The sequence below is a fragment of the Stenella coeruleoalba genome (genome assembly GCF_951394435.1).
Source record: "Stenella coeruleoalba genome assembly, chromosome: Y".
NCBI lineage: Eukaryota > Metazoa > Chordata > Mammalia > Artiodactyla > Delphinidae > Stenella > Stenella coeruleoalba.
In genome coordinates, this window is record NC_137168.1 from 1,794,294 (window position 1) to 1,938,472 (window position 144,179).

General features: G+C 44.8%; 5 protein-coding genes across 5 annotated transcripts; 3 read left to right on the top strand and 2 right to left on the bottom strand.

Moving 5' to 3' along the window:
- Window positions 1-8,419: 8,419 nt before the first annotated feature.
- LOC307181046 (testis-specific Y-encoded protein 2-like) lies at window positions 8,420-11,674 on the bottom strand. Its single transcript, XM_079911816.1, has 7 exons — window positions 11,285-11,674; window positions 10,751-11,056; window positions 10,066-10,143; window positions 9,852-9,963; window positions 9,609-9,754; window positions 9,414-9,502; window positions 8,420-8,761 (listed from the first exon to the last, which is right to left on the bottom strand). Exons 2-7 carry the CDS (start codon window positions 11,042-11,044, stop codon window positions 8,746-8,748), a joined length of 735 nt encoding a protein of 244 aa, XP_079767942.1. The 5' UTR covers window positions 11,045-11,056; window positions 11,285-11,674; the 3' UTR covers window positions 8,420-8,745.
- A 25,698-nt stretch (window positions 11,675-37,372) lies between these two features.
- On the top strand, window positions 37,373-40,251 carry LOC307181078 (testis-specific Y-encoded protein 1-like; the record flags this gene model as incomplete). The annotated part of the gene is made up of 6 exons (XM_079911852.1): window positions 37,373-37,927; window positions 39,058-39,135; window positions 39,324-39,435; window positions 39,544-39,689; window positions 39,805-39,874; window positions 40,115-40,251. The coding sequence occupies 6 exons, from the start codon at window positions 37,373-37,375 to the stop codon at window positions 40,117-40,119; spliced, it is 966 nt and encodes a 321-aa protein (XP_079767978.1). The 3' UTR covers window positions 40,120-40,251.
- Window positions 40,252-47,325: 7,074 nt separating this feature from the next.
- On the bottom strand, window positions 47,326-96,962 carry LOC307181079 (uncharacterized protein; the record flags this gene model as incomplete). Its single annotated transcript, XM_079911853.1, has 10 exons — window positions 47,326-47,495; window positions 48,242-48,330; window positions 48,429-48,542; window positions 49,497-49,611; window positions 50,772-50,915; window positions 92,158-92,246; window positions 92,345-92,458; window positions 93,413-93,527; window positions 94,688-94,831; window positions 96,831-96,962. 10 exons carry the CDS (start codon window positions 96,960-96,962, stop codon window positions 47,454-47,456), a joined length of 1,098 nt encoding a protein of 365 aa, XP_079767979.1. The 3' UTR covers window positions 47,326-47,453.
- On the top strand, window positions 81,288-84,166 carry LOC307181061 (testis-specific Y-encoded protein 1-like; the record flags this gene model as incomplete). Its single annotated transcript, XM_079911839.1, has 6 exons — window positions 81,288-81,842; window positions 82,973-83,050; window positions 83,239-83,350; window positions 83,459-83,604; window positions 83,720-83,789; window positions 84,030-84,166. 6 exons carry the CDS (start codon window positions 81,288-81,290, stop codon window positions 84,032-84,034), a joined length of 966 nt encoding a protein of 321 aa, XP_079767965.1. The 3' UTR covers window positions 84,035-84,166.
- A 36,102-nt stretch (window positions 96,963-133,064) lies between the features above and the next one.
- Window positions 133,065-136,064, top strand: LOC307181065 (testis-specific Y-encoded protein 10-like). Its single transcript, XM_079911842.1, has 7 exons — window positions 133,065-133,185; window positions 133,414-133,719; window positions 134,327-134,404; window positions 134,508-134,619; window positions 134,717-134,862; window positions 134,977-135,065; window positions 135,718-136,064. Exons 2-7 carry the CDS (start codon window positions 133,426-133,428, stop codon window positions 135,731-135,733), a joined length of 735 nt encoding a protein of 244 aa, XP_079767968.1. The 5' UTR covers window positions 133,065-133,185; window positions 133,414-133,425; the 3' UTR covers window positions 135,734-136,064.
- Window positions 136,065-144,179: the final 8,115 nt, after the last annotated feature.

Consider the following 144,179-nt stretch of genomic DNA (forward strand, 5'->3'; position numbering starts at 1 on the left):
TGGTAAAGATCCCTAATAGAGACAAAAGGAGCCTCCTAAATGTTCTAAATCAGATGGTCTTGTGCCCCAGTGATCTTAGTTACCTGCCATTAGAACAGACTAGGGGGATTGGGAGGAACACAGATGCCTGTCCTCTGTTACTGTCAATTTCCCCTTTCATGGCTGTTAACGTTTGCCTTAGGTTTTGAGGGGCTCCTATGTTGGGTGCGTAAATATTTACAACTGTTATATCTTCCTCTTGGATTGATCACTAGGTAGTGTTCTTCTTTGTCTCTGGTAATCGTCTTTATTTTACATTTGGTAGTGTATATATTAATATAATAAAGGTACATGTAACTTTACTGAAAGAAAAATAGTCTTTATTTTAAAGTCTATTTTGTGTGACATGAGAATTCCTACTCCAGCTTTCTTTTGCTTTCCATTTGCGTAGAATATCTTTTTCCATCCCCTCACTTTCAGTCTGTCTGTGTCCCTAGGTCTGAAGCGGGCCTCTTGTAAGGACAGCTTATATACGGGTCTTGTTCTCGTATCCATTCAGCCAGTCTATGTCTTTTGATTAGAGCATTTAATCCATTTACATTTAAGGTACTTATCGATGTGTGTGTTCCTGTTACCATTTTCTTAATTGTTTTGGGTTTGTTATTGTAGGTCTTTTCCTTCTCTTGTGTTTCCTGCCTAGAGAAGTTCCTTTATCATTCGTTGTAAAGCTGGTTTGGTGGTGCTGAATTCTCTTAGCTTTTGCTTGTCTGTAAAGGTTTTAATTTCTCCGTCGAATCGAATGAGATCCTTGCTGGGTAGAGTAATCTCGATTGTAGTTTTTTCCCTTTCATCACTTTAAATATGTCCTGCCACTCCCTTCTGCCTTGCAGAGTTTCTGCTGAAAGGTCAGCTGTTAACCTGACAGGGATTCCCTTGTATGTTATTTGCTGCTTTTCCCTTGCTGTTTTAATATTTTTTTCTTTGTATTTCTTTTTTGATAGTTTGATTAATATGTGTCTTGGCGTTTTTTCTCCTTGGATTTATCCTATCTGGGACTCTCTGCGCTCCCTGGACTTGACTATTTCCTTTCCCATATTAGGGACGTTTTCAACTATAATCTCTTCAAATATTTTCTCAGTCCCTTTCTTTTTCTCTTCTTGTTCTGGGACCCGTATAATGCGAATGTTGGTGCGTTTAATGTTGTCCCAGAGGTCTCTGAGACTGTCCTCAATTCTTTTCATTCTTTTTTCTTTATTCTGCTCTGTGGCAGTTATTTCCACTATTTTATCTTCCAGGTCACTTCTCCGTTCTTCTGCCTCAGTTATTCTGCTATTGATTCCTTCTAGAGAATTTTCAGTTTCATTTATTGTGTTGTTCATCATTGTTTGCTTGCACTTTAGTTCTCCTAGGTCCTTGTTAAAGGTTTCTTGTATATTCTCCATTCTATTTCCAAGATCTCGGATCGTCTTTACTGTCATTCCTCTGAGTTCTTTGTCAGGTTGACTGCCTATTCCCTCTTCATTTGTTTGGTCTGGTGGGGTTTTACTTTGCTCCTTCATCTGCTGTGTATGTCTCTGTCTTCTCATTTTGCTTATCTTACTGTGTTTGGGGTCTCCTTTTCTCAGGCTGCAGGTTCATAGTTCCCATTGCTTCTGGTGTCTGCCCCCAGTGGGTAAGGTTGGTTCAGTGGGTTGTGTAGGCTTCGCGGTGGAGGGGACTGGTGCCTGTGTTCTGGTGGATGAGGCTGGATCTTGTCTTTCTGGTGGGCGGGGCCGCATCTGGTGGTGTGTTTTGAGGTGTCTGTGAACTTATTATGATTTTAGGCCGCCTCTCTGCTAATGGGTGGGGTTGTGGTCCTATCTTGCTAGATGTTTGGCATGGGGCGTCCAGCCCTGGAGCTTGCTGCTCGTTGAGTGGAGCTGGGTCTTAGCAGGGAGTCAGAGATCTCTGGGAGAGCTCTCACTGATTGATATTACGTGGGGCCGGGTGGTCGCTGGAGGTCCAATGTTTTGAACTCGGCCCTCCCACCTCAGAGGCTCAGGCCTGACACCCGGCTGGGGCACCAAGACCCTGCCAGCCACACGGCTCAAAAGAAGAAAAGGGACAAAAAGAAGAAAGAAAATATAAATAAAATATATTAGAGTTATTAAAATAAAAAATTAAAAATATTATTAAAATAAAAAAATTAAAAATAATAAAAATGTAATACACGGAAAAAAAGAAGAGAGCAACCAAACCAATAAACAAATCCACCAATGATACCAAGGGCTAAAACTGTACTAGGATACACATAAAAATCATAAGCTAGTAGTCGCATACAGCACACCCCACGTCTACAGTTGCTCCCAAAGTCCACCGCCTCAATTTTGGGATGATTCATTGTCTATTCAGGTATTCCACAGATGCAGGTACATCAAGTTGACTGTGGAGCTTTAATCCTCTGCTCCTGAGGCTTCGGGGAGAGACTTCCCTTTCTCTGTTTGCACAGCTCCTGGGGTTCAGCTTTGGCCCTGCATCTGCATGTAGGTCGCCGTCTGGCGCCTGTTCTTCGCTCAGGCAGGACGGGGTTAAAGGAGCAGCTGATTCGGGGGCTCTGGCTCGCTCAGGCCAGTGGGGAGAGGGAGGGGTACGGATGCGGGGCGAGCCTGCGGAGGCAGAGGCCGGCGTGACGTTGCACCAGCCTGAGGCGCGCCCCCCGTGCGTTCTCCCAGGGAAGTTGTCCCTGGATCCCGGCACCCTGGCAGTGACGGGCTGCACAGGCTCCCGGGAGGGGAGGTGTGGATCGTGACCTGTGCTCGCACACAGGCTCCTTGGTGGCGGCAGCAGCAGCCTTAGCGTCTCACGCCCGTCTCTGTCCTCACCGACAGCTGCGTCTCGCGCCCGTCTCTGAAGCTCGTTTCGGCGGTGCTCCGAATCCCCTCTCTTCGCGCACCCCGAAACAATGGTCTCTTGCCTCTTCGGCAGCTCCAGACTTTTCCCTGGACTCCCTCCCGGCTAGCTGTGGCGCACTAGCCCCCTTCAGGCTGTGTTCACGCAGCCAACCCCAGTCCTCTCCCTGGGACCTGCCCTCCGAAGCCCGAGCCTCAGTTGTAACCTTATCTGCAAACCACACTGGTCTTTTTATGTTAGGTGGCAGCAAAGTATATAAAGGGTGTCCACCTAACCGGTCAGGACAATGGGGACTTGGATACCTGGCTCCTTCTGTCACCAAATACTCCACCCTAAATGCAGCCAAATTACAAACCTGGGCTCCTTTGTTCATAAAACTGTGTCCCATAAAGGTGCCAGCAGGGAAGTCATAGACAATCCATTGGGTATCACAACTCCAACTTCTTTTCATTGTTCAGGATCTTATTCCCAAGCTATGGAGGTTATGAATTAGAACAGCCATCTTAACTCTCCATGGTAGTGGAACAAGAGTTCAGTTCCCCTATGCAAAGTGTGAAAATACTTCAGTCAGAAGTTAACAGCCTAGCATCAGTGGTGCTCCAAAATGGACTTGCTCTGGACATCCTGACTGCTCGGCGAGGATGAGATTATGCAATCATCGGTGGAAAATACTGCTTCTACGTAAATCAAATGGGAAAAATAGTCTCCAACTTATTAAAAGTGAAGGAAATGCTTTCGTCACATAAATGAAGCAAAGCCGTTTTATTGGACTGATGTCTTCCCAGGACTGGGGAACTGTTTCGGTAGGGTTTGGGGAAATGTACTTTGATTTGATTTGTTCTTTTCTGTTTTTCTTCATCCTCACTCTAACCTATGTTCTTTTCTCCCTTTGCAGGTCTCTTAGCACTGAGCTACTCACCCAGTTTTGCTCTCCCCGGCCATCACCTTAGCCTTTTCTTTGTGAAACATCAAGGGAAGTTGCAGAGGAGGGAATCCTTGGGGCTCAGAGCGGGCCGCCCAAGATATGCCTCACTGGCACGTTGATTATTTTGAACGGAGGCTACCAGGGAAACGGTCAGTGAGGGGAAATGATCGAAAACCACAACAAAAATACTCTGGCCCCCTGCCTTCCCCCAAAGTGCGAACTAAATCCATGTGACGGTATCCTCCCTATGGCAGGAGGCTAGAAAGCATCCTTGTCACCACAGTTAGGAAATTCAAGGCTAAGAAAGCTGGATAAACGAACGCTGACACTTCTTCATTAGGCTGCTTGCCCAAGCAAGCACAAGCCTCTTTGTTTTGTCGACTGTACAAAAATATTTATTTGTCCAAAACTAGATACATTCAGCGGGCTTTGGTCACTTCAGGCGGTCCCATTTCTGAGACCTCTGTGTACATGAATTAAATTGGTTTGTTTTTCCTGTTAATCTGTCTTGTGTCCACATAATTATTAGGAGAGCCAAAAGGACCTCAACAGGGGTAAAGGAGAAATTTGCCCGTCCCCGTGTTGCTAGACAAGGTCACACACATTCACTGGCTCAGAAAAGATTTGAGGAGACCCTAAGTTTTCACCTCTGGCTGATCTTTAGTCTCCAGGTGTACTGGGTGGGAAAACTTGGGAAAATGAAAATGGTGTATACGGTGATGAAGCTGTGCACCCAGCCCCAAGGTAATCTGCAGAGACCAGGAGAGTGGTTTTTGAAATTTGTGTTTCCTTGCTACCTCCCCAAACCCCCTGACCCAGCACCCCGGCGGTTTAAAAAAATAATAATCGGTTGTGTCCACCCACGTAGTGGAACAGAACACCAGTGACTACACAGCACACGGCAAAGAAAGCCGTCTAACCAAAAATAGTTCGGCATAGTAACGGAAAGGATCAACTACAACCAGCAGCCACACATGAATACGAGGGAGAAGAAGCTTCTCCCCATTTACTGCATTCCAAACTTCAAAATCTCCAGTTTTCAACACCACTTACAAGGCATGCAATGAAACAAGTGTGTGTTTGCCCCATCACAGGTCAGATAAGCAAATTAATAGAAACTGTGCATGAGGAAACCAAGTACTTTAACTCTGTAGGCAGACATTCAATCAAGAGTCATACCTACGCTCACCTGACAAAGGAAACGATGGAGCAAGAACTAAAAGAAACCAGGAGACCAAGGTCTAGCGAAATAGAGACTCTCAACAAAGAGACATTTAAAGCAGAAACAAATAGGAATTATGGGCTGAAAAACCACAGCATGTGAATCAACACCTTCAGTAGAGACTTCAAAGGAAGGTTTGAGCAGGCAGAAGAATCACAAAACCTAAAGTCAGGTTAATTGAAATCATCCTGGCTGAGGAGCAGAAAGAGAACAAAAATGATGCAGAAAATGTAACAGCCTAGATTATTTGCCAGACTCCACTGAGCAATCCGAGGCTTACGTATTTGCAGTCCCAGGTGGAGACAGGAGAGAAAGGGGCAGGACAAGTATTTCAAGAAATCATGCCCCTCACACTCTTCAGGTATGGCAAAACTCATGAATCTACACGTCACACTTTCCTTTACTCATACCTCTCTCTTCCTGAAGCCCTCACCTTCCTTCAGCACCACCTGATCCTCTGGGTGAGGTGCTTGGTCCACGAGTTTCTATTTGGTATGCCCGTATTTTGTTCATGCACCCCCTCTCACTGGGTCATAGGAGGTCACCGAGGGCAAGGATTCTCTAACAACTTTTCTCTTCACAGGAAGACTAGCCCCAATTCCTATCGTTCGGGTGATGCTTTATTAAAACTCATGAAGAAATTGTGCCCACATAATGTCGGTTTAATGACCAACGCAAGAATAAAATGGGGAGGAATAAGAGTCATCTTCCTTCACTCCTGCACTAGTGTTTACAAAACACTAACAAGTCAACCCCAAACGTTATCCTCCTGGAAGCTTCCCTGGCAAATGCATTCCCTCAATGTCCTCATCACCCTCTGGGGGCCGTAAATGATATTCTCACCTCCACCAAGATATTCTTGTCTGTTGGTGATTTGCCACAAGGGCATGCCTATTCCTCTGTTTCCAAATGTGTGTCACGGCTAACTCCACCTGCAATAAAGCATTTCTTGTTGCTCACAAAGATAACGGAACTCACAAAAAAGTCCTAGTTCAAGGTGGTGGAAGCATTTGATGCAGGAATGGAGGAAAGGGTGGAACGCAGGCACAGACCAACTCAGAGACACAAACCTTAACAAATAAGTGAGTGAGTAACAGCAACCCAGAGCATGTGTATCGAAACAGGGACATGAACAGACTGAGACAGCTATGGCACTAGAGGCGTGCATATGGGCACAGGCATGGGTGGAAGATCAGAGGGACGAAGGCATGGGCAAAGCCAGAGGAAGGAACACCAACTCACGCTCAGAGTGAGAGATCATGGGCAAACACAACACGGACACACCATCTTCATTTCAGACAGAGGAAAACATGAACATGTCCAGAGACCAGGAAACGCAAACGTGGCTCAGAGTGATTGAGCCAGAATGCTCATAGATTGATCAGTAATCTGCTGGGCCTCACATGCCCTGAAGTTCAACGGAAGGAAACCTCAGGCAACGTGTGCAACTGTGCATTCAATCTACTTGCACCTAGATATTAGGCCCCACGTGAAAAAGCCCTTAAGAGGCCGGGTCACACCTACGTCTAAGCTCTGTAGCCCAGGAGGAAACTCAGTAAGCTATAGCCTCTGGGGCACACATCATGCCAAGTCTCCAGACAATGACAATCAAGTCAACCGTCCACAGTTTACAGTTCCGCTACCTGATCCATGAACGTCTGCCCAGCTTCACTCCAGGACAGGTCAGGCCTAAGCATAGCCTTGGTACCTAAGCACTGGCAGGAGATGTTAGGAGTTGGGGGAGCCTGTCCCAACCTTTGCTTTGGTGATTAAGTCCTTTGCAAGACCTTACTAAATGTTCTGGATGTGGATAAACATCCTGGAGTCCTTAGAACAAGCCCCGTCTGAGGTTGCCTAAGACCACGCACCAGTATGCTGTCCCACTCCCACTGCAGGGTTATCAGAGCATAGTTTATTTTTACCAGCACCAGGAAAGACAGGGACCAGCATGTGGAAGCCCCAAGGGTTCCTTGAGGTGTACAGTGCGAGAAGCTGAGAAGACCTGTTTCCACAGTGTCTGTGGGGTGGTTGTGGGGACAGCAGCGGGCAAAGGCCAAGCCTTGCCTTCTAGACCTTCGGATGTCTCCACTGTAGAAGGGGCATAGCTGGGATGTAGATGTTCATTACAAAACCTGACACTGAGCAGGTGATCTAACTCAGTGCACTCTGAAGGGGACATCCGTGACTCCATGAACTTTGACTGTCAAACCCTCGTCCTGGAAAGAGCTGGGGCTTTTGGGAGAAGGCTCTTCTACCAAAAGTCGTTGAGCGAGAGCTCAACACGTGGGACGGAAATGGTACTGTCAATATGCCACCCTCAGGGACGCCTGTGCTGGAGCCGCTGTATCTGGGAAGAGAGAAGAACACTGGGGGGACAAACATTGAACATTCCCTGCTCCGTCTGTGGCAGAGTCTGTCCTTTGCCTGGTCCAGAGACAGACGTGCTTCTGGGAAGCAGCCAGCCACTTGGCAAGGAGCACCCGAAGTGCTCACCACTTCCTGGGTGAGCTCGGTATGCTCTAGGTCTTCCCATTGGCCTCAGGGGCACAGAGTGCTGGCAAGGCCCCAGAAGAAGGACAGTGCCTTTGTGGTTGAAACACGGTGTGCCCAGCCATTCAGCGAGGATGGGACACCTCTACCAGACTGTTCATGAGAAAAATGTTTACTTTCTGGGGACCTGGCCTGAAGCGGGCCTTGGGCAGAGGGCTTAAGCCTGTCTGAAAATAGGGGTATTAACCACTGTGCCGTCACGGAACAGAGCGCACACAGCTGGGTGGCCTGGCACTTGCCTGTTTAACATCCCCAACTCCCCACTCCCCCCACCTTTCCCCTCTCCCCGTGTGCCCTTTTGTACCCAAACTGAGTCCCCCGGAAAAAAGAACAGAGTTCACATGAGCTCACTCAGATGTGAGGGACTCCGTTTTTGTTTGCTTAGCCGTTTCCCAGCAAACTTACCTTTTCCCCTGGTCACCTTTGCCAGAGCAAACTAACATCCTCACTGCCTTCCCACCCGTGTCTCCCTCACCTCCTCAGATGTCCTCCATACACCTTATACCCCCATGTCCTGAGATGTTGTCTGGAACCCTAGCCCTGCGAGGCTAATTGTCTCAGCAAAAGACCCTGTGTTCATATGCACTAGAAGGGCATCCGGTCCAACAGTGAATTAAATGCTAAGGCTTCCCCCCGTTGTATCCCATTGAAGTGTCTGATGATATGCAACAGGGAGGATACATGGAGGACCACTATCCAACAAAATTAACTTCCAGCATTTCAATCTCAGGCCCTTGCTCACCAGGCCCTTTCCTTGAACTTTCGCATTTCCCTTGGAAAAATGACAGGCCCCAGTTAACCAGTCCTTCTCTTATTTCTCCTTCCTCCCCAACCCCCATCCCACAGGCAGAACTGCATCCTCTGATGCAATCCCAAAGTATGATTTCCCCCCACCTCTACAACTCTCCATGGACTGGTAATTCCCAGGCAGCAAACTGAGAAGCCTGCCTGGGGCTGATGTGTCTACCCTGAGCCCCTGCACAAACACCACACAAACACATACAACTGATGCTGCTTATTTATCTTCCGGTTTTATTCCAGGTTTACTGGTGTCTCCCTCTCTGTACGTCTCACCACCAGACCTCTCTTCGTTTCTTCGTGTGCACGACAACCACGTTGACCGTTCGCCTTCACCCAAAGCAGCTTCTTAGGTCAAGGGCGATGCTCCATCACACGCATCTCAAGATCGGGAGTGCCTTTGAAAACACACACAGGCACACACATAATAACCCAACCTCTCTGAACGATGCTAAAGACCGCTTTAACTTTTTAAGGCCCTGCCCAGGAGACAGAGTCACATCCCCTGTGATCTCTTACATTTCCTCCAACCGCATATTAGAAACTTTTCTTCATAATCGACGCAAAATGGCCACTGTTCTCACAATAGCCATGGCAGGTGAAGAAAATGCATAAGAAAAGTAAAAGATGACGGTGATGATCAAAACAGAAAAAAATGATGGGACAGCGGGGTAAGGCTTTGCACAAAGGGGACTCACACACCTTTGTGGAAACGGGGTGGTGGGGGGAACCTGAGGCAAGCCCAAAGCCAAGCCCAAATTTAAGGGGGCATTACAGGAGGCCTGAGGGTGGGGTTGATGGCCATGGAATGACAGTTCAGAGACGTGCACCTTTGAATCTCAGTGACTTTGACTCTCATGCTGCTTCACTCGCCTAAAGCTTCCCTAGTCAGAACCAGTCCTGCACTGCAGTTTTCCAGACGCGCTGTCACACCCTGACGCCCTCACGCCCTGGTGTCACTGTATGCCTCTGAGCCTCAACTCCTCCATGAGTGAAATAAACGACCCAGCTTACTCGTTTCAGCGCCCAGCCCCTGGGCTCCTTACCCACCTGTCCTCCTCTCGGTGACCTGTCCCGGTGGGGCCTTTCTCCCTCGGGTAGTAGCGCAGGGGATTGGGCCACAGGTCCTCGCCGATGATCTGGTAGGGGAAAGGGGCCCGGTCGGGACAGGCCAGGCCAGGCCAGGCCCACACCCCTTCCCCCGACCAACATCGCCATTGCTGAGGAGGCCCAGAGGCACCCCACCTCAGCAATCCTGCTACATCCTACACAGTTGTGGTCAGAGAACCAGTTGAAGAAGTTAAGGCCACTGTTGTTGTGCCTGCGGCTATACACCTCCTTTTCAAAACGACGGTGCCACTGAATTGGAGCGAGATGAGATGCCCTATATCCTGCGGGAAAAGGAGCGTGGGACAAGGGCCTAAATCACGTTTCAAGTTCACCTCACCCCATCTGCCCTCCCCCACGATCGAGGGAGCTGTCACTTACCAGTGACCTCAATGAGATACTCCTTAACAACCACCTCATTCTGGAAATAGGGGTTCTTCCGGAAAAACAACATGATCTTGCGGTAATCACTGCGATCTGCGAACTCCTCCACCTGCCGGACAAAGTGGAGGCGGAGGGTGAAATCTCTCTCCAGCAGACCTGCTCTTTCCTGCTTTCCGGGATAAATCAATTCCCCTCTCCTCCCCAGCCTGACCTTCAAGTTGGTCATGTAGCTAAGCATGTCTTTATCTTGGGTGCTAATCATGGCCGACATCCGGGGGTGGTTCACAAACTGCTTTACGTCAAGGAGCCTCTAGATGCCGGAGGTGAAAGGGCTGGGAGAACAGAGCGAGCCTGGACAGCGGCCTGGGAGTGTCTGATCTCAAGGCCCCACTAGCATCTAGTCCTATTCCTTCAATACAGACTGCATGAAGGAACAATGAGCCCCTCGGGGTGTGCATATCTGTGCACTAAAACAGGGAGCCTCCGATTCTGAGAGGGAGGCCCTGATCTCCATCTGGACAGAACAAGCTTACTTCCGCACAGCAAACACTCCTGGCTCTAACTAGGATGTGCATTCATAACTCCCCACTCTCACCTCCGTTTTCCCTGATGGTTATTCCAAGAAGAACCTGTGCACAAGACAACTCTTTTGTCTCAAGAGGCCCTGGTACTAATGACAATACCTTTTTGGACCTCTGCAACTAAAGCCCTAGTCTTACTTCCTGCTATGCAGAAAATCAGCATGCCCCCACAATTTCAGGATCACATTTCCCTGAGTGTGCCCACAATGCACAATCCAACGGATACATTTTGGTACCCAAACGGCCCGCTATGTTAGGTACCCCTTGCACTAGCCCGGCCACAACGTGGTCTCTCAAATACAAAATTAAGGATACAACTTTGACCCAGAAGCCAGGGATGCTCTGGATGATGGTGCTTCTGTGTTCCAGATAAGGTTTCCGCCTCCGAAGTGTTGTGACCTTGAGACGAAAGTGTTGTCGGCTGCACTCCCTATTCACAGGCTCCAGCTGTAACTGCAAGACCTTCAGCGCCTCCAGCGCCTCCAGCGAGGCGCTCTTCGGGGACGGCCCTGGCTCTTCCTGCCCCTGCTCCTGGGGCTTCTCCTCCTGCTCTTCCGCCACCACCTGCTGCTGCTGCTTCTCCGCCACCACCTCCAGCTCTTCCATCATGTCCTCCACAGGCTGCCAAAACACCTCCATGATCCGCGCCACCTCTCCCTCCAACAGGGCCGCGCATTGCCGCACCACCTCCCCGCTAAAGATGGCGGCCTCCTCGCCCCACCCATCAGCTAGGGCCAGCACCCTACCCACCTCCCGCGCCACACCTGGGGACCCGCGGGCCCCTGCTTCCTGAGGACCCCCTCCCACACCTAGGACGACCCCGGGTCCCGCCTCACTGCCCATGCGGACCTGGCTCTGAGCTGGGGCAGCGGCGAAGGTGCGGCAGCTGGAAGCTCAGCACGAGGGCCGAGCACCGCGCAGGCCTAGCGACTAGAATCACGCTTCACTGCGGACTGAACCGTTCCCTGGAGCCTCTGCGGTGAAGAGCGCTGAAACGCATGCGCAGGAGCATTGGCCGCCAGGCATGCGTGTCCAGGTGGCAGGAAGGAGTTCCAAGCCACGCCCAGGCCGCTCGGCCCCATCACGACCAATCAGGGCGAGGACAGTGGGCGTCACCCTCGGCTGCCTCGCCCCTCGCCCTGTGGAAACAGGCCGGTCTCCGGGATTGCCGGGTCCGCCAAAACACCCCTTCCGTCCCCCGGACTTAGCAGCCCAGGTTCCACAAGGAGCTCGCCTCCAGGGAGGCCTCCGGCCTTGCGTCTGGGGTGCCCGGGTGCCCTGTGATACCTATGTGGCCTGTGCCAGTTGGAGCCAGGAGTTCGCGCTCCAAAATCAGAAAATCAATATCCGGTTTGCCTCGGGACCTTTAACCACTGGGAGCTCTCAGAAAATGTACAAGGAAATGCATGGTGGCCGAAGTTGCTGGATACTTTTCTTCCAGGGGACATAGAGCCCAAAGCTCTGTGGCATGAGAGGGGAGTGTCCGGCAAACCCAGCTCTTTGCTCGACTTGAATTCCTTTGCTCCAGAGCAGAAAAGCCATGCAGTGAAGAGCTCCATCTGAGTGTCTGTCTCCCCTCTGACCGTAAAAGCATCATGTTGTATCCAAGTTTCCACCTTATCGGGTTGGTTCCAGGGCTTGACTATTTTCCTTTGTGGACTGTATCCAGTGGTGGGATGTTTTGATTACTGGCTCCGTCCACAGTGTGACTGTCTCCATTTGAGTCTGGAACCAGTGTTTGACATTTTCAGCTTCAAACTGAGTCCAGGATCTGGCTAGATCACGTTCAGATTGGGCCCAGGAGTGGGCTGTTTCAAATTCTGTCTCGATCCAAGGTTTGCACGTATCCATTTGAGTATTCAACCAAGGTCTGACTCTATCAGATTCAGGCTCAGACCAAGAAATGATTGTCGGAGATTCAGGTTGGCTCCAGGTTCTGATTTTATCAATTTGTGTTTGCAACCAGAGTCTGACAGCATCAGCTTCACGCCTAGTCCATGCTGTGACTGTATTAACTTTAGACTGTGTCATGAGTCTGAATGTAGATGATTCAGGCTTTGTCCATTGTTGGATACTACCAGCTTCACACTGAATCCATGGTCTAACCACGTCAACTTCAGGCTGAGTCCAAGAGTGGATGTTTTAAAGTCTGCCTGGGTCCTCTCTCCCATTTGATCAGGTTTTGTCCAGAACCAAGATCTGGCTGTACCAGCTTCAGGATGGTTCCAGGGTCTGATTGTTTCAGTTTCAGTGTGGGTCCAATATTTGATTGCATCTGCTTCTGGCTGAATCCAATGTCTATCTTTACCTTCTTCAGTCTGAGTTCTGGGTCTGGCAATTTGGAATTTAGTCTGAATCCAGGGTCTGCTTCCTTTAGTCTGTAACCATGGTTTGGTTGTATCGGCTTTTAATTGAGTCAAAGGTCTTGCTGATTGCGTTCCTGACTGGGTCCAAGTTTGGACAATGTCGGCTTCAGGCTGAGGCCACGGTCTGATTGTACCAACTTCAGAGTGGATTAAAGGATCACTTACCTTAGTAACTGTATGAACCAAAAGCCATGTTGTATCTTTAGTCTGCATCTGGGGTTTGACTATATAGTGTCATGTTTATTCAATGGACTCCTTCTACCCACTTGACTTAAGGATCTGATCGTCCTTGTCTTATACTGGGCCAAAGATGTAATTGTATTGACTGCAGATGGAGCTCAAGTAAAGTTCCTATTAAGAGTTGATGCAGTCCAAAATTGAGTTGACTTAGATTCAGGGAGAAGACTGTATGCTTCTGTCTTTTGTATAGGTCCTTGGGATCTAACTATATTTAAGACAGGCTGAAACCAGGGTTCCAAGGTATCGGTTACCATAGGATATTGGGATCTCTCTTCATATAGTATGGAATGAGCCCAGAATCCAATTTTATTAACAATTAAAGGGACCCATGGTTGCAAGTTATAAGTTACTGGTTTAACAACAGCATCAACTCTATCAGCTACATGATGTATTTGGCTTCTAACACTCTCCTCACTAGATTGAATTTGCGTAACTATTCCTGTTTTATCAGGCACAAAATGGGTCCAAGGTCCAACACCAGGTGTAATTTCTAGCCAGGGTCTAGCTAGAAGTTGACCATGGAAAGGAGCCTTACTAGACTGAACTTGAGACTGAACAGTATTAATCTCAGAATGAACTTTTGATCCATCTATGTCACTTGAAAACAGAACATGTGATCCACCAGCATTACCTAACGGTGGAGTATGAAGCCCAGTTATACCACCTAAAGGTTTAACCCAGGATCTTAGTGAATCTGTCATAGTTTGATACTTATATTTCATTGCGTCTCTGTGAGGAAGGTTCCAGGGTGTAGGTATATCAGGTGTTGGAGTGTTCTGAGGTCCAGACAGAACAGAAGGATCAGAAATATCAGCCACTGGGGTACTCCAGGGCATAGCTGTATGAGAAGGATCCCATGATGTGGCAAGAGGAGAGGTCCAAGATTGTACCATTGGGAATGTGCTAGCGGAGGAGAGCTGACTGCTTTGAAGGCGTAACTGTGTGCTGCCAGGAAAAGAGTCTCCATTATTTGACCCAAAAAGTACTGGAGGAGGATTTCAGCGCTGTCTGTTCAGTGGGAAGGTACCTAATCTTCTCCTCCACGACTGTTCAGAGAATCCATGGGAGGTCAAAATGGTAGAGGCCCTGTTCAGGCTAAGCCTGTCTTGTATACCACGTCCTACCCCAGGAGAAAAACTGCAGGGTAGAGAAAAAATAGGATCCAGTGGCTTCTGGGGTGCCTTGATTAGCCATCTCATCCAAGATAGGCAGGGGGCTGTCTTGGTCACAAGAACTGGGTCATAACAGGCCACCGAGGACTCACTGACCAGGCCTGCCAGTTCCCAGTGGTTGCCAAAGGGACAGAGAACAGGACTACCCTGCTGTATCTGAATAAGGCAACAAAGATAACCCATATATATATGAGATAGATAGGCATATATTAAATACATAAGAAACATATCCACATTACATATAGGTATATAATATAAGTGAATTATAAGATACATATTTATACATTATGTATATGCTTAACATTGTTTATAAGGGCATTAAAATATATAAGGTTTATCTTTTTTTCTACCACATATAAATTCCAAATGACATGACAAACATGTGCCTACTTCAAGGAGGTCCATTAAACCACTTAGGTACAAATAACCATAACGCTGATTAAAAGAGGAAAATAGTAGGGGGAATTTAGAGAACATTATAAAAAGTAAACTACATATTCAGCAACTTTATTTGGATGTCACTTATTATCCCCTTAGCTGGGTATTTCTAGGCAGACTACCTCTACTGCTTTTAGTCTGGTTCAAGCTATCATTCCTGCTTCCTTCTCACCCATCCTTATCCCAGCATTTGTTCTCATCCAAGCAGGCAGAATGACACTCAGAGTAAAGGCCAAGGGCTTTATGTTGTTACCCCCTGATCCCAACGCTTAACATTTTTCCTTTGTTCATTTTGCTACAATGCAAGCATCGTAACCTCCTGTTCTTTCCATAGTTTCAAAGATTATTTTTAGTAAGTTCTCTACTTCTCAATGAAAATATTCCAGCTTTATTTTATTTTCTTTTTCTTTTTTTTAAAACATCTTTATTGGAGTATAATTGCTTTATAATGGTGTGTTAGTTTCTGCTGTTTAACAAAGTGAATCAGCTATACATATACATATATCCCCATATCCCCTCCCTCTTATGTATCCCTCCCACCCTCCCTATCCCACCCCTCTAGGTGGTCACTAAGTACCATCCAGCTTTCTTTTTGATCTGAAGAATAAATGTCTCTATGCATCTTCTTTTACATAGTGATGATATATGTTTACATATATCTATATGATTATGTAACCCTCATAAAGATTACATCTGTGAATTGCAGTGGAAAAAACTTTCTTTTTTTAAATTAAATTTAATTTATTTTTTATACAGCAGGTTCTTATTAGTTATCTATTTTACATTAAACTTTTTTTATGTATCGTTTAACGTGACATCTACCCTCTTAAATTTTTAAGTGTATCGTATAACATTTGTCAATCTGTATACAGTATGTTGTACAGCATATATCCAGAATTTATTCATCTTGCATAAATGAAAGTGTACATATATTTCATAGAATTTTACACACATTTTTATATGTTACCCCCAAAGGTAACTGCCCTTATACAGTAAGTACCCAGCAGTCTTCTGGATGACTCCAGATGCAAAAATTGTTACTTTCAGTCAGGTGGATATGTTGATGGTGGCAGAATGAGAGGTCCACCAGCTTAACTGACAGCTTCTTGGTACTGTTCCCAGAGTTACCGTGGTCTGAAGGAACAGATATAGGAAGGATTGTGAGATATGGGTTATTATGTCTCTTACGTATTTTATACCATAGCTTCCTAAGATTTTTACAGTATATCTTTCAATTTTTTTAATTACATAAAATTCCTGAAATACCCTCACTTCTTTGCTTCCATCTCATCTCATATACACTTATGTTATACACTCTTGGAATTTGTAGCTGTTCCCAAATCCTTGCTAAACAGAATAATAGAACACAGAATAATTGTAACCATTGATAGTTACTTTACTTCCTTAAGGACTCAGTTGTTTCTCCCTGTAAATGGAGTAATATGGATTTAATTATTAATAGTTTTTAAAGTTTCCATTTTATTTTCTGCTTCATTTGCTTTTTTATATTAATTTCTAAACTACATTTATGATACAACAGACCATAACTTTTGTGGCTTACTCTGATATTGGTATACCCTGCACTGTCTCTATGAGCAGTTATAACAGCTCTTCCAGAAGATGTTATAAGTGTGAGAAAGCAGTATTTCTTCCCTCCTGATAGGGTATCGCAGGATGACCACCCCTGTGTCTCCTTTGACTTGATCTTTTCCAGCCTATAGCCATGTAAGATACCTTCCTGGTCCATGACTCCTGAAATGTCAGAGTTTAAATGTTTCCTAAGGGAAAAGAAAAATAAAGAACATAATAAAATTAGAGTGAGAAAAACATCCATTTAAGCCAAAATGTCTGCCAGTATAAGGTCTTTTACTTACTTAGTAATATAATCCAACAAATTTCTACTTTATATCCCTGTAAACTGAAGTTCTACATTACACACTGAATACAATTTGAGTTTTAGAACTTCAAGCTTCCTTTTTAATATATTTTCCAAAGAAGATAAACGTCCTTTTAATGCATCAAAATCCAAAGCCAATATAGTTAATTGTAATGAAGCAAATATAAAAAATAAACATAACTATGATTCCCTTATGGGTCTAGGTATACTTAAAGTTTAGTCAGACAGCTGGCTATGGAGAGGATCCACCAGCGGCTCATGAATAATAATGCCCTGGCGGGTTTCAGCCATGGATACTAGCCATGGGGTGTCACTGGATGCTGACGGTGGGGCAGTCATTGGGGTCGATGAGCTTAACCACTGCTTTTGAGAATTAGGTACTAAAAGGGTCAGATAGGGAGGGGAAGAGGTAAACATAACATGAAAAACAACATCTTGTTGAATGACTAATGAGATTTGTCATCCTACATTTTTTATTTGATGAAGAGGGAAAAGAGGAGAATACAGAGAAGAGTAAGAAGGGATAAAAGTTGCAAAAATGGAAGATTAAGGGAAAGAGAAGAATGAATAAGAAATAGGAAACGAGATTAAAAAAATAATGAGAAAAACAGAAGATATTTTAAGAGGTTAAAGAAAAACAAAAGTATCTTCCCCAGTACTAAGACAAAAAAGAGGAGAAAAATCCCAGGTATCTATTACTTACTACCACATCAGTGAAAAAACAGTCCCCAAAACTGGTAGAAGCAAAGTGGAGCTTTCATGTTGGCTCACGTGTATGTGAATGCAAGAGAGGATTCTAGTAGAATAGCTCTCAAGGTTGAGAGTGAGATTACAGAGTACAGAATGTCTGACATCACAATAACTACTAGTGAGATAGCTACCTTCCTTCTATCACAAGTAATCAACTAGAAATGTTATACGTAAGAAATTTAATGAAGTTAAATATTTTTAAATTAAAATTTTTATCTATCTCAATATTAACTTTCATTTTTGGAATGGGCCAAGCAATATCCCAGTTCCACACCATGAAAAAATTATGATCTATTTGGGCATTACCACGTGGCTTTCTTTACCTACTACACACTACTTATTAAGTAAAGGAATTAGGTAGGCCTATATGACCTGACATAGAAGTTAATGAAATACTGATTGATTATAGTTTAAATAATTTACAGATATGAATACACAAATGATACCATATTTTACTTATACACTTATTCACATGCCCATACCTACTTACTCATCACTCTCAACTCAGGAACACTTATCGTATAAATTTGTAGAAAATTATCTCAAGACCTAAATTCACTTTGCTATGATGGCAGTCTGGGGCAAAGAGAAACTATTCAATCATTGTTTGCCAAAGTCCTCACATAGAATGTGCTATATACGGAACACATAAACATGAGGAAAGAAGCTTTTACCCTAATTGAGTTTTCAATTTAGGGGAAGAGTATGTCATTTAAGGTGAATTTCTGCTGGCCAATCCAGTATAAAATCCATTATATAAGAATAAATTTATATTTCATATCATATGAGTCATGAGGTAGCAGCTAAGTCAGCTTTATGATTTTATCAGAAATCTGAGTTCCTTCTATCTACTTGGAAAATTTTGTACTTGACATTCATCCTCGAGATGACTGAAAGATGCTTTCTCTATTCCAAAGAAGAAATGAAATAGGGCAAAATCTCATACCTTCCAGCTGAGTCAGACATTTAAGTCTCAATAAGTAGCCTTTTCTGACACTTCCAGTGCTCCCCATTGTATTTCTCCCTTTATTTCGTACCCTGTGCAAGGAACTACTCTTATCAATTCAGCTTTACAATAACACTCAGAAACATTTTAAAGTAATAAATTTGTAAAAATGGCCACTCACAAACAAGAGGAGCACAATGCTATAATAATGAACTATGGAAAAACTATGGGTATTAAACTTACGCTTGAATCAAAATCTGAAGGATGAGTAAAAATCAAGCAAACAGAATTTGAGAAGGGAGTTACTACTCTTTAAATAACTTGTTTAGAGGAAAGAAAGCATGTGGTATCCAAGGTATTTAAAGAGAGCCAGTTAAAAGTAAAAAAAAAAAACAAGAGAGGGGAAGCCTCATAAGGGCAGAGAAGGAGATACTTACTCAATATAACCCTGTGAGAAATTCTCAGCACCCCCTCTTCTTCCAGCAGTGGTCATGAAGTTTTATACTGGGTTTTTAATTATTTTTAAAGGTAACAGAAAAATATTCAAGGACTGAGGTGATATCAAGATGGCAAACTAGGAAGCTCCAGGATCCCGTCCCGCATTCCAAAACCAACTCAACAGTAATATATTAATTCAAATACCTTTGTGGGAGCTCTAGAAACCAGTCAGGATCTGCAGCAACCAAGCAAGTGCACAATGAGAAAAATCCACACTCAGGATTTAAGAAATTCCATAGCGCTCTTGTCCCAACTCCTCCCAGTCTCAAAACCCTGCAATTGGAAAGAAACAACCGATCCCCGGTTCCTCCTACAGGATGGAAGAAAAAAAAAAAAAAGAACCAAATGTTTGCCGTTTTATGGACTGATGGTGGCCAAAGGGTTGGTTTCTGTCCTTACTGACTGAAAGCTCAGAAAGGTTTGGAAGCATGGTTTGGACATAGGTTGGAGGCCACTGAACAATGGCTGGTGCCACAGCATGTGAAAACTGCCGGAATAGTAAAGACCTGCAAATGGCTGAGTACGAGAGATTACGGGAACAGGAATATAATGGAACACCTCAGGCCCTAGGAGAAACAAGACTGGGCCTCTTAGAAAATAAGACATGTAAAAGTAGATGTATATAGGACACAATTGACAAAAAACTACACGTGGAAGCCTACAGAGGCACATACCCAGAAAAGGCCTGAGAAGACCCAAATCTTCTCTCCATAATAGTTAGTAAATGTCTTCTCCTGCAGCAACCCAGACTGCAATGTTTATTACAAATGCCAGATTTTCAAAAAAGAGATAAAAAACAAACAAACAAACAAAAACAATACAACAGGAAAGCATGGCCTATTCAAAGGAACAAAATAAATCCCCCAAAAACCAACCATTCAGATATTAAATCTTTGGACTTACTTGACAAACAGTTTATATCTTCTGCATTATTGAGGTTGTTTGGCATATAACAATAAATAAAGTTAAAGTGTACAATGTGTTCATTTAATACACATATGCTAGAGATGATTCCCAACAAAGAGTTAGCTAACTCCTCCATCATGTCACATAGTTAACCGTTTCTTTCTGTGGTAAGAACAGTTATGACCTACTCTCTTAGCAAGTTTCAAATGCACAATACAGTATTAATTACAGTAACCATGCTGTATCTTGATCCTGCCACAGCTAATTCATGTTATAACTGGAAGTCTGTACCCTTTGACCAACATTTGCCCATTTTCCCCACTCCCTAAGCCCCTGGTAACTACAACCCTATCTGTTTCTATGAGTTCCGTTTTTCTAGTTTCCCTGTATAAGCAGTTACGGTATTTTGCTTTCTCTGCCTGACTTAATTAGGATAATACCCTTGTGGTTCATCCATGTTGCCTTGCCAAATGGCAGAATTTCTTTCTCCCTCATGACTGAATAATACTACACTGTATAGATAGATAGATAACATGATGAATGGGTAAAGATGCAGCGTTGTCTTCATCCATTCATCCCATGAATGGGCATAGATTGTTTCCACCTCTCTCTCTCTCTCTTTTTTTTTTTTTGGTTGCATCGTGCAGCATGCAAGATACTAGTTCCCCAATCAGGGACTGAATGCTCTTGAAGCGCGGAGTCCTAATCACTGGACCTCCAGGGAATTCCCTGTTTCTGTATCTCGACTATTGTTTCTATATCTTGACTGTTAGAGATATTGCTTTGTATTTTCTTTCTATATATCCATAGAAGCTCAGTTGCTGGATCATATGGTAGCTGTATTCCTAATTTTTTGAGGAACCTTCATACTGTTGTCCATAGTGGTTACACCAACTTACATTCCCACCAACAGTGTAGGAGGTCTCCCTTCCTCCACACACTCTCCATTACTTGCTATCTCTTGTCTTTTTGATGATATTATAGCCATCCTAACAAGTATGCAATAATCGCTCATTGTAGTTCTGTTTTGCATTTTGATGATGATTACCAGTGTTGAACATCTTTACATGCTTTTGTTGGCCATCTTATGTCTTCTTGGGAAAAATTTCTATTTAGTTCCTCTGCCCAGTTTTTAATCACGTTGTTTATTTACTTGTTTTTGGCATTGAGTTATATGAGTTCTTCACATACCTTGTATGTTAACCCCTTATTAGATGTATGACTTACAGATATCTTCACTCATTCCATACATGGCCATTTCATTTGTTGTTTCTTTTGCTGTGCAGAAGCTTTTTAGTTTAATGTGATCCAATTTGTTAAGTTCTGCTTTTGTTGACTGTGCTTTTGGTGTCATATACAAAACGATTATTGCCAACACCAATATCAAGGAGGTGTTTCCCCTATATTTCCATCTAAGAGTTTTATCGTCCCAGTTCTTACAGACTTACTTAAATCTGTAATTCATTTCAAGTTAATTTCTGTGCATAGTGTAAGATAGGAGTAAAATTTCATTTTTCTCCTTGTGGTTATCAGTTTTCCCAACACGATTTATTGAAAAGACCATTCTTTCCCCATTCAGCATTTTGGTTCCCCTGTCAAATATTAGTTGGGAGATTTATTTCTGAGTGCTTGATTCTGTTCCACTGATCTAGGTGTCTGCTTTTATGCCAGTATTATACTCTTCTGATTACGCTAGCTCTGTGATACTTTGGAATCAGGAAGTGTGATGCCTCCAGAAGATGCCTCTTCTTTCTCAGGATTGCTTTGGCTGCTCAGGGTTTCTGTTCTTCTGTAAAAATTTTAGAATTGCTTTTTCTATTTCTATAATAAAAGACATCAGAGGAACCTCCCTGGCGGTCCAGTGGTTAAGACTCCGTACTTCCACTGCAGGGGGGCACAGGTTGAATCCCTGGTCGGGGAACTAAGCTCCCGCACACCGCATGGCGTGGCAAAAAAAAAATTTAAAGCCATTGGAAATTTGATAGGGATTTCATTCAGTCTATAAATGGCTTTGGATAGTATGGGAAATTCAATTAATTATTCTGATCTAAGAATATGGGATATTTTTCCATGTTTTTCCTAACTTCATCAAAGCCTTTTTGTTTTAATGTACAGATCTTTCACCTCCTGCATGAAATTTATTTCTAAGTGTTTTATTATTTTGATGCTTTTTGTAATTGGACTATGTTATTTTTTTCAGATGTTTTGTTGTTAGTGTACAAATATGCAATTATATGTAAATTTTGTACCTTGCAACTTTAATGACCTTGTTGATTAGTTTTAGCAATTGGTGGTGGACTCCACAGGGTTTTCTACATATAATATCAAATCACCTGCAAACAAAGATAATTTTACTTCTTCCTTTTAAATTGGATGCCTTTAATTTCTTTTTCTTGCCCACCTGTCCTAGCTAGGACTTGATGTACAATGTGGAATAGGAGTGGTGAGATTTTACCCTTTCTGCTTAGAGTATGATGTTATCTCTGCGTTTGTATATGGTCTTTATTGTGTTGAAGTATATACCTTCTGTACCCGGTTTATTAGGTATGTTTATCATGAAAAGACATTATATTTTGTCAAGTGCCTTTTCTCCATCTATTGAGATGATTACATTACTTTTATCTTTCATTAATAATGCGGTGTGTCATACTTCCTGATTTGTATGTTTTGAAGCATCCTTGCATCCCAGGGATAATTTCCACCTGATCGTGGTGAATGATCCTTTTAATGAGCTATTGAATTCCATTTGTTAATATTTTGAGAAATTTTGCATCTATCTTCATCAGGTATATGGGTCTATAGTATTCTTTTGTTTGTAGTGTCCTTATCTGGCTTTGGTATCAGAGTAGTAGCCTCATGAGATGAGTTTAGGAGTACTTCTTGTTCTTCAATTTCTGGAATGAGTTTGAAAAGGACTGGCATTAATTCTTTAAATATCTAGTAGAATTTATCAGTGAAACCATGTGGCCCTGGGCTTTTTTGCATTAGGAGGCTTTTGATTACTGATTCAATCTCCTTGCCTGTTATTCATCTGTTCAGATATTCTATTTCTTCATTATTCAGCCTTGGTAGGTTGTATGTTCTCAGAATTTATCAATTTGTTGTCATAAAATTGTTCACATTAGTCTCTTAGGATCTTTGTATTTCTGTGGTATCAATTGTGATGTTTTCTCTTTTCCGATTTTATTTATTTGAGTCTTTTCTGTTTTATTCTTAGTTAGCCCAGCTAAAGGCCTCTCAATTTTGTTTATCGTTTTGAAAATCTAGCTGTTAGGTTCTTTGATCTTTTCTTTTTTTTTCTGGTCTCTACTTCATTTATTTCTACTCTTTGTTATATCCTTCCTTTTTAAGAAATTTTGGTCTTAATTTGTACTTATTTCCTTGAGGTGTTTGTTTATTTCAGATCTTTCTTTTTTCATAATGTTGGCATTTATTGCAATAAACTTGCCTCTTAGAACCGCTTTTTCAGTACCCCATTGGTTTTGATATATGTTTCCATTTTCATTTGTTTCAAGATATTTAAATTTCTTCTATGACTCACTGTTTGTTCAGAAACGTGTCGCTTCATTTCCACATGTTTGTGAATTTTCGAACTTTTCTTCTGTTATTCATTTCTAGTTTCATACCATTATGGTCAGAAGAGATTCTTGGTATGATATTAATCTTCTTACATTTGTTAAAACTTGTTTTGTGGCCCATCACATGGTCTGTCCTGGAGGATGTTCTGTGTGTGCTGGAGAAGAATGTGTATTCTGCTGTTGTTGGATGGAATGTTCTGAAAAATGTCTGTTAGGTCCATTTGTTTGAGGTATAGCTCAAAACCAATGTTTCGCTGTTGAACTTCTGCCTGGATGATCTATTACTGTTGAAAATGAGGTACTGGAGTTCCCTACTATCACTGTAATATGTGTTTTTCTCCCTTCAGATCTGTTAGTACTTACTTGATATATTCAGGTGGTCTAAGGCAGGGGTCCCCAACCCCTGGGCCACGGACCAGTACTGTTAGGAACTGGGCTGCGCAGCAGGAGGCGAGCGGCAGGGGAGGGAATTAAGCTTCGTCTGCCGCTCCCCGTTGTTCCCCATCGCTCGCATTACAGCCCGAACCATCCCCTCCAACCCGCCCCCACCCCCACCCCCCGCAATTTTTCCCAGTCCGTGGAAGAATTGTCTTCCATGAAACCAGTCCCTGCTGCCAAAAAGGTTGGGGACCGCCGGGCTAAATTATGATCATCTTTGTTTCATTAATGTTTTGGCTACAGTTGATGTTGTTTGATATAACTATAGCTACCCTGTTTTCATTTGGTTTCCATTGAATGTCTTTTTCTATACTTTTACTTTGAGCCTATGTGTGTCCTTACAGGTAAAGTGAGTCTCCTGTAGGCAGCATGTAGTTGGTTGTTTTATTATCCAACCAGCCACTCTATGTCTTTTTGCTGGATGATCCAATCCATTTACACATAGATTAATTACTGATAGGTAAAGACTTACCAATGCTGTCCTATTATTTTCTGGCTGTTTTGTACTTTCACTGTTCCTTTCTTCCTCTCTTGCTGCTTTCCTTTGTAAATTGATGATTTTCTGTATTAGTGTGCTCTGATTCCATTCTTTATCTTTTGTGTATCTACTGTAGATGTTTGCTTTATGGTTATCATAAGGTTTATATAAAAATATATGTTTTACAGATAATTAGATAATTTTATAATAATTATACACATATATATTTTATTATTTATACTATATATATTTATGTTTTGACACGTAGGGGAACTTCAAACCCACTTCAAGGTACACTGGCCCAATTCTGCAGACATCGGACCCAGCTAGGAGAAACCAAATCTATTTCAAGTGACCCATAATCAAGTGGCTCTAAATCCACAAGAAGTACCTCAGATCCATATCCACTTCAGAGCAAAGAAGACTAACTTCAGGAATCCAGACTCAGTTTAGGCATTCCTCAGCAACAGACCTGGAAAACAGAAACATACTGCAAGTTCACAGGGTAAAAGATATGGGGCTCGCAACCTACTTAAAGGAATCAAGCCATCCTCAGGATACCAAAACTCGGTTTGGAGGACATAGATTCAACTCAAGGAAACCAGAGGTTTCTCAAGTGTCCTAACACACCTCTAGAGACCCCAGATTACATCAAGGGACCAAGATTCAATTCACACACTCCCAGATATCAACCTATGAGGTCCCCAGACCCACCCTAGGAGCACTAAGACATATATGGCTAAACACAGACTCACCTCAAACAGACCCAAATTCAACCCAGGCTCTGTCCACAGGACCCACACTCTGATTACAAAAGCTGACATCAGTTCATGGGCACCAGACTTAGTACATGCATCCCCAGAAAATACTCCAGAGGACCCCAGACACACCTCAGGGACCCCAAACTGATATTGGCCAGTCCTAATCCATCTCAATGACACAGACTTCCACAGACAACATATTGAAAGCCTAGAAACACCTCAGTTGATCCAAAGTCAACTCAGAACATTCAGGCTCACCTTTGGAAATCCCAGGCCCAAGCTCGAGAGGCAGATTCAGTTTGAATAGTCCCCAAATCCACCTCAGAATTGCCAGAACCACCTCAGCAGACTGCAGATCAATTTCAAAGGAACTTGGCTCAGCTCTGGAGACCCAGACACACTTCAGACAAACCAAATGCATCAGGGGGTATCACAGAATAATCTCAGGTGACCCATATTCATTGCCATACATACACCTCAGGGATCCTAAACCTAATTCATAGGAATGAGTTGGGTTAAGCTCAGGCATCTCCAGACAACAGCCGTGTCCTCAGATACTCAAAAGAACACTCAGATCCACCTACAGGTCCAAGACGTGTTTCAGAGTATGTTTGTTTCATACAAACATACCACTCAGGCAGGCCTACACACAGTCCTGGGAACCCCCAACAGGTAGCCTAGAATCACCTCAGATACGCAAACCTCTTTAAGCGCAATAATATCCACTTCATGAATTCAGACTCACCTCAAGCACCCCAGGCAACATACTTGGGAACTCAAAATACACCATAGGAGTCTAAGCCCCAACTCAGGGTAAAGTACAGGGGGCCCACAACCTACCTAATGGGACTGAACCATCCTCAAGGAACCTCACTCAGGTCAGGGGAAACAGACTCGACTCAGGGACCACAGAATCACGTCAAGCACCCAAACTCTCCTCTGGGGTTCCCATATTCAACTCACACATGCCCAGACATCCACTCAAGAGACCCAGACCCCCCCGCCCCCCCCGCAGCGATCCAAGACCTACATACTGGAATCCAGATCCTCTAGCATGGCCCCAAATATCCACTAACATTTCCCCAAAGTATCTAGACTCAGGTCCCATAGGACCCAGGCTCAAATCAGGAGGTCACCTCATGGACACCAGACACAGTATATACAGACACATCCCCAAGTAACACTCCAAGAGACCCCAAACATACCATAGGTTCCCCAGACACTATCAGAAAACTCTAACCAACTTCACACTTACGGTGGGCTTCTGCAGACAACATAATTGTCCTCAAAACCCCACAAGTGGCATAAAATAGGCTCAAGACATGCAGATGCACCTCTGCACACCCAGACCCAATACTCAGTTCAAACTGAGCAGACTCATTTGAATACTGCAGACCCACCATGGAGATGTCAGATCCACCTCAGTGAAACCAGATCAACTTCAGAGCACCCCGGCTCAGTTCTAGAGACACTAGGCCCACATTAGAGAAATAAAATGCACCCGGCAGGTACACAGGTACACATTTGTCAGGGGACAAGGATTCAGTTTTAGGCCCCAGGCCTAGCACTGTATAGAACCAGTATTGTATAGGACCAATACTCAGCTCAGGTACTTCATAAATCTCCAGGGGATTCAGATACAAGCAGACCCAGATCTACTAAAAGACACAAAACAGTTCAAGATCTGTCAGGTGTGCCCACACAACAGTTGAGGCAGCCCGTGACTCTAGGTAATTCAGATCTCTAGGGACAACTCAGACTAATCTCAGGAGACACCTGACCCCCCTACACCTGCAACCGTCACAGTGGACTTAGCTTTCCCCGGGCATCCCTGGGTATCCAGAGGGGCAATAACCCAAACATCAGGAGACTCAAACATCTTCAGGGACGTTTGGGAACTCAGGGAACCCAGATTCAGCTCAGAGGACCAAAGGCAATGTCAGACTCAAACTGCAACTCCAGTCTAAGAGGAAGGACATACCACCCACCACAGGGAACCCACACCCACCTAAGGATATACAGACTCAGTTCAGGAGACCTAAATTCAGATGGCGGGACATTAAGTTCAGAGAAATCTGAAAAATATGAGGTTCAAGGCAGAAATGAGGATGTGTCAATCCAAATAAAGGGTCCTAAAAAGCGATACAAGGATTTCAGACCAACCCAAGGGGATAAAGTCTCAATTCAGGTACATGAAAACAACACTCCAATAACGCCACACTCAGTACAGGGGTGCTCAGGTTTGCCTCAAGGGACCACAGATCCACCTAAGGTAATCCGGATGCTACCCCCAACCATAACGGTATCCAAATCCATCTCAGAGGAGGGCACACCAACCAGGAAGAAAGACAGATTCCCACCAGAAAGTCCAGATTCCTTTCCCAAGTTCCACACAGGAAAACTCAGACCAAATTCAGGTACACAAACTCAGATACAGCATTCACTGACATCACTTGGGGTGTATAAATATACCAGAAAAGGGCCCAAACATACTTCAGTAAGGCTGAAACATGCCTCCGGGACCTGGACATACATCATGGACCATACAACCAACAGGAGAGTGCTGATAATTGTCGTTACACCCAGACTCGGCTAAGGTACCCAAGACAACATTACCAGGGTTTTACACTCTCGTAGAAAGAACCAGGCCAGCCACAGTGGAACCACTCCCATATCAGGACACCCAACTCTGTTCAGTCATCCCCAGCTAAAACCCAAGGAGCCATGGACACTATAGGAAACTCAGACCTTCTCAGGAACTCAGACTCAGCTAAGGGATTTCAGACAACATGCCAGGTGGATACAGATCAAACTCAGAGTTTCAGACCAAACTGAAAGGACCAATACCACTAAAGGGATCCCATGCACAATTAATGGGACACAGACCCAGTACAGGGGATGTCAACTCTTCAGAGGCATCCCCAAACAACACCCCAATACCCACACTCAAAACATATGTCAGACCCACCTTAAGGGACTTTAGACTCACAAGGGACCTAAATTTATCTTAGATTAGACTCAGCTGAGAGGGGGAAGAATCACCAGGGGACCCCAGACAACGTATCAGGTAGTCCCAGACTATACTGAGTCCAGACTCAAATGAAGGAGCCAAAACCACAAACAGTGGATGCCAGATCAACCTATGGATATATTGACTCAACTCAGGCATCTGCAAAGAATACACCAATGGCTCCACACTCAACATAGGATCCTCAGACCCACGTGTGGGATCCAGTCTCACTCTAGAGTCCTAGATTCAGTTGAGGGGACTCAGATTCCACCTTCGGAGATCTCCAACCCAAACCAGAGGGGTGCAGAGTCACCTCAAAAGAGCGCAGTCCCATATCATAGAACACAATCATTTCCAAAGACCCAGGTACACTTCAGAAAATACAGGCCAAATTCAGGGTATGCAGAGTCATATCACCATAGAGTCCACTTTCACATCTAAGTGTCTCACAGCTATATCAGTAAGGCACAGAAATCCTCAAAAAAACACCAGAGAGACTCAGATACTCACAAAATCCCCAGACCCACACCAGGGGGTTGCATACTCAGTTCAGGGATCACATACCCACCTCAGGGGACTACAGACAGCTTCAGATACCCCAGGTAAGCTCAAGAGATCCCAAGCCACAATCAGAGAACACAAATGCACCTGTAGTTACTGCAGATGCAAGTCAGGTGACCCAGAGTCAGTTTGGGGGCCAGTGATCTACGTTAACAGATCCCACACCCACCTTATGAGACCCCAATTCAGTTAAGGCATGCCCAGGCCATATCACAGGGGTCTTAGACCCTTATCTGAAGACCCAGTCCCACCACAGTATACCCATACCCATAACAGGGAACCAAAACCTATTGGGCCCATTAAAAACTGCAGGTAAACCAGATATTCTCAGGATAGCCACACTTAGATCGAGGACCTCAAATTTCATGGTAGGTGGCTCCCAGCTCAAATTATGGATCTTCCATCCACATAAAGATGCATGAAAAACTAACACAGAAGATGAGAAATCCACATAAGACATTTACACTCAGCACAGGGACCCAATCAGCTCAGCTCAGTTATCTCAAACAATACCTGAACGTGTTCACACTCAACACAAGGAAACCTAGGTCCACCCTAGGTGACACAGAGCCTCCTCAGAGGTCCAGACTCAGCTCAGGAGATCTACACATTCCTGAGGGTAAGCAGACTCAGTTCAAGGAACAAGGGACAATACCATAGAAGACTAAGCTCAAGAGATGCAAGACCTACTACAGTAAACCTCACACCACTTAGGGCACTCAACTCTGTCCAGGCACCTCCAGATAAAGCCCACCCACTGCAGGGACTCAGTACTCCTCAAGAGATGCAGACTTTGTTCAGGGTGCAACAGACAATATGCCAGGTAGCCTCAAAACCAAGCCAGGGAGTCTCAGACCTAAATGAAGGAGCTAAGGACCCCACCACATGGGATCCCAGATGCACCCAAAGTGATACATACTAAGTACAGGGGACTCAGCCTAACTCTCGCATTCCCAAATGACACCTCACCAAGTCAACCTTCAACAGAAAGGAACTCAGACCACCCAAAGGGTCCCCAGATGCAGGTGAGGGAACCCTAGGCATGTCTCACATGTCTCATACTCATTTCTGGAGGCCCTGAGAAACTCACTGAGTTCAGGACCCAAAGAAAGGGCCAAGTCCTCCCACAGAAAATCACAAATTGAGGGGACTAAGACTCACTTCAGGCAACCACCACCAATACCCTGAAAAATCCACACTAGGAGTAAGGGGTCTTAAACCTACCTCAGAGAGCCTAGAATCAGCACAGGAGTCCAATACTCAGCTAAGGATATTCCAGATCCAACACAGAGACATCCACAACAAACTCAAAAAAACACAGAAACACATTAGAGGATCCAGATTCACTTCTGGAGGCACAGACACGCCCCCCCCATAGGAGAAACCAGACACCGTTCAAGTGAGGAAATAACAGGTAAGCCATACACAAATAACACAGAGGTGCAAATATTCCCCTCAGAGGACCCCAGATCCACCTCAGTGATTCTAAGACACAACTCAGGGAGAGCCAGGTACCCCTGGGAACTCCGGTTCCAACTCACGAATCTCTGACATACCTAAGGACACCCAGAGTCAGTTCAGGTATCAATATACAAGATATATAGGACACAGAACAAACCACAGAGGGCTCAGACCCATGACGAGATCCACCCAGACTTCATTCAGGTGAGAAACACCCAACTCTAGCGACACCTAATAGACTACCAGGAACTGTGACTTATCTCCATGAGACCCAGACTCACCTCAGAGAATATAAACAAATCTCTGGGTGCCCCAGACCCAACTCAGATGACCCAGACTCAGTTTCTGGGCCTGAATGCTACCTTAGAGGGTCCATACTCAGCTCAAGTATTCCTAACCAATACCCTACTGGTCTCAGAACCTCACAAGAATGCCACTCAGGCATTTCCTACACTTGAAACATACTTCAGGGAACCTAGACACTCCTAAAGAACTCCAGTCTAAGCTAACCAGACTGAGACCTTGGAGAGCCGACCCTACAACCACTTGAGCATCTCAAATTTGTTCAGCCATCCCCACCAGGACCCACCTCAGAGGGTCCAGCTATCCTCAGAGAGGACACTGTTTCAACTCACAGAATTCTAGACGTCATGCCGAATGGACCCAGATGAATTCTACGCAGCCCCAAACCCAGATGTAGAAGCTCAAGGCCCACAATTGATCCCAGTCCCACCTAAGGAGACACACAGACTCAGCACAGAACCCAGACTCAGGTCAGGCAACCCCAAACAATATACCCGTGGGCCCATATTCAACACAGGAAAACTCAGGCACTCCTCAGAAGATTCGTATTCAGTTCAAGGGATCACAGTCAACAATACGGGTAATCCCAGGCCAAATTCAGTGAGTCACAGCCCTAAAGAAGGGGCCAATTCCCCTCACAGCAGAACCACCTGATGGACTAGGACTTGACTCATACCTGAATAAGCCACACCTTACCAGGCCCACATTTAGCATATGGGATACCAGAACCAATTCGGGTGACCACAACCAGACCCTCTAAGCCCTGCTCAGGAGAGATAGACTCAACAGACTCCACGTACCGCAAAAAAAAAAAAAAAAGTAAAAGGCAATTTGGGAGAATAATGGGAATTTCCGTATAATCAGTAGAGAGAGTTCAGGGATTTTTTGATAGATGAGAAATGGGGAGGACAGATCATGAAGCACTTTGCTTGCTATGCAAATATGCCACTTACTTTATTTTTTAGTGGAACTGTTCAAATAATTTTAAACAGAAACATGAATGTCTACAAGATAAAATGCATATGGTAATTTAATATGATACAAAGTCAGGCAGACAAAAAATAATCTAAGCTTCAAAATTTAGTAGTTATATGAAACTGGGGAAACTACCTAAACTCTTAAATTTACCCAGTCTACAGAAACAAGATGATAAAGAATGATCAGATAGGGTTATTGTGAGGTTAAATGATGTACTGAGCACAACGCCTAAAAACATAATTCAGGGTTCAAAACAAAAGTGTGGAAATATTGGAATTACGTTTATATTAAGTGGGGGCCTGAGGTTAATTTGTAATCCTGCCTTTTTTAGAGAGTGATCAAAATTATGATACAGTTTTTATATTTTTATTTTTTTGCTGTATGCCGGCCTCTCACCGTTGTGGCCTCTCCCATTGCGGAGCACAGGCTCCGGACGCGCAGGCTCAGCGGCCATAGCTCACGGACCCAGCAGCTCCGCGGCATGTGGGATCCTCCCGGACCGGGGCACGACCCCGTGTCCCCTGCATCGACAGACGGACTCTCAACCACTGCGCCACCAGGGAAGCCCCGAAACTGTTTGTTTTCAATTACGTTCCTTTGCATATTTTGTATAAAGTAAATAATCATTGTATACTTGCACTAATAATAAGCCTAAAAGAGCATAGGAAGACATGACAGAACACACACACGATTGGAGTGAAGAATAATTATTAACAAAAAGGTATGAAAAATAATTAGTAGAAGTGTTTGGTGGATAACAAATGATTTAACAGAAGACAGTTTACCAATAATTATTCAAGAAGAAGTAGAAACCCCAGACGTAATTTATAGTCAATTCTAGGGGATAGGTGAACTTTTGCTAAAAAACCTAGTATACTGCTGACAAATATAAATAAATACTATTGCTCAGATGACAAAGCTTGTGTGTCAATACTGTTTACAGACATAACCTCAAGATAGCATGCACAAAAGGTATGACAATACAAATGGTAATGAATTAGAAACAGGGCCACTTCCTTTCTGGGAATAACTACTGCAGACTAACTGGTCAAATAAAAATATCTAATAAATATTTTGGGCTGGCTACTATAGAAAGTGCTTCATTTACTTATGAATTTAACTATCTCATTTGATTATTGCCACAGTCCTATTGACTGCTATTCTTATCCTCATTATACAGATTAAAAGCTTTTTTCCTCAGGTATGTGCAAGACTTTTTTGAAGAAGAAAACAGTAAAATTCTTTGAAATACTTGAAGAGTGACTTGAGCAATTGGAGATGGATGTTCTAATATGACTTCCATATGACCTTAAATAATATGTAAATAATATAAATAATGTGAATGAAAATTATAAGGTTATCTCATATATATATGTATATATGTATTAAGGTATTTATGTTTATATATGTATATATCTGTGTATGTATATTACATATTTACTTACATATCACATGTATATACATATTACACCTATTGCATTCTCAATTAGATTTTTAGAGTTTATTTAGAAGAATTAACATTCAGAAATCATTTAGAGAATATTCTAACAAAGGGCCTCCTCTCTGGATATTAAAGAGGATTATAAAGCCATGATGAATGGAATGATTTAGTGAACACACAGAAAAGTAATAATCAGAAAGCATGTCCAAAATAATAAAGGAACAACTGGTAATTTTAAAGTGTTCTCGATAAAACAGAAGCCAAAGCATAATCCATACATTTTGCTATTGAGTTTTTAGGAAATATTGTGGGTAGAGGAACATGTTGAATGAGACTGCATGGATAGATTCAGAAGCAAAATTCAAACTATAGGAGACTATATGGGATAATTAATCTGGTTTTATAATAAATTGTAAAAAAAATAAAGAATTGAAGGGGGAAACTGTTTTAGAAAACAATTAAAAACATTTGAACCAATTGCAAAGTTCAAACCTTATTTGCATTTTATTTCAGTGAAACTGAAAACATTTTTAGTTTGCCATTTATGAGAAAAATGGAAATTTGAACATACTTGATATTTAATGATTTTTTTAGAAATTATTAATATCCTTGTGGGTCTTTTTCTAGTAATGTGATGGCCTACAATTGTCCATTACATATCTACTGGCTTGGCTTGACCAAACGGTAATCAGCCTTCTCTCCTCCTCACAGTGTGCTAAACTTTGACCTGCCCCTCAACTTCGGGGAATCACTAATATACTAAGGTCAGAACATATTCCGTAACAGCTTATTCTGAGAATCAGCTGGCAGGGGAAACATTTTCTATTAAAATACCCCTATTTTACCTCCTGCTCACCCCTCTGCTTCTGTCCCACTAGGTTTCTGCTGGCCTTGCTCATCCTTTCCTCTTAAAAAATACTTTTTCTACTTGATTTTGAAATACTTGAAGACTCTGAAATCAAAGTGTTCTTCTATTCAATCGTCTTTGTGAATAAACTCTTTCCTTACCTAGGTCTTAGTTTGGTTTTCAGTTTTCTGGTGCTATGACGCAGATAAAGTGTTGAGAGCCTTTTGATCTTTATCATCCTGACCAACAGTGCTGCCCAAACCGGAGGGGTTCCAGCCCAGGATTTGTGTCTCAAATGAAAAAGTGTAAATGTTACCCTTGAGTAGAACTCCACCCTAACTGAGGCCTTAAACGGAGGTGTTCTCTCTCTGTTGCCCAGGAGTGGATAGCACCATGAAACAGATAGTTCTTGATATATAGTTCTTGTTCCCCAAGAACATGGCACCAAGCAGGTGACATCAGGAGTTAGTCAGCTTCTACCCAAGACACTGGAACAAGGTCCCCAGCTTCCAGGAATTCCTTATCTTTCTACCCTCACCGTTTTAACTGTCTTTCTTTACTGATCTTTCATCTCTGTCCACTCCACCATCACTTTTGCTATCCATATAACTGATCCCATTACAACTGTAGCTCTCCATAATAAGCCTCACGTTGTATTACCTAGTTTTAAATTAATTTTTCATAGGAGTAGAGTTGATTTACAATGTTGTGTTAGTTTCTACTGCACAGCAAAGTGAATCACTTATATGTACATATGTCTCCCCTCTTTTCTAGATTCTTTTCCCACATAGGTCATTACAGAGCACTGAGTAGAGTTCCCTGTGCTATACAGTATGTCCTTAGTCTCTGTTTTCTATATAGTAGTGTGTATATGTCAATCCCAATCTCCCAATTTATCCCTCTCCCTCCCTTCCCCCCTGGGTGTATTACCCCTCTTTATCTTCTTCCTTACATGAGCTGTTTCCCCCGTAAGAATTACTCTGTCCCTTCAAGGAGCCCCAGATGTATAGTATTCCTTCCCATGATTCAGAGCTAAACCTCACAGTCCTACTTCTGATTGATTTTATCTACCCACTTTCCTTTGGAAACCTGCAGTTTTCCCCAAATTGCTATACTGTCTCAGGTTTAACGGCATCCTTTGTGTTCACACTTTTTGGGGGCTCTGTGCATGTTTAGCAGTAAACAGTAGGGTAGACGGGAAGGGAGCCCACCTCCTCTTTTCAGCCTCTCCTTCAGAGCCTAATTTCTTCACCCAAGTGCTGGATCCATCTTCAGGACATTATAGCACAAACGTAGCCAAGGCCTTGGTCCCAGTGGCCTCCCACAGTTGCCTGAGGGGGAAAGAGAAAGCAGCTGAAGACAAACAACTACAGAGCAAAGGAAGCCCTGGAGCACCTCTCTAAGCAGACAGCCCGGCAACACGCGAAACAAAGGGAGCCCTGGAGCACCTCTCTAAGCAGACAGCCCGGCGACACGCGAAACATCCTGAGAGCTGCAGGAAGAGGAAAGCGTGTCCCAAGTCGGCTGGGTCCTTAGCACCTTGTCTTCCTGTATGGTGCCACAGACAGGGGCACGGGGAATGGAGTCGAGCCTGCGTGCTCCCCACGGTCAACCTGTTGAAGGCAACCGGGAGGAAACAGAACACAGGTGCACGTGACTCAGCTCGGACTGCGCCCACTTTCAACCACACCGTCCCACAGGCAGGGCAATCGTTCCAAGAACAACCCGTGGAGCTAAATGTGCACGTGGGCTAGATCCACAGAGGGGAGGCGGGGGACAGAAAACAACTGGGACAGTAAACAAGGGGGCGCTGACCAAAATCGTTTCTCGTGGAAACACGTACGTGTAGAGTTCTGCTCAGGTATCTGCCCGTGTGTGTGGGAGGGGCGTGGGGGGGCACGTGTGTGCACGTGCGTGCTCAGGAATAGGCACGACTACTGTCATGCATGCGTGGACGTTGGGATGGACGCGGGGACGTGGAAAAGCTTAAAGAGCTCAGAGAACGTACGTAAACCGTGGGCCAGTTGAAGCCCCCAGGCCAGGGAATCCAGCCGAGAGATACCACCCGTGGAGCTAAGTGTAAGTGGCATCACACGCCAGCACCCTCGACCAGGGGCTGAGACTAGAGGGAGGAAGAAGGCACCTGTGGAAGGACAGGGAGGATACAAAGTAAATGAGAATCATAAAGGGCCCGATGCCCAGGCCCAAAGAGGAAAGACCCACCCCCCACCCCTCCAGCCCCACTCCCATCTCAGCTACAGCCACCTTTATCTCCTTCTCCAGTGCACGAGCAACCTTTCCCCCCACCCCTGTGTAGGCCCTTGAGAAACACCTGGCCTTTTTTTCATAAGGTTTGGCACACCGACCCACACCGAGGCATAACCAACTGCCTCACACTGATTTTGCTGGTTTAAGACATCACTCTAATGTTCTGACAACCCTTGTGGCTCAGGAGTATGGCCGTGATGGCTTAGCTGGATTCTACCCCTGCTCCCCTGTCCCACAAGACTGGGGCGAAGGGCTGGGCTGGGATGTGATCTCATTTGGAAGGTGAACGAGAGCAGAACCACTTTCACAGGGCATCCTTAGGGTCGGCAAAATTCACATCCTCGGGTTGGCAGTGGTGAAGGCATGCATGCGTGCATGGTGGCCCTTGACTGGGTGCAGTCCTCAGCACCTCAGTGTGTGCGCACGTGTCCAAATAAAGTTTCTGGCGTACCCCAGTGCCACCAAAGCGTGTCGTCCCTCTCTCGGTCTCTCAAAACACAGCATGGCCAAGTCAACTTCGTCTTGTGCCATGTGTCAATGTCCGTTCCCGGAGGGACGCTTGTCACCTTATGTTGGCTAGCAGAAAGGCAATTTCTGCCTGCCACTCGAGCGTTTGAAAGGCACTATGCAAACGTGTGGTCACACAAAGTCCGAGAACCCGCGGGTGCCAATCACACACGAGGAGAGGTCTTTTGGTGCCAGGCAAGGTAGAATTTCTCGGAGAGTTTAAGTATCCAGAGGGGATCCCAGGAGAGTGGGCCACAGAGGGAGGGAGCAGATACATACAGAAACAAGAGCGCGCATGCACACACCACAGACACACACACACACACACACACACACACACACACACACACACACAAAGACAGAGGGGAGACAGACAGACACTCAGACGGAGCTCTTCACTGCATGGCTTTTCTGCTCTTGAGCAAAGGAATTCAAGTCTAGCAAAGAGCTGGGTTTGCCGGACACTCCCCTGTCATGCCACAGAGCTTCGGGCTCTATGTCCCCTGGAAGAAAAGTATCCAGCAACTTCGGCCACCATGCATTTCCTTGTACATTTTCTGAGAGTTCCCAGTGGTTAAAGGTCCCGAGGCAAACCGGATTCTGATTTTCTGATTTTGGAGCGGGAACTCCTGGCTCCAACTGGCACAGGCCACATAGGTATCACAGGGCACCCCAGACACAAGGCCGGAGGCCTCCCTGGAGGCCAGCTCTTTGTGGAACCTGGGCTGCTAAGCCGGGCGTGGGGAACGGGTGTTCGGGGCGACCCGGCAATCCCAGAGGCCGGCCTGTTTCCACAGGGCGAGGGGCGAGGCAGCCGAGGGTGACGCCCACTGTCCTCGCCCTGATTGGTCGTGATGGGGCCGAGCGGCCTGGGCGTGGCTTGGAACTCCTTCCTGCCACCTGGACACGCATGCCTGGCGGCCAATGCTCCTGCGCATGCGTTTCAGCGCTCTTCACCGCAGAGGCTCCAGGGAACGGTTCAGTCCGCAGTGAAGCGTGATTCTAGTCGCTAGGCCTGCGCGGTGCTCGGCCCTCGTGCTGAGCTTCCAGCTGCCGCACCTTCGCCGCTGCCCCAGCTCAGAGCCAGGTCCGCATGGGCAGTGAGGCGGGACCCGGGGTCATTCTAGGTGTGGGAGGGGGTCCTCAGGAAGCAGGGGCCCGCGGGTCCCCAGGTGTGGTGCGGGAGGTGGGTAGGGTGCTGGCACTAGTTGATGGTGGGGGCGAGGAGGCCGCCATCTTTAGCGAGGAGGTGGTGCAGCAATGCCCGGCCCTGTTGGAGGGAGAGGTGGCGCGTATCGGGGAGGTGTTTTGGCTGCCTGTGGAGGACATGATGGATGAGGTTGAGGTGGTGGCGGAGGAGCAGCAGCAGGAAGAGCAGGAAGAGCGGAAGCAGGTGGTGGCGGAAGAGCCGGAGGAGGAGCCCCAGGAGCAGGGGCAGGAAGAGCCAGGGCCTCGACCCACGATCACCGGGTCCCCGCTGGAGGCGCTGCAGGCGCTGCAGGCCCTGCAGTTAGAGCTAAGCACTCTGAATACCCAAGCCAGCAGGACCTACTCTCGGCTCAAGCGCAGGATCTGTCAGCGGCGGGAGTCTCACTTGGATGGCAGAAGCGCCATCATTCAGGGCATCCCTGGCTTCTGGACCAGAGCCGTATCCTTACAGAGGCCCCTTGGGGTTGGCTGCGGTGAAGGAGGAGCAGGAGTAGGAGCGGCGGGGGTGAGGGTGGGGTGGGGGAGGGGGAGCGGTGGGCGCAGGTGCAGGCCAAGAGCACTGAGGAATGTGGGTACAGGAGGGCATGAGTGGCTCCAAAGAGGCAGCAGGAACAGAGGGAGGCCACAGCTGTAGGTGTCTGAGCGAAAACTTTGGGTGAATGGTCTTGGCCTGCAGCGTGCACAGCAGTACTTCCCCAGGGTGGAGGGAAGAGCCCGTGGCAAGGTCACAATTGGGAATAGCCCCGAGCACCCCTCACACAGAGCAGTTACTGGAAGTGTGCATTATCCCGGGGAACTGGCAGGAGACAAGCGGAAGTCCCAATACCCGTCCTGGTCAGTCAGAGCCCGTGTAGTTGTTCCAGCTGCCTCAGTGCAAAAGCACAAGGTCCTGCCTGCACACAGGGTGAAGTTGTAAGGGGCAGCTGTCCTTGGCCGGACACCAGGACCCCGGACACGCTCTTGGGCCGGCAAGAATCCTTACCTCCCCAGGCCTTTCACCAGCACACTCGAGTCTGTGGAAGACACACAGGCGCAGGCACGCCCCTGACCTCCCCGTGGACCCTGTGAGTCCTGCAGAGCTCCAGACACACCCACGCAGGCCCTTCTGAAGACAGGAAACAGGGCAAAGGCCCAAGGCTTCGTCTTTGAACACACACACACGTGCACGTACTCACACACACACACACAGGCACTCACACAAACACCCACAAGCCCATGCACACACGGCGTAAGAGAAGGCATGAGGCAGCGACAGCACATCTAGACCGCTTACGGAGTGACATGCCGGCACCCAGCACACACAGGTCAGGTGGAGATCAGGTTCGTTCAGGAAACAGGCCCTCCCCGGGTGGGTGCACTGGACCCCAAGGCAGCCACAGGCAAGAGCACGTCTGATGGCAGGGCAGGGGCCGAGGATGTCTTTGAGGGCCGGATGGGCGTTAGCGCTTACGGATCTGGCAGATCTGCTGCTGCAGTCTCTTCCTCTGGCGGGTCTGGGGACTGGTTCTGCGGCTTGTAGCTCTTCCTTCCCTGAGGTGTGGCATGTGAAGCCTCCTTGACCTAAAGCAGATAATGAACCACCCCCAGATTTCGGCCGTGATCAGTGACCAAGATGAAGACCTGCTTAGCTACATGATCAATTTGGAGGTCAGTCTGGAGAGACTGGGGCGTCGTGGGTGGAGGCAGGTGGCCAGTAGGGAGGGGGCGGGGTTGTCCTTAAAGGTTGGGTGTAAGCAGCAGGAGAAGGGAAGGGGAAATGGTTCGTGGCTGCCAAGCAGGCAAGCTCAGGACCCCTAGAAGAGCTCCTGCCCTTCTTCTCCTCTTGGGCGTGGCAGGTGAAGGAACTGGGCCATCCGAGGCACCACTGCAAGTTGAAGTTTTTCTTTCGACCCAACCCCTACTTCTGGAATGACGTGATCCTTAAGGAGTATCACCTTAGCATCGCTGGTAGGAGGGGCTCCCGCGGGGCTGCGGGGTGAGGGGAGGCTGGGGAAGGGTGTGGATGCTGGGCCACCGTGACTGTGATCCTTTCCTGTCTCCCCTGTCTTCCTCCAGGATACAGGGCGTCTCGTTCCACTAGCATCTATTGGTTCTGGGATTATGAACGGGGAGCTCCCAGCCACAGGCAGGACCCCACCGGCCTTCACTTCCTCAACTGGTTGTCTGACCACAACTGCCCAGGGTCTAACAAGATTGCTGAGGTGGGGTGCCTCTGGTCCCCCTCAGCGGTGGTGACGCTGGAGTCCCCCGGCTGCTTGGGGGGAGGGACGTGGGCCTGGCCTGCCCTGTCCCGACCTGGCCCCTTTCCCCTACCAGATCATCGGCGAGGACCTGTGGCCCAATCCTCTGCGCTACTACCCGAGGGAGGAAGGCCCCACGGGGACAGGTAACTGAGACGAGGACAGGTGGTTAAGGAGCCCAGGGGCTGGGCGCTGAAATGAGTGTGGTCCGGGTACACTGGGGCTCTCCCTTTTCCCAAATGGGAAAGCTCAGGCTGAGAGCACCCTGTGGGCGGAGCTGGGTTTCAGGTCACCCCGGCCTTGGCGGCGGGTGAGAGGGTGAGAATGGAGCCGGGAGGACTGTAGGGCACACGGAGTAGCAGGACTCTAACCAGCTAAACTTTCAGGGTGAGTGCCCCAGGTGTCTATGAAAGAGGCAAGCACCTCCTTAAGCAGGCACCTGTGTGTGAATCATCAGTCCCTGGCTTCAGCCTGCCCTCAGCTGGGGATCACCTGGGCCCCTCCCTCTGGCCCCTCCCTCCTGGCAAAGGCCTACAGATGCCGAGGAGCTTCATTCCGAGTCTCCTCCCGCCTCTTTGCTGACTTTCCGAGTCTTCTTTGAATTTTCACGTCCATCCCTGAGCCTCCCAGCACCACCACACAGACAGTCCCGGAAACGGCACAAGGCTAGCTGGGGACAATATTGAGGACCTGGGGCAGGAAGTGGCAAGGGACCACAAAAGGGCCGGGCCTACCGCCCACCAACGCCATGTCTCATATTGCTGGACACAGCCAGTGTCCCCTGCTGAGACGCCTTGTGCCCCGTTTGTGTTCCCGTCCCTGTGCTCCTGTGTGTGTGTACGTGTCTGTGTGTCGGGCGCACTCCAGACCCAGAGATGAAGGCACCGGGGGAGCCTCAGAGGTTGGCCAAAGAGCACCAGAGTCAGGAGGCGTCTACAGATGTGGGAGACGGGTGGAGGTGTCTACCTACGCGGTTCGGGTGCCCACGGGAGAAACGAGGAAAGGATGGCCAATGAAGGTTCCAGAGAGCGGGGCCCCACGTGCCGGGAATGACGCCCAGAGAGACATAAACACGCTCACAAGTGCTCCTGTCTTGGTGTGTGTGTATAGGTACGGGGGTTTGTGGAGTATTCACGAGTGAATCAAGTGGTGTGGGGCTTCTTAGCCCGTGCCTGCGGACCTCCCTGTCTGTGGGCGAGATGGCGGGCCTGGGGAAGTGGAGGACGTGGGGAGGGCAGGACGATGTGGGATTCCGGAGAGGCCCAGGGCCTTCCTCACAGGGCAGGGACTGGAAGGAGGAGGAGGCAAAGAAAGAGAGCCTGCTGAACTGGAGACTTGCTCCCCAGGCAGGGCAAGGAGACAGGGAAGGGCCCTGGCCTGCAGGGGCCTAATGGCCTGGTGCCGCCTAGGGCCCGTGCCTGAGCCAGCAGCCTCCGTCCAGGACGTCTGGCGCACACTGGCACGACGCGAGGCAGGTGACTCCTTAAGCTCAGGCTGACCGTTGAGCACACGGGGTGGGAGCGTGGGATCCTTGCGGGCACTAGCAGCCCGCCCCGCGGGGCAGCGTTCCAAGGACGCGTGAGGCAGACGCCGGTGTGACGTGTCGCTGTGTGCCCCGGTGGCGGCGTGGGTGAGTGTGAGCGTGCGGGCGAGTGAGCGAGCAGACAAGGAAGGGGGCCGGGCTGTTTGCATGCAGGGACCCTGGGACAGTGACAGAGAGCAATGCCTGCGGGCGCAGCAGACGGCTTGCTGGCTTCCAGGCTCTGCTGACTGGGGAAGAGAGGAACTGCCAGAGAGAAGCCCCGTTCCCTCGTGAGCAAAAGGCCGCCCGTGAATCCCTTCCTTTTCCTGGGCTCTCATCCCTGCATGCAACAGGCAGAGGGGCAAAGGTGAGGGCTGAGGGCTGAGGGGAAGCGGCTGAAGGGCACCCACCTGCCTTCCCAAACCGCAGGTGTGCCGCCTGCCTTGCTTCCCGCCCCGGCGATCCGAGGGGCAGCACGTAACTGTTACTCAGTCTCTGCTACCCAGAGGCTAAAATCCTCTATCCGAGCCTGCCCTAGGGAGCGGAGGGGGCGGGACGCTTAGCGGAACTAATGCCCAAGAGGAGCACGCTTCTCCTCAAGAAACCGTCCGGTGAGCAGTTCTCGTCCTCTGGGAGCCTCCATCCGCACATCCCTTCGGCAGGCCTGGACCCCGCTACGTGGCAGGCTCCTCTCAGCTTACTGTGCGCCAGGCCTCGGGAAAGAGAAAGCCCTGGAGCAGACAGACCTCGGGCCGGGAGGCCCAGGGATCCGTTTTGGGGTGGGGCATGGGGGGTGGCCCGGGGCAGGTGAGGGGAAGGGATGGCGGGCACCGGGAGTGCTCCTTCCTGAGCAGACAGCTGCTTTCCAGGCACACCTCTGGCCCAATGCACGAGGTCCGGGACCGACTCTGCGGCAGCTGGGCTTGGGAGAGAGGAGCGCGGTCCGCCGCGCTCCCTCCCCGTTGCCCGCACTTTGGTTCCAAGGGGAGCACCTCTGTCCCTGTGGTACCGGCCACGCTGACCTTCCTTTGCTTGTTTGGACTCCTGAGACCACGTGGGTGCCCACTGCCCCCGCAGCTGTTTCAAGACCGAGGAGGGTTGCAGCACCAGGGCAGCTTCAGGAATCCTCGTCCTCGCCTCCCAGCTGCACTGGCTGCGCCCTGCCGTGCATCAGCCTTGGGGATCTGAAGCCCTGAGGGCCGTGGTGTACACTTCTAGGGTGGCACACAGCCGTGGCCTAGAGAGGAAGGCCTGCCCCGCTCCGGCTGCTGTCCCCGCAGGCAGAGAGACAGACACACAGACAGGGACTCTGTTCCTCCTCAGCTCCGTGATCCTTAAGCTGGAAGGGAGCCTCCCTCGTGGCTCCCACACTCCGGTGCCTAGGGTTCCCTACCGTGGAGGCAAAGGGAAACTACGTGCAGTGGCCCTGCGGCTGCACGTGGGACACAGGGCAGCGGGGGACCTCCGACCCTCAGCCGGGCCCAAGTCCCTGGAGCCCTCTTGCCCTGGTCAGCGCTGCTGGGAGGGGCCTGGCAAGGATGAAAGGCTAGAGGGAAGGTTGGACAGCGTCCTCCCACAGCTTGACCTGGGCCACCCACGCGTAAGGCGCCATGGCTGGGTTCAGGTGCGGCCCGCCTGCCCAGGCACGATGTGGCAGAAATGGTCAGGCCACCCCCTGGTGGGGAAGGAAGGCTTACACTGCCCGCTGTGGCCCCGGGTGCCCACCGCCGGGGCCTCGTGGTCCAACCCAGTGGATGCACCTCACTGAGATTCACCCTGGGGAACAAAGCTTCGACTTTGAGGGTGGAAACCTGTCAGCCCCGCTGGGGCACGGCACGCGGGGCTTCCCCTGTAGCTGTTGTTCAAGGTGGGGGGCCCACATCCTCCATGCTGTCCCTCACCGCGTCGTCCCTTGGCATATCGGGTTATCGGGGGCCTGAGACGTATGACTTCTTGTCCAGCGGGGATCTCCCTCATCCACTCAGGAGGGAGCACGCAGGCTCCATCTCTGTGAAGACGGTTTCTGTGTTGAAGTCAGCCAGGGTCTTGGTGTCCTTGTCCCTTGTGAGGCAGCTTCTAAGCTCGGCCCTGCCCGTGTTGGGGGCCCTGCCATTTCCGCGCATGAGCTCGTGTCTTTTTCTCTGACTGCGGCCAGGAGCCCCTCTGTCAGATATCCCGCCTCGCTGCCTGTCTAAAGCGATCACATCCTCCGGTCCCTATGCCCTTCTCTCCTGGCACGTCTCTGCCCGGTGCCGCTGGGGGCACGTTCTCTCTGTGTATCACACAGAACCTGAAGGAGGTCTGCCCCAGGTGACACTGGCAGGGCCCCTGGTTTCTAGGTCAGGCTCTTCGGTGTCACCTGGCCAACCCGTTACCAGGGGGTCAGCGGACCTACAGCCGAGCGGTAGGCTCGGCCAACACAGAGCTACCGAGAGGAACGGAAAGGTAGCCTTGTCCTTGATGAAGTCAGTGAGGCCCCGAGTGGGCAGAGGGCCTCCCGGCGAATGAAGAGGGTGCTGCTTTCTGCACCAGGGACGGGTTGACGCTGGCCCCCGGGGCAGGCAAGATTCCCAGGGTGGCCATCAGGGTGGGGGCCCTGTGCGTGTTTAGCAGTAAACAGGGCAGACGGGAAGGGAGCCCACCTCATCTTTTCAGCCTCACCTTCAGAGCCTAATTTCTTCACCCAAGTGCTGCATCCACCTTCAGGACATTGTAGCACACACGTAGTCACGAACTGGTTCCCAGTGGCCTCCCACAGCTGCCTGAGGGGGAAAGAGAAACCAGCTGAGGACAAACACCTACAGAGCAAAGGGAGCCCTGGAGCACCTCTCTAAGCAGACGGCCCGGGGACACGCGAACCAACCTGAGAGCTCCAGGAAGAGGAAAGCGTGTCCCAAGTCGGCTGGGCCCCTAGCACCTTGTCTTCCTGTATGGTGCCACAGACAGGGGCACGGGGAATGGAATCGAGCCTGCGTGCTCCCCACAGTCACCCTGTCCAAGGCAACCGGGAGGAAACAGAACACAGGTGCACGTGACTGAGCCTCCCACTGCACTCACTTTCAACCACACCGTCCCACAGGCAGGGCAATCGTTCCAAGAACAACCCATGGAGCTAAATGTGCACGTGGGCTAGATCCACAGAGGGGAGGTGGGGGACAGAAAACAACTGGAACAGTAAACAAGGGGGCGCTGACCAAAATCCTTTCTCGTGGAAACAAGTACGTGTAGAGTTCTGCATAGCTACCTGCCCGTGTGTGGCGTGTGTGGGGGGGAGGGGGGGTAGTGGGGGGGCACGTGTGTGCACGTGCGTGCTCAGGAATAGGCACGACTACTGTCATGCATGCGTGGACGTTGGGATGGACGCGGGGACGTGGAAAAGCTTAAAGAGCTTATAGAACGTACGTAAACTGTGGGCCAGTTGAAGCCCCCAAGCCAGGGAATCCAGCCCAGAGATACCACCCGTGGAGCAAAGTGTAAGCGGCATCACACGCCAGCACCCTCGACCAGGGGCTGAGACTAGAGGGAGGAAGAAAGCACCTGTGGAAGGACAGGGAGGATGCAAAGTACATGAGAATCATAAAGGGCCCGATGCCCAGGCCCAAAGAGGAAAGACCCACCCCCCACCCCTCCAGCCCCACTCCCATCTCAGCTACAGCCACCTTTATCTCCTTCTCCAGTGCACAAGCAACCTTTCCCCCCACCCCTGTGTAGGCCCTTGAGAAACACCTGGCCTCTTTTTCGTAAGGTTTGGCACACCGAGGCATAACCGACTGCCTCACACTGATTTTGCTGGTTTAAGACATCACTCTAATGTTCTGACAACCCTTGTGGCTCAGGAGTATGGCCGTGATGGCTTAGCTGGATTCTACCCCTGCTCCCCTGTCCCACAAGACTGGGGCGAAGGGCTGGGCTGGGATGTGATCTCATTTGGAAGGTGGACGAGAGCAGAACCACTTTCACAGGGCATCCTTAGGGTCGGCAAAATTCACATCCTCGGGTTGGCAGTGGTGAAGGCATGCATGCGTGCGTGGTGGCCCTCGACTGGGTGCAGTCCTCAGCACCTCAGTGTGTGCGCACGTGTCCAAATAAAGTTTCTGGCGTTCCCCAGTGCCACCAAAGCCTGTCGTCCCTCTCTCGGTCTCTCAAAACACAGCATGGCCGAGTCAACTTCGTTTTGTGCCATGTGTCAATGTCCGTTCCCGGAGGGACGCTTGTCACCTTATGTTGGCTAGCAGAAAGGCAATTTTTGCCTGCCACTCGAGCGTTTGAAAGGCACTATGCAAACGTGTGGTCACACAAAGTCCGAGAACCCGTGGGTGCCAATCACACACGAGGAGAGGTCTTTTGGTGCCAGGCAAGGTAGAATTTCTCGGAGAGTTTAAGTATCCAGAGGGGATCCCAGGAGAGTGGGCCACAGAGGGAGGGAGCAGATACATACAGAAACAAGAGCGCGCGCGCGCACACACACACACACACACACACACACACACACACACACACAAAGAGAGAGAAAGACAGAGGGGAGACAGACACTCAGACGGAGCTCTTCACTGCGTGGCTTTTCTGCTCTTGAGCAAAGGAATTCAAGTCTAGCAAAGAGCTGGGTTTGCCGGACACTCCCCTCTCATGCCACAGAGCTTCGGGCTCTCTGTCCCCTGGAAGAAAAGTATCCAGCAACTTCGGCCACCATGCATTTCCTTGTACATTTTCTGAGAGTTCCCAGTGGTTAAAGGTCCCGAGGGAAACCAGATTCTGATTTTCTGATTTTGGAGCGGGAACTCCTGGCTCCAATGGCACAGGCATGCCAAAATAAAGTTAAAAACAGTAGTACTTGAAACGTTTCCCAATGTTTTACAATCCAGGGGTACTAACTTTCACTAAGATATATACTCAGAAAAGTTAACTGGTTCCATTTACATTTAATGGAAAATTGGTTTTATTATCATTATTCCCACGTTGGTCATCTGCCACTTGAACATGAATCAGAAAATAGATACTTAACCTCAAGATTTCTTAAACTCATTACATTCACATGTGTAAATTTTCCTTTCATTTATACTATTGCTTTTTTTTTTAAAGGAGATGTTGGGGGTAGGAGTTTATTAATTATTTATGGCTGTGTTGGGTCTTCGTTTCTGTGCGAGGGCTTTCTCTAGCTGTGACAAGCGGGGGCCACTCTTCATCGCGGTGTGCGGGGCTCTCACTATCGCGGCCTCTCTTGTTGCGGAGCACAGGCTCCAGACGCGCAGGCTCAGTAGTTGTGGCTCACGGGCCCAGCTGCCCCGCGGCACGTGGGATCCTCCCAGACCAGGGCTCGAACCCGTGTTCCCTGCTTTAGCAGGCAGAATCTCAACCACTGCACCACCAGGGAAGCCCTATACTATTGCTTTAAAAGGATAAAGGCACATAGAATGTCAGTAATAATGTAAACATTGTTTTTCAGCCTTTTTGGAGACTTCTCAAACCTTTTATATGTTTAAGCTTTCAAAAAGGAACATGTAATTTGTTTAGCCTAACTGGAAAACAGTCACAGCTTGCGATGGAGAAATAACACATTGCTTAATTTTGAATACATTCATGTTCAAAGACACAAAGGAAAAGTTTAGGCAAACAGCACAATTCATCCTCCAAACAAAAGTTTTATGCTTGTTTAACTCAGCAGTATAATTAACAAGAAATATTTCATGAAATTTTTGTACTCTGAAAATTCTGAGCATTACATTTTAAACACAACTTCTACTTTTCAACTAACATTAACAACTATGAAAGTACTTTGAATAATTCCATGTTGTCATTTTCTCTGAATATTCATAAAGGGAAAGTTAATATATGCCTCTTCCCCCCAAACCAACATTTTTGTTTTAGTAGCAATCAAGCATCAATTAAAGAAAACAACTTAAACTTTTCCTTTGTAAAGAACATTTGGTACATAACTGAGTGTTATTTTTAATATCTGCTTTGGCCCTCTCATTCATATTGGCTTCCCGCATAACCTCCCCTGGAAGCCCCACAACCTGAGCTACTGTATGAGTCACGAGGAGCAAGGTAGCCCCCATTCACAGAGGGTGGAAACCCTGGTTGTTCTTGTCTTCCACGCTCACGACCACTTGAATAAGTATTACTTTGGCTGCTTGAGTAACCTTCCGGACCTCCTCCATATCCATCTGTTGTATTGCTATCATAGCGACTGCTTCCACCGTAAGTCACAGGGGCCCTTCGTGCTGCTGGTGCACCACGGGAGTCACCTGTGAAGTTAATGATTCATAAACTAAATTTAAACATTACAAATTTTTCTGGTATCATATAACATGACTTAAAGTGCTAAATATTTGAAAAGATAAGCTTTATCTGTCTCTGCTATGAAAATATAAACTATGTAGCAACAGTGAAGGGCTTTCACATTTATTTAAAAGAGCGAGCAATATTTTTCAGCCTAAGTAGTTTATTTTAAAGTAAATGTTATTTTCTGAAAATGGACTGAAATTCTCACTTTCATAACGTTCCTATGCTTCATACTTTTAATAGCACTCTACTGATTATTTGAAAATGTTAAAATAGGGGCTTCCCTGGTGGTGCAGTGGTTGAGAGTCCGCCTGCCGATGCAGGGGACACGGGTTCGTGCCCCGGCCTGGGAGGATCCCACATGCCGCGGAGCGGCTGGGACCGTGGGCCACGGCCACTGGGCCTGCACGTCCGGAGCCTGTGCTCCGCAGCGGGAGAGGCCACAACGGTGAGAGGCCCGCGTACCGCAAAAAAAAAAAGAAAAATGTTAAAATAGTTTTTCTGTAATGAGAAAAAAAGATGAGACTGTCAATTTACCCTTCATTGCATTTTAAGTGAGCTATTAAGAAAACAATTCAAAGGTCTTTAATTTATCAAAAAGGCCATGCTAAACATAGTTTTACCTTTGAGGAATTGAAGTAAAATTAGAGTAAACAACGATCTGGTTAAGTCTAATTCTATGATTTACAGGTTGTAACTGGACTCTTACCGTAACTCCCATATGAATCCCTGTAAGACCTTCCACTTCGATATTCAGAATAATCTCTATCACGACTTCCACCACAGCCATCACGATCACTAAATTTAAAAGAATGTCATAGATTTAAATTACGTGTCACGATCACATAATTTAAAAGAATGTTTTTATTTGATAAAAACACAAAACTTTATATTACCTATGTTCTCCAGAGGGATGATCATTCCAAGAACTTGAATGTCCATAATAACGGTATGCATTGACTCTACGTGGTGGAGTATAATCCTTGCTGTCTCGGGAGCTTGGATAAGCTCTGCTTGAATAAGTTAAATAAAGCAGATAAAATTTTAAATGCAACTTATAATATCCAGAATATATAAAGAATTCACACAACAGAAAGACAAAAAATTTTAAACGGGCAAAGGACTTGAATATACTTTTGTTCAAGGAAGATACACAATAACCAACAAGGACATGAAAAGCTGCTCAACGTATTTATTAGGGAAATGCAATTCAAAACCAAAATGAAATATCTACTTTGCACCTATCAGACTGGCTATAATTTAAAAAAAACAAACAGAATATATCAAGTGCTGGTGCAGATGCAGAGAAACAAATCATGTATGTGCGTGGCAGAAATGTAAAATAGTACAGGCTCTGTGGAAAAGATTAGCAGTTCCTTAAAAAATTAAAGAATTACTATATGTCCCAGGAATTCCACTCCTAAGTATATATACACTCAAAAAGAATTGAATACAGGTACCCAAATGCTTGTACAGGAGTATTCATGACAGCACTATGATGGGAATAACCCACACAGATGGATAAACAAACCATGTTAACCACACATAAAATGGAATATTTAGTCAGCCAAAAAAAAAAAAAGATCAGAAGTAGTGATTCACGCTACAGCATGAATGATCCTTGAAAACATTTATGCTAAGGGAAAGCTGGATAATAAAGGTCACATAGTGTTTGATTCCATTAGTATGATATATTCAGGATTAGATAAATTCATAGATAAGGACACAGATGGGCACCTACCAGGGACAAGGCGGGAGAAAATGGGAGTGACTGCTTATTAATTTTATTTTGGGGTAATGAAATGTTTTGGAACTGAACAGAGCTGGTGGTTGCATAACACTGTTAAGTGTACTAAATGTTACTGAATTGTTCACTTTTAAATGTTCAATTTCGTGTTAGGTAAATTTCAGCAAGAACAACAAAATTAACCATGGCTTAATTCATATACTGTGTTTTTTCTTACCTATCTTTAGTAGCATAACCACCATCTCTTCGTGACATATAGCCAACTCTCCGAAAAGAGACTGGCTCTCTGTGAGGAGAAGCTCCATAATTTTGTCTTCCACGTGACACTGAGCCTTTAATTTAAAAATGCTTGTGTTTAAGTACCTCAAAATTGACAGTAATGTTTCCAGGAAAAATTCAAAAGTCTGATATCCTTCCTCTCTCCAAAATCATTTTAAAAAACTACTCCTTCTAAAATTCCATTTATGCACATTTTTGTTTCCCTTTCAATGATACCACTGAACATTTTATTTTCGGTACATCTCCCGTTCCCTATACATTTCACATACCCTTTCAATTACCAGCAGTAGGGAAAACTTCTCAAAATTTGAGCAAATAATTAATTTTTGGTAACTACTGTCACATATTCAGTCACCAAGTGGTTGGCTCTCTCCTTTATGTGTACAACCTTAATTATTGACCTTTTATGATGATAGCAATAGTGACTTCTATTGTTTATTAGCAATAAAGGGCTCATTTGAAAAACACTGTACCACTTCCAAAATATGAAACTATCTCCCATAAGTAATGTTCTCTTCATGTGTTAATTCTTATTCCTAATTCCTAGAGGTCACTAGGACGTTGTTTGTTCTCTTCTCTTGTTTGTTCACTAGGCTAACCATCTAATAATGGAAAGGGTAGGCTTCTTAGCTTCTGTTGTATTTTGAAGTCAATACCGTGCTACATTTGGCTTCATTAATATTCTACACATAAAATGGCAATTTGAAAATGACTGTTTCAAGTCCGTACCATATTAAGGATCAGAAAACAGTGCTAAAAAAGTTAAGAGCACAAACTACAGTTCATATGGCAAGTTTCAGTTATTGTTTATAATAATTAAATAAAAAACCAGGTGGCCAATATACATAGCTAAACTACTCTACAGACCAGAACATTCTCTCACAGGACATAGTTTTCATGAAAATTCTGATATTGAAACTATGTGATAAAGAAGCCTACTAACCAAAAAGTGTTAGCAACAACTTAAATTAAGAGGAATTCTATAGCAAACATGGACATACAAGCAATGTTTTCCCCACTGCACTGCTAATCACCTACTACATGTATAATTAGAAACTAAAAGATTATTTCCCAACCACAAATCAATCAATAAATTAGTGATTGGTAAACATGTTCATATACTTCTCACTTTCCATTTTGCTTAAACATTCTGTTTAAAATAGCTCACTTTCATTAATAAGAATCAACTGTCTCTGCATTACATAGCATTTACCTTGTCTTCCCATCCCACTACTGCTTGGTCTTTGAGCAGATCTTTTAGGAGGAGGACCTCCACTTCTCGAAGATGGTCCTCTTTTAACTGGAAAGGGTCCCCTGGAAGAACTCGCATTGAGACTAGGAGTATATCCACCACAACCTGTGTTTAAATGAAATCTTTTTAGTTAACTAGAATCAACATTTTTTCATTGGTCAAGTTTCACTTATTGTTATAAATTTTCACTAAACAATTACCCCAGTCTTCAGCTTTCATATTTGTCTAAACCAGTAAGATTGTTTGCTCATATGACACATAAGTTAGTACAGTTCAAAGACTTACTGTAGAAGTCAGTTTGGAAAATCTAGCAAGAAATTCAAGAACCACTGGTATGAAAGCAGTTTGGGGAAAAGAGAGAGAGTACAGAAAAACCTGGATAAATTAAATGTAAACCTGAATTTTTGATCAGTTTAGGAGGAAGATGATAAGTTATTAGTTATATAATTCTGGTGTCAAGGAAGCTTTTTTTTTTTTTTTGCGGTACGTGGGCCTCTCACGGTTGTGGCCTTTCCCGTTGCAGAGCACAGGCTTTGGACGCGCAGGCTCAGCGGCCATGGCCCATGGGCCCAGCCACTCCATCCTAGGTATAGATCAAAACATTAAAAATAAAAAAGCTGAATAAAAAATGCATTACCTAACAGTTAAGTATATACATACAAACAACCCCCTTTGCAGGAGAATATCTGCTTATAACTTTACAGTTGGCCCAGTACCCCTAGTTCTGCATCCATGGATTCAACCAACCTTGGATCACGTAGTGATGTAATATGTATGTATTGAAAAAAAAATCTGCTTGTAAGTTGACCCACAGTTCAAGCCTGCGTTATTCACAGATCAACTCTTAATGTTGATTTTTCAGTGAAAAGGGCTATGTTGCGTTCAATTTTAATAGTATTTAAGAAATGCACATTAAATACTGAAAATTTATGTTTTACCTTTCTAACCAGAAAGATGTTTAGATATATTCCAATTCCCCTGTAGTGCCACAGGCAAGAAAAAATGAGTATTCTTACACATGGCAGAATACGAACTGGTAAACTTTTCTCAAGATCAAGTTAGTGGGAAAAGAACAAAACTATGTTATCTTAAAATGGGCACACCCTTTAACTGAACTTTCAAAAAACATTTCCTAAAATTCACACATCTAATTAACACAAAAAGAAACCAAATGTTTTATTTCTGAAGACTGGTTATGGTTAATAGGTGAAGCAAAGGTTGTTAAATATATGGAAGTTTTTGAAATACAAAGTGCTTTTCCTCCTTTTCTTACTAAGTAGAAAACTTCTCTGAAAAAATTCAAAAAATATATTTTCAACGACTTTCTCCTCTAATACACACAGAAAGAAAACATACATGTTTCTGAAGCAGAGGTTTTTACTCTTTTCCTGAATCAAAGACACCTTTTAGAATCTAAAGCCCTATTTATTTCCCTAAGGTATTTTCCCCCAAATGCAAACAACAGACCCAGGGAGGAAAGCCTCATATCAAAATGACAATGGAGATTTGCTTAGATTTCTGAACACATACACTTAAGACAAATACTGCAAGGTGAAACCTAAAATATGAAGTGTTTATCCCTGAATTGTGGATATTCTGAGTGACTTTTATTTTCCGTGGTGTAGTTTTCAAGATTCTCTAGTATTTTTATGATGCAATAAGTCTACTCTCAGAATAAAATTAATCAATGTATTTTTAATAGATTATTAATGAATCATTGACTTAAACTCATATAAAGTTATTGGCCCTAAAGTGAAAAATTCTAATGTATGATCGATAGTAGTACACTCTGTAGAAAACTTCTTGAAGAAAAGAGGCAATTAGTAATAATGGTAAAAGAGACTGAATTTAGTTTAAAATTTATGCTATTTCCCTGTAAGGTGATTAACTTTTTGCATATTATCTAGTTAAGTCATTTTATAACTACAATAATTCTTTACCACTTAGAAATACTTCTGACTATCAATGTAATTCATCATCTAATAATTCTTACAGACTACTTTGCTCATAAAGGATGGAATAAAAACTGAGATGTTTCTATACAGTTAAACTTATGATTTTCCGGTCCTATGGCTACAGCCTTGTATTTTAAAACATTACCCAAGTGTCCTCCACGTGAGGGATGCTCTCTTGCTCTTCCATTTCCTCCTCTTCCATTTCCTCCTCTTCCATTTCGTCTTCTTCCATTTCGTCTTCTTCCATTTCGTCTTCTTCCATTTCCTCCTCTTCCATTTCCTCCTCTTCCATGTCTCGGATTTCTCAGATGGCCCCTGTTTCTTGCAGGAGGTTGTGGTCTCTGTTTACCACCGCTGTCAAAAGATGGTTTGTTGGCTCGCTCTACTTTAATTGCTTTTCCATCCAAAGACTAAAGAGATTAAGTATAACATTAGTAACATTACATCAAATTTATTTACTACTGCACTAGTTCAAGATCAGTATTTTTTCCACAAAGCAAACATTTTCTTCTGAAATGATTGTGTCCTTCACCGTGCCAAATAAATGAGATTTAATTAGTAACAGTCTTTCAGTAAGTCATCCAACACAAAGTGTATGTATTGGCAGTTACAGCTCGCTGAAATGTCCTCTGGTATTAAAAGAAGATTAATACCTCTCACTTATCATGAGAGAATATACCCTTTTATTTTCTATAATGGATAACTAAACTCACTTCATTTCTGTACTTCTACCATTCAAAGTTTTCAGTGTCCCAAGGGTATATAAAAGTATACGTGTCATTTAAAAAATAAAATTATTCATTGGAATAATGGAATTATCCATTATTCAAAATGGTTATTCCTACTCTAATTATTTTTAGCATTTATTAAATATTAAGAGAAAGAAAATTTTCCAACATGATTGCTGTTCTGTATTTACTTCTAATAATTTCCCTGTTTTTTTTTAAAAATAGAGCACTTATTTGGTCCTTAACATCTCTTGCCTTATTCAATTGTTTAAACATGTCCCCAAAGAGTAACTTATTATAATACTACTTCATATTCTTATGTTTCAGAAATGCTTACATTTCTTAATCTTCCAACAGCTTCCTAAATTAACCTTCTATAGATGCCAAAGTGATTTTTGAAAACATAATTCAAATCATCATATAATTGCTCTACATAAAACACTCTAGCTGTTTCATGTTATTTTTGGAAAACAATTTTAAATGCTGAATTCCTACTAAGACTTCTGGTGGATATGGATGGGCCCTGGCCCAATACAAACAGCCTCAACAGCCATGTGTTCCCACCTTAGGGCCTCCTTTTCTGTTTCTGGGTCCAAAATATTTCCCATAGACTTATGAATGGCTGCCTCCCTCCCAACATTCAGGATATAACATTGTTAGATCTATATGTATAGAAATAGTGTCCACCACTCCCCTTAAGCTCTAATGAAATTACTTACTTTATTTCCCTTAATATTTTTGCATATGAAATTGCATTTATTTTTACTTGTATGCTTCTCATCTTTCACCCTAGAACACAAGTGTCCAAGAAAATAGGTATTTTGTCTTACCCACAACCATTAATCGATTGCTAAATCAATGCCTGCCAATAAAATATCTGTTGAATAAAGAAGTGAAGACTAATGTCTACACAGACTACGCGTTCTTGTGCTTGAAAACAAAGAAAATGGGGGTGGCGGATCACCATCAACTGTTCTTCATAACGCAACTTTATCTCTGCACCCAAAATAAAATCATGAGTCAAAGTCAACTTTTAGGTACTACCATACCTTAAAATATGAAAGTAAAGTAAAAGGGTCAACATGTGCCAAGTGCCTGCAGCATACCAGAAACCAAGCTATAGAAAAAGGGAATTAATGTATGTGTTCCACACTATGAGAACTGAGAAGCACTGGAGGTAATTTTAACAATTAACAATTCACAGTATGATGAATATAAAAAGATATTACCTGCAATATAAAATGGGAAAAATATTACCTACAATATAAAAAAAATCTTGGAGCAAATATGCAATTAAAAGTACAGTTTTGGGCTTCCCTGGGGGCGCAGTGGTTGAGAGTCCGCCTGCCGAGGCAGGGAACACGGGTTCGTACCCTGGTCCGGGAAGATCCCACATGCCACGGAGCGACTAGGCCCGTGAGCCACAGCCACTGAGCCTGTACGTCCGGAGCCGGTGCTCCACAACGGGAGAGGCCACAACAGTGAGAGGCCCGCGTACAGCAAAAAAAAAAAACCAGAAACAATATGGGATATTGGGGAGAGCTCTACAGGCTAAAACTTATTTACTTTTATGTTTGAATGCTAAAACAGGTTTAAAATATATTGTTAAAGCTAATGTTAATTTCAATCTCTTTCCAACCAGACAATCCAGTACTTATGTGACAAAAAGGAGAGTGAAGGCTTATATGGCATTATGTTAGTTTAAAAAATTAGAAAAAAGAGAAACAATCTAGAAATAGTATTAAATGGAGAACACAAAATATTATTAAAAGACTCTTACCTTTCCATTCATATCTTTGGCAGCATCCTTTGCATCTGCAGAATTCTCAAAAGTAATAAAAGCAAAGCCTCTAGACTTGTTTGTTACCCGATCCTTCATCAAAATAACTGTAATACACATAAATCTTTTTAATTTAAAATTTCACATAAAATTGAACTTTTCATATTTTCAAAATAATCAATCCTTTGACAATTTCTCATAAGGCCTCCTTAACTCAATTTGATGTTATGGACACAGTACAGTAACAACCTCCTGAAAGTTACTTAACACTGAAACAAAAAACAAAAACACATAAACCAAAAAAATCCTTTCCATTTTATATCATTTCCAGTATTTTAAAAATAGAGTCAATAATTTCAACCATTCTACAATTAGCATATCTCTTCCCATTTCATGTCCTATGACCACAGTATATTTAAAAAGCCCTGGGACTTCCCTGGTGGTCCAGTGGAGAAGACTCCACTTTCCCAATGCAGGGGACACGGGTCTGACCCCTCTTCAGGCAACTAAGATCCACATGCCGCATGCCACTCGGTGTGGGCTTGATCCCTGGTCAGGTAACTAAGACCCTGCATGCTGCAAAGCACGGGTCGGGGGAAGAAAATAACGCTGCTTTTTTCCCTTCTCAGTAGTAGGAGCCCCTAAGGTGTACACTTTCCCTCATTGCCCAGTGCTTTCCTAATAAAAAGTAGAAACTTAAATAAAAAGTGCTCATGTGTTAAAAACAGAAAAAGCATTATAACCTAGCTGTCCAGTGGTGTATGTTTAATACACATTTGCTTTGAATAGATATATATATTGGTTCTAAAAATTACCTTCCATAATGTGACCATATTTCCCAAATACCACTTCAAGAGAATTTTCATTGGTGTCAGCATGGAGGCCTCCTATGAACAGTTTCCCAGGCTGATCTGCTTCCACCATTTTTCTGTAAGTAATTAAAAATATATCTTTATACTCATAGCAAAAAATAAATTATAAGCCAAAAGTATCAAACTATTACACCTGTTTAAAACTCAAGTAAAGTACCCAATATCAGTGAAATTATTTGCCATTTCTTACTTAAAAGAGAGGAAACTTGAAACACAAAGCAAAACAAGCACTGGCATAACAAATGCTCCATTTTTTATAGATCTCTTACAAAAACCTGTATGTAAAAATCAGATTAGAAGGCAACTGTAAATTCTTTTGAGCTGCAGGGTTCAACGCTTCATTTCCAAAAAACAACAAAAAAATAAGCAATAAAAAATGCTCCTGGATTCTACACATCTAACAGTTAATAAGTTTTATGAACTGTGCAGAAAATACCTTAAACATTATTTTCAAAATTTTCCCATCTACTCACATTTTTCTTGATTATGCATCAAATACTGTTTAAACTTCAAAAATGGTAAGTCATAAAAGCAAAGGAGGGAGTTACATCCTTTACTGAGGGAAATTTAAACTGTTTTACTTATACTGAGAGACTTTAAGAAACACTGGTCCGAAGAGAGTAACATACTTTATGTGCAAAATTAAAATCTGACAGTTTTTGTCAAGTGAATCAACATTTTGACATCTGATAACTAAAGTTACAGGTTTTAAATCATTTAAGTTAAAATAGTTAGGTATCTTGCCTCTATTGTTCAGTACCTCTGCTTTCACAAAGAAAACCCGTAAGGAAAAAAAAAGTGCACGTGGAACAAAATGGCGCCATGGCGTACGCTCCACTACCCGCAAGTGAGAGAAAAAAAAAAACTTAAACAGCAAAGAGGGTACGCGTTAATCAAAGGTAAATTTCTCAGTCCGCCCCCAGGTGTAAACAAGTTAAACAGCAAAGAGGGTATGCCGCTAATCAAAGGTAAATTATCTACTCGGTATTCCCTCCCACAGCATTTCAAACCTATCTCCACCCCTCTCCCCACCCTCTCAATTCACGGACAAAATCCAGGAACTTCACTGGCTTTCCACTGCTGCCTTGGGAACTGATTATCTGGAAGAACAAAACTTAAACGTACTGTTCAAGAACAACTGATAGACTTCTGGAGACAGTGTATATTCAGACATATGTCTACAAACACAACTTACTCGGCTCTTAAATCTTACAGAGAAAGCCTGAGAGAAAAATCAAAATCTGAATTACCATGCTTTCTCTGGGAACAGGAGAAGATACAGGTATCAACTCTTTCTCTTGAGGTATAAATTATTCTCTCCTCCCTAAAATGCCGAATTCCTTACCTTACTTTGTCCTCTTCTTCAGAAGTCTTCCTCCCGCGTCTCTTCAGACGACCGCTAAAGAAACTAACGGTCAAGAGCAAGCGCTCTACTTATAGAAAGATGATAAGGAACCGGATGTAGCGCTGGGTGGAAGAAGGGATGAGCTGCACTAGAGTTAGGGAAGATGAAAGATGTAGAGGTGGGGGAGGAGTGAAGAGAGACACTCGCGAGAGAGACTGGCGAGAGCAACTCGCGGGAGAAACTCTGAAGAAAACTGCAACGACAGAATGTGTTCTCTACTTTTTTACTGCATACATTTCCCAGTTGCTTTAATTTAATCAATATAAAGGAGAAGGACTTTCCTGGTGGCGCAGCGTTTGAGAGTCCGCCTGGTGAGACAGGGCACATTGGTACGTGTTCCGGTCCGGGAAGTTCCCACATGCTGCAGAGCGGCTGGGCCCGTGAGCCATGGCCGCTGAACCTGCGCGTCCGGAGCCTGTGCTCCGCAACAGGGGAGGCCACAAGGGAGAGGACTGCGTATCGCAAAAAAAAAAAAAAAAAAAAAAAAAAAAAGTAAAAGGCAATTTGGGGGTATAATGTGAATTTCCATATAATCAGTAGGGAGAGTTCAGGGATTTTTTGATACATGAGAAATGGGGAGGACCAGATCATGAAGCATTTTGCTTGCTATGCAAATATGCTACCTACTTTATTTTTTAGTGGAACTGTTCAAATAATTTTAAACAGAAACGTGAATGTCTACAAGATAAAATGCATATGGTATTTAATATGATACAAAGGAAGGCAGACAAAAAGTAATCTAAGCTTCAAAATTTAGTAGTTATATGAAACTGGGGAAACTACCTAAACTCTTAAATTTACCCAGTCTACAGAAACAAGATGATAAAGAATGATCAGATAGGGTTATTGTGAGGGAAAATGATGTGCTGAGCACATTGAACACAACGCCTAAAAACATAATTCAGGGTTCAAAACAAAAGGGTGGAAATATTGTAATTACTTTTATATTAAGTGAGAGCCTGAGCTTAATTTGTAATCCTGCCTATTTTCGAGACTGGTCAAACTCATGATACTGCTTTTTTTGGGGTTTTTTTGCTGTACGCCGGCCTGTCACCTTTGCGGCCCCTCCCATTGCGGAGCACAGGCTCCGGACGCGCAGGCTCAGCGGCCATGGCTCACGGGCCCAGCCGCTCCGCGGCATGTGGGATCCTCCCGGACCGGGGCACGACCCCGTGTCCCCTGCATCGACAGACGGACTCTCAACCACTGCGCCACCAGGCAAGCCCCGAAACTGTTTGTTTTCAATTATGTTCCTTTGCATATTTTGTATAAAGTAAATAATCATTGTATATTTTCACTAATAATAAGCCTAAAAGAGCATAGGAAGACATGACAGAACACACACACGATTGGAGTGAAGAATAATTATTAACAAAAAGATATGAAAAATAATTAGTAGAAATCTTTGGTGGATAACAAATGATTTAACAGAAGACAGTTTACCAATAATTATTCAAGAAGTAGAAACCCCAGACGTAATTTATAGTCAATTCTAGGAGATAGCTGAAATTTTGCTAAAAAAGTTAGTATACTGATGATAAATATAAATAAATGCTATTACTCAGATGACAAAGGTTGTGTGTCAATACTGTTTACAGACATAACCTCTAAAGATAGCATGCACAAAATGTATGACAATACAAATGGTAATGAATTAGAAACAGGGCCACTTCCTTTCTGGGAATAACTACTGCAGACTAACTGGTCAAATAAAAATATCTAATAAATATTGTGGGCTGGCTACTATAGAAAGTGCTTCATTTACTTATGAATTTAACTATCTCATTTGATTATTGCCACAGTCCTATTGACTGCTATTCTTATCCTCATTGTACAGATTAAAAACTTTTTTTCTCAGGTATGTGCAACATTTTTTGAAGAAGAAAACAGTAAAATTCTTTGAAATACTTGAAAAATGACTTGAGCAACTGGAGATGGATGTTCTAATATGACTTCCATATGACCTTAAATAATATGTAAATAATATAAATAATGTGAATGAAAATTATAAGGTTATATCATACATATGTATTAAGGTATCTATATTTATATATGTATATATCTGTGTATATTACATATTTACTTATATATAATCTGTATATACATATTACACATATTGCATTCTCAATTAGATTTTTAGAGTTTATTTAGAAGAATTAACATTCAGAAATTTAGAGCATATTCTAACAAAGGGCCTCCTCTCTGGATATTAAAGAGGATTATAAAGCCATGATAAATGGAATGATTTAGTGAACACACAGAAAAGTAACAATCAGAAAGCATGTCCATAATAATAAAGGAACAACTGGTAATTTTAAAGTGTTCTCGATAAAACAGAAGGCAAAGCGCAATCAATACATTTTGCTATCAAATTTTTAGATAATATTGTGGGTAGAGGAACATGTTGGATATGTTGCATCTGCATGGATTGATTCAAGACTGCATGGATAGATTCAAACAGCAAAATTCACACTATAGGAGACTATATGGGATAATCAATATGGATTTATAATAAATTGTAAAAAAAATAAAGAATTGAAGGGGGAAACTGTTTTAGAAAACAATTAAAAACATTTGAACCAATTGCAAAGTTCAAACCTTATTTGCATTTTATTTCAGTGAAACTGAAAACATTTTTAGTTTGCCATTTATGAGAAAAATGGAAATTTGAACATACTTGATATTTAATGATTTTTAAGAAATTATTAATATCCTTGTGGGTTTTCTCTAGTAATGTGATGGCCTACAATTGTCCATTACATATCTACTGGCTTGGCTTGACCAAACTGTAATCAGCCTTCTCTCCTCCTCACAGTGTGCTAAACTTTGACCTGCCCCTCAACTTCGGGGAATCACTAATATACTAAGGTCAGAACATATTCCGTAACAGCTTATTCTGAGAATCAGCTGGCAGGGGAAACATTTTCTATTAAAATACCCCTATTTTACCTCCTGCTCACCCCTCTGCTTCTGTCCCACTAGGTTTCTGCTGGCCTTGCTCATCCTTTCCTCTTAAAAAATACTTTTTCTACTTGATTTTGAAATACTTGAAGATTCTGAAATCAAAGTGTTCTTCTATTCAATCGTCTTTGTGAATAAACTCTTTCCTTACCTAGGTCTTAATTTGGTTTTCAGTTTTCTGGTGCTATGACGCAGATAAAGTGTTGAGAGCCTTTTGATCTTTATCATCCTGACCAACAGTGCTGCCCAAACCGGAGGGGTTCCAGCCCAGGATTTGTGTCTCAAATGAAAAAGTGTAAATGTTACCCTTGAGTAGAACTCCACCCTAACTGAGGCCTTAAACGGAGGTGTTCTCTCTCTATTGCCCAGGAGTGGATAGCACCATGAGACAGATAGTTCTTGATAGATAGTTCTTGTTCCCCAAGAACATGGCACCAAGCAGGTGACATCAGGAGTTAGTCAGCTTCTACCCAAGACACTGGAACAAGGTCCCCAGCTTCCAGGAATTCCTTATCTTTCTACCCTCACCGTTTTAACTGTCTTTCTTTGCTGATCTTTCATCTCTGTCACCTCCACCATCACTTTGGCTATCTGTATAACTGATCCCATTACAACTGTAGCTCTCCATAATAAGCCTCATGTTGTATTACCTAGTTTTAAATTAATTTTTCATAGGAATAGAGTTGATTTACAATGTTGTGTTAGTTTCTACTGCACAGCAAAGTGAATCAGTTATATATACATATGTCTCCCCTCTTTTCTAGATTCTTTTCCCACATAGGTCATTACAGAGCACTGAGTAGAGTTCCCTGTGCTATACAGTATGTCCTTAGTCTCTGTTTTCTATATAGTAGTGTGTATATGTCAATCCCAATCTCCCAATTTATCCCTCTCCCTCCCTTCCCCCCTTGGTGTATTACCCCTCTTTAACTTCTTCCTTACATGAGCTGTTTCCCCCGTAAGAATTACTCTGTCCCTTCAAGGAGCCCCAGATGTATAGTATTCCTTCCCATCATTCAGAGCTAAACCTCACAGTCCTACTTCTGATTGATTTTATCTACCCACTTTCCTTTGGAAACCTGCAGTTTTCCCCAAATTGCTATACTGTCTCAGGTTTAAGGGTATCCTTTGTGTTGACACTTAGTAAGGGGAAACTTTAGATTTTCTCTGTAGACTTCAATACTTTTTAGAAAAAGCAATGCATATTTCCACTGTAACATAACCAACAGCTGTTTCAAAGATCTAGGTATTTTAAATTATACTACTTTGCCACCAATACGAATATTTACACTATTATTACGGGAGGTCAAAGTACATATTCCTTACCTTGTTCTTTTAATACAGTATACTGAGAAGGTCCTAAATACAATTTAACCTTTACTTGGAACTGTGTCCTGCCATCAAAAACTTGGGAACTTTCCTCTTCCAAAATGGATGGGACAGTACTTTCATCAAAAGGGTCATATGAACTCTGAAGTATAAACCCATCTGACAACCATTTTCATGAACTCTAGGTAACTCCTAATGAGACATATTTATGACAACTTTGCATATTAGTATCTTTCTGCCAGATGAGCTGGTATCTGTTATCTAGCTAATTAGTCCCTATCAAATCTTTAACTAGATTATCTTCTTTCCTCACGTTAACTACATTTTTACCTCTGATTTAAGTTTTCTAGGAACCTGATAAATCTACAAAGACATGTGACAACTACAACTTAGGTGCAGAATTCCACCTAACCATGCATGTGACCTTTCTTGGTCACGAGGTTCTCAAGAAGCCTTAAAAAAAGAGTAAGAGATTGAGAGTTCAATTAAAAATTTGACTATTGCAGCAGAAGACAAACAAGCAACCTTTACTCTTGGAGCTTGTGCTGTGTAGGCCATTCAGAAAGGTCACCAAAACTCCTGCATCTTCCATGTTCTCCTTTAGTAAATAACTATGACTGTGGGCAATCTTATCGATCACTGGCCCCCAAACTGACTCTGGGTCACCTGACTTGCATCTGCAGTAACTACAGGTGCATTTGTGTTCTCTGATTGTGGCTTGGGATCTCTTGAGCTTACCTGGGGTATCTGAAGCTGTCTGTAGTCCCGTGAGGTGGGTATGTGATCCCTGAGCTGAGTATGCATCCCCCTGGTGTGGGTCTGGGGATTTTGTGAGTATCTGAGTCTCTGTGGTGTTTTTTTTGAGGATGTCTGATAGACTTCTGGAGACAGTGTATATTCAGACATATGTCTACAAACACAACTTACTCGGCTCTTAAATCTTACAGAGAAAGCCTGAGAGAAAAGTCAAAATCTGAATTACCATGCTTTCTCTGGGAACAGGAGAAGATACAGGTATCAACTCTTTCTCCTGAGGTATAAATTATTCTCTCCTCCCTAAAATGCCGAATTCCTTACCTTACTTTGTCCTCTTCTTCAGAAGTCTTCCTCCCGCGTCTCTTCAGACGACCGCTAAAGAAACTAACGGTCAAGAGCAAGCGCTCTACTTATAGAAAGAGGATGAGGAACAGGACGTAGCGCTGGGTGGACAAACCGAGGAGCCGCACTGGAGTTAGAGAAGATGAAAGACGTAGAGGTGGGGGAGAGGCGAAGAGAAAAACTCGCGAGAGCAACTGGCGAGAGATTCTCGCGAGAGCAACTGGCGAGAGCAACTCGCGGGAGAAACTCTGAAGAAAACTGCAGCGACAGAATGTGTTCTCTAGTTTTTTACTGCATACTTTTGCCAGTTGCTTTAATCAATATAAAGGAGAAGGGCTTTCCTGTTGGCGCAGTGGTTGAGAGTCTGCCTGCTGATACAGGGCGCATGGGTTCGTTACCAGATCCGGGAAGATCCCACATGCTGCAGAGTGGCTGGGCCCGTGAGCCATGGCCGCTGAGCCTGCGCATCCGGAGCCAGTGCTGCGCAACGGGACAGGCCAAGACAGTGAGAGGCCCGCGTACCGCAAAAAAAAAAAAAAAAGAAAAAAACGTAAGGGCAATTTGGGGGTATAATGTGAATTTCCATATAATCTAGGGAGAGTTCAGAGATTTTTTGATACATGGGAAATGAGGAGGACCAGATCATGAAGCATTTTGCTTGTTATGCAAATACGCTACTTTATTTTTGAGTGGAACTGTTCAAATAATTTTAAACAGAAACATGAATGTCTACAAGATAAAATCCATATGGTATTTAATATGATACAAAGGAAGGCAGACAAAAAGTAATCTAAGCTTCAAAATTTAGTAGTTATATGAAACTGGGGAAACTACCTAAACTCTTAAATTTACCCAGTCTACAGAAACAAGATGATAAAGAATGATCAGATAGGGTTATTGTGAGGGAAAATGATGTACTGAGCACATTGAACACAACGCCTAAAAACATAATTCAGGGTTCAAAACAAAAGGGTGGAAATATTGTAATTACTTTTATATTAAGTGAGAGCGTGAGCTTAATTTGTAATCCTGCCTATTTTCGAGACTGGTCAAACTCATGATACTGCTTTTTTTGGGTTTTTTTTGCTGTACGCCGGCCTGTCACCTTTGCGGCCCCTCCCATTGCGGAGCACAGGCTCCGGACGCGCAGGCTCAGCGGCCATGGCTCACGGGCCCAGCCGCTCGGCGGCATGTGGGATCCTCCCGGACCGGGGCACGACCCCGTGTCCCCTGCATCGACAGACGGACTCTCAACCACTGCGCCACCAGGCAAGCCCCGAAACTGTTTGTTTTCAATTATGTTCCTTTGCATATTTTGTATAAAGTAAATAATCATTGTATATTTTCACTAATAATAAGCCTAAAAGAGCATAGGAAGACATGACAGAACACACACACGATTGGAGTGAAGAATAATGATTAACAAAAAGATATGAAAAATAATTAGTAGAAATCTTTGGTGGATAACAAATGATTTAACAGAAGACAGTTTACCAATAATTATTCAAGAAGTAGAAACCCCAGACGTAATTTATAGTCAATTCTAGGAGATAGCTGAAATTTTGCTAAAAAAGCTAGTATACTGATGATAAATATAAATAAATGCTATTACTGAGATGACAAAGGTTGTGTGTCAATACTGTTTACAGATATAACCTCTAAAGATAGCATGCACAAAATGTATGACAATACAAATGGTAATGAATTAGAAACAGGGCCACTTCCTTTCTGGGAATAACTACTGCAGACTAACTGGTCAAATAAAAATATCTAATAAATATTGTGGGCTGGCTACTATAGAAAGTGCTTCATTTACTTATGAATTTAACTATCTCATTTGATTATTGCCACAGTCCTATTGACTGCTATTCTTATCCTCATTATACAGATTAAAAGCTTTTTTCCTCAGGTATGTGCAAGACTTTTTTGAAGAAGAAAACAGTAAAATTCTTTGAAATACTTGAAGAATGACTTGAGCAATTGGAGATGGATGTTCTAATATGACTTCCATATGACCTTAAATAATATGTAAATAATATAAATAATGTGAATGAAAATTATAAGGTTATCTCATATATATATGTATATATGTATTAAGGTATTTATGTTTATATATGTATATATCTGTGTATGTATATTACATATTTACTTACATATCACATGTATATACATATTACACCTATTGCATTCTCAATTAGATTTTTAGAGTTTATTTAGAAGAATTAACATTCAGAAATCATTTAGAGAATATTCTAACAAAGGGCCTCCTCTCTGGATATTAAAGAGGATTATAAAGCCATGATGAATGGAATGATTTAGTGAACACACAGAAAAGTAATAATCAGAAAGCATGTCCAAAATAATAAAGGAACAACTGGTAATTTTAAAGTGTTCTCGATAAAACAGAAGCCAAAGCATAATCCATACATTTTGCTATTGAGTTTTTAGGAAATATTGTGGGTAGAGGAACATGTTGAATGAGACTGCATGGATAGATTCAGAAGCAAAATTCAAACTATAGGAGACTATATGGGATAATCAATCTGGTTTTATAATAAATTGTAAAAAAAATAAAGAATTGAAGGGGGAAACTGTTTTAGAAAACAATTAAAAACATTTGAACCAATTGCAAAGTTCAAACCTTATTTGCATTTTATTTCAGTGAAACTGAAAACATTTTTAGTTTGCCATTTATGAGAAAAATGGAAATTTGAACATACTTGATATTTAATGATTTTTTAGAAATTATTAATATCCTTGTGGGTCTTTTTCTAGTAATGTGATGGCCTACAATTGTCCATTACATATCTACTGACTTGGCTTGACCAAACGGTAATCAGCCTTCTCTCCTCCTCACAGTGTGCTAAACTTTGACCTGCCCCTCAACTTCGGGGAATCACTAATATACTAAGGTCAGAACATATTCCGTAACAGCTTATTCTGAGAATCAGCTGGCAGGGGAAACATTTTCTATTAAAATACCCCTATTTTACCTCCTGCTCACCCCTCTGCTTCTGTCCCACTAGGTTTCTGCTGGCCTTGCTCATCCTTTCCTCTTAAAAAATACTTTTTCTACTTGATTTTGAAATACTTGAAGATTCTGAAATCAAAGTGTTCTTCTATTCAATCGTCTTTGTGAATAAACTCTTTCCTTATCTAGGTCTTAATTTGGTTTTCAGTTTTCTGGTACTATGACGCAGATAAAGTGTTGAGAGCCTTTTGATCTTTATCATCCTGACCAACAGTGCTGCCCAAACCGGAGGGGTTCCAGCCCAGGATTTGTGTCTCAAATGAAAAAGTGTAAGTGTTACCCTTGAGTAGAACTCCACCCTAACTGAGGCCTTAAACGGAGGTGTTCTCTCTCTGTTGCCCAGGAGTGGATAGCATCATGAGACAGATAGTTCTTGACAGATAGTTCTTGTTCCCCAAGAACATGGCACCAAGCAGGTGACATCAGGAGTTAGTCAGCTTCTACCCAAGACACTGGAACAAGGTCCCCAGCTTCCAGGAATTCCTTATCTTTCTACCCTCACCGTTTTAACTGTCTTTCTTTGCTGATCTTTCATCTCTGTCCACTCCACCATCACTTTTGCTATCCATATAACTGATCCCATTACAACTGTAGCTCTCCATAATAAGCCTCACGTTGTATTACCTAGTTTTAAATTAATTTTTCATAGGAGTAGAGTTGATTTACGATGTTGTGTTAGTTTCTACTGCACAGCAAAGTGAATCACTTATATGTACATATGTCTCCCCTCTTTTCTAGATTCTTTTCCCACATAGGTCATTACAGAGCACTGAGTAGAGTTCCCTGTGCTGTACAGTATGTCCTTAGTCTCTGTTTTCTATATAGTAGTGTGTATATGTCAATCCCAATCTCCCAATTTATCCCTCTCCCTCCCTTCCCCCCTTGGTGTATTACCCCTCTTTATCTTCTTCCTTACATGAGCTGTTTCCCCCGTAAGAATTACTCTGTCCCTCCAAGGAGCCCCAGATGTGTAGTATTCCTTCACAGGATTCAGAGCTAAACCTCACAGTCCTACTTCTGATTGATTTTATCTACCCACTTTCCTTTGGAAACCTGCAGTTTTCCCCAAATTGCTATACTGTCTCAGGTTTAAGGGCATCCTTTGTGTTGACACTTAGTGAGGGGGAACTTTAGATTTTCTCTGTAGACTTCAATACTTTTTAGGAAAAGCAATGCATATTTCCACTGTAACATAACCAACAGCTGTTTCAAAGATCTAGGTATTTTAAATTATACTACTTTGCCACCAATACGAATATTTACACTATTATTACGGGAGGTCAAAGTACATATTCCTTACCTTGTTCTTTTAATACAGTATACTGAGAAGGTCCTAAATACAATTTAACCTTTACTTGGAACTGTGTCCTGCCATCAAAAACTTGGGAACTTTCCTCTTCCAAAATGGATGGGACAGTACTTTCATCAAAAGGGTCATATGAACTCTGAAGTATAAACCCATCTGACAACCATTTTCATGAACTCTAGGTAACTCCTAATGAGACATATTTATGACTACTTTGCATATTAGTATCTTTCTGCCAGATGAGCTGGTACCTGTTATCTAGCTAATTAGTCCCTATCAAATCTTTAACTAGATTATCTTCTTTTCTCACGTTAACTACATTTTTACCTCTGATTTAAGTTTTCTAGGAACCTGATGACTCTACAAAGACATGTGACAACTACAACTTAGGTGCAGAATTCCACCTAACCATGCATGTGACCTTTCTTGGTCACGAGGTTCTCAAGAAGCCTTAAAAAAACAGTAAGAGATTGAGAGTTCAATTAAAAATTTGACTATTGCAGCAGAAGACAAACAAGCAACCTTTACTCTTGGAGCTTGTGCTGTGTAGGCCATTCAGAAAGGTCACCAAAACTCCTGCATCTTCCATGTTCTCCTTTAGTAAATAACTATGACTGTGGGCAATCTTATCGATCACTGGCCCCCAAACTGACTCTGGGTCACCTGACTTGCATCTGCAGTAACTACAGGTGCATTTGTGTTCTCTGATTGTGGCTTGGGATCTCTTGAGCTTACCTGGGGTATCTGAAGCTGTCTGTAGTCCCGTGAGGTGGGTATGTGATCCCTGAGCTGAGTATGCACCCCCCTGGTGTGGGTCTGGGGATTTTGTGAGTATCTGAGTCTCTGTGGTGTTTTTTTTGAGGATGTCTGATAGACTTCTGGAGACAGTGTATATTCAGACATATGTCTACAAACACAACTTACTCGGCTCTTAAATCTTACAGAGAAAGCCTGAGAGAAAAATCAAAATCTGAATTTTGCTTTCTCTGGGAACAGGAGAAGATACAGGTATCAACTCTTTCTCCTGAGGTATAAATTATTCTCTCCTCCCTAAAATGCCGAATTCCTTACCTTACTTTGTCCTCTTCTTCAGAAGTCTTCCTCCCGCGTCTCTTCAGACGACCGCTAAAGAAACTAACGGTCAAGAGCAAGCGCTCTACTTATAGAAAGAGGATGAGGAACAGGACGTAACGCTGGGTGGACAAACGGATGAGCCGCACTGGAGTTAGGGAAGATGAAAGACGTAGAGGTGGGGGAGAGGCGAAGAGAGAAACTCGCGAGAGCAACTGGCGAGAGCAACTCGCGGGACAAACTCTGAAGAAAACTGCAGCGACAGAATGTGTTCTCTACTTTTTTACTGCATACTTTTCCCAGTTGCTTTAATCAATATAAAGGAGAAGGGCTTTCCTGTTGGCGCAGTGGTTGAGAGTCTGCCTGCTGATGCAGGGCGCATGGGTTCGTGACCTGATCCGGGAGGATCCCACATGCTGCAGAGTGGCTGGGCCCGTGAGCCATGGCCGCTGAGCCTGCGCATCCAGAGCCAGTGCTGCGCAACGGGAGAGGCCACGACAGTGAGAGGCCCGCGTACCGCAAAAAAAAAAAAAAAAGAAAAAAACGTAAGGGCAATTTGGGGGTATAATGTGAATTTCCATATAATCTAGGGAGAGTTCAGAGATTTTTTGATACATGAGAAATGGGGAGGACCAGATCATGAAGCATTTTGCTTGTTATGCAAATACGCTACTTTATTTTTGAGTGGAACTGTTCAAATAATTTTAAACAGAAACATGAATGTCTACAAGATAAAATGCATATGGTACTTTAATATGATACAAAGGAAGGCAGACAAAAAGTAATCTAAGCTTCAAAATTTAGTAGTTATATGAAACTGGGGAAACTACCTAAACTCTTAAATTTACCCAGTCTACAGAAACAAGATGATAAAGAATGATCAGATAGGGTTATTGTGAGGGAAAATGATGTGCTGAGCACATTGAACACAACGCCTAAAAACATAATTCAGGGTTCAAAACAAAAGGGTGGAAATATTGTAATTACTTTTATATTAAGTGAGAGCCTAGGCTTAATTTGTAATCCTGCCTATTTTCGAGACTGGTCAAACTCATGATACTGCTTTTTTTGGGGTTTTTTTGCTGTACGCCGGCCTGTCACCTTTGCGGCCCCTCCCATTGCGGAGCACAGGCTCCGGACGCGCAGGCTCAGCGGCCATGGCTCACGGGCCCAGCCGCTCGGCGGCATGTGGGATCCTCCCGGACCGGGGCACGACCCCGTGTCCCCTGCATCGACAGACGGACTCTCAACCACTGCGCCACCAGGCAAGCCCCGAAACTGTTTGTTTTCAATTATGTTCCTTTGCATATTTTGTATAAAGTAAATAATCATTGTATATTTTCACTAATAATAAGCCTAAAAGAGCATAGGAAGACATGACAGAACACACACACGATTGGAGTGAAGAATAATGATTAACAAAAAGATATGAAAAATAATTAGTAGAAATCTTTGGTGGATAACAAATGATTTAACAGAAGACAGTTTACCAATAATTATTCAAGAAGTAGAAACCCCAGACGTAATTTATAGTCAATTCTAGGAGATAGCTGAAATTTTGCTAAAAAAGCTAGTATACTGATGATAAATATAAATAAATGCTATTACTCAGATGACAAAGGTTGTGTGTCAATACTGTTTACAGACGTAACCTCTAAAGATAGCATGCACAAAATGTATGACAATACAAATGGTAATGAATTAAAAACAGGGCCACTTCCTTTCTGGGAATAACTACTGCAGACTAACTGGTCAAATAAAAATATCTAATAAATATTGTGGGCTGGCTACTATAGAAAGTGCTTCATTTACTTATGAATTTAACTATCTCATTTGATTATTGCCACAGTCCTATTGACTGCTATTCTTATCCTCATTATACAGATTAAAAGCTTTTTTTCTCAGGTATGTGCAAGACTTTTTTGAAGAAGAAAACAGTAAAATTCTTTGAAATACTTGAAGAATGACTTGAGCAATTGGAGATGGATGTTCTAATATGACTTCCATATGACCTTAAATAATATGTAAATAATATAAATAATGTGAATGAAAATTATAAGGTTATCTCATATATATATGTATATATGTATTAAGGTATTTATGTTTATATATGTATATATCTGTGTATGTATATTACATATTTACTTACATATCACATGTATATACATATTACACCTATTGCATTCTCAATTAGATTTTTAGAGTTTATTTAGAAGAATTAACATTCAGAAATCATTTAGAGAATATTCTAACAAAGGGCCTCCTCTCTGGATATTAAAGAGGATTATAAAGCCATGATGAATGGAATGATTTAGTGAACACACAGAAAAGTAATAATCAGAAAGCATGTCCAAAATAATAAAGGAACAACTGGTAATTTTAAAGTGTTCTCGATAAAACAGAAGCCAAAGCATAATCCATACATTTTGCTATTGAGTTTTTAGGAAATATTGTGGGTAGAGGAACATGTTGAATGAGACTGCATGGATAGATTCAGAAGCAAAATTCAAACTATAGGAGACTATATGGGATAATCAATCTGGTTTTATAATAAATTGTAAAAAAAATAAAGAATTGAAGGGGGAAACTGTTTTAGAAAACAATTAAAAACATTTGAACCAATTGCAAAGTTCAAACCTTATTTGCATTTTATTTCAGTGAAACTGAAAACATTTTTAGTTTGCCATTTATGAGAAAAATGGAAATTTGAACATACTTGATATTTAATGATTTTTTAGAAATTATTAATATCCTTGTGGGTCTTTTTCTAGTAATGTGATGGCCTACAATTGTCCATTACATATCTACTGACTTGGCTTGACCAAACGGTAATCAGCCTTCTCTCCTCCTCACAGTGTGCTAAACTTTGACCTGCCCCTCAACTTCGGGGAATCACTAATATACTAAGGTCAGAACATATTCCGTAACAGCTTATTCTGAGAATCAGCTGGCAGGGGAAACATTTTCTATTAAAATACCCCTATTTTACCTCCTGCTCACCCCTCTGCTTCTGTCCCACTAGGTTTCTGCTGGCCTTGCTCATCCTTTCCTCTTAAAAAATACTTTTTCTACTTGATTTTGAAATACTTGAAGATTCTGAAATCAAAGTGTTCTTCTATTCAATCGTCTTTGTGAATAAACTCTTTCCTTATCTAGGTCTTAATTTGGTTTTCAGTTTTCTGGTACTATGACGCAGATAAAGTGTTGAGAGCCTTTTGATCTTTATCATCCTGACCAACAGTGCTGCCCAAACCGGAGGGGTTCCAGCCCAGGATTTGTGTCTCAAATGAAAAAGTGTAAGTGTTACCCTTGAGTAGAACTCCACCCTAACTGAGGCCTTAAACGGAGGTGTTCTCTCTCTGTTGCCCAGGAGTGGATAGCATCATGAGACAGATAGTTCTTGACAGATAGTTCTTGTTCCCCAAGAACATGGCACCAAGCAGGTGACATCAGGAGTTAGTCAGCTTCTACCCAAGACACTGGAACAAGGTCCCCAGCTTCCAGGAATTCCTTATCTTTCTACCCTCACCGTTTTAACTGTCTTTCTTTGCTGATCTTTCATCTCTGTCCACTCCACCATCACTTTTGCTATCCATATAACTGATCCCATTACAACTGTAGCTCTCCATAATAAGCCTCACGTTGTATTACCTAGTTTTAAATTAATTTTTCATAGGAGTAGAGTTGATTTACGATGTTGTGTTAGTTTCTACTGCACAGCAAAGTGAATCACTTATATGTACATATGTCTCCCCTCTTTTCTAGATTCTTTTCCCACATAGGTCATTACAGAGCACTGAGTAGAGTTCCCTGTGCTGTACAGTATGTCCTTAGTCTCTGTTTTCTATATAGTAGTGTGTATATGTCAATCCCAATCTCCCAATTTATCCCTCTCCCTCCCTTCCCCCCTTGGTGTATTACCCCTCTTTATCTTCTTCCTTACATGAGCTGTTTCCCCCGTAAGAATTACTCTGTCCCTCCAAGGAGCCCCAGATGTGTAGTATTCCTTCACAGGATTCAGAGCTAAACCTCACAGTCCTACTTCTGATTGATTTTATCTACCCACTTTCCTTTGGAAACCTGCAGTTTTCCCCAAATTGCTATACTGTCTCAGGTTTAAGGGCATCCTTTGTGTTGACACTTAGTGAGGGGGAACTTTAGATTTTCTCTGTAGACTTCAATACTTTTTAGGAAAAGCAATGCATATTTCCACTGTAACATAACCAACAGCTGTTTCAAAGATCTAGGTATTTTAAATTATACTACTTTGCCACCAATACGAATATTTACACTATTATTACGGGAGGTCAAAGTACATATTCCTTACCTTGTTCTTTTAATACAGTATACTGAGAAGGTCCTAAATACAATTTAACCTTTACTTGGAACTGTGTCCTGCCATCAAAAACTTGGGAACTTTCCTCTTCCAAAATGGATGGGACAGTACTTTCATCAAAAGGGTCATATGAACTCTGAAGTATAAACCCATCTGACAACCATTTTCATGAACTCTAGGTAACTCCTAATGAGACATATTTATGACTACTTTGCATATTAGTATCTTTCTGCCAGATGAGCTGGTACCTGTTATCTAGCTAATTAGTCCCTATCAAATCTTTAACTAGATTATCTTCTTTTCTCACGTTAACTACATTTTTACCTCTGATTTAAGTTTTCTAGGAACCTGATGACTCTACAAAGACATGTGACAACTACAACTTAGGTGCAGAATTCCACCTAACCATGCATGTGACCTTTCTTGGTCACGAGGTTCTCAAGAAGCCTTAAAAAAACAGTAAGAGATTGAGAGTTCAATTAAAAATTTGACTATTGCAGCAGAAGACAAACAAGCAACCTTTACTCTTGGAGCTTGTGCTGTGTAGGCCATTCAGAAAGGTCACCAAAACTCCTGCATCTTCCATGTTCTCCTTTAGTAAATAACTATGACTGTGGGCAATCTTATCGAAACTACCAACATCATCACCAGAGAACTCCAAAACTCCACTGAGTATTCCTTCATAATTGACTGGCATTGAACATGATTCTGGCTTCCTGCCTGTGGCCATTCTGTTGTAGCTGGAAGTACCTACTCTGCATGTTTGCTGAAACCTCTCTGTTGTCTATGCCATCACCAAAACATTCAGACATCTCCTGAGCTTAGTCTTCTATGGTATTGTCCCTTGTTCCTTGAACTGAGTCTGCTTACCCTCAGGAATGTGTAGATCTCCTGAGCTGAGTCTGGACCTCTGAGGAGGGTCTTTGTCACCTAGGGTGGACCTTGGTTTCCTTGTGTTGAGTGTGAACATGTTCAGGTATTGTTTGGAGATAACTGAGCTGAGCTGATTGGGTCCCTGTGCTGAGTCTAAATGTCTTATGTGGATTTGTCATCTTCTGTGTTAGTTTTTCGTGCATCTTTATGTGGATGGAAGATCCATAATTTGAGCTGGGAGCCACCTACCATGAAATTTGAGGTCCTCGATCTAAGTGTGGCTATCCTGAGAATATCTGGTTTACCTGCGCTTTTTAATGGGCCCAATAGGTTTTGGTTCCCTGTTATGGGTATGGGTATACTGTGGTGGGACTGGGTCTTCATATAAGGGTCTAAGACCCCTGTGATGTGGCCTGGGCATGCCTTAACTGAATTGGGGTCTCATAAGGTGGGTGTGGGATCTGTTAACATAGATCACTGGCCCCCAAACTGACTCTGGGTCACCTGACTTGCATCTGCAGTAACTACAGGTGCATTTGTGTTCTCTGATTGTGGCTTGGGATCTCTTGAGCTTACCTGGGGTATCTGAAGCTGTCTGTAGTCCCGTGAGGTGGGTATGTGATCCCTGAGCTGAGTATGCACCCCCCTGGTGTGGGTCTGGGGATTTTGTGAGTATCTGAGTCTCTGTGGTGTTTTTTTTGAGGATGTCTGATAGACTTCTGGAGACAGTGTATATTCAGACATATGTCTACAAACACAACTTACTCGGCTCTTAAATCTTACAGAGAAAGCCTGAGAGAAAAATCAAAATCTGAATTTTGCTTTCTCTGGGAACAGGAGAAGATACAGGTATCAACTCTTTCTCCTGAGGTATAAATTATTCTCTCCTCCCTAAAATGCCGAATTCCTTACCTTACTTTGTCCTCTTCTTCAGAAGTCTTCCTCCCGCGTCTCTTCAGACGACCGCTAAAGAAACTAACGGTCAAGAGCAAGCGCTCTACTTATAGAAAGAGGATGAGGAACAGGACGTAACGCTGGGTGGACAAACGGATGAGCCGCACTGGAGTTAGGGAAGATGAAAGACGTAGAGGTGGGGGAGAGGCGAAGAGAGAAACTCGCGAGAGCAACTGGCGAGAGCAACTCGCGGGACAAACTCTGAAGAAAACTGCAGCGACAGAATGTGTTCTCTACTTTTTTACTGCATACTTTTCCCAGTTGCTTTAATCAATATAAAGGAGAAGGGCTTTCCTGTTGGCGCAGTGGTTGAGAGTCTGCCTGCTGATGCAGGGCGCATGGGTTCGTGACCTGATCCGGGAGGATCCCACATGCTGCAGAGTGGCTGGGCCCGTGAGCCATGGCCGCTGAGCCTGCGCATCCAGAGCCAGTGCTGCGCAACGGGAGAGGCCACGACAGTGAGAGGCCCGCGTACCGCAAAAAAAAAAAAAAAAAGAAAAAAACGTAAGGGCAATTTGGGGGTATAATGTGAATTTCCATATAATCTAGGGAGAGTTCAGAGATTTTTTGATACATGAGAAATGGGGAGGACCAGATCATGAAGCATTTTGCTTGTTATGCAAATACGCTACTTTATTTTTGAGTGGAACTGTTCAAATAATTTTAAACAGAAACATGAATGTCTACAAGATAAAATGCATATGGTACTTTAATATGATACAAAGGAAGGCAGACAAAAAGTAATCTAAGCTTCAAAATTTAGTAGTTATATGAAACTGGGGAAACTACCTAAACTCTTAAATTTACCCAGTCTACAGAAACAAGATGATAAAGAATGATCAGATAGGGTTATTGTGAGGGAAAATGATGTGCTGAGCACATTGAACACAACGCCTAAAAACATAATTCAGGGTTCAAAACAAAAGGGTGGAAATATTGTAATTACTTTTATATTAAGTGAGAGCCTAGGCTTAATTTGTAATCCTGCCTATTTTCGAGACTGGTCAAACTCATGATACTGCTTTTTTTGGGGTTTTTTTGCTGTACGCCGGCCTGTCACCTTTGCGGCCCCTCCCATTGCGGAGCACAGGCTCCGGACGCGCAGGCTCAGCGGCCATGGCTCACGGGCCCAGCCGCTCGGCGGCATGTGGGATCCTCCCGGACCGGGGCACGACCCCGTGTCCCCTGCATCGACAGACGGACTCTCAACCACTGCGCCACCAGGCAAGCCCCGAAACTGTTTGTTTTCAATTATGTTCCTTTGCATATTTTGTATAAAGTAAATAATCATTGTATATTTTCACTAATAATAAGCCTAAAAGAGCATAGGAAGACATGACAGAACACACACACGATTGGAGTGAAGAATAATGATTAACAAAAAGATATGAAAAATAATTAGTAGAAATCTTTGGTGGATAACAAATGATTTAACAGAAGACAGTTTACCAATAATTATTCAAGAAGTAGAAACCCCAGACGTAATTTATAGTCAATTCTAGGAGATAGCTGAAATTTTGCTAAAAAAGCTAGTATACTGATGATAAATATAAATAAATGCTATTACTCAGATGACAAAGGTTGTGTGTCAATACTGTTTACAGACGTAACCTCTAAAGATAGCATGCACAAAATGTATGACAATACAAATGGTAATGAATTAAAAACAGGGCCACTTCCTTTCTGGGAATAACTACTGCAGACTAACTGGTCAAATAAAAATATCTAATAAATATTGTGGGCTGGCTACTATAGAAAGTGCTTCATTTACTTATGAATTTAACTATCTCATTTGATTATTGCCACAGTCCTATTGACTGCTATTCTTATCCTCATTATACAGATTAAAAGCTTTTTTTCTCAGGTATGTGCAAGACTTTTTTGAAGAAGAAAACAGTAAAATTCTTTGAAATACTTGAAGAATGACTTGAGCAATTGGAGATGGATGTTCTAATATGACTTCCATATGACCTTAAATAATATGTAAATAATATAAATAATGTGAATGAAAACTATAAGGTTATCACATATATATATGTATATATGTATTAAGGTATTTATGTTTATATATGTATATATCTGTGTATGTATATTACATATTTACTTACATATCACATGTATATACATATTACACCTATTGCATTCTCAATTAGATTTTTAGAGTTTATTTAGAAGAATTAACATTCAGAAATCATTTAGAGAATATTCTAACAAAGGGCCTCCTCTCTGGATATTAAACAGGATTATAAAGCCATGATAAATGGAATGATTTAGTGAACACACAGAAAAGTAACAATCAGAAAGCATGTCCAAAATAATAAAGGAACAACTGGTAATTTTAAAGTGTTCTCGATAAAACAGAAGCCAAAGCATAATCCATACATTTTGCTATCGAGTTTTTAGGAAATATTGTGGGTAGAGGAACATGTTGAATGAGACTGCATGGATAGATTCAGAAGCAAAATTCAAACTATAGGAGACTATATGGGATAATTAATCTGGTTTTATAATAAATTGTAAAAAAAATAAAGAATTGAAGGGGGAAACTGTTTTAGAAAACAATTAAAAACATTTGAACCAATTGCAAAGTTCAAACCTTATTTGCATTTTATTTCAGTGAAACTGAAAACATTTTTAGTTTGCCATTTATGAGAAAAATGGAAATTTGAACATACTTGATATTTAATGATTTTTTAGAAATTATTAATATCCTTGTGGGTCTTTTTCTAGTAATGTGATGGCCTACAATTGTCCATTACATATCTACTGGCTTGGCTTGACCAAACGGTAATCAGCCTTCTCTCCTCCTCACAGTGTGCTAAACTTTGACCTGCCCCTCAACTTCGGGGAATCACTAATATACTAAGGTCAGAACATATTCCGTAACAGCTTATTCTGAGAATCAGCTGGCAGGGGAAACATTTTCTATTAAAATACCCCTATTTTACCTCCTGCTCACCCCTCTGCTTCTGTCCCACTAGGTTTCTGCTGGCCTTGCTCATCCTTTCCTCTTAAAAAATACTTTTTCTACTTGATTTTGAAATACTTGAAGATTCTGAAATCAAAGTGTTCTTCTATTCAATCGTCTTTGTGAATAAACTCTTTCCTTACCTAGGTCTTAATTTGGTTTTCAGTTTTCTGGTGCTATGACGCAGATAAAGTGTTGAGAGCCTTTTGATCTTTATCATCCTGACCAACAGTGCTGCCCAAACCGGAGGGGTTCCAGCCCAGGATTTGTGTCTCAAATGAAAAAGTGTAAGTGTTACCCTTGAGTAGAACTCCACCCTAACTGAGGCCTTAAACGGAGGTGTTCTCTCTCTGTTGCCCAGGAGTGGATAGCATCATGAGACAGATAGTTCTTGACAGATAGTTCTTGTTCCCCAAGAACATGGCACCAAGCAGGTGACATCAGGAGTTAGTCAGCTTCTACCCAAGACACTGGAACAAGGTCCCCAGCTTCCAGGAATTCCTTATCTTTCTACCCTCACCGTTTTAACTGTCTTTCTTTGCTGATCTTTCATCTCTGTCCACTCCACCATCACTTTTGCTATCCATATAACTGATCCCATTACAACTGTAGCTCTCCATAATAAGCCTCACGTTGTATTACCTAGTTTTAAATTAATTTTTCATAGGAGTAGAGTTGATTTACGATGTTGTGTTAGTTTCTACTGCACAGCAAAGTGAATCACTTATATGTACATATGTCTCCCCTCTTTTCTAGATTCTTTTCCCACATAGGTCATTACAGAGCACTGAGTAGAGTTCCCTGTGCTATACAGTATGTCCTTAGTCTCTGTTTTCTATATAGTAGTGTGTATATGTCAATCCCAATCTCCCAATTTATCCCTCTCCCTCCCTTCCCCCCTTGGTGTATTACCCCTCTTTATCTTCTTCCTTACATGAGCTGTTTCCCCCGTAAGAATTACTCTGTCCCTTCAAGGAGCCCCAGATGTATAGTATTCCTTCCCATGATTCAGAGCTAAACCTCACAGTCCTACTTCTGATTGATTTTATCTACCCACTTTCCTTTGGAAACCTGCAGTTTTCCCCAAATTGCTATACTGTCTCAGGTTTAAGGGCATCCTTTGTGTTCACACTTAGTGGGGGCTCTGTGCATGTTTAGCAGTAAACATTAGGGCAGACAGGAAGGGCGCCCACTTCCTCTTTTCAGCCTCTCCTTCAGAGCCTAATTTCTTCACCCAAGTGCTGCATCCACCTTCAGGACATTGTAGCACACACGTAGTCACGAACTGGTTCCCAGTGGCCTCCCACAGCTGCCTGAGGGGGAAAGAGAAACCAGCTGAGGACAAACACCTACAGAGCAAAGGGAGCCCTGGAGCACCTCTCTAAGCAGGCGACCCGGGGACGCGCGAACCAACCTGAGAGCTCCAGGAAGAGGAAAGCGTGTCCCAAGTCGGCTGGGTCCCTAGCACCTTGTCTTCCTGTATGGTGCCACAGACAGGGGCACGGGGAATGTAATCGAGCCTGCGTGCTCCCCACGGTCAACCTGTCGAAGGCAACCGGGAGGAAACAGCACACAGGTGCACGTGACTCAGCTCCCACTATGCCCACTTTCAACCACACCGTCCCATAGGCAGGCAATCGTTCCAAGAACAACCCGTGGAGCTAAATGTGCACGTGGGCTAGATCCACAGAGGGGAGGCGGGGGACAGAAAACAACTGGGACAGTAAACAAGGGGGCGCTGACCAAAATCCTTTCTCGTGGAAACACGTACGTGTAGAGTTCTGCATAGCTACCTGCCCGTGTGTGGCGTGTGTGTGCGGGGCGTGGGGGGGCACGTGATGCACGTGCGTGCTCAGGAATAGGCACGACTACTCTCATGCATGCGTGGACGTTGGGATGGACGCGGGGACGTGGAAAAGCTTAAAGAGCTTATAGAACGTACGTAAACTGTGGGCCAGTTGAAGCCCCCAAGCCAGGGAATCCAGCCCAGAGATACCACCCGTGGAGCAAAGTGTAAGTGGCATCACACGCCAGCACCCTCGACCAGGGGCTGAGACTAGAGGGAGGAAGAAAGCACCTGTGGAAGGACAGGGAGGATGCAAAGTACATGAGAATCACAAAGGGCCCGATGCCCAGGCCCAAAGAGGAAAGACCCACCCCCCCACCCCTCCAGCCCCACTCCCATCTCAGCTACAGCCACCTTTATCTCCTTCTCCAGTGCACGAGCAACCTTTCCCCCACCCCTGTGTAGGCCCTTGAGAAACACCTGGCCTTTGTTTCATAAGGTTTGGCACACCGACCCACACCGAGGCATAACCGACTGCCTCACACTGATTTTGCTGGTTTAAGACATCACTCTAATGTTCTGACAACCCTTGTGGCTCAGGAGTATGGCCGTGATGGCTTAGCTGGATTCTACCCCTGCTCCCCTGTCCCACAAGACTGGGGCGAAGGGCTGGGCTGGGATGTGATCTCATTTGGAAGGTGGACGAGAGCAGAACCACTTTCACAGGGCATCCTTAGGGTCGGCAAAATTCACATCCTCGGGTTGGCAGTGGTGAAGGCATGCATGCGTGCGTGGTGGCCCTCGACTGGGTGCAGTCCTCAGCACCTCAGTGTGTGCGCACGTGTCCAAATAAAGTTTCTGGCATTCCCCAGTGCCACCAAAGCCTGTCGTCCCTCTCTCGGTCTCTCAAAAGACAGGATGGCCGAGTCAAGTTCGTCTCGTGCCATGTGTCCATGTCCGTTCCCGGAGGGACGCTTGTCACCTTATGTTGGCTAGCAGAAAGGCAATTTCTGCCTGCCACTCAAGCGTTTGAAAGGCACTATGCAAACGTGTGGTCACACAAAGTCCGAGAACCCGTGGGTGCCAATCACACACGAGGAGAGGTCTTTTGGTGCCAGGCAAGGTAGAATTTCTCGGAGAGTTTAAGTATCCAGAGGGGATCCCAGGAGAGTGGGCCACAGAGGGAGGGAGCAGATACGTACAGAAACAAGAACGCGCACGCACGCACACACTCACACATACACAGACACACACACACACAGACACAGAGAGAGAGAGAAAGACAGAGGGGAGACAGACAGACACTCAGACGGAGCTCTTCACTGCGTGGCTTTTCTGCTCTTGAGCAAAGGAATTTTAGTCGAGCAAAGAGCTGGGTTTGCCGGACACTCCTCTCTCATGCCACAGAGCTTCGGGCTCTATGTCCCCTGGAAGAAAAGTATCCAGCAACTTCGGCCACCATGCATTTCCTTGTACATTTCCTGAGAGTTCCCAGTGGTTAAAGGTCCCGAGGGAAACCAGATTCTGATTTTCTGAGTTTGGAGCGGGAACTCCTGGCTCCAACTGGCACAGGCCACATAGGTATCACAGGGCACCCGGGCACCCCAGACGCAAGGCCGGAGGCCTCCCTGGAGGCCAGCTCCTTGTGGAACCTGGGCTGCTAAGCCGGGCGGGGGGAACGGGTGTTTGGGGGACCCGGCAATCCCTGAAACCGACCTGTTTCCACAGGGCGAGGGGCTAGGCAGCCGAGGGTGACGCCCACTGTCCTCACCCTGATTGGTCGTGATGGGGCCGAGCAGCCTGGGCGTGGCTTGGAACTCCTTCCTGCCACCTGGACACGCATGCCTGGCGGCCAATGCTCCTGCGCATGCGTTTCAGCGCTCTTCACCGCAGAGGCTCCAGGGAACGGTTCAGTCCGCAGTGAAGCGTGATTCCAGTCGCTAGGCCTCCGTGCTGTGCGGCCCTCGTGCTGAGCTTCCAGCTGCCGCACCTTCGCCGCTGCCCCAGCTCAGAGCCAGGTCCGCATGGGCAGTGAGGCGGGACCCGGGGTCATTCTAGGTGTGGGAGGGGGTCCTCAGGAAGCAGGGGCCCGCGGGTCCCCAGGTGTGGTGCGGGAGGTGGGTAGGGTGCTGGCACTAGTTGATGGTGGGGGCGAGGAGGCCGCCATCTTTAGCGAGGAGGTGGTGCAGCAATGCCCGGCCCTGTTGGAGGGAGAGGTGGCGCGTATCGGGGAGGTGTTTTGGCTGCCTGTGGAGGACATGATGGATGAGGTTGAGGTGGTGGCGGAGGAGCAGCAGCAGGAAGAGCAGGAAGAGCGGAAGCAGGTGGTGGCGGAAGAGCCGGAGGAGGAGCCCCAGGAGCAGGGGCAGGAAGAGCCAGGGCCTCGACCCACGATCACCGGGTCCCCGCTGGAGGCGCTGCAGGCGCTGCAGGCCCTGCAGTTAGAGCTAAGCACTCTGAATACCCAAGCCAGCAGGACCTACTCTCGGCTCAAGCGCAGGATCTGTCAGCGGCGGGAGTCTCACTTGGATGGCAGAAGCGCCATCATTCAGGGCATCCCTGGCTTCTGGACCAGAGCCGTATCCTTACAGAGGCCCCTTGGGGTTGGCTGCGGTGAAGGAGGAGCAGGAGTAGGAGCGGCGGGGGTGAGGGTGGGGTGGGGGAGGGGGAGCGGTGGGCGCAGGTGCAGGCCAAGAGCACTGAGGAATGTGGGTACAGGAGGGCATGAGTGGCTCCAAAGAGGCAGCAGGAACAGAGGGAGGCCACAGCTGTAGGTGTCTGAGCGAAAACTTTGGGTGAATGGTCTTGGCCTGCAGCGTGCACAGCAGTACTTCCCCAGGGTGGAGGGAAGAGCCCGTGGCAAGGTCACAATTGGGAATAGCCCCGAGCACCCCTCACACAGAGCAGTTACTGGAAGTGTGCATTATCCCGGGGAACTGGCAGGAGACAAGCGGAAGTCCCAATACCCGTCCTGGTCAGTCAGAGCCCGTGTAGTTGTTCCAGCTGCCTCAGTGCAAAAGCACAAGGTCCTGCCTGCACACAGGGTGAAGTTGTAAGGGGCAGCTGTCCTTGGCCGGACACCAGGACCCCGGACACGCTCTTGGGCCGGCAAGAATCCTTACCTCCCCAGGCCTTTCACCAGCACACTCGAGTCTGTGGAAGACACACAGGCGCAGGCACGCCCCTGACCTCCCCGTGGACCCTGTGAGTCCTGCAGAGCTCCAGACACACCCACGCAGGCCCTTCTGAAGACAGGAAACAGGGCAAAGGCCCAAGGCTTCGTCTTTGAACACACACACACGTGCACGTACTCACACACACACACACAGGCACTCACACAAACACCCACAAGCCCATGCACACACGGCGTAAGAGAAGGCATGAGGCAGCGACAGCACATCTAGACCGCTTACGGAGTGACATGCCGGCACCCAGCACACACAGGTCAGGTGGAGATCAGGTTCGTTCAGGAAACAGGCCCTCCCCGGGTGGGTGCACTGGACCCCAAGGCAGCCACAGGCAAGAGCACGTCTGATGGCAGGGCAGGGGCCGAGGATGTCTTTGAGGGCCGGATGGGCGTTAGCGCTTACGGATCTGGCAGATCTGCTGCTGCAGTCTCTTCCTCTGGCGGGTCTGGGGACTGGTTCTGCGGCTTGTAGCTCTTCCTTCCCTGAGGTGTGGCATGTGAAGCCTCCTTGACCTAAAGCAGATAATGAACCACCCCCAGATTTCGGCCGTGATCAGTGACCAAGATGAAGACCTGCTTAGCTACATGATCAATTTGGAGGTCAGTCTGGAGAGACTGGGGCGTCGTGGGTGGAGGCAGGTGGCCAGTAGGGAGGGGGCGGGGTTGTCCTTAAAGGTTGGGTGTAAGCAGCAGGAGAAGGGAAGGGGAAATGGTTCGTGGCTGCCAAGCAGGCAAGCTCAGGACCCCTAGAAGAGCTCCTGCCCTTCTTCTCCTCTTGGGCGTGGCAGGTGAAGGAACTGGGCCATCCGAGGCACCACTGCAAGTTGAAGTTTTTCTTTCGACCCAACCCCTACTTCTGGAATGACGTGATCCTTAAGGAGTATCACCTTAGCATCGCTGGTAGGAGGGGCTCCCGCGGGGCTGCGGGGTGAGGGGAGGCTGGGGAAGGGCGTGGATGCTGGGCCACCGTGACTGTGATCCTTTCCTGTCTCCCCTGTCTTCCTCCAGGATACAGGGCGTCTCGTTCCACTAGCATCTATTGGTTCTGGGATTATGAACGGGGAGCTCCCAGCCACAGGCAGGACCCCACCGGCCTTCACTTCCTCAACTGGTTGTCTGACCACAACTGCCCAGGGTCTAACAAGATTGCTGAGGTGGGGTGCCTCTGGTCCCCCTCAGCGGTGGTGACGCTGGAGTCCCCCGGCTGCTTGGGGGGAGGGACGTGGGCCTGGCCTGCCCTGTCCCGACCTGGCCCCTTTCCCCTACCAGATCATCGGCGAGGACCTGTGGCCCAATCCTCTGCGCTACTACCCGAGGGAGGAAGGCCCCACGGGGACAGGTAACTGAGACGAGGACAGGTGGTTAAGGAGCCCAGGGGCTGGGCGCTGAAATGAGTGTGGTCCGGGTACACTGGGGCTCTCCCTTTTCCCAAATGGGAAAGCTCAGGCTGAGAGCACCCTGTGGGCGGAGCTGGGTTTCAGGTCACCCCGGCCTTGGCGGCGGGTGAGAGGGTGAGAATGGAGCCGGGAGGACTGTAGGGCACACGGAGTAGCAGGACTCTAACCAGCTAAACTTTCAGGGTGAGTGCCCCAGGTGTCTATGAAAGAGGCAAGCACCTCCTTAAGCAGGCACCTGTGTGTGAATCATCAGTCCCTGGCTTCAGCCTGCCCTCAGCTGGGGATCACCTGGGCCCCTCCCTCTGGCCCCTCCCTCCTGGCAAAGGCCTACAGATGCCGAGGAGCTTCATTCCGAGTCTCCTCCCGCCTCTTTGCTGACTTTCCGAGTCTTCTTTGAATTTTCACGTCCATCCCTGAGCCTCCCAGCACCACCACACAGACAGTCCCGGAAACGGCACAAGGCTAGCTGGGGACAATATTGAGGACCTGGGGCAGGAAGTGGCAAGGGACCACAAAAGGGCCGGGCCTACCGCCCACCAACGCCATGTCTCATATTGCTGGACACAGCCAGTGTCCCCTGCTGAGACGCCTTGTGCCCCGTTTGTGTTCCCGTCCCTGTGCTCCTGTGTGTGTGTACGTGTCTGTGTGTCGGGCGCACTCCAGACCCAGAGATGAAGGCACCGGGGGAGCCTCAGAGGTTGGCCAAAGAGCACCAGAGTCAGGAGGCGTCTACAGATGTGGGAGACGGGTGGAGGTGTCTACCTACGCGGTTCGGGTGCCCACGGGAGAAACGAGGAAAGGATGGCCAATGAAGGTTCCAGAGAGCGGGGCCCCACGTGCCGGGAATGACGCCCAGAGAGACATAAACACGCTCACAAGTGCTCCTGTCTTGGTGTGTGTGTATAGGTACGGGGGTTTGTGGAGTATTCACGAGTGAATCAAGTGGTGTGGGGCTTCTTAGCCCGTGCCTGCGGACCTCCCTGTCTGTGGGCGAGATGGCGGGCCTGGGGAAGTGGAGGACGTGGGGAGGGCAGGACGATGTGGGATTCCGGAGAGGCCCAGGGCCTTCCTCACAGGGCAGGGACTGGAAGGAGGAGGAGGCAAAGAAAGAGAGCCTGCTGAACTGGAGACTTGCTCCCCAGGCAGGGCAAGGAGACAGGGAAGGGCCCTGGCCTGCAGGGGCCTAATGGCCTGGTGCCGCCTAGGGCCCGTGCCTGAGCCAGCAGCCTCCGTCCAGGACGTCTGGCGCACACTGGCACGACGCGAGGCAGGTGACTCCTTAAGCTCAGGCTGACCGTTGAGCACACGGGGTGGGAGCGTGGGATCCTTGCGGGCACTAGCAGCCCGCCCCGCGGGGCAGCGTTCCAAGGACGCGTGAGGCAGACGCCGGTGTGACGTGTCGCTGTGTGCCCCGGTGGCGGCGTGGGTGAGTGTGAGCGTGCGGGCGAGTGAGCGAGCAGACAAGGAAGGGGGCCGGGCTGTTTGCATGCAGGGACCCTGGGACAGTGACAGAGAGCAATGCCTGCGGGCGCAGCAGACGGCTTGCTGGCTTCCAGGCTCTGCTGACTGGGGAAGAGAGGAACTGCCAGAGAGAAGCCCCGTTCCCTCGTGAGCAAAAGGCCGCCCGTGAATCCCTTCCTTTTCCTGGGCTCTCATCCCTGCATGCAACAGGCAGAGGGGCAAAGGTGAGGGCTGAGGGCTGAGGGGAAGCGGCTGAAGGGCACCCACCTGCCTTCCCAAACCGCAGGTGTGCCGCCTGCCTTGCTTCCCGCCCCGGCGATCCGAGGGGCAGCACGTAACTGTTACTCAGTCTCTGCTACCCAGAGGCTAAAATCCTCTATCCGAGCCTGCCCTAGGGAGCGGAGGGGGCGGGACGCTTAGCGGAACTAATGCCCAAGAGGAGCACGCTTCTCCTCAAGAAACCGTCCGGTGAGCAGTTCTCGTCCTCTGGGAGCCTCCATCCGCACATCCCTTCGGCAGGCCTGGACCCCGCTACGTGGCAGGCTCCTCTCAGCTTACTGTGCGCCAGGCCTCGGGAAAGAGAAAGCCCTGGAGCAGACAGACCTCGGGCCGGGAGGCCCAGGGATCCGTTTTGGGGTGGGGCATGGGGGGTGGCCCGGGGCAGGTGAGGGGAAGGGATGGCGGGCACCGGGAGTGCTCCTTCCTGAGCAGACAGCTGCTTTCCAGGCACACCTCTGGCCCAATGCACGAGGTCCGGGACCGACTCTGCGGCAGCTGGGCTTGGGAGAGAGGAGCGCGGTCCGCCGCGCTCCCTCCCCGTTGCCCGCACTTTGGTTCCAAGGGGAGCACCTCTGTCCCTGTGGTACCGGCCACGCTGACCTTCCTTTGCTTGTTTGGACTCCTGAGACCACGTGGGTGCCCACTGCCCCCGCAGCTGTTTCAAGACCGAGGAGGGTTGCAGCACCAGGGCAGCTTCAGGAATCCTCGTCCTCGCCTCCCAGCTGCACTGGCTGCGCCCTGCCGTGCATCAGCCTTGGGGATCTGAAGCCCTGAGGGCCGTGGTGTACACTTCTAGGGTGGCACACAGCCGTGGCCTAGAGAGGAAGGCCTGCCCCGCTCCGGCTGCTGTCCCCGCAGGCAGAGAGACAGACACACAGACAGGGACTCTGTTCCTCCTCAGCTCCGTGATCCTTAAGCTGGAAGGGAGCCTCCCTCGTGGCTCCCACACTCCGGTGCCTAGGGTTCCCTACCGTGGAGGCAAAGGGAAACTACGTGCAGTGGCCCTGCGGCTGCACGTGGGACACAGGGCAGCGGGGGACCTCCGACCCTCAGCCGGGCCCAAGTCCCTGGAGCCCTCTTGCCCTGGTCAGCGCTGCTGGGAGGGGCCTGGCAAGGATGAAAGGCTAGAGGGAAGGTTGGACAGCGTCCTCCCACAGCTTGACCTGGGCCACCCACGCGTAAGGCGCCATGGCTGGGTTCAGGTGCGGCCCGCCTGCCCAGGCACGATGTGGCAGAAATGGTCAGGCCACCCCCTGGTGGGGAAGGAAGGCTTACACTGCCCGCTGTGGCCCCGGGTGCCCACCGCCGGGGCCTCGTGGTCCAACCCAGTGGATGCACCTCACTGAGATTCACCCTGGGGAACAAAGCTTCGACTTTGAGGGTGGAAACCTGTCAGCCCCGCTGGGGCACGGCACGCGGGGCTTCCCCTGTAGCTGTTGTTCAAGGTGGGGGGCCCACATCCTCCATGCTGTCCCTCACCGCGTCGTCCCTTGGCATATCGGGTTATCGGGGGCCTGAGACGTATGACTTCTTGTCCAGCGGGGATCTCCCTCATCCACTCAGGAGGGAGCACGCAGGCTCCATCTCTGTGAAGACGGTTTCTGTGTTGAAGTCAGCCAGGGTCTTGGTGTCCTTGTCCCTTGTGAGGCAGCTTCTAAGCTCGGCCCTGCCCGTGTTGGGGGCCCTGCCATTTCCGCGCATGAGCTCGTGTCTTTTTCTCTGACTGCGGCCAGGAGCCCCTCTGTCAGATATCCCGCCTCGCTGCCTGTCTAAAGCGATCACATCCTCCGGTCCCTATGCCCTTCTCTCCTGGCACGTCTCTGCCCGGTGCCGCTGGGGGCACGTTCTCTCTGTGTATCACACAGAACCTGAAGGAGGTCTGCCCCAGGTGACACTGGCAGGGCCCCTGGTTTCTAGGTCAGGCTCTTCGGTGTCACCTGGCCAACCCGTTACCAGGGGGTCAGCGGACCTACAGCCGAGCGGTAGGCTCGGCCAACACAGAGCTACCGAGAGGAACGGAAAGGTAGCCTTGTCCTTGATGAAGTCAGTGAGGCCCCGAGTGGGCAGAGGGCCTCCCGGCGAATGAAGAGGGTGCTGCTTTCTGCACTAGGGACGGGTTGACGCTGGCCCCCGGGGCAGGCAAGATTCCCAGGGTGGCCATCAGGGTGGGGGGCCCTGTGCGTGTTTAGCAGTAAACAGGGCAGACGGGAAGGGAGCCCACCTCCTCTTTTCAGCCTCACCTTCAGAGCCTAATTTCTTCACCCAAGTGCTGCATCCACCTTCAGGACATTGTAGCACACACGTAGTCACGAACTGGTTCCCAGTGGCCTCCCACAGCTGCCTGAGGGGGAAAGAGAAACCAGCTGAGGACAAACACCTACAGAGCAAAGGGAGCCCTGGAGCACCTCTCTAAGCAGACGGCCCGGGGACACGCGAACCAACCTGAGAGCTCCAGGAAGAGGAAAGCGTGTCCCAAGTCGGCTGGGCCCCTAGCACCTTGTCTTCCTGTATGGTGCCACAGACAGGGGCACGGGGAATGGAATCGAGCCTGCGTGCTCCCCACAGTCACCCTGTCCAAGGCAACCGGGAGGAAACAGAACACAGGTGCACGTGACTGAGCCTCCCACTGCACTCACTTTCAACCACACCGTCCCACAGGCAGGGCAATCGTTCCAAGAACAACCCATGGAGCTAAATGTGCACGTGGGCTAGATCCACAGAGGGGAGGTGGGGGACAGAAAACAACTGGAACAGTAAACAAGGGGGCGCTGACCAAAATCCTTTCTCGTGGAAACAAGTACGTGTAGAGTTCTGCATAGCTACCTGCCCGTGTGTGGCGTGTGTGGGGGGGAGGGGGGGTAGTGGGGGGGCACGTGTGTGCACGTGCGTGCTCAGGAATAGGCACGACTACTGTCATGCATGCGTGGACGTTGGGATGGACGCGGGGACGTGGAAAAGCTTAAAGAGCTTATAGAACGTACGTAAACTGTGGGCCAGTTGAAGCCCCCAAGCCAGGGAATCCAGCCCAGAGATACCACCCGTGGAGCAAAGTGTAAGCGGCATCACACGCCAGCACCCTCGACCAGGGGCTGAGACTAGAGGGAGGAAGAAAGCACCTGTGGAAGGACAGGGAGGATGCAAAGTACATGAGAATCATAAAGGGCCCGATGCCCAGGCCCAAAGAGGAAAGACCCACCCCCCACCCCTCCAGCCCCACTCCCATCTCAGCTACAGCCACCTTTATCTCCTTCTCCAGTGCACAAGCAACCTTTCCCCCCACCCCTGTGTAGGCCCTTGAGAAACACCTGGCCTCTTTTTCGTAAGGTTTGGCACACCGAGGCATAACCGACTGCCTCACACTGATTTTGCTGGTTTAAGACATCACTCTAATGTTCTGACAACCCTTGTGGCTCAGGAGTATGGCCGTGATGGCTTAGCTGGATTCTACCCCTGCTCCCCTGTCCCACAAGACTGGGGCGAAGGGCTGGGCTGGGATGTGATCTCATTTGGAAGGTGGACGAGAGCAGAACCACTTTCACAGGGCATCCTTAGGGTCGGCAAAATTCACATCCTCGGGTTGGCAGTGGTGAAGGCATGCATGCGTGCGTGGTGGCCCTCGACTGGGTGCAGTCCTCAGCACCTCAGTGTGTGCGCACGTGTCCAAATAAAGTTTCTGGCGTTCCCCAGTGCCACCAAAGCCTGTCGTCCCTCTCTCGGTCTCTCAAAACACAGCATGGCCGAGTCAACTTCGTTTTGTGCCATGTGTCAATGTCCGTTCCCGGAGGGACGCTTGTCACCTTATGTTGGCTAGCAGAAAGGCAATTTTTGCCTGCCACTCGAGCGTTTGAAAGGCACTATGCAAACGTGTGGTCACACAAAGTCCGAGAACCCGTGGGTGCCAATCACACACGAGGAGAGGTCTTTTGGTGCCAGGCAAGGTAGAATTTCTCGGAGAGTTTAAGTATCCAGAGGGGATCCCAGGAGAGTGGGCCACAGAGGGAGGGAGCAGATACATACAGAAACAAGAGCGCGCGCGCGCACACACACACACACACACACACACACACACACACACACACAAAGAGAGAGAAAGACAGAGGGGAGACAGACACTCAGACGGAGCTCTTCACTGCGTGGCTTTTCTGCTCTTGAGCAAAGGAATTCAAGTCTAGCAAAGAGCTGGGTTTGCCGGACACTCCCCTCTCATGCCACAGAGCTTCGGGCTCTCTGTCCCCTGGAAGAAAAGTATCCAGCAACTTCGGCCACCATGCATTTCCTTGTACATTTTCTGAGAGTTCCCAGTGGTTAAAGGTCCCGAGGGAAACCAGATTCTGATTTTCTGATTTTGGAGCGGGAACTCCTGGCTCCAATGGCACAGGCATGCCAAAATAAAGTTAAAAACAGTAGTACTTGAAACGTTTCCCAATGTTTTACAATCCAGGGGTACTAACTTTCACTAAGATATATACTCAGAAAAGTTAACTGGTTCCATTTACATTTAATGGAAAATTGGTTTTATTATCATTATTCCCACGTTGGTCATCTGCCACTTGAACATGAATCAGAAAATAGATACTTAACCTCAAGATTTCTTAAACTCATTACATTCACATGTGTAAATTTTCCTTTCATTTATACTATTGCTTTTTTTTTTAAAGGAGATGTTGGGGGTAGGAGTTTATTAATTATTTATGGCTGTGTTGGGTCTTCGTTTCTGTGCGAGGGCTTTCTCTAGCTGTGACAAGCGGGGGCCACTCTTCATCGCGGTGTGCGGGGCTCTCACTATCGCGGCCTCTCTTGTTGCGGAGCACAGGCTCCAGACGCGCAGGCTCAGTAGTTGTGGCTCACGGGCCCAGCTGCCCCGCGGCACGTGGGATCCTCCCAGACCAGGGCTCGAACCCGTGTTCCCTGCTTTAGCAGGCAGAATCTCAACCACTGCACCACCAGGGAAGCCCTATACTATTGCTTTAAAAGGATAAAGGCACATAGAATGTCAGTAATAATGTAAACATTGTTTTTCAGCCTTTTTGGAGACTTCTCAAACCTTTTATATGTTTAAGCTTTCAAAAAGGAACATGTAATTTGTTTAGCCTAACTGGAAAACAGTCACAGCTTGCGATGGAGAAATAACACATTGCTTAATTTTGAATACATTCATGTTCAAAGACACAAAGGAAAAGTTTAGGCAAACAGCACAATTCATCCTCCAAACAAAAGTTTTATGCTTGTTTAACTCAGCAGTATAATTAACAAGAAATATTTCATGAAATTTTTGTACTCTGAAAATTCTGAGCATTACATTTTAAACACAACTTCTACTTTTCAACTAACATTAACAACTATGAAAGTACTTTGAATAATTCCATGTTGTCATTTTCTCTGAATATTCATAAAGGGAAAGTTAATATATGCCTCTTCCCCCCAAACCAACATTTTTGTTTTAGTAGCAATCAAGCATCAATTAAAGAAAACAACTTAAACTTTTCCTTTGTAAAGAACATTTGGTACATAACTGAGTGTTATTTTTAATATCTGCTTTGGCCCTCTCATTCATATTGGCTTCCCGCATAACCTCCCCTGGAAGCCCCACAACCTGAGCTACTGTATGAGTCACGAGGAGCAAGGTAGCCCCCATTCACAGAGGGTGGAAACCCTGGTTGTTCTTGTCTTCCACGCTCACGACCACTTGAATAAGTATTACTTTGGCTGCTTGAGTAACCTTCCGGACCTCCTCCATATCCATCTGTTGTATTGCTATCATAGCGACTGCTTCCACCGTAAGTCACAGGGGCCCTTCGTGCTGCTGGTGCACCACGGGAGTCACCTGTGAAGTTAATGATTCATAAACTAAATTTAAACATTACAAATTTTTCTGGTATCATATAACATGACTTAAAGTGCTAAATATTTGAAAAGATAAGCTTTATCTGTCTCTGCTATGAAAATATAAACTATGTAGCAACAGTGAAGGGCTTTCACATTTATTTAAAAGAGCGAGCAATATTTTTCAGCCTAAGTAGTTTATTTTAAAGTAAATGTTATTTTCTGAAAATGGACTGAAATTCTCACTTTCATAACGTTCCTATGCTTCATACTTTTAATAGCACTCTACTGATTATTTGAAAATGTTAAAATAGGGGCTTCCCTGGTGGTGCAGTGGTTGAGAGTCCGCCTGCCGATGCAGGGGACACGGGTTCGTGCCCCGGCCTGGGAGGATCCCACATGCCGCGGAGCGGCTGGGACCGTGGGCCACGGCCACTGGGCCTGCACGTCCGGAGCCTGTGCTCCGCAGCGGGAGAGGCCACAACGGTGAGAGGCCCGCGTACCGCAAAAAAAAAAAGAAAAATGTTAAAATAGTTTTTCTGTAATGAGAAAAAAAGATGAGACTGTCAATTTACCCTTCATTGCATTTTAAGTGAGCTATTAAGAAAACAATTCAAAGGTCTTTAATTTATCAAAAAGGCCATGCTAAACATAGTTTTACCTTTGAGGAATTGAAGTAAAATTAGAGTAAACAACGATCTGGTTAAGTCTAATTCTATGATTTACAGGTTGTAACTGGACTCTTACCGTAACTCCCATATGAATCCCTGTAAGACCTTCCACTTCGATATTCAGAATAATCTCTATCACGACTTCCACCACAGCCATCACGATCACTAAATTTAAAAGAATGTCATAGATTTAAATTACGTGTCACGATCACATAATTTAAAAGAATGTTTTTATTTGATAAAAACACAAAACTTTATATTACCTATGTTCTCCAGAGGGATGATCATTCCAAGAACTTGAATGTCCATAATAACGGTATGCATTGACTCTACGTGGTGGAGTATAATCCTTGCTGTCTCGGGAGCTTGGATAAGCTCTGCTTGAATAAGTTAAATAAAGCAGATAAAATTTTAAATGCAACTTATAATATCCAGAATATATAAAGAATTCACACAACAGAAAGACAAAAAATTTTAAACGGGCAAAGGACTTGAATATACTTTTGTTCAAGGAAGATACACAATAACCAACAAGGACATGAAAAGCTGCTCAACGTATTTATTAGGGAAATGCAATTCAAAACCAAAATGAAATATCTACTTTGCACCTATCAGACTGGCTATAATTTAAAAAAAACAAACAGAATATATCAAGTGCTGGTGCAGATGCAGAGAAACAAATCATGTATGTGCGTGGCAGAAATGTAAAATAGTACAGGCTCTGTGGAAAAGATTAGCAGTTCCTTAAAAAATTAAAGAATTACTATATGTCCCAGGAATTCCACTCCTAAGTATATATACACTCAAAAAGAATTGAATACAGGTACCCAAATGCTTGTACAGGAGTATTCATGACAGCACTATGATGGGAATAACCCACACAGATGGATAAACAAACCATGTTAACCACACATAAAATGGAATATTTAGTCAGCCAAAAAAAAAAAAAGATCAGAAGTAGTGATTCACGCTACAGCATGAATGATCCTTGAAAACATTTATGCTAAGGGAAAGCTGGATAATAAAGGTCACATAGTGTTTGATTCCATTAGTATGATATATTCAGGATTAGATAAATTCATAGATAAGGACACAGATGGGCACCTACCAGGGACAAGGCGGGAGAAAATGGGAGTGACTGCTTATTAATTTTATTTTGGGGTAATGAAATGTTTTGGAACTGAACAGAGCTGGTGGTTGCATAACACTGTTAAGTGTACTAAATGTTACTGAATTGTTCACTTTTAAATGTTCAATTTCGTGTTAGGTAAATTTCAGCAAGAACAACAAAATTAACCATGGCTTAATTCATATACTGTGTTTTTTCTTACCTATCTTTAGTAGCATAACCACCATCTCTTTGTGACATATAGCCAACTCTCCGAAAAGAGACTGGCTCTCTGTGAGGAGAAGCTCCATAATTTTGTCTTCCACGTGACACTGAGCCTTTAATTTAAAAATGCTTGTGTTTAAGTACCTCAAAATTGACAGTAATGTTTCCAGGAAAAATTCAAAAGTCTGATATCCTTCCTCTCTCCAAAATCATTTTAAAAAACTACTCCTTCTAAAATTCCATTTATGCACATTTTTGTTTCCCTTTCAATGATACCACTGAACATTTTATTTTCGGTACATCTCCCGTTCCCTATACATTTCACATACCCTTTCAATTACCAGCAGTAGGGAAAACTTCTCAAAATTTGAGCAAATAATTAATTTTTGGTAACTACTGTCACATATTCAGTCACCAAGTGGTTGGCTCTCTCCTTTATGTGTACAACCTTAATTATTGACCTTTTATGATGATAGCAATAGTGACTTCTATTGTTTATTAGCAATAAAGGGCTCATTTGAAAAACACTGTACCACTTCCAAAATATGAAACTATCTCCCATAAGTAATGTTCTCTTCATGTGTTAATTCTTATTCCTAATTCCTAGAGGTCACTAGGACGTTGTTTGTTCTCTTCTCTTGTTTGTTCACTAGGCTAACCATCTAATAATGGAAAGGGTAGGCTTCTTAGCTTCTGTTGTATTTTGAAGTCAATACCGTGCTACATTTGGCTTCATTAATATTCTACACATAAAATGGCAATTTGAAAATGACTGTTTCAAGTCCGTACCATATTAAGGATCAGAAAACAGTGCTAAAAAAGTTAAGAGCACAAACTACAGTTCATATGGCAAGTTTCAGTTATTGTTTATAATAATTAAATAAAAAACCAGGTGGCCAATATACATAGCTAAACTACTCTACAGACCAGAACATTCTCTCACAGGACATAGTTTTCATGAAAATTCTGATATTGAAACTATGTGATAAAGAAGCCTACTAACCAAAAAGTGTTAGCAACAACTTAAATTAAGAGGAATTCTATAGCAAACATGGACATACAAGCAATGTTTTCCCCACTGCACTGCTAATCACCTACTACATGTATAATTAGAAACTAAAAGATTATTTCCCAACCACAAATCAATCAATAAATTAGTGATTGGTAAACATGTTCATATACTTCTCACTTTCCATTTTGCTTAAACATTCTGTTTAAAATAGCTCACTTTCATTAATAAGAATCAACTGTCTCTGAATTACATAGCATTTACCTTGTCTTCCCATCCCACTACTGCTTGGTCTTTGAGCAGATCTTTTAGGAGGAGGACCTCCACTTCTCGAAGGTGGTCCTCTTTTAACTGGAAAGGGTCCCCTGGAAGAACTCGCATTGAATCTAGGAGTATATCCACCACAACCTGTGTTTAAATGAAATCTTTTTAGTTAACTAGAATCAACATTTTTTCATTGGTCAAGTTTCACTTATTGTTATAAATTTTCACTAAACAATTACCCCAGTCTTCAGCTTTCATATTTGTCTAAACCAGTAAGATTGTTTGCTCATATGACACATAAGTTAGTACAGTTCAAAGACTTACTGTAAAAGTCAGTTTGGAAAATCTAGGAAGAAATTCAAGAACCACTGGTATGAAAGCAGTTTGGGGAGAAGAGAGAGAGTACAGAAAAACCTGGATAAATTAAATGTAAAACTGAATTTTTGATCAGTTTAGGAGGAAGATGATAAGTTATTAGTTATATAATTCTGGTGTCAAGGAAGCTTTTTTTTTTTTTTTTTTTGCGGTACGCGGGCCTCTCACGGTTGTGGCCTTTCCCGTTGCAGAGCACAGGCTTTGGACGCGCAGGCTTAGCGGCCATGGCCCATGGGCCCAGCCGCTCCATCCTAGGTATAGATCAAAACATTAAAAATAAAAAAGATGAATAAAAAATGCATTACCTAACAGTTAAGTATATACATACAAACAACCCCCTTTGCAGGAGAATATCTGCTTATAACTTTACAGTTGGCCCAGTATCCCTAGTTCTGCATCCATGGATTCAACCAACCTTGGATCACGTAGTGATGTAATATGTATTTATTGAAAAAAAAATCTGCTTGTAAGTTGACCCACAGTTCTAGCCTGTGTTATTCATAGATCAACTCTTAATGTTGATTTTTCAGTGAAAAGGGCTATGTTGCGTTCAATTTTAATAGTATTTAAGAAATGCACATTAAATACTGAAAATTTATGTTTTACCTTTCTAACCAGAAAGATGTTTAGATATATTCCAATTCCGCTGTAGTGCCACAGGCAAGAAAAAATGAGTATTCTTACACATGGCAGAATACGAACTGGTAAACTTTTCTCAAGATCAAGTTAGTGGGAAAAGAACAAAACTATGCTATATTAAAATGGGCACACCCTTTAACTGAACTTTCAAAAAACATTTCCTAAAATTCACACATCTAATTAACACAAAAAGAAACTAAATGTTTTATTTCTGAAGACTGGTTATGGTTAATAGGTGAAGCAAAGGTTGTTAAATATATGGAAGTTTTTGAAATACAAAGTGCTTTCCCTCCTTCTCTTACTAAGTAGAAAACTTCTCTGAAAAAATTCAAAAAATATATTTGCAATGACTTTCTCCTCTAATACACACAGAAAGAAAACATACATGTTTCTGAAGCAGAGGTTTTTACTCTTTTCCTGAATCAAAGACACCTTTTAGAATCTAAAGCCCTATTTATTTCCCTAAGGTATTTTCCCCCAAATGCAAACAACAGACCCAGGGAGGAAAGCCTCATATCAAAATGACAATGGAGATTTGCTTAGATTTCTGAACACATACACTTAAGACAAATACTGCAAGGTGAAACCTAAAATATGAAGTGTTTATCCCTGAATTGTGGATATTCTGAGTGACTTTTATTTTCTGTGGTGTAGTTTTCAAGATTCTCTAGTATTTTTATGATGCAATAAGTCTACTCTCAGAATAAAATTAATCAATGCATTTCTAATAGATTATTAATGAATCATTGACTTAAACTCATATAAAGTTATTGGCCCTAAAGTGAAAAATTCTAATGTATGATCAATAGTAGTACACTCTGTAGAAAACTTCTTGAAGAAAAGAGGCAATTAGTAATAATGGTAAAAGAGACTGAATTTAGTTTAAAATTTATGCTATTTCCCTGTAAGGTGATTAACTTTTTGCATATTATCTAGTTAAGTCATTTTATAACTACAATAATTCTTTACCACTTAGAAATACTTCTGACTATCAATGTAATTCATCATCTAATAATTCTTACAGACTACTTTGCTCATAAAGGATGGAATAAAAACTGAGATGTTTCTATACAGTTAAACTTACAATTTTTCGGTCCTATGGCTGCAGCCTTGTATTTTAAAACATTACCCAAGTGTCCTCCACGTGAGGGATGCTCTCTTGCTCTTCCATTTCCTCCTCTTCCATTTCCTCCTCTTCCATTTCGTCTTCTTCCATTTCGTCTTCTTCCATTTCGTCTTCTTCCATTTCCTCCTCTTCCATTTCCTCCTCTTCCATTTCCTCCTCTTCCATTTCCTCCTCTTCCATTTCGTCTTCTTCCATTTCGTCTTCTTCCATTTCGTCTTCTTCCATTTCCTCCTCTTCCATTTCCTCCTCTTCCATGTCTCGGATTTCTCAGATGGCCCCTGTTTCTTGCAGGAGGTTGTGGTCTCTGTTTACCACCGCTGTCAAAAGATGGTTTGTTGGCTCGCTCTACTTTAATTGCTTTTCCATCCAAAGACTAAAAAGATTAAGTATAACATTAGTAACATTACATCAAATTTATTTACTACTGCACTGGTTCAAGATCAGTATTTTTTCCGCAAAGCAAACATTTTCTTCTGAAATGATTGTGTCCTTCACTGTGCCAAATGAATGAGATTTAATTAGTAACAGTCTTTCAGTAAGTCATCCAACACAAAGTGTATGTATTGGCAGTTAGAGCTCCCTGAAATTTCCTCTGGTATACCAGAAACCAAGCTATAGAAAAAGGGAATTAATGTATGTGTTCCACACTATGAGAACTGAGAAGCACTGGAGGTAATTTTAACAATTAACAATTCACAGTATGATGAATATAAAAAGATATTACCTGCAATATAAAATGGGAAAAATATTACCTACAATATAAAAAAACCTTGGAGCAAATATGCAATTAAAAGTACAGTTTTGGGCTTCCCTGGTGGCGCAGTGGTTGACAGTCCGCCTGCCGATGCAGGGTACACGGGTTCGTGCCCCGGTCCGGGAAGATCCCACATGCCACGGAGCGGCTGGGCCAGTGAGCCACGGCCGCTGAGCCTGTACGTCCGGAGCCGGTGCTCCACAACGGGAGAGGCCACAACAGTGAGAGGCGCGCGTACCCGCCCCCCCCCCACCGAAAAAAAACGCCGAGACTTAAAAATAACAGTATGGGGGTTTTCCTTGGTGGCACAATGTTTGAGAGTCCGCCTGCCGATGCAGGGGACATGGGGTCGTGCCCCGGTCCGGAAGGATCCCACATGCCGCGGAGCGGCTGGGCCCGTGAGCTATGGACGCTGAGCCTGCACGTCCGGAGCCTGTGCTACGTAACGGGAGAGACCACAACAGTGAGAGGCCCGCATACAGCAAAAAAAAAAAAAAAAAAAAAACAGTATGGGATATTGGGGAGAGCTCTACAGGCTAAAACGTATTTACTTTTATGTTTGAATGCTAAAACAGGTTTAAAATATATTGTTAAAGCTAATTTCAATCTCTTTCCAACCAGACAATCCAGTACTTATGTGACAAAAAGGAGAGTGAAGGCTTATATGGCATTATGTTAGTTTAAAAAATTAGAAAAAAGAGAAACAATCTAGAAATAGTATTAAATGGAGAACACAAAATATTATTAAAAGACTCTTACCTTTCCATTCATATCTTTGGCAGCATCCTTTGCATCTGCAGAATTCTCAAAAGTAATAAAAGCAAAGCCTCTAGACTTGTTTGTTACCCGATCCTTCATCAAAATAACTGTAATACACATAAATCTTTTTAATTTAAAATTTCACATAAAATTGAACTTTTCATATTTTCAAAATAATCAATCCTTTGACAATTTCTCATAAGGCCTCCTTAACTCAATTTGATGTTATGGACACAGTACAGTAACAACCTCCTGAAAGTTACTTAACACTGAAACAAAAAACAAAAACACATAAACCAAAAAAATCCTTTCCATTTTATATCATTTCCAGTATTTTAAAAATAGAGTCAATAATTTCAACCATTCTACAATTAGCATATCTCTTCCCATTTCATGTCCTATGACCACAGTATATTTAAAAAGCCCTGGGACTTCCCTGGTGGTCCAGTGGAGAAGACTCCACTTTCCCAATGCAGGGGACACGGGTCTGACCCCTCTTCAGGCAACTAAGATCCACATGCCGCATGCCACTCGGTGTGGGCTTGATCCCTGGTCAGGTAACTAAGACCCTGCATGCTGCAAAGCACGGGTCGGGGGAAGAAAATAACGCTGCTTTTTTCCCTTCTCAGTAGTAGGAGCCCCTAAGGTGTACACTTTCCCTCATTGCCCAGTGCTTTCCTAATAAAAAGTAGAAACTTAAATAAAAAGTGCTCATGTGTTAAAAACAGAAAAAGCATTATAACCTAGCTGTCCAGTGGTGTATGTTTAATACACATTTGCTTTGAATAGATATATATATTGGTTCTAAAAATTACCTTCCATAATGTGACCATATTTCCCAAATACCACTTCAAGAGAATTTTCATTGGTGTCAGCATGGAGGCCTCCTATGAACAGTTTCCCAGGCTGATCTGCTTCCACCATTTTTCTGTAAGTAATTAAAAATATATCTTTATACTCATAGCAAAAAATAAATTATAAGCCAAAAGTATCAAACTATTACACCTGTTTAAAACTCAAGTAAAGTACCCAATATCAGTGAAATTATTTGCCATTTCTTACTTAAAAGAGAGGAAACTTGAAACACAAAGCAAAACAAGCACTGGCATAACAAATGCTCCATTTTTTATAGATCTCTTACAAAAACCTGTATGTAAAAATCAGATTAGAAGGCAACTGTAAATTCTTTTGAGCTGCAGGGTTCAACGCTTCATTTCCAAAAAACAACAAAAAAATAAGCAATAAAAAATGCTCCTGGATTCTACACATCTAACAGTTAATAAGTTTTATGAACTGTGCAGAAAATACCTTAAACATTATTTTCAAAATTTTCCCATCTACTCACATTTTTCTTGATTATGCATCAAATACTGTTTAAACTTCAAAAATGGTAAGTCATAAAAGCCAAGGAGGGAGCTACATCCTTTATTGAGGGAAATTTAAACTGTTTTACTTATACTGAGAGACTTTAAGAAACACTGGTCCCATATAATCAGTAGGGAGAGTTCAGAAACAAGATGATAAAGAATGATCAGATAGGGTTATTGTGAGGTTAAATGATGTACTGAGCACAACGTCTAAAAGCATAATTCAGGGTTCAAAACAAAAGTGTGGAAATATTGTAATTACTTTTATATTAAGTGGGAGCCTGAGGTTAATTTGTAATCCTGCCTTTTTTAGAGACTGGTCAAAATCATAATACTGCTTTCTTTGGGTTTTTTTTGCTGTATGCCGGCCTCTCACCTTTGCTGCCCCTCCCATTGCGGAGCACAGGCTCCGGACCCACAGGCTCAGCGGCCATGTCTCACGGGCCCAGCCGCTCCGCGGCATGTGGGATCCTCCCGGACCGGGGCTCGACCCCGTGTCCCCTGCATCGACAGACAAGACTCTCAACCACTGCGCCACCAGGGAAGCCCCGAAACTGTTTGTTTTCAATTAAGTTCGTTTGCATATTTTGTATAAAGTAAATAATCATTGTATATTTTCACTAATAATAAGTCTAAAAGAGCATAGGAAGACATGACAGAACACACAGACGACTGGAGTGAAGAATAATTATTAATAAAAAGATATGAAAAATAATTAGTAGAAATCTTTGGTGGATAACAAATGATTTAACAGGAGACAGTTTAGCAATAATTATTCAAGAAGAAGTAGAAACCCCAGACGTAATTTATAGTCAATTCTAGGGGATAGCTGAACTTTTGCTAAAAAAGCTAGTATACTGATGACAAATATAAATAAATACTATTACTCAGATGACAAAGCTTGTGTGTCAATACTGTTTACAGACATAACCTCTAAAGATAGCATGCACAAAATGTATGACAATACAAATGGTAATGAATTAGAAACAGGGCCACTTCCTTTCTGGGAATAACTACTGCAGACTAACTGGTCAAATAAAAATATCTAATAAATATTTTGTGCTGGCTACTATAGGAAGAGCTTCATTTACTTATGAATTTAACTATCTCATTTGATTATTGCCACAGTCTTATTGACTGCTATTCTTATCCTCATTATACAGATTAAAAACTTTTTTTCTCAGGTATGTGCAAGACTTTTTTGAAGAAGAAAACAGTAAAATTCTTTGAAATACTTGAAGAATGACTTGAGCAATTGGAGATGGATGTTCTAATGACTTCCATATGACCTTAAATAATATGTAAATAATATAAATAATGTGAATGAAAACTATAAGGTTATCTCATATATATATGTATATATGTATTAAGGTATTTATGTTTATATATGTATATATCTGTGTATGTATATTACATATTTACTTACATATCACATGTATATACATATTACACCTATTGCATTCTCAATTAGATTTTTAGAGTTTATTTAGAAGAATTAACATTCAGAAATCATTTAGAGAATATTCTAACAAAGGGCCTCCTCTCTGGATATTAAAGAGGATTATAAAGCCATGATGAATGGAATGATTTAGTGAACACACAGAAAAGTAATAATCAGAAAGCATGTCCAAAATAATAAAGGAACAACTGGTAATTTTAAAGTGTTCTCGATAAAACAGAAGGCAAAGCATAATCAATACATTTTGCTACTGAGTTTTTAGGAAATATTGTGGGTAGAGGAACATGTTGAATGAGACTGCATGGATAGATTCAGAAGCAAAATTCAAACTATAGGAGACTATATGGGATAATCAATCTGGTTTTATAATAAATTGAAAAAAAAATAAAGAATTGAAGGGGAAAACTGTTTTAGAAAACAATTAAAAACATTTGAACCAATTGCACAGTTCAAACCTTATTTGGATTTTATTTCAGTGAAACTGAAAACATTTTTAGTTTGCCATTTATGAGAAAAATGGAAATTTGAACATACTTGATATTTAATGATTTTTTAGAAATTATTAATATCCTTGTGGGTCTTTTTCTAGTGATGTGATGGCCTACAATTGTCCATTACATATCTACTGGCTTGGCTTGACCAAACTGTAATCAGCCTTCGCTCCTCCTCACAGTGTGCTAAATTTTGACCTGCCCCTCAGCTTCGGGGAATCACTAATATACTAAGGTCAGAACATATTCCGTAACAGCTTATTCTGAGAATCAGCTGGCAGGGGAAACATTTTCTATTAAAATACCCCTATTTTACCTCCTGCTCACCCCTCTGCTTCTGTCCCACTAGGTTTCTGCTGGCCTTGCTCATCCTTTCCTCTTCAAAAATACTTTTTCTACTTGATGTTGAAATACTTGAAGATTCTGAAATCAAAGTGTTCTTCTATTCAGTCGTCTTTGTGAATAAACTCTTTCCTTACCTAGGTCTTACTTTGGTTTTCAGTTTTCTGGTGCTATGACGCAGATAAAGTGTTGAGAGCCTTTTGATCTTTATCATCCTGACCAACAGTGCTGCCCAAACCGGAGGGGTTCCAGCCCAGGATTTGTGTCTCAAATGAAAAAGTGTAAGTGTTACCCTTGAGTAGAACTCCACCCTAACTGAGGCCTTAAACGGAGGTGTTCTCTCTCTATTGCCCAGGAGTGGATAGCACCATGAGACAGATAGTTCTTGATAGATAGTTCTTGTTCCCCAAGAACATGGCACCAAGCAGGTGACATCAGGAGTTAGTCAGCTTCTACCCAAGACACTGGAACAAGGTCCCCAGCTTCCAGGAATTCCTTATCTTTCTACCCTCACCGTTTTAACTGTCTTTCTTTGCCGATCTTTCATCTCTGTCCACTCCACCATCACTTTTGCTATCCGTATAACTGATCCTATTACAAGTGTAGCTCTCCATAATAAGCCTCATGTTGTATTACCTAGTTTTAAATTAATTTTTCATAGGAGTAGAGATGATTTACAATGTTGTGTTAGTTTCTACTGTACAGCAAAGTGAATCACTTATATGTACGTATGTCTCCCCTCTTTTTTAGATCCTTTTCCCATATAGGTCATTACAGAGCATTGAGTAGAGTTCCCTGTGCTATACAGTATGTCCTTAGTCTCTGTTTTCTATGTAGTAGTGTGTATATGTCAATCCCAATCTCCCAATTTATCCCTCTCCCTCCCTTCCCCCCTTGGTGTATTACCCCTCTTTATCTTCTTCCTTACATGAGCTGTTTCCCCCGTAAGAATTACTCTGTCCCTCCAAGGAGCCCCAGATGTGTAGTATTCCTTCACAGGATTCAGAGCTAAACCTCACAGTCCTACTTCTGATTGATTTTATCTACCCACTTTCCTTTGGAAACCTGCAGTTTTCCCCAAATTGCTATACTGTCTCAGGTTTAAGGGCATCCTTTGTGTTCACACTTAGTGGGGGGAAACTTTAGATTTTCTCTGTAGACTTCAATACTTTTTAGAAAAAGCAATGCATATTACTACTGTAACATAACCAACAGCTGTTTCAAAGATCTAGGTATTTTAAATTATACTAATTTGCCACCAATACAAATACTTACACTATTATTATGGGAGGTCAAAGTACATATTCCTTACCTTGTTCTTTTAATACAGTATACTGAGAAGGTCCTAAATACAATTTAACCTTTACTTGGAACTGTGTCCTGCCATCAAAAACTTGGGAACTTTCCTCTTCCAAAATGGATGGGACAGTACTTTCATCAAAATGGTCATATGAACTCTGAAGTATAAACCCATCTGACAACCATTTTCATGAACTCTAGGTAACTCCTAATGAGACATATTTATGACAACTTTGCATATTAGTATCTTTCTGCCAGATGAGCTGGTATCTGTTATCTAGCTAATTAGTCCCTATCAAATCTTTAACTAGATTATCTTCTTTTCTCACGTTAACTATATTTTTACCTCTGATTTAAATTTTCTAGGAACTTGATGAATCTACAAAGACACGTGACAACTACAAATTAGGTGCAGAATTCCACCTAACCATGCATGTGACCTTTCTTGGTCACGAGGTTCTCAAGAAGCCTTAAAAAAAGAGTAAGAGATTGAGAGTTCAATTAAAAATTTGACTATTGCAGCAGAAGACAAACAAGCAACCTTTACTCTTGGAGCTTGTGCTGTGTAGGCCATTCAGAAAGGTCACCAAAACTCCTGCATCTTCCATGTTCTCCTTTAGTAAATAACTATGACTGTGGGCAATCTTATCGAAACTACCAACATCATCACCAGAGAACTCCAAAACTCCACTGAGTATTCCTTCATAATTGACTGGCATTGAACATGATTCTGGCTTCCTGCCTGTGGCCATTCTGTTGTACTAGAAGTACCTTCTCTGCATGTTTGCTGAAACCTCTCTGTTGTCTATGCCATCACCAAAACATTCAGACTACAAACTGGAAGAATCATCAGATAGATTATCCTCAGTGTCCTCATTCTACCATGTAAGGTCACTTTGGGCTTCATGTCTTAACACTTTATCAGTTGGCTCCCTTGAAACTCAGTTGTTGGTTTTCCATTCTTTTTGACCTTAAATAATCATCCTTTTATTTATATTCCTAGGAAAACTTTTCATTAACAGTTGTTAGTCCAAAACTCACCCGACAGATGATACAACTAATCTTTTGAGGGCAATAACATGTGGGTCAGCTGAAGTGAGTTCAGGGCTTCTAAATTGCATTTAGTCTCCTCGGGGTGGGAATGGATATCTTCAGAGCTGAGGTAGGTCTCTGGAGCCAATGGAGTGTCTAGAGTCCCCTGAGGTCAATTTGGGGTTACCAGAACAGGGTCCGGTTCCCTGAAGTGGGTTTATGCTCCTCTGAGGTGGGTCTGGCAAATTGTGAATTGCTTCTGGAAACTTCTGAGCTGAGTGTGGGCCCCTGTTGGATCTGAGATCCCTGATGTGTTCCCTGAGATGGCTGGAATGACGCTGGTTCCCTGATACAGGTTTTTGTTCCCTAACAGTAGGCCTGGGGACCCCCGATGTGGGCCTAGAATCCCCTGAAGCGGTACTTGGGTCTCCGACACTGAAGCCAGGTCTTCTGAGTTTGGTTTTAGGTCTTCTGAAGTGAGTCTGGATCCCTTAATGTGGTTTTGGAGTTCGTGGTGGTTGTCTGGACCCTGTGAGGTAGACAGAGGTTCCTAGGTGTGATTTTCGGCCCCATGAAAAGAGAATGGGCCTCCCATAGTGTGTTCCTATGGTGTTGGGCTGTGTCTGAATACCTGACATGGATCTTGGGTTTGGGAACTTAGTCTTAGAGCACTTAATTTGGTGACTTAGGAATTTCTGAATTGGATTTGGGGCCTCTGAGTTAGATATAGAGCTGTCTGGAGTGTGGTCTGCTGATGCCTAAGCTGAATTTAAGTCTCCTGATGTGGGTATGGTGACCCATTGAGGTGGGTCTCAGATCTTTTGACCTGAATTTGAATCCTTTGAATCAGGTTTGGGGTCTGGCATATTGTCTAGTACACCTAAGCTGTGTTTTGGTTCCTTAATTAGATCTGTGATCCCTAGGGTTTTGTCAGGATGTGCTGAGCCAAGCCTGTGTGCTCTGACATGGGTCTGGGAACCTAAGAGTTTAGTCAACGGTGTTCTGAGTTGTGTCTTGGGCCCCCTTTTGTGTTGTCTGGGGATGCCTGCAGTGTTAGAAGTCTGAGTTGGGTCTGATGTCTGTCTCCTGATCAGAGTCTGGGTCTACTGTGGTCTTTTTTTTTTTTTTTTTTTTTTTTTGCGGTAGGCGGGCCTATCACTGTCGTGGCCTCTCCCGTTGTGGAGCACAGGCTCCGGACGCGCAGGCTCAGCGGCCATGGCTCACGGGCCTAGCTGCTCCGCGGCAGGTGGGATCTTGCCGGACCGGGGCACGAACCCACGTCCCCTGCATCGGCAGGCGGACTCTCAACCACTGCGCCACCAGGGAAGCCCTATGTGGTCTTTTGAGTTGGTCTTAGACCCCATGAAATGAGTCCCGGTTATCTTGAGCTAAGTGTTGGTCTGCTGAGGTGGACTTGGTATCACCTTTGGTAGGTCTCAGGTTCTGCATGTGGGTCTGGGTCCTCAGAGGTGGGTGTCTGGTCTCCAACCTTGGGTCTTGGTCCCTGAGCTCAGAAGTGGGTCTGGGGGTCTCTGAATATAGTACGAGTCTTCTGCTGTTGTTCTGGGGTCCAGTGACGTAGGTGTGGAGTCCCTTAAGATATGTCTAGGGTCCCCTGAGCTTAATAAGTAATTAGTCTTGGTCCAGTGACCCAGGTTCAGCTGATTCTTGAATTGAAATTAGACCCCTGATGTGGCCCTGGGGCACTTTATTTGGCTGTGGGACAAACTTGATATATTGTCTGGGGATGATTGAGAGGATATCTGGTCTGATTAGGCAGATCTAGGGTCTCCAGAGATGGGTCTATGGCTTCCTGAGCTAAGTCTAGGTTTCCTAGAGTAGGTCTGGGGTCTCCTAAGCTGAGCCTGATTTTCCTTAAGTGGGTTGTTTCTTCTCCAAGGTTAGTCTGGCATCTCCTAAAGTGGTTTTATGGTCTCCTGAGCTCAGGGATCCCAGAGGTGAGAGTCTTGGGTTCTAGTGTACATGCAGGACCCTTGAGGGCATCTGGCATTCTTAGGAATTGCCTGAGGCTGTCTGAATTGAGCCTAGATCTCCTGATATGAGTCTACGGTTCCATGATTTGAGTCTGGAGCTCCTAAGTTGGCTCTTGAGCCCACTGTTACGTTATTGAAGATGTCTGAGCTGCAATCTTGCTGCTGAGATGAATCTGGTGCCCTCAGAGATGGTTCTGTGGTCTGAGATGACTCTGAATTTCTTGAGGAAGTCTGGGGGTCTTGAGCTAAATCTGGATCATTGGTATACATTAAGAGCCACCTAAGGTAGATCTTAGGCCTTCACAAAAGTTGTCTGGGTATGCTGGAGTTGATTCTGGGCACCCTGAAGTAAGTTGGGTGTCTTTTGATGTTGGACTGGGGTCCAGGTGGTCTGGGGCCACTTAAGGTATTTCTGGATCTCTCATGATGAATTGGGGTTCCTCTCTGGGTTTAGATCGCCAGATTTTATTCTAGGTCCCCCTAATATGAATGTAGGGCCCCTTGAGTTTGGTAAGGGTCCCCTTAGGTGGGTCTAGGAATCCTCAGGTGGACCTAGGTTCCCCACAGATGGAATCTGGAAGTGTCTGAAATGAGTCCGATACTCTGACATAGGTCTAAATCTCCTGAGCATAGTCTGTGTCGCCTGATTTTGGTCTGTGATCTTCTGAGGTGGGTCTGAGGTCTATCAAGATACATACGGTTGGGACTGTTTTCTCCTGAGCTAAGTCTGGGACAATTATGGTTGTTGTTCGGGAACATGTACGTGAATTCTGAGCACACTAAGATGTGTCTGGGGTCTCCTGAGCTGAAGCTAATTCCTCTGAGATTTGTCTAGGTTCCCTTAGGTGGAGTCCCTGAAGTGGATCTGGTGCCATCTAGGGTGTTTTCTGTGATCTACTGAGCTGGATATTGATCTTCTGAGTTTGTTTGGTGACCCCACAGTGAGTCTCAGCCATCTTGAGCTGAATCTACATCACAAAAAGTGGCCTAATGTTCCCAGATGTGGGTCTGGGTCCCCTTAGGATAATCTGGTATTCCCTGAAATGTCTGAGGTAGATATGAGCTTTTCTGAACCGAGTCTGGTTTTCCACAGCTGAATATCAATTCCCTTGTGGTTGGTTAGTGTCACCTGAGCTGGCTGAGAGGTGTTGATAGCAGCACCGAATGTGTTGTCCGTGTCCCCTGAGCTAAGTGTGTGAGTCCTGTGAGGTTTGTCAGGGATCTAATAAGTAGGTCTGGTGTCTCCTGAGCTGAGTTCAGTTAAGTTGTGAGGGGCTGAGGTATCTTCAGTTGGGCCTGGGTTCTCATGCAGGTGACCCTGGGGTATTGTCTGGGGATGCCTAAGTTGAGTCTAGCTCCCCTCAAGTAGGTCTTAAATGTTTTGAGATCTCAGTCACCAAGGTGTAGGGTTCACTGTCCTGGATCTGGACCTCTGAATTTGGTCTGGGATGTTGTCTAGGGGATGCCTGGACTATCTCTTTCCCTGAGACAAGGGTCAGTCCCCTGAGCAGAGTCTCTGTCTGCAAAGATGGGTCTGAGATATAGGGCCCCTGAAGTTGGGTCTGCATCCCCCTGGGTTGTTATATTAGAATTCCTGAGCTAAATTCCTGAGATAAGTCTTAGGTCTCTTGAGCTGAGTCTTGTTGCTCCAAGGTCAGTCTAAAGTCTCTGGATGTGAATAGGTAATCCCTGATGTGAGTCTTGTGGTATTGTATGAGTTCTCCTGAACTGAGTTTGGGTCACTTGAGTTGGACCTGCGTCCATTAAGTGGGACTAGGTTACCCTGAGCTGTATCTGTAATCTCCTTTGTTGAGTCTGGGGTTTCCTGAGATATAATGCTCATTTTATGGTGAGTCTTGGGCCAACTGAGATAGGTCTGAAGCCCTTCAGATATCTGGGGCTGCTGAGGTGAATCTGGGGTACAGTGAAGTCGATTATCTATAAATGCCTAAGCAGAGTTGGGACTGCTACGGTAGGTGTAACGTCAACTATGGTGAAACTGGGTTCTCCTGAGCTAAGTGTGGGTCCTGCGGGGAGGATCTAGTATTTCCTGGAGTGTATTCTTGGGGTTTCTAAGCTGCATATGTTGCTAGGAGTGGGGTTTTCAGTCTGTTGAACTAAGCCATGTCCCTTGACAAGGTCTAAGTTGTGCCTGGAAATATTTGTTCCCTGCTGAATGTGTGTGGCTTATGGAGTGGGTCTGGGAATCCACTGATTGTTTCTAGAGATGAGTGAATTGAGTCTAGGTCCTGTGTTGTAGGTCTGGGGTCCACTGGGGAGGATTAAGGTCTCTAAGGCAGGTCTGGGTTCTTTAAGTTGAGTTTGAGTCCCTGAACTGAGTCTGGATATTCTGCTTGGGTATTAGGGCCCTGCAAAATGTCTAGGGTGTCACCTTGGATGCTTTCTGGGGATTCTTAAACAGAGTCTTATGATTCATTTGAGTACAGAATCTCCAGAAGTGTGTCTGGTTCTGTGGGAAGAGTCTCAATCACTTCTGTGGATACTGAAGCTGACTGTTGGTTCCCAAATATAGGGAGCCCTTTGCTCCCCAAATAATGTGAGATCTCATAGACTGTTTTCTTGGGATGACTGTGTTGGTTGGATCTTAGTACCGTAATGTGAGTCAGGATTCCTCAAGGAGGGTTTGTGTCCCATTGGTGGGTCTGGGTTTCCTGACTTGAGTGGATTTGGGACCCTGAGTGATGTTTTGCATTCACAAGTGTGTTATCTGGTAATATCTGAGTAATCTGAGTCAGGTCTCTGAATTGGGTCAGGATTGCCTGATGTTGGCCAGTATGCACACCCAACTCAGCTGTTTTATGGGAGGGCTAAGCTGAGTATCTAAGTCCTGATCAGGTCTAGGGTCCCTGTGATCCTTTGATGTATGCTTGGGGGTCATTAAGACAGGTTCAGTGTCCTTTGAAGATTTTTACTCCTTGGATTATTATGTAGCATGCCTTATGTGAGTCTTTAAACCTGAATTGTGTCCGGGATTTCCTTAGGTGGGTCTGGGACTGCAGAATTAAGTCTAGGTTTTCTCATATGGGTTTGTTATCTTTGAGTTTGGCCTGTGCCACTCCAGTTGTCTTGAGGAACTCTTTAGCTTCTCTGAGTTCACCAGATGACACTGGGTCTGTTGAGTCTGTCTCTCCTCAGCAGGGCTTGGAGGGTCTGGTCTGTGGTCTCCCGAATTGGTTCTGGTATCCCATATGCTAAATGTGGGCCTGGTAAGGTGTAGCTTATTCAGGTATGAGTCAAGTCCTAGTCCATCAGGTGGTTCTGCTGTGAGGGGAATTGGCCCCTTCTTTAGGGCTGTGACTCACTGAATTTGGCCTGGGAATACCTGTATTGTTGACTGTGATCCCTTGAACTGAATACAAATCTTCTGATGAGTGCCTGAGTTCTTCTGTGTTGAATATGGGCCCACTGGTATATTGTTTGGGGGTGCCTGACCTGAGTCTGGGTTCTGTGCTGAGTCTGTGTGTCTCCTTAGGTGGGACTGGGATCCATTGTGGGCCTTGAGCTTCTACATCTGGGTCTGGGGCTGCGTAGAATTCGTCTGGGTCCATTCGGCATGATGTCTAGAATTCTGTGAGTTGAAACAGTGTCCTCTCTGAGGATCGCTGGACCCTCTGAGGTGGGTCCTGGTGGGGATGGCTGAACAAATTTGAGATGCTCAAGTGGTTGTAGGGTCGCCTCTCCAAGGTCTCAGTCTGGTTAGCTTAGACTGGAGTTCTTTAGGAGTGTCTAGGTTCCCTGAAGTATGTTTCAAGTGTAGGAAATGCCTGAGTGGCATTCTTGTGAGGTTCTGAGACCAGTAGGGTATTGGTTAGGAATACTTGAGCTGAGTATGGACCCTCTGAGGTAGCATTCAGGCCCAGAAACTGAGTCTGGGTCATCTGAGTTGGGTCTGGGGCACCCAGAGATTTGTTTATATTCTCTGAGGTGAGTCCGGGTCTCATGGAGATAAGTCACAGTTCCTGGTAGTCTATTAGGTGTCGCTAGAGTTGGGTGTTTCTCACCTGAATGAAGTCTGGGTGGATCTCGTCATGGGTCTGAGCCCTCTGTGGTTTGTTCTGTGTCCTGTATATCTTGTATATTGATACCTGAACTGACTCTGGGTGTCCTTAGGTATGTCAGAGGATCCTGAGTTGGAACTGGAGTCCCCAGGGGTACCTGGCTCTCCCTGAGTTGTGTCTTAGAATCACTGAGTTGGATCTGGGGTCCTCTGAGGGGAATATTTGCACCTCTGTGTTATTTGTGTATGGCTTACCTGTTATTTCCTCACTTGAACGGTGTCTGGTTTCTCCTATGGGGGGGGGGGGGCGGGTCTGTGCCTCCAGAAGTGAATCTGGATCCTCTAATGTGTTTCTGTGTTTTTTTTGAGTTTGTTGTGGATGTCTCTGTGTTGGATCTGGAATATCCTTAGCTGAGTATTGGACCCCTGTGCTGATTCTAGACTCTCTGAGGTAGGTCTAAGACCCCTTACTCCTAGTGTGGATTTTTCAGGGTGTTGGTGGTGGTTGCCCGAAGTGAGACTTAGTTCCCTCAATTTGTGATTTTCTGTGGGAGGACTTGGCCCTTTCTTTGGGTCCTGAACTCAGTGAGTTTCTCTGGAGTCACCTGCTGTTTCTCAGGGCCTCCAGAAATGAGTATGGGACATGTGAGACATGCCTAGGGTTCCCTCACCTGCATCTGGGGACCCTTTGGGTGGTCTGAGTTCCTTTCTGTTGAAGGTTGACTTGGTGGGGTGTCATTTGGGAATGCGAGAGTTAGGCTGAGTCCCCTGTACTTAGTATGTATCACTTTGGGTGCATCTGGGATCCCATGTGGTGGGGTCCTTAGCTCCTTCATTTAGGTCTGAGACTCCCTGACTTGGTTTTGAGGCTACCTGGCATATTGTCTGTTGCACCCTGAACAAAGTCCACATCTCTTGAGGAGTACTGAGTCCCTGCAGTGGGTGGGCTTTATCTGGAGTTGCCTGGACAGAGTTGAGTGCCCTAAGTGGTGTGAGGTTTATTGTAGTAGGTCTTGCATCTCCTGAGCTTAGTCTTCTATGGTATTCTCCCTTGTTCCTTGAACTGAGTCTGCTTACCCTCAGGAATGTGTAGATCTCCTGAGCTGAGTCTGGACCTCTGAGGAGGCTCTGTGTCACCTAGGGTGGACCTAGGTTTCCTTGTGTTGAGTGTGAACACGTTCAGGTATTGTTTGAGATAACTGAGCTGAGCTGATTGGGTCCCTGTGCTGAGTGTAAATGTCTTATGTGGATTTCTCATCTTCTGTGTTAGTTTTTCATGCATCTTTATGTGGATGGAAGATCCATAATTTGAGCTGGGAGCCACCTACCATGAAATTTGAGGTCCTCGATCTAAGTGTGGCTATCCTGAGAATATCTGGTTTACCTGCAGTTTTTAATGGGCCCAATAGGTTTTGGTTCCCTGTTATGGGTATGGGTATATGGACTGGGTCTTCAGATAAGGGTCTAAGACCCCTGTGATATGGCCTGGGCATGCCTTAACTGAATTGGGGTCTCATAAGGTGGGTGTGGGATCTGTTAACGTAGATCACTGGCCCCCAAACTGACTCTGGGTCACCTGACTTGCATCTGCAGTAACTACAGGTGCATTTGTGTTCTCTGATTGTGGCTTGGGATCTCTTGAGCTTACCTGGGGTATCTGAAGCTGTCTGTAGTCCCCTGAGGTGGGTATGTGATCCCTGAACTGAGTATGCAACCCCCTGGTGTGGGTCTGGGGATTTTGTGAGTATCTGAGTCTCTCTGGTGTTTTTTTGAGGATTTCTGTGCCTTACTGATATAGCTGTGAGACAGTTAGATGTGAAAGTGGACTCTATGGTGATATGACTCTGCATACCCTGAATTTGGCCTGTATTTTCTGAAGTGTACCTGGGTCTTTGGAAATGATTGTGTTCTATGATATGGGACTGCGCTCTTTTGAGGTGACTCTGCACCCCTCTGGTTTGGGTTGGAGATCTCCGAAGGTGGAATCTGAGTCCCCTCAACTGAATCTAGGACTCTAGAGTGAGACTGGATCCCACACGTGGGTCTGAGGATCCTATGTTGAGTGTGGAGCCATTGGTGTATTCTTTGCAGATGCCTGAGTTGAGTCAATATATCCATAGGTTGATCTGGCATCCACTGTTTGTGGTTTTGGCTCCTTCATTTGAGTCTGGACTCAGTATAGTCTGGGACTACCTGATACGTTGTCTGGGGTCCCCTGGTGATTCTTCCCCCTCTCAGCTGAGTCTAATCTAAGATAAATTTAGGTCCCTTGTGAGTCTAAAGTCCCTTAAGGTGGGTCTGACATATGTTTTGAGTGTGGGTATTGGGGTGTTGTTTGGGGATGCCTCTGAAGAGTTGACATCCCCTGTACTGGGTCTGTGTCCCATTAATTGTGCATGGGATCCCTTTAGTGGTATTGGTCCTTTCAGTTTGGTCTGAAACTCTGAGTTTGATCTGTATCCACCTGGCATGTTGTCTGAAATCCCTTAGCTGAGTCTGAGTTCCTGAGAAGGTCTGAGTTTCCTATAGTGTCCATGGCTCCTTGGGTTTTAGCTGGGGATGACTGAACAGAGTTGGGTGTCCTGATATGGGAGTGGTTCCACTGTGGCTGGCCTGGTTCTTTCTACGAGAGTGTAAAACCCTGGTAATGTTGTCTTGGGTACCTTAGCCGAGTCTGGGTGTAACGACAATTATCAGCACTCTCCTGTTGGTTGTATGGTCCATGATGTATGTCCAGGTCCCGGAGGCATGTTTCAGCCTTACTGAAGTATGTTTGGGCCCTTTTCTGGTATATTTATACACCCCAAGTGATGTCAGTGAATGCTGTATCTGAGTTTGTGTACCTGAATTTGGTCTGAGTTTTCCTGTGTGGAACTTGGGAAAGGAATCTGGACTTTCTGGTGGGAATCTGTCTTTCTTCCTGGTTGGTGTGCCCTCCTCTGAGATGGATTTGGATACCGTTATGGTTGGGGGTAGCATCCGGATTACCTTAGGTGGATCTGTGGTCCCTTGAGGCAAACCTGAGCACCCCTGTACTGAGTGTGGCGTTATTGGAGTGTTGTTTTCATGTACCTGAATTGAGACTTTATCCCCTTGGGTTGGTCTGAAATCCTTGTATCGCTTTTTAGGACCCTTTATTTGGATTGACACATCCTCATTTCTGCCTTGAACCTCATATTTTTCAGATTTCTCTGAACTTAATGTCCCGCCATCTGAATTTAGGTCTCCTGAACTGAGTCTGTATATCCTTAGGTGGGTGTGGGTTCCCTGTGGTGGGTGGTATGTCCTTCCTCTTAGACTGGAGTTGCAGTTTGAGTCTGACATTGCCTTTGGTCCTCTGAGCTGAATCTGGGTTCCCTGAGTTCCCAAACGTCCCTGAAGATGTTTGAGTCTCCTGATGTTTGGGTTATTGCCCCTCTGGATACCCAGGGATGCCCGGGGAAAGCTAAGTCCACTGTGACGGTTGCAGGTGTAGGGGGGTCAGGTGTCTCCTGAGATTAGTCTGAGTTGTCCCTAGAGATCTGAATTACCTAGAGTCACGGGCTGCCTCAACTGTTGTGTGGGCACACCTGACAGATCTTGAACTGTTTTGTGTCTTTTAGTAGATCTGGGTCTGCTTGTATCTGAATCCCCTGGAGATTTATGAAGTACCTGAGCTGAGTATTGGTCCTATACAATACTGGTTCTATACAGTGCTAGGCCTGGGGCCTAAAACTGAATCCTTGTCCCCTGACAAATGTGTACCTGTGTACCTGCCGGGTGCATTTTATTTCTCTAATGTGGGCCTAGTGTCTCTAGAACTGAGCCGGGGTGCTCTGAAGTTGATCTGGTTTCACTGAGGTGGATCTGACATCTCCATGGTGGGTCTGCAGTATTCAAATGAGTCTGCTCAGTTTGAACTGAGTATTGGGTCTGGGTGTGCAGAGGTGCATCTGCATGTCTTGAGCCTATTTTATGCCACTTGTGGGGTTTTGAGGACAATTATGTTGTCTGCAGAAGCCCACCGTAAGTGTGAAGTTGGTTAGAGTTTTCTGATAGTGTCTGGGGAACCTATGGTATGTTTGGGGTCTCTTGGAGTGTTACTTGGGGATGTGTCTGTATATACTGTGTCTGGTGTCCATGAGGTGACCTCCTGATTTGAGCCTGGGTCCTATGGGACCTGAGTCTAGATACTTTGGGGAAATGTTAGTGGATATTTGGGGCCATGCTAGAGGATCTGGATTCCAGTATGTAGGTCTTGGATCGCTGCGGGGGGGGCGGGGGGGTCTGGGTCTCTTGAGTGGATGTCTGGGCATGTGTGAGTTGAATATGGGAACCCCAGAGGAGAGTTTGGGTGCTTGACGTGATTCTGTGGTCCCTGAGTCGAGTCTGTTTCCCCTGACCTGAGTGAGGTTCCTTGAGGATGGTTCAGTCCCATTAGGTAGGTTGTGGGCCCCCTGTACTTTACCCTGAGTTGGGGCTTAGACTCCTATGGTGTATTTTGAGTTCCCAAGTATGTTGCCTGGGGTGCTTGAGGTGAGTCTGAATTCATGAAGTGGATATTATTGCGCTTAAAGAGGTTTGCGTATCTGAGGTGATTCTAGGCTACCTGTTGGGGGTTCCCAGGACTGTGTGTAGGCCTGCCTGAGTGGTATGTTTGTATGAAACAAACATACTCTGAAACACGTCTTGGACCTGTAGGTGGATCTGAGTGTTCTTTTGAGTATCTGAGGACACGGCTGTTGTCTGGAGATGCCTGAGCTTAACCCAACTCATTCCTATGAATTAGGTTTAGGATCCCTGAGGTGTATGTATGGCAATGAATATGGGTCACCTGAGATTATTCTGTGATACCCCCTGATGCATTTGGTTTGTCTGAAGTGTGTCTGGGTCTCCAGAGCTGAGCCAAGTTCCTTTGAAATTGATCTGCAGTCTGCTGAGGTGGTTCTGGCAATTCTGAGGTGGATTTGGGGACTATTCAAACTGAATCTGCCTCTCGAGCTTGGGCCTGGGATTTCCAAAGGTGAGCCTGAATGTTCTGAGTTGACTTTGGATCAACTGAGGTGTTTCTAGGCTTTCAATATGTTGTCTGTGGAAGTCTGTGTCATTGAGATGGATTAGGACTGGCCAATATCAGTTTGGGGTCCCTGAGGTGTGTCTGGGGTCCTCTGGAGTATTTTCTGGGGATGCATGTACTAAGTCTGGTGCCCATGAACTGATGTCAGCTTTTGTAATCAGAGTGTGGGTCCTGTGGACAGAGCCTGGGTTGAATTTGGGTCTGTTTGAGGTGAGTCTGTGTTTAGCCATATATGTCTTAGTGCTCCTAGGGTGGGTCTGGGGACCTCATAGGTTGATATCTGGGAGTGTGTGAATTGAATCTTGGTCCCTTGATGTAATCTGGGGTCTCTAGAGGTGTGTTAGGACACTTGAGAAACCTCTGGTTTCCTTGAGTTGAATCTATGTCCTCCAAACCGAGTTTTGGTATCCTGAGGATGGCTTGATTCCTTTAAGTAGGTTGCGAGCCCCATATCTTTTACCCTGTGAACTTGCAGTATGTTTCTGTTTTCCAGGTCTGTTGCTGAGGAATGCCTAAACTGAGTCTGGATTCCTGAAGTTAGTCTTCTTTGCTCTGAAGTGGATATGGATCTGAGGTACTTCTTGTGGATTTAGAGCCACTTGATTATGGGTCACTTGAAATAGATTTGGTTTCTCCTAGCTGGGTCCGATGTCTGCAGAATTGGGCCAGTGTACCTTGAAGTGGGTTTGAAGTTCCCCTACGTGTCAAAACATAAATATATATAGTATAAATAATAAAATATATATGTGTATAATTATTATAAAATTATCTAATTATCTGTAAAACATATATTTTTATATAAACCTTATGATAACCATAAAGCAAACATCTACAGTAGATACACAAAAGATAAAGAATGGAATCAGAGCACACTAATACAGAAAATCATCAATTTACAAAGGAAAGCAGCAAGAGAGGAAGAAAGGAACAGTGAAAGTACAAAACAGCCAGAAAATAATAGGACAGCATTGGTAAGTCTTTACCTATCAGTAATTAATCTATGTGTAAATGGATTGGATCATCCAGCAAAAAGACATAGAGTGGCTGGTTGGATAATAAAACAACCAACTACATGCTGCCTACAGGAGACTCACTTTACCTGTAAGGACACACATAGGCTCAAAGTAAAAGTATAGAAAAAGACATTCAATGGAAACCAAATGAAAACAGGGTAGCTATAGTTATATCAAACAACATCAACTGTAGCCAAAACATTAATGAAACAAAGATGATCATAATTTAGCCCGGCGGTCCCCAACCTTTTTGGCAGCAGGGACTGGTTTCATGGAAGACAATTCTTCCACGGACTGGGAAAAATTGCGGGGGGTGGGGGTGGGGGCGGGTTGGAGGGGATGGTTCGGGCTGTAATGCGAGCGATGGGGAACAACGGGGAGCGGCAGACGAAGCTTAATTCCCTCCCCTGCCGCTCGCCTCCTGCTGCGCAGCCCAGTTCCTAACAGTACTGGTCCGTGGCCCAGGGGTTGGGGACCCCTGCCTTAGACCACCTGAATATATCAAGTAAGTACTAACAGATCTGAAGGGAGAAAAACACATATTACAGTGATAGTAGGGAACTCCAGTACCTCATTTTCAACAGTAATAGATCATCCAGGCAGAAGTTCAACAGCGAAACATTGGTTTTGAGCTATACCTCAAACAAATGGACCTAACAGACATTTTTCAGAACATTCCATCCAACAACAGCAGAATACACATTCTTCTCCAGCACACACAGAACATCCTCCAGGACAGACCATGTGATGGGCCACAAAACAAGTTTTAACAAATGTAAGAAGATTAATATCATACCAAGAATCTCTTCTGACCATAATGGTATGAAACTAGAAATGAATAACAGAAGAAAAGTTCGAAAATTCACAAACATGTGGAAATGAAGCGACACGTTTCTGAACAAACAGTGAGTCATAGAAGAAATTTAAATATCTTGAAACAAATGAAAATGGAAACATATATCAAAACCAATGGGGTACTGAAAAAGCGGTTCTAAGAGGCAAGTTTATTGCAATAAATGCCAACATTATGAAAAAAGAAAGATCTGAAATAAACAAACACCTCAAGGAAATAAGTACAAATTAAGACCAAAATTTCTTAAAAAGGAAGGATATAACAAAGAGTAGAAATAAATGAAGTAGAGACCAGAAAAAAAAAGAAAAGATCAAAGAACCTAACAGCTAGATTTTCAAAACGATAAACAAAATTGAGAGGCCTTTAGCTGGGCTAACTAAGAATAAAACAGAAAAGACTCAAATAAATAAAATCGGAAAAGAGAAAACATCACAATTGATACCACAGAAATACAAAGATCCTAAGAGACTAATGTGAACAATTTTATGACAACAAATTGATAAATTCTGAGAACATACAACCTACCAAGGCTGAATAATGAAGAAATAGAATATCTGAACAGACGAATAACAGGCAAGGAGATTGAATCAGTAATCAAAAGCCTCCTAATGCAAAAAAGCCCAGGGCCACATGGTTTCACTGATAAATTCTACTAGATATTTAAAGAATTAATGCCAGTCCTTTTCAAACTCATTCCAGAAATTGAAGAACAAGAAGTACTCCTAAACTCATCTCATGAGGCTACTACTCTGATACCAAAGCCAGATAAGGACACTACAAACAAAAGAATACTATAGACCCATATACCTGATGAAGATAGATGCAAAATTTCTCAAAATATTAACAAATGGAATTCAATAGCTCATTAAAAGGATCATTCACCACGATCAGGTGGAAATTATCCCTGGGATGCAAGGATGCTTCAAAACATACAAATCAGGAAGTATGACACACCGCATTATTAATGAAAGATAAAAGTAATGTAATCATCTCAATAGATGGAGAAAAGGCACTTGACAAAATATAATGTCTTTTCATGATAAACATACCTAATAAACCGGGTACAGAAGGTATATACTTCAACACAATAAAGACCATATACAAACGCAGAGATAACATCATACTCTAAGCAGAAAGGGTAAAATCTCACCACTCCTATTCCACATTGTACATCAAGTCCTAGCTAGGACAGGTGGGCAAGAAAAAGGAATTAAAGGCATCCAATTTAAAAGGAAGAAGTAAAATTATCTTTGTTTGCAGGTGATTTGATATTATATGTAGAAAACCCTGTGGAGTCCACCACCAATTGCTAAAACTAATCAACAAGGTCATTAAAGTTGCAAGGTACAAAATTTACATATAATTGCATATTTGTACACTAACAACAAAACATCTGAAAAAAATAACATAGTCCAATTACAAAAAGCATCAAAATAATAAAACACTTAGAAATAAATTTCATGCAGGAGGTGAAAGATCTGTACATTAAAACAAAAAGGCTTTGATGAAGTTAGGAAAAACATGGAAAAATATCCCATATTCTTAGATCAGAATAATTAATTGAATTTCCCATACTATCCAAAGCCATTTATAGACTGAATGAAATCCCTATCAAATTTCCAATGGCTTTAAATTTTTTTTTTGCCACGCCATGCGGTGTGCGGGAGCTTAGTTCCCCGACCAGGGATTCAACCTGTGCCCCCCTGCAGTGGAAGTACGGAGTCTTAACCACTGGACCGCCAGGGAGGTTCCTCTGATGTCTTTTATTATAGAAATAGAAAAAGCAATTCTAAAATTTTTACAGAAGAACAGAAACCCTGAGCAGCCAAAGCAATCCTGAGAAAGAAGAGGCATCTTCTGGAGGCATCACACTTCCTGATTCCAAAGTATCACAGAGCTAGCGTAATCAGAAGAGTATAATACTGGCATAAAAGCAGACACCTAGATCAGTGGAACAGAATCAAGCACTCAGAAATAAATCTCCCAACTAATATTTGACAGGGGAACCAAAATGCTGAATGGGGAAAGAATGGTCTTTTCAATAAATCGTGTTGGGAAAACTGATAACCACAAGGAGAAAAATGAAATTTTACTCCTATCTTACACTATGCACAGAAATTAACTTGAAATGAATTACAGATTTAAGTAAGTCTGTAAGAACTGGGACGATAAAACTCTTAGATGGAAATATAGGGGAAACACCTCCTTGATATTGGTGTTGGCAATAATCGTTTTGTATATGACACCAAAAGCACAGTCAACAAAAGCAGAACTTAACAAATTGGATCACATTAAACTAAAAAGCTTCTGCACAGCAAAAGAAACAACAAATGAAATGGCCATGTATGGAATGAGTGAAGATATCTGTAAGTCATACATCTAATAAGGGGTTAACATACAAGGTATGTGAAGAACTCATATAACTCAATGCCAAAAACAAGTAAATAAACAACGTGATTAAAAACTGGGCAGAGGAACTAAATAGAAATTTTTCCCAAGAAGACATAAGATGGCCAACAAAAGCATGTAAAGATGTTCAACACTGGTAATCATCATCAAAATGCAAAACAGAACTACAATGAGCGATTATTGCATACTTGTTAGGATGGCTATAATATCATCAAAAAGACAAGAGATAGCAAGTAATGGAGAGTGTGTGGAGGAAGGGAGACCTCCTACACTGTTGGTGGGAATGTAAGTTGGTGTAACCACTATGGACAACAGTATGAAGGTTCCTCAAAAAATTAGGAATACAGCTACCATATGATCCAGCAACTGAGCTTCTATGGATATATAGAAAGAAAATACAAAGCAATATCTCTAACAGTCAAGATATAGAAACAATAGTCGAGATACAGAAACAGGGAATTCCCTGGAGGTCCAGTGATTAGGACTCCGCGCTTCAAGAGCATTCAGTCCCTGATTGGGGAACTAGTATCTTGCATGCTGCACGATGCAACCAAAAAAAAAAAAAGAGAGAGAGAGAGAGGTGGAAACAATCTATGCCCATTCATGGGATGAATGGATGAAGACAACGCTGCATCTTTACCCATTCATCATGTTATCTATCTATCTATACAGTGTAGTATTATTCAGTCATGAGGGAGAAAGAAATTCTGCCATTTGGCAAGGCAACATGGATGAACCACAAGGGTATTATCCTAATTAAGTCAGGCAGAGAAAGCAAAATACCGTAACTGCTTATACAGGGAAACTAGAAAAACGGAACTCATAGAAACAGATAGGGTTGTAGTTACCAGGGGCTTAGGGAGTGGGGAAAATGGGCAAATGTTGGTCAAAGGGTACAGACTTCCAGTTATAACATGAATTAGCTGTGGCAGGATCAAGATACAGCATGGTTACTGTAATTAATACTGTATTGTGCATTTGAAACTTGCTAAGAGAGTAGGTCATAACTGTTCTTACCACAGAAAGAAACGGTTAACTATGTGACATGATGGAGGAGTTAGCTAACTCTTTGTTGGGAATCATCTCTAGCATATGTGTATTAAATGAACACATTGTACACTTTAACTTTATTTATTGTTATATGCCAAACAACCTCAATAATGCAGAAGATATAAACTGTTTGTCAAGTAAGTCCAAAGATTTAATATCTGAATGGTTGGTTTTTGGGGGATTTATTTTGTTCCTTTGAATAGGCCATGCTTTCCTGTTGTATTGTTTTTGTTTGTTTGTTTGTTTTTTATCTCTTTTTTGAAAATCTGGCATTTGTAATAAACATTGCAGTCTGGGTTGCTGCAGGAGAAGACATTTACTAACTATTATGGAGAGAAGATTTGGGTCTTCTCAGGCCTTTTCTGGGTATGTGCCTCTGTAGGCTTCCACGTGTAGTTTTTTGTCAATTGTGTCCTATATACATCTACTTTTACATGTCTTATTTTCTAAGAGGCCCAGTCTTGTTTCTCCTAGGGCCTGAGGTGTTCCATTATATTCCTGTTCCCGTAATCTCTCGTACTCAGCCATTTGCAGGTCTTTACTATTCCGGCAGTTTTCACATGCTGTGGCACCAGCCATTGTTCAGTGGCCTCCAACCTATGTCCAAACCATGCTTCCAAACCTTTCTGAGCTTTCAGTCAGTAAGGACAGAAACCAACCCTTTGGCCACCATCAGTCCATAAAACGGCAAACATTTGGTTCTTTTTTTTTTTTTTCTTCCATCCTGTAGGAGGAACCGGGGATCGGTTGTTTCTTTCCAATTGCAGGGTTTTGAGACTGGGAGGAGTTGGGACAAGAGCGCTATGGAATTTCTTAAATCCTGAGTGTGGATTTTTCTCATTGTGCACTTGCTTGGTTGCTGCAGATCCTGACTGGTTTCTAGAGCTCCCACAAAGGTATTTGAATTAATATATTACTGTTGAGTTGGTTTTGGAATGCGGGACGGGATCCTGGAGCTTCCTAGTTTGCCATCTTGATATCACCTCAGTCCTTGAATATTTTTCTGTTACCTTTAAAAATAATTAAAAACCCAGTATAAAACTTCATGACCACTGCTGGAAGAAGAGGGGGTGCTGAGAATTTCTCACAGGGTTATATTGAGTAAGTATCTCCTTCTCTGCCCTTATGAGGCTTCCCCTCTCTTGTTTTTTTTTTTTACTTTTAACTGGCTCTCTTTAAATACCTTGGATACCACATGCTTTCTTTCCTCTAAACAAGTTATTTAAAGAGTAGTAACTCCCTTCTCAAATTCTGTTTGCTTGACTTTTACTCATCCTTCAGATTTTGATTCAAGCGTAAGTTTAATACCCATAGTTTTTCCATAGTTCATTATTATAGCTTTGTGCTCCTCTTGTTTGTGAGTGGTCATTTTTACAAATTTATTACTTTAAAATGTTTCTGAGTGTTATTGTAAAGCTGAATTGATAAGAGTAGTTCCTTGCACAGGGTACAAAATAAAGGCAGAAATACAATGGGGAGCACTGGAAGTGTCAGAAAAGGCTACTTATTGAGACTTAAATGTCTGACTCAGCTGGAAGGTATGAGATTTTGCCCTATTTCATTTCTTCTTTGGAATAGAGAAAGCATCTTTCAGTCATCTCGAGGATGAATGTCAAGTACAAAATTTTCCAAGTAGATAGAAGGAACTCAGATTTCTGATAAAATCATAAAGCTGACTTAGCTGCTACCTCATGACTCATATGATATGAAATATAAATTTATTCTTATATAATGGATTTTATACTGGATTGGCCAGCAGAAATTCACCTTAAATAACATACTCTTCCCCTAAATTGAAAACTCAATTAGGGTAAAAGCTTCTTTCCTCATGTTTATGTGTTCCGTATATAGCACATTCTATGTGAGGACTTTGGCAAACAATGATTGAATAGTTTCTCTTTGCCCCAGACTGCCATCATAGCAAAGTGAATTTAGGTCTTGAGATAATTTTCTACAAATTTATACAATAAGTGTTCCTGAGTTGAGAGTGATGAGTAAGTAGGTATGGGCATGTGAATAAGTGTATAAGTAAAATATGGTATCATTTGTGTATTCATATCTGTAAATTATTTAAACTATAATCAATCAGTATTTCATTAACTTCTATGTCAGGTCATATAGGCCTACCTAATTCCTTTACTTAATAAGTAGTGTGTAGTAGGTAAAGAAAGCCACGTGGTAATGCCCAAATAGATCATAATTTTTTCATGGTGTGGAACTGGGATATTGCTTGGCCCATTCCAAAAATGAAAGTTAATATTGAGATAGATAAAAATTTTAATTTAAAAATATTTAACTTCATTAAATTTCTTACGTATAACATTTCTAGTTGATTACTTGTGATAGAAGGAAGGTAGCTATCTCACTAGTAGTTATTGTGATGTCAGACATTCTGTACTCTGTAATCTCACTCTCAACCTTGAGAGCTATTCTACTAGAATCCTCTCTTGCATTCACATACACGTGAGCCAACATGAAAGCTCCACTTTGCTTCTACCAGTTTTGGGGACTGTTTTTTCACTGATGTGGTAGTAAGTAATAGATACCTGGGATTTTTCTCCTCTTTTTTGTCTTAGTACTGGGGAAGATACTTTTGTTTTTCTTTAACCTCTTAAAATATCTTCTGTTTTTCTCATTATTTTTTTAATCTCGTTTCCTATTTCTTATTCATTCTTCTCTTTCCCTTAATCTTCCATTTTTGCAACTTTTATCCCTTCTTACTCTTCTCTGTATTCTCCTCTTTTCCCTCTTCATCAAATAAAAAATGTAGGATGACAAATCTCATTAGTCATTCAACAAGATGTTGTTTGTCATGTTATGTTTACCTCTTCCCCTCCCTATCTGACCCTTTTAGTACCTAATTCTCAAAAGCAGTGGTTAAGTTCATCGACCCCAATGACTGCCCCACCGTCAGCATCCAGTGACTCCCCATGGCTAGTATCCATGGCTGAAACCCACCAGGGCATTATTATTCATGAGTCGGTGGTGGATCCTCTCCATAGCCAGCTGTCTGACTAAACTTTAAGTATACCTAGAGCCATAAGGGAATCACAGTTGTGTTTATTTTTTATATTTCCTTCATTACAATTAACTATATTGGCTTTGGATTTTGATGCATTAAAAGGACTTTTATCTTCTTTGGAAAATATATTAAAAAGGAAGCTTGAAGTTCTAAAACTCAAATTGTATTCAGTGTATAATGTAGAACTTCAGTTTACAGGGATATAAGGTAGAAATTTGTTGGATTATATTGCTAAGTAAGTAAAAGACCTTATACTGGCAGACATTTTGGCTTAAATGGATGTTTTTCTCACTCTAATTTTATTATGTTCTTTATTTTTCTTTTCCCTTAGGAAACATTTAAACTCTGACATTTCAGGAGTCACGGACCAAGAAGGTATCTTACATGGCTATAGGCTGGAAAAGATCAAGTCAAAGGAGACACAGGGGTGGTCATCCTGCGATACCCTATCAGGAGGGAAGAAATACTGCTTTCTCACACTTTTAACATCTTCTGGAAGAGCTGTTATAACTGCTCATACAGACAGTGCAGGGTATACCAATATCAGAGTAAGCCACAAAAGTTATGGTCTGTTGTATCATAAATGTAGTTTAGAAATTAATATAAAAAAGCAAATGAAGCAGAAAATAAAATGGAAAGTTTAAAAACTATTAATAATTAAAGCCATATTACTCCACTTTACAGGGAGAAACAACTGAGTCCTTAAGGAAGTAAAGTAACTATCAATGGTTACAATTATTCTGTGTTCTATTATTCTGTTTAGCAAGGATTTGGGAACAGCTACAAATTCCAAGAGTGTATAACATAAGTGTATATGAGATGAGATGGAAGCAAAGAAGTGAGGGTATTTCAGGAATTTTATGTAATTAAAAAAATTGAAAGATATACTGTAAAAATCTTAGGAAGCAATGGTATAAAGTATTTAAGAGACATAATAACCCATATCTCAAAATCCTTCCTATATCTGTTCCTACAGACCCCGGTAACTCTGGGAACAGTACCAAGAAGCTGTCAGTTAAGCTGGTGGACCTCTCATTCTCCCACCATCAACATATCCACCCGACTGAAAGTAACAATTTTTGCATCTGGAGTCATCCAGAAGACTGCTGGGTACTTACTGTATAAGGGCGATTACCTTTGGGGTGACATATAAAAATGTGTGTAAAATTCTATGAAATATATGTAGACTTTCATTTATACAAGATGAATAAATTCTGTATATATGCTGTACAACATGCTGTATACAGATTGACAAATGTTATACAATATGCTTAAAAACTTAAGAGGGTAGATGTCACATTAAACGATACATAAAAAATGTTTAATGTAAAATAGATAACTAATAAGAACCTGCTGTATAAAAAATAAATTAAATTTAATTTAAAAAAAGAAAGTTTTTTCCACTGCAATTCACAGATGTAATCTTTATGAGGACTACATAATCATATAGATATATGTAAACATATATCATCACTATGTAAAAGAAGATGCATAGAGACATTTATTCTTCAGATCAAAAACAAAGCTGGATGGTACTTAGTGACCACCTAGAGGGGTGGGATAGGGAGGGTGGGAGGGATACATAAGAGGGAGGGGATATGGGGATATATGTATATGTATAGCTGATTCACTTTGTTAAACAGCAGAAACTAACACACCACTATAAAGCAATTATACTCCAATAAAGATGTTTAAAAAAAAAGAAAAATAAAATAAAATAAAGCTGGAATATTTTCATTGAGAAGTAGAGAACTTACTAAAAATAATCTTTGAAACTATGGAAAGAACAGGAGGTTACGATTCTTGGATTGTAGCAAAATGAACAAAGGAAAAATGTTAAGCGTTGAGATCAGGGGGTAACAACATAAAGCCCTTGGCCTTTACTCTGAGTGTCATTCTGCCTGCTTGGATGAGAACAAATGGTGGGATAAGGATGGGTGAGAAGGAAGCAGGAATGATGGCTTGAACCAGACTAAAAGCAGTAGAGGTAGTCTGCCTAGAAATACCCAGCTAAGGGGATAATAAGTGACATCCAAATAAAGTTGCTGAATATGTAGTTTACTTTTTATAATTTTCTCTAAATTCCCCCTACTATTTTCCTCTTTTAATCAGCGTTATGGTTATTTGTACCTAAGTGGTTTAATGGACCTCCCTGAAGTAGGCACATGTTTGTCATGTCATTTGGAATTTATATGTGGTAGAAAAAAAGATAAACCTTATATATTTTAATGCCCTTATAAACAATGTTAAGCATATACATAATGTATAAATATGTATCTTATAATTCACTTATATTATATACCTATATGTAATGTGGATATGTTTCTTATGTATTTAATATATGCCTATCTATCTCATATATATATGGGTTATCTTTGTTGCCTTATTCAGATACAGCAGGGTAGTCCTGTTCTCTGTCACTTTGGCAACCACTGGGAACTGGTAGGCCTGGTCAGTGAGTCCTCGGTGGCCTGTTATGACCCAGTTCTTGTGACCAAGACAGCCCCCTGCCTATCTCGGATGAGATGGCTAATCAAGGCACCCCAGAAGCCACTGGATCCTATTTTTTCTCTACCTTGCAGTTTTTCTCCTGGGGTAGGACGTGGTATACAAGACAGGCTTAGCCTGAACAGGGCCTCTACCATTTTGACCTCCCATGGATTCTCTGAACAGTCGTGGAGGAGAAGATTAGGTACCTTCCCACTGAACAGACAGCGCTGAAATCCTCCTCCAGTACTTTTTGGGTCAAATAATGGAGACTCTTTTCCTGGCAGCACACAGTTACGCCTTCAAAGCAGTCAGCTCTCCTCCGCTAGCACATTCCCAATGGTACAATCTTGGACCTCTCCTCTTGCCACATCATGGGATCCTTCTCATACAGCTATGCCCTGGAGTACCCCAGTGGCTGATATTTCTGATCCTTCTGTTCTGTCTGGACCTCAGAACACTCCAACACCTGATATACCTACACCCTGGAACCTTCCTCACAGAGACGCAATGAAATGTAAGTATCAAACTATGACAGATTCACTAAGATCCTGGGTTAAACCTTTAGGTGGTATAACTGGGCTTCATACTCCACCGTTAGGTAATGCTGGTGGATCACATGTTCTGTTTTCAAGTGACATAGATGGATCAAAAGTTCATTCTGAGATTGATACTGTTCAGTCTCAAGTTCAGTCTACTAAGGCTCCTTTCCATGGTCAACTTCTAGCTAGACCCTGGCTAGAAATTACACCTGGTGTTGGACCTTGGACCCATTTTGTGCCTGATAAAACAGGAATAGTTATGCAAATTCAATCTAGTGAGGAGAGTGTTAGAAGCCAAATACATCATGTAGCTGATAGAATTGATGCTGTTGTTAAACCAGTAACTTATAACTTGCAACCATGGGTCCCTTTAATTGTTAATAAAATTGGATTCTGGGCTCATTCCATACTATATGAAGAGAGATCCCAATATCCTATGGTAACTGATACCTTGGAACCCTGGTTTCAGCCTGTCTTAAATATAGTTAGATCCCAAGGACCTATAGAAAAGACAGAAGAATACAGGCTTCTCCCTGAATCTAAGTCAACTCAATTTTGGACTGCATCAACTCTTAATAGGAACTTTACTTGAGCTCCATCTGCAGTCAATACAATTACATCTTTGGCCCAGTATAAGACAAGGACGATCAGATCCTTAAGTCAAGTGGGTAGAAGGAGTCCATTGAATAAACATGACACTATATAGTCAAACCCCAGATGCACACTAAAGATACAACATGGCTTTTGGTTCATATAGTTACTAAGGTAAGTGATCCTTTAATCCACTCTAAAGTTGGTACAATCAGACCGTGGCCTCAGCCTGAAGCCGACATTGTCCAAACTTGGACCCAGTCAGGAATGCAATCAGCAAGACCTTGACTCAATTAAAAGCCGATACAACCAAACCATGGTTACAGACTAAAGGAAGCAGACCCTGGATTCAGACTAAATTCCAAATTGTCAGACCCAGAACTCAGACTGAAGAAGGTAAAGATAGACATTGGATTCAGCCAGAAGCAGATGCAATCAAATATTGGACCCACACTGAAACTGAAACAATCAGACCCTGGAGCCATCCTGAAGCTGGTACAGCCAGATCTTGGTTCTGGACAAAACCTGATCAAATGGGAGAGAGGACCCAGGCAGACTTTAAAACACTCCACTCTTGGACTCAGCCTGAAGTTGACGTGGTTAGACCATGGATTCAGTCTGAAGCTGGTAGTATCAAACAATGGACAAAGCCTGAATCATCTACATTCAGACTCATGACACAGTCTAAAGTTAATACAGTCATAGCATGGACTAGGCGTGAAGCTGATGCTGTCAGACTCTGGTTGCAAACACAAACTGATAAAATCAGAACCTGGAGCCAACCTGAATCTCCGACAATCATTTCTTGGTCTGAGCCTGAATCTGATAGAGTCAGACCTTGGTTGAATACTCAAATGGATGGATACGTGCAAACCTTGGATCGAGACAGAATTTGAAACAGCCCACTCCTGGGCCCAATCTGAAGGTGATCTAGCCAGATCCTGGACTCAGTTTGAAGCTGAAAATGTCAAACACTGGTTCCAGACTCAAATGGAGACAGTCACACTGTGGACAGAGCCAGTAATCAAAACATCCCACCACTGGATACAGTCCACAAAGGAAAATAGTCAAGCCCTGGAACCAACCCGATAAGGTGGAAACTTGGATACAACATGATGCTTTTACGGTCAGGCCCTGGGATGAGTTTGAAGGTGATAAAGATAGATTGTGGACTCAGTCTGAAGCTGACACGATGAGACCCTGGATTCAGTCAGTTATTGCTATAATCAACCCTGGAGCAAAAAATGGAGCAAAAAATGAAGCTGGTACATTAACGCTCTGGACCCAGGCTGAATCTCCAAAAGTAAATCCCTGGGCACAATCTGAAACTGAAACAGTCACATTGTTGACCCAGGGTGAAACTGCAGCAGTAAATCACTGGACAGAAATAACTGATACCATCACACCACAGGTAAAGACTGAATTTCCAGGAGTAAAGTCCTTGACACATCTTGTGTCTAATACAGTCACACCATGGACTCAGGCTGAATCTCTAGCAGTAAACCTCTGGACTCAGCCTATAACTGATATAGTCACACAGTGCACTCAGGGTGAACTTTCAGAAATAAATCCATGGACAAAAACTATAACTGACACATTCACATGGTGGACCCAGGCTGAATCTCTAGCAGTAAATCCATGGACACAATCTGCAACTGATGTAGACATGCTATGGACCCAGGCTGATTCTCTAGCAGTAAGTCCCTGGGCAGTGCCTGCATCTGATAGTGTTATACAGTGGATCCAAACTGAACTTCCAACAGAAAATCAGTGGACAGAGAATGTATCTGATACAATCATATAACTTACCCAGGCTTAATTTCCTGCAGTAGAGACCTGGACACATCCTCTGGCTGATGTAGTAACACCATGGACTCAGGATATCCCTTTGCACAGCCTATATCTGACAAAGTCACACTATTTACTCAGGCTCTCACTCCAGAAGTAAATCCTTGGTCAAGGCCTGAGGCTGATACAGTCACACCGTGGATCCAGGTTGAATCTGCAGAAGAAAATGCCTGGACAGAGGCTGGTTCTGAAACACGCACACCATTGATCGTGGAATGTAAACCCTGGATAGAGACTGTATCTGATATAGTCACACCAGGAACCAAGTATGATTCTTCAGAAGCAAAACTTGGGATACTGCCTGAGGCAGGTACATTTGAACTGTGACTCAGTCTGAATCTTCAGCAGGAATTCCCTGGACACAGGCTGTACCTTGCAGTCACACAGTGGACCCAGGCTGAACTCCAGCAGTAAATCCCTGGACACAACCTGCAGCTGACACAGTCACAAAGTAGACACAGACTAAATCTCCATTAGTAAATATGTGGACTCAGGCTCCATTTCCAGTGGTAAATACCTGGACACAGTCTGAATCACTACCAGTAAGTATTTTGACGGAAACGGAATCCCTAGCTCTAAATCCACCAATACAGCCTCAGGCTAGGACAGTCACATTGTGGATTCAGGCTGAATCCCCATCAGTAAATCTTTGCATACAAGCTGTAGCTTCCAGAGTCATACCATGGGCCCAGGCTGAATATTCAGCAGTAAACCCACTGACACAGGCTGTAGCCAATGCACTCACACTGTGGACCCAGGCTGAATCTCTAGCATCGCATCCCTGGCCAAAGTCTATGGTGAATACAATCACAGAATGGGCCCTGGATGCATTTGCAGAGACCGTGTTGGGGGCTCTACACTTTCAGCGCGTGAGCTCGTGTCTCTTTCTCTGACTGCGGCCGGGAGCCCCTCTGTCAGATATCCCGCCTCGCTGCCTGTCTAAAGCGATCACATCCTCCGGTCACTATGCCCTTCTCTCCTGGCACGTCTCTGCCCGGTGTCGCTGGGGGCACATTCTGTGTATCACACAGAACCTGAAGGAGGTCTGCCCCAGGTGACACTGGCAGGGCCCCTGGTTTCTAGGTCAGGCTCTTCAGTGTCACCTGGCCAACCCGTTACCAGGGGGTCAGCGGACCTACAGCCGAGCGGTAGGCTCGGCCAACACAGAGCTACCGAGAGGAACGGAAAGGTAGCCTTGTCCTTGACGAAGTCAGTGAGGCCCCGAGTGGGCAGAGGGCCTCCCGGCGAATGAAGAGGGTGCTGCTTTCTGCACCAGGGACGGGTTGACGCTGGCCCCCGGGGCAGGCAAGATTCCCAGGGTGGCCATCAGGGTGGGGGCTCTGTGCGTGTTTAGCAGTAAACAGCAGGGCAGACGGGAAGGGAGCCCACCTCCTCTTTTCAGCCTCACCTTCAGAGCCTAATTTCTTCACCCAAGTGCTGGATCCATCTTCAGGACATTGTAGCACACACGTAGCCACGACCTGGTTCCCAGTGGCCTCCCACAGCTGCCTGAGGGGGAAAGAGAAACCAGCTGAGGGCAAACACCTACAGAGCAAAGGGAGCCCTGGAGCACCTCTCTAAGCAGACGGCCCGGGGACACGCGAACCAACCTGAGAGCTCCAGGAAGAGGAAAGCGTGTCCCAAGTCGGCTGGGCCCCTAGCACCTTGTCTTCCTGTATGGTGCCACAGACAGGGGCACGGGGAATGGAATCGAGCCTGCGTGCTCCCCATGGTCACCCTGTCCAAGGCAACCGGGTGGAAACAGAACACAGGTGCACGTGACTCAGCTCCCACTGCGCCCACTTTCAACCACACCATCCCGTAGGCAGGGCAATCGTTCCAAGAACAACCCGTGGAGCTAAATGTGCACATGGGCTAGATCCACAGAGGGGAGGCGGGGGACAGAAAACAACTGGGACAGTAAACAAGGGAGCGCTGACCAAAATCCTTTCTCGTGGAAACAGGTACGTGTAGAGTTCTGCTCAGGTACCTGCCCGTGTGTGGCGTGTGTGTGGGGGGAGTGGGGGGGCACGTGTGTGCACGTGCGTGCTCAGGAATAGGCACGACTACTGTCATGCATGCGTGGACGTTGGGATGGACGCGGGGACGTGGAAAAGCTTAAAGAGCTTATAGAACGTACGTAAACTGTGGGCCAGTTGAAGCCCCCAGGCCAGGGAATCCAGCCCGGAGATACCACCCGTGGAGCAAAGTGTAAGGGGCATCACACGCCAGCACCCTCGACCAGGGGCTGAGACTAGAGGGAGGAAGAAAGCACCTGTGGAAGGACAGGGAGGATGCAAAGTACACGAGAATCACAAAGGGCCCGATGTCCAGGCCCAGAAGAGGAAAGACCCACCCCCCACCCCTCCAGCCCCACTCCCATCTCAGCTACAGCCACCTTTATCTCCTTCTCCAGTGCACGAGCAACCTTTCCCCCCACCCCTGTGTAGGCCCTTGAGAAACACCTGGCCTTTTTTTCGTAAGGTTTGGCACACCGACCCACACCGAGGCATAACCGACTGCCTCACACTGATTTTGCTGGTTTAAGACATCACTCTAATGTTCTGACAACCCTTGTGGCTCAGGAGTATGGCCGTGATGGCTTAGCTGGATTCTACCCCTGCTCCCCTGTCCCACAAGACTGGGGCGAAGGGCTGGGCTGGGATGTGATCTCATTTGGAAGGTGGACAAGAGCAGAACCACTTTCACAGGGCATCCTTAGGGTCGGCAAAATTCACATCCTCGGGTTGGCAGTGGTGAAGGCATGCATGCGTGCGTGGTGGCCCTTGACTGGGTGCAGTCCTCAGCACCTCAGTGTGTGCGCACGTGTCCAAATAAAGTTGCTGGCGTTCCCCAGTGCCACCAAAGCGCGTCGTCCCTCTCTCGGTCTCTCAAAAGACAGGATGGCCGAGTCAAGTTCGTCTCGTGCCATGTGTCCATGTCCGTTCCCGGAGGGACGCTTGTCACCTTATGTTGGCTAGCAGAAAGGCAATTTCTGCCTGCCACTCGAGCGTTTGAAAGGCACTATGCAAACGTGTGGTCACACAAAGTCCGAGAACCCGTGGGTGCCAATCACACACGAGGAGAGGTCTTTTGGTGCCAGGCAAGGTAGAATTTCTCGGAGAGTTTAAGTATCCAGAGGGGATCCCAGGAGAGTGGGCCACAGAGGGAGGGAGCAGATACATACAGAAACAAGAACGCGCATGCACACACCACAGACACACACACACAGAAAGACAGAGGGGAGACAGACAGACACTCAGACGGAGCTCTTCACTGCGTGGCTTTTCTGCTCTTGAGCAAAGGAATTCAAGTCTAGCAAAGAGCTGGGTTTGCCGGACACTCCCCTCTCATGCCACAGAGCTTCGGGCTCTCGGTCCCCTGGAAGAAAAGTATCCAGCAACTTCGGCCACCATGCATTTCCTTGTACATTTTCTGAGAGTTCCCAGTGGTTAAAGGTCCCGAGGCAAACCGGATTCTGATTTCCTGATTTTGGAGCGGGAACTCCTGGCTCCAACTGGCACAGGCCACATAGGTATCACAGGGCACCCGGGCACCCCAGACGCAAGGCCGGAGGCCTCCCTGGAGGCCAGCTCCTTGTGGAACCTGGGCTGCTAAATCCGGGGGGCAGAAGGGGTGTTTTGGGGGACCCGGTAATCCCGGAGACCGGCCTGTTTCCACAGGGCGAGGGGCGAGGCAGCCGAGGGTGACGCCCACTGTCCTCGCCCTGATTGGTCGTGATGGGGCCGAGCAGCCTGGGCGTGGCTTGGAGCTGCTTCCTGCCACCTGGACACGCATGCCTGGTGTCCAAAGCTCCTGCGCATGCGTTTCAGCGCTCTTCACCGCAGAGGCTCCTGGGTACGATTCAGTCCGCAGCGAAGCGCGATTGTAGTCGCTGGGCCTGCGTGGTGCTCGGCCCACGTGCTGAGCTTCCAACTGCCGCACCTTGGCCGCTGCCCCAGCTCAGACCAGGTCCGCATGGGCAGTGAGGCGGGACCCGGGGTCATCTTAGGTGTGGGAGGGGGTCCTCAGGAAGCAGGGGCCCGCGGGTCCCCAGGTGTGGTGCGGGAGGTGGGTAGGTTGCTGGCCCTAGCTGATGGGTGGGGCGAGGAGGCCGCCATCTTTAGCGGGGAGGTGGTGCGCCAATGCGCGGCCCTGTTGGAGGGAGAGGTGGCGCGGATCATGCAGGTGTTTTGGCAGCCTGTGGAGGACATGATGGAAGAGGTGGAGGTGGTGGCGGAGAAGCAGCAGCAGCAGGTGGTGGCGGAAGAGCAGGAGGAGAAGCACCAGGAGCAGGGGCAGGAAGAGCCAGGGCCTTCCCCGAAGAGCGCCTCGCTGGAGGCGCTGGAGGCGCTGAAGGTCTTGCAGTTACAGCTGGAGCCTGTGAATCGGGAGTGCAGCCGACAACACTTTCGTCTCAAGGTCACAACACTTCGGAGGCGGAAGCCTTATCTGGAACACAGAAGCACCATCATCCAGAGCATCCCTGGCTTCTGGGTCAAAGTTGTATCCTTAATTTTGTATTTGAGAGACCACGTTGTGGCCGGGCTAGTGCAAGGGGTACCTAACATAGCGGGCCGTTTGGGTACCAAAATGTATCCGTTGGATTGTGCATTGTGGGCACACTCAGGGAAATGTGATCCTGAAATTGTGGGGGCATGCTGATTTTCTGCATAGCAGGAAGTAAGACTAGGGCTTTAGTTGCAGAGGTCCAAAAAGGTATTGTCATTAGTGCCAGGGCCTCTTGAGACAAAAGAGTTGTCTTGTGCACAGGTTCTTCTTGGAATAACCATCAGGGAAAACGGAGGTGAGAGTGGGGAGTTATGAAAGCGCATCCTAGTTAGAGCCAGGAGTGTTTGCTGTGCGGAAGTAAGCTTGTTCTGTCCAGATGGAGATCAGGGCCTCCCTCTCAGAATCGGAGGCTCCCTGTTTTAGTGCACAGATATGCACACCCCGAGGGGCTCATTGTTCCGTCATGCAGTCTGTATTGAAGGAATAGGACTAGATGCTAGTGGGGCCTTGAGATGAGACACTCCCAGGCCGCTGTCCAGGCTCGCTCTGTTCTCCCAGCCCTTTCACCTCCGGCATCTAGAGGCTCCTTGACGTAAAGCAGTTTGTGAACCACCCCCGGATGTCGGCCATGATTAGCACCCAAGATAAAGACATGCTTAGCTACATGACCAACTTGAAGGTCAGGCTGGGGAGGAGAGGGGAAATGATTTATCCCGGAAAGCAGGAAAGAGCAGGTGTGCTGGAGAGAGATTTCACCCTCCGCCTCCACTTCGTCCTGGCAGGTGGAGGAACTCACATATCCCAGTGATTACCGCAAGATCATGTTGTTTTTCCGGAAGAACCCCTATTTCCAGAATGAGGTGGTTGTTAAGGAGTATCTCATTGAGGTCACTGGTAAGAGACAGCTCCCTGGATCGTGGGGGAGGGCAGATGGGGTGAGGTGAACTTGAAACGTGATTTAGGCCCTTGTCCCACGCTCCTTTTCCCACAGGATATAGGGCATCTCATCTCGCTCCAATTCAGTGGCACCGTCGTTTTGAAAAGGAGGTGTATAGCCGCAGGCACAACAACAGCGGCCTTAACTTCTTCAACTGGTTCTCTGACCACAGCTGTGTAGGATCTAGCAGGATTGCTGAGGTGGGGTGCCTCTGGGCCTCCTCAGCAATGGCAATGTTGTTCGGCTGGTCGGGCGGAGGGGTGTGGGCCTGGCCTGGCCTGGCCTGTCCCGACCTGGCCCCTTTCCCCTACCAGATCATCGGCGAGGACCTGTGGCCCAATCCCCTGCGCTACTACCCGAGGGAGAAAGGCCCCACCGGGACAGGTCACCGAGAGGAGGACAGGTGGGTAAGGAGCCCAGGGGCTGGGCGCTGAAACGAGTAAGCTGGGTCGTTTATTTCACTCATGGAGGAGTTGAGGCTCAGAGGCATACAGTGACACCAGGGCGTGAGGGCGTCAGGGTGCGACAGCACGTCTGGAAAACTGCAGTGCAGGACTGGTTCTGACTAGGGAAGCTTTAGGCGAGTGAAGCAGCATGAGAGTCAAAGTCACTGAGATTCAAAGGTGCACGTCTCTGAACTGTCATTCCATGGCCATCAACCCCACCCTCAGGCCTCCTGTAATGCCCCCTTAAATTTGGGCTTGGCTTTGGGCTTGCCTCAGGTTCCCCCCACCACCCCGTTTCCACAAAGGTGTGTGAGTCCCCTTTGTGCAAAGCCTTACCCCGCTGTCCCATCATTTTTTTCTGTTTTGATCATCACCGTCATCTTTTACTTTTCTTATGCATTTTCTTCACCTGCCATGGCTATTGTGAGAACAGTGGCCATTTTGCATCGATTATGAAGAAAAGTTTCTAATATGCGGTTGGAGGAAATGTAAGAGATCACAGGGGATGTGACTCTGTCTCCTGGGCAGGGCCTTAAAAAGTTAAAGCGGTCTTTAGCATCGTTCAGAGAGGTTGGGTTATTATGTGTGTGCCTGTGTGTGTTTTCAAAGGCACTCCCGATCTTGAGATGCGTGTGATGGAGCATCACCCTTGACCTAAGAAGCTGCTTTGGGTGAAGGTGAACGGTCAACGTGGTTGTCGTGCACACGAAGAAACGAAGAGAGGTCTGGTGGTGAGACGTACAGAGAGGGAGACACCAGTAAACCTGGAATAAAACCGGAAGATAAATAAGCAGCATCAGTTGTATGTGTTTGTGTGGTGTTTGTGCAGGGGCTCAGGGTAGACACATCAGCCCCAGGCAGGCTTCTCAGTTTGCTGCCTGGGAATTACCAGTCCATGGAGAGTTGTAGAGGTGGGGGGAAATCATACTTTGGGATTGCATCAGAGGATGCAGTTCTGCCTGTGGGATGGGGGTTGGGGAGGAAGGAGAAATAAGAGAAGGACTGGTTAACTGGGGCCTGTCATTTTTCCAAGGGAAATGCGAAAGTTCAAGGAAAGGGCCTGGTGAGCAAGGGCCTGAGATTGAAATGCTGGAAGTTAATTTTGTTGGATAGTGGACCTCCATGTATCCTCCCTGTTGCATATCATCAGACACTTCAATGGGATACAACGGGGGGAAGCCTTAGCATTTAACTCACTGTTGGACCGGATGCCCTTCTAGTGCATATGAACACAGGGTCTTTTGCTGAGACAATTGGCCTCTCAGGGCTAGGGTTCCAGACAACATCTCAGGACATGGGGGTATAAGGTGTATGGAGGACATCTGGGGAGGTGAGAGAGACACAGGTGGGAAGGCAGTGAGGATGTTAGTTTGCTCTGGCAAAGGTGACCAGGGGAAAAGGTAAGTTTGCTGGGAAACGGATAAGCAAACAAAAACAGAGTCCCTCACATCTGAGTGAGCTCACGTGAACTCTGTTCTTTTTTCCGGGGGACTCAGTTTGGGTACAAAAGGGCACACGGGGAGAGGGGAGAGGTGAGGGGAGTGGGGAGTTGGGGATGTTAAACAGGCAAGTGCCAGGCCACCCAGCTGTGTGCTCTCTGTCCCATGACGGCACAGTGGTTAATATCCCTATTTTCAGACAGGCTTAAGCCCTCTGCGCAAGGCCCGCTTCAGGCCAGGTCCCCAGAAAGTAAACATTTTTCTCATGAACAGTCTGGTAGAGGTGTCCCATCCTCGCTGAATGGCTGGGCACACCGTGTTTCAACCACAAAGGCACTGTCCTTCTTCTGGGGCCTTGCCAGCACTCTGTGCCCCTGAGGCCAATGGGAAGACCTAGAGCATACCGAGCTCACCCAGGAAGTGGTGAGCACTTCGGGTGCTCCTTGCCAAGTGGCTGGCTGCTTCCCAGAAGCACGTCTGTCTCTGGACCAGGCAAAGGACAGACTCTGCCACAAACGGAGCAGGGAATGTTCAATGTTTGTCCCCCCAGTGTTCTTCTCTCTTCCCAGATACAGCGGCTCCAGCACAGGCGTCCCTGAGGGTGGCATATTGACAGTACCATTTCCGTCCCACATGTTGAGCTGTCGCTCAACGACTTTTGGTAGAAGAGCCTTCTCCCAAAAGCCCCAGCTCTTTCCAGGACGAGGGTTTGACAATCAAAGTTCATGGAGTCACGGATGTCCCCTTCAAAGTGCACTGGGTTAGATCGCCTGCTCAGTGTCAGGTTTTGTATTTGAACATCTACATCCCAGCTATGCCCCTTCTACAGTGCAGACATCCGAAGGTCTAGAAGGCAAGGCTTGGCCTTTGCCCGCTGCTGTCCCCACAACCACCCCACAGACACTGTAGAAACAGGTCTTCTCAGCTTCTCGCACTGTACACCTCAAGGAACCCTTGGGGCTTCCGCATGCTGGTCCCTGTCTTTCCTGGTGCTGGTAAAAATAAACTATGCTCTGATAACCCTGCAGTGGGAGTGGGACAGCATACTGGTGCGTGGTCTTGGGCAACCTCAGACGGGGCTTGTTCTAAGGACTCCAGGATGTTTATCCACATCCAGAACATTTAGTAAGGTCTTGCAAAGGACTTAATCACCAAAGCAAAGGTTGGGACAGGCTCCCCCAACTCCTAACATCTCCTGCCAGTGCTTAGGTACCAAGGCTATGCTTAGGCCTGACCTGTCCTGGAGTGAAGCTGGGCAGACGTTCATGGATCAGGTAGCGGAACTGTAAACTGTGGACGGTTGACTTGATTGTCATTGTCTGGAGACTTGGCATGATGTGTGCCCCAGAGGCTATAGCTTACTGAGTTTCCTCCTGGGCTACAGAGCTTAGACGTAGGTGTGACCCGGTCTCTTAAGGGCTTTTTCACGTGGGGCCTAATATCTAGGTGCGAGTAGATTGAATGCACAGTTGCACACGTTGCCTGAGGTTTCCTTCCGTTGAACTTCAGGGCATGTGAGGCCCAGCAGATTACTGATCAATCTATGAGCATTCTGGCTCAATCACTCTGAGCCACGTTTGCGTTTCCTGGTCTCTGGACATGTTCGTGTTTTCCTCTGTCTGAAATGAAGATGGTGTGTCCGTGTTGTGTTTGCCCATGATCTCACTCTGAGCGTGAGTTGGTGTTCCTTCCTCTGGCTTTGCCCATGCCTTCGTCTCTCTGATCTTCCACCCATGCCTGTGCCCATATGCACGCCTCTAGTGCCATAGCTGTCTCAGTCTGTTCATGTCCCTGTTTCGATACACGTGCTCTGGGGTGCTGTTACTCACTTACTTATTTGTTAAAGTTTGTGTCTCTGAGTTGGTCTGTGCCTGCGTTCCACCCTTTCCTCCATTCCTGCATCAAATGCTTCCACCACCTTGAACTGGGACTTTTTTGTGACTTCCGTTATCTTTGTGAGCAACAAGAAATGCTTTATTGCAGGTGGAGTTAGCAGTGACACACATTTGGAAACAGAGGAATAGGCATGCCCTTGTGGCAAATCACCAACAGACAAGAATATCTTGGTGGAGGTGAGAATATCAATTACGGCCCCCAGAGGGTGATGAGGACATTGAGGGAATGCATTTGCCAGGGAAGCTTCCAGGAGGGGAACGTTTGGGGTTGACTTGTTAGTGTTTTGTAAACACTAGTGCAGGAGTGAAGGAAGATGACTCTTATTCCTCCCCATTTTATTCTTGCGTTGGTCATTAAACCGACATTATGTGGGCACAATTTCTTCATGATTTTTAATAAAGCATCACCCGAACGATAGGAATTGGGGCTAGTCTTCCTGTGAAGAGAAAAGTTGTTAGAGAATCCTTGCCCTCGGTGACCTCCTATGACCCAGTGAGAGGGGGTGCATGAACAAAATACGGGCATACCGAATAGAAACTCGTGGACCAAGCACCTCACCCAGAGGATCAGGTGGTGCTGAAGGAAGGTGAGGGCTTCAGGAAGAGAGAGGTATGAGTAAAGGAAAGTGTGACGTGTAGATTCATGAGTTTTGCCATACCTGAAGAGTGTGAGGGGCATGATTTCTTGAAATACTTGTCCTGCCCCTTTCTCTCCTGTCTCCACCTGGGACTGCAAATACGTAAGCCTCGGATTGCTCAGTGGAGTCTGGCAAATAATCTAGGCTGTTACATTTTCTGCATCATTTTTGTTCTCTTTCTGCTCCTCAGCCAGGATGATTTCAATTAACCTGACTTTAGGTTTTGTGATTCTTCTGCCTGCTCAAACCTTCCTTTGAAGTCTCTACTGAAGGTGTTGATTCACATGCTGTGGTTTTTCAGCCCCATAATTCCTATTTATTTCTGCTTTGTGATTCTTCTGCCTGCTCAAACCTTCCTTTGAAGTCTCTACTGAAGGTTTTGATTCACATGCTGTGGTTTTTCAGCCCCATAATTCCTATTTGTTTCTGTTTTAAATGTCTCTTTGTTGAGAGTCTCTATTTCGCTAGACCTTGGTCTCCTGGTTTCTTTTAGTTCTTGCTCCATCGTTTCCTTTGTCAGGTGAGCGTGGGTATGACTCTTGATTGAATGTCTGCCTACAGAGTTAAAGTACTTGGTTTCCTCATGCACAGTTTCTATTAATTTGCTTATCTGACCTGTGATGGGGCAAATACACACTTGTTTCATTGCATGCCTTGTAAGTGGTGTTGAAAACTGGAGATTTTGAAGTTTGGAATGCAGTAAATGGGGAGGAGGTTTTTCTCCCTCGTATTCATGTGTGGCTGCTGGTTGTAGTTGATCCTTTCCGTTACTATGCCGAACTATTTTTGGTTAGACGGCTTTCTTTGCCGTGTGCTGTGTAGTCACTGGTGTTTCTGTTCCACTGCGTGGGTGGACACAACCGATTATTATTTTTTTAAACCGCCGGGGTGCTGGGTCAGGGGGTTTGGGGAGGTAGCAAGGAAACACAAATTTCAAAAACCAGTCTCCTGGTCTCTGCAGATTACCTTGGGGCTGGGTGCACAGCTTCATCACCGTATACACCATTTTCATTTTCCCAAGTCTTCCCACCCAGTACACCTGGAGACTAAAGATCAGCCAGAGGTGAAAACGTAGGGTCTCCTCAAATCTTTTCTGAGCCAGTGAATGTGTGTGACCTTGTCTAGCAACACGGGGACGGGCAAATTTCTCCTTTACCCCTGTTGAGGTCCTTTTGGCTCTCCTAATAATTATGTGGACACAAGACAGATTAACAGGAAAAATAAACCAATTTAATTCATGTACACAGAAGTCTCAGAAATGGGACCGCCTGAAGTGACCAAAGCCCGCTGAATGTATCTAGTTTGGGACAAATAAATATTTTTATACATTCGACAAAACAAAGAGGCTTGTGCTTGCTTGGGCAAGCAGCCTAATGAAGAAGTGTCAGCGTTCATTTATCCAGCTTTCTTAGCCTTGAATTTCCTAACTGTGGTGACAAGGATGCTTTCTAGCCTCCTGCCATAGGGAGGATACCGCCACATGGATTTAGTTCACACTTTGGGGGAAGGCAGGGGGCCAGAGTATTTTTGTTGTGGTTTTCGATCATTTCCCCTCACTGACCGTTTCCCTGGTAGCCTCCGTTCAAAATAATCAACGTGCCGGTGAGGCATATCTTGGGTGGCCTGCTCTGAGCCCCAAGGATTCCCTCCTCTGCAACTTCCCTTGATGTTTCACAAAGAAAAGGCTAAGGTGATGGCCGTGGAGAGCAAAACTGGGTGAGTAGCTCAGTGCTAAGAGATCTGCAAAGGGAGAAAAGAACATAGGTTAGAATGAGGATGAAGAAAAACTGAAAAGAACAAATCAAATCAAAGTACATTTCCCCAAACCCTACCGAAACAGTTCCCCAGTCCTGGGAAGACATCAGTCCAATAAAACGGCTTTGCTTCATTTATGTGACGAAAGCATTTCCTTCACTTTTAATAAGTTGGAGACTATTTTTCCCATTTGATTTATGTAGAAGCAGTATTTTCCACTGATGATTGCATAAGCTCATCCTCGCTGAGCAGTCAGGATGTCCAGAGCAAGTCCATTTTGGAGCACCACTGATGCTAGGCTGTTAACTTCTGACTGAAGTATTTTCACACTTTGCATAGGGGAACTGAACTCTTGTTCCACTACCATGGAGAGTTAAGATGGCTGTTCTAATTCATAACCTCCATAGCTTGGGAATAAGATCCTGAACAATGAAAAGAAGTTGGAGTTGTGATACCCAATGGATTGTCTATGACTTCCCTGCTGGCACCTTTATGGGACACAGTTTTATGAACAAAGGAGCCCAGGTTTGTAATTTGGCTGCATTTAGGGTGGAGTATTTGGTGACAGAAGGAGCCAGGTATCCAAGTCCCCATTGTCCTGACCGGTTAGGTGGACACCCTTTATATACTTTGCTGCCACCTAACATAAAAAGACCAGTGTGGTTTGCAGACAAGGTTACAACTGAGGCTCGGGCTTCGGAGGGCAGGTCCCAGGGAGAGGACTGGGGTTGGCTGCGTGAACACAGCCTGAAGGGGGCTAGTGCGCCACAGCTAGCCGGGAGGGAGTCCAGGGAAAAGTCTGGAGCTGCCGAAGAGGCAAGAGACCATTGTTTCGGGGTGCGCGAGGAGACGGGATTCAGAGCACCGCCGAAACGAGCTTCAGAGACGGGCGCGAGACGCAGCTGTCGGTGAGGACAGAGACGGGCGTGAGACGCTAAGGCTGCTGCTGCCGCCACCAAGAAGCCTGTGTGCGAGCACAGGTCACGATCCACACCTCCCCTCCCGGGAGCCTGTGCAGCCCGTCACTGCCAGGGTGCCGGGATCCAGGGACAACTTTCCCGGGAGAACGCACAGGGGGCGCGCCTCAGGCTGGTGCAACGTCACGCCGGCCTCTGCCTCCGCAGGCTCGCCCCGCATCCGTACCCCTCCCTCTCCCCACTGGCCTGAGCGAGCCAGAGCCCCCGAATCAGCTGCTCCTTTAACCCCGTCCTGCCTGAGGGAAGAACAGGCGCCAGAGGGCGACCTACATGCAGATGCAGGGCCAAAGCTGAACCCCAGGAGCTGTGCAAACAAAGAAGAGAAAGGGAAGTCTCTCCCCGAAGCCTCAGGAGCAGAGGATTAAAGCTCCACAGTCAACTTGATGTACCTGCATCTGTGGAATACCTGAATAGACAATGAATCATCCCAAAATTGAGGCGGTGGACTTTGGGAGCAACTGTAGACTTGGGGTGTGCTGTATGCGACTACTAGTTTATGATTTTAATGTGTATCCTAGTACAGTTTTAGCCCTTGGTATCATTGGTGGATTTGTTTATTGGTTTGGTTGCTCTCTTCTTTTTTTCCGTGTATTACTTTTTTATTATTTTTAATTTTTTTATTTTAATAATATTTTTAATTTTTTATTTTAATAACTCTAATATATTTTATTTATATTTTATTTCTTCTTTATGTCCCTTTTCTTCTTTTGAGCCGTGTGGCTGGCAGGGTCTTGGTGCCCCAGCCGGGTGTCAGGCCTGAGCCTCTGAGGTAGGAGGGCTGAGTTCAAAACATTGGACCTCCAGCGACCACCCGGCCCCACATAATATCAATCAGTGAGAACTCTCCCAGAGATCTCTGACTCCCTGCTAAGACCCAGCTCCACTCAACGAGCAGCAAGCTCCAGGGCTGCACGCCCCATGCCAAACATCTAGCAAGATAGGACCACAACCCCACCCATTAGCAGAGAGGCGGCCTAAAATCATAATAAGTTCACAGACACCTCAAAACACACCACCAGATGCGGCCCCGCCCACCAGAAAGACAAGATCCAGCCTCATCCACCAGAACACAGGCACCAGTCCCCTCCACCGCGAAGCCTACACAACCCACTGAACCAACCTTACCCACTGGGGGCAGACACCAGAAGCAATGGGAACTATGAACCTGCAGCCTGAGAAAAGGAGACCCCAAACACAGTAAGATAAGCAAAATGAGAAGACAGAGACAAACACAGCAGATGAAGGAGCAAAGTAAAACCCCACCAGACCAAACAAATGAAGAGGGAATAGGCAGTCAACCTGACAAAGAACTCAGAGGAATGACAGTAAAGACGATCCGAGATCTTGGAAATAGAATGGAGAATATACAAGAAACCTTTAACAAGGACCTAGGAGAACTAAAGTGCAAGCAAACAATGATGAACAACACAATAAATGAAACTGAAAATTCTCTAGAAGGAATCAATAGCAGAATAACTGAGGCAGAAGAACGGAGAAGTGACCTGGAAGATAAAATAGTGGAAATAACTGCCACAGAGCAGAATAAAGAAAAAAGAATGAAAAGAATTGAGGACAGTCTCAGAGACCTCTGGGACAACATTAAACGCACCAACATTCGAATTATACGGGTCCCAGAACAAGAAGAGAAAAAGAAAGGGACTGAGAAAATATTTGAAGAGATTATAGTTGAAAACGTCCCTAATATGGGAAAGGAAATAGTCAAGTCCAGGGAGCGCAGAGAGTCCCAGATAGGATAAATCCAAGGAGAAAAAACGCCAAGACACATATTAATCAAACTATCAAAAAAGAAATACAAAGAAAAAAATATTAAAACAGCAAGGGAAAAGCAGCAAATAACATACAAGGGAATCCCTGTCAGGTTAACAGCTGACCTTTCAGCAGAAACTCTGCAAGGCAGAAGGGAGTGGCAGGACATATTTAAAGTGATGAAAGGGAAAAAACTACAATCGCGATTACTCTACCCAGCAAGGATCTCATTCAGATTCGACGGAGAAATTAAAACCTTTACAGACAAGCAAAAGCTAAGAGAATTCAGCACCACCAAACCAGTTTTACAACGAATGATAAGGGAACTTCTCTAGGCAGGAAACACAAGAGAAGGAAAAGACCCACAATAACAAACCCAAAACAATTAAGAAAATGGTAACAGGAACACACATATCGATCAGTACCTTAAATGTAAATGGATTAAATGCTCTAATCAAAAGACACAGACTGGCTGAATGGATACAAAAACAAGACCCATATATATGCTGTCTTTACAAGAGACCCGCTTCAGACCTAGGGACACAGACAGACTGAAAGTGAGGGGATGGAAAAAGATATTCCACGCAAATGGAAAGCAAA

What these genes read in the sequence shown, in the direction of transcription:
- LOC307181046 (XM_079911816.1), bottom strand. Translation starts at nt 11,044, where the DNA reads ATGATGGAAGAGCTGGAGGTGGTGGCGGAGAAGCAGCAGCAGCAGGTG. An exon ending in GCTACATGACCAACTTGAAG is followed by an intron (nt 9,964 to 10,065) that starts GTCAGGCTGGGG and finishes TTTGTCCGGCAG; the next exon opens with GTGGAGGAGTTCGCAGATCG. An exon ending in GTATCTCATTGAGGTCACTG is followed by an intron (nt 9,755 to 9,851) that starts GTAAGTGACAGC and finishes CTTTTCCCGCAG; the next exon opens with GATATAGGGCATCTCATCTC.
- LOC307181065 (XM_079911842.1), top strand. Translation starts at nt 133,426, where the DNA reads ATGATGGAAGAGGTGGAGGTGGTGGCGGAGAAGCAGCAGCAGCAGGTG. An exon ending in CTGGCTTCTGGGTCAAAGTT is followed by an intron (nt 133,720 to 134,326) that starts GTATCCTTAATT and finishes GACGTAAAGCAG; the next exon opens with TTTGTGAACCACCCCCGGAT. An exon ending in GTATCTCATTGAGGTCACTG is followed by an intron (nt 134,620 to 134,716) that starts GTAAGAGACAGC and finishes CTTTTCCCACAG; the next exon opens with GATATAGGGCATCTCATCTC.